The 144,179-nt window shown below is 37.8% G+C and overlaps 2 protein-coding genes and 3 pseudogenes across 6 annotated transcripts; 3 read left to right on the forward strand and 2 right to left on the reverse strand.

Annotated features, from left to right (window-relative positions):
* The first annotated feature begins 14,890 nt into the window (after positions 1-14,890).
* On the forward strand, positions 14,891-71,296 carry SNX6 (sorting nexin 6). Its single transcript, XM_079120251.1, is given in 14 exon segments — positions 14,891-14,943; positions 14,945-15,020; positions 27,838-27,942; positions 30,027-30,137; positions 31,556-31,677; positions 33,641-33,764; positions 39,289-39,384; positions 41,141-41,246; positions 47,870-47,945; positions 50,432-50,471; positions 55,804-55,890; positions 62,423-62,582; positions 62,820-62,905; positions 69,552-71,296. Coding segments are annotated over 14 exon segments (1,281 nt in total). The 5' UTR covers positions 14,891-14,905; the 3' UTR covers positions 69,606-71,296.
* Positions 71,297-77,486: 6,190 nt separating this feature from the next.
* On the reverse strand, positions 77,487-78,271 carry LOC306653635 (large ribosomal subunit protein uL11-like; annotated as a pseudogene). The gene is made up of 2 exons: positions 78,239-78,271; positions 77,487-78,020 (listed from the first exon to the last, which is right to left on the reverse strand). The product of its transcript is annotated as a large ribosomal subunit protein uL11-like (transcript).
* Positions 78,272-85,713: 7,442 nt separating this feature from the next.
* Positions 85,714-91,864, forward strand: LOC306653636 (torsin-1A-like; annotated as a pseudogene). Its single transcript has 3 exons — positions 85,714-85,767; positions 87,997-88,628; positions 91,491-91,864. The product of its transcript is annotated as a torsin-1A-like (transcript).
* Positions 91,865-93,720: 1,856 nt separating this feature from the next.
* On the forward strand, positions 93,721-113,053 carry EAPP (E2F associated phosphoprotein). 2 transcript variants are annotated; one of them, XM_079120435.1, is made up of 7 exons: positions 93,767-93,877; positions 96,799-96,837; positions 99,700-99,881; positions 100,902-100,997; positions 102,724-102,841; positions 105,930-106,040; positions 112,487-113,053. In XM_079120435.1, exons 2-7 carry the CDS (start codon positions 96,812-96,814, stop codon positions 112,761-112,763), a joined length of 810 nt encoding a protein of 269 aa, XP_078976561.1. In that variant the 5' UTR covers positions 93,767-93,877; positions 96,799-96,811; the 3' UTR covers positions 112,764-113,053. The 2 variants fall into 2 exon arrangements, with proteins under 2 accessions (XP_078976560.1, XP_078976561.1); XM_079120434.1 differs by lacking the exon at positions 96,799-96,837 and having other exon boundaries at positions 93,721-93,877.
* Positions 108,153-108,786, reverse strand: LOC306649520 (non-histone chromosomal protein HMG-14-like; annotated as a pseudogene). Its single transcript has one exon. The product of its transcript is annotated as a non-histone chromosomal protein HMG-14-like (transcript).
* Positions 113,054-144,179: the final 31,126 nt, after the last annotated feature.

Genomic DNA, 144,179 nt, shown 5'->3' on the forward strand with positions numbered 1-144,179 from the left:
GCTATTCGTATTCCCCCACCCATAGCCTTACAATCACTATGGACTTTAATGGGTGGTGATGTGGGGGAGGTAATTTCAATTTATTTCCTGATCTTTCTCTTTAAAAAACACATCAATTAATATCTGGCAGAGCGCTTTGTAACATATGCTTTAGAAAGCATGTTAATAGAAACATGTTATAGTTTCACAGAACTTTGTGGTTTGAAAACAGCCTCACTCAGCATTGCCACATGAGAGTGCTTAATTCATCTATGAAACTAAAATTTCACCCAGAGCTCATCTGGTATTAAAAATCATATGAGCTGTGTTTTTTCAAGCATAGTAAATGTAACTGCTACTGTTAAAGTCGATTGTCTGTTAGTTGACCAAAAGAGTATAAAAAAAAAAAAAAAGCTCTAAAAGTTAATGTGATATGAGCAAGAGAAAACAAAGCATTTTCAATTTCTGAATCCACTCTTTAAAAGATTGAAAAAATAAAATATTGATGACAGTACACTGTGAGTAGAGGAATAGCCAAAAATGCTTTGAAGTTGCTAAATTTTTTGGTGTTTGGATTAATCACTTTGGGCACATGTTGAGTCATCAACATTGTTTACAGAGTCTTAAAAAATACGATTCTGAGATACAGAAAAAGTCTAAGTCTTTCTTTTCTCTCCCCTCTCATGGAAAAGGGAGAAGAAACTACTCTAGAGAAGTAGAAGAATGTCTTTACTAAGGGAAATGTATTTTTTATTTTTGAAGAGAACCAGTAGGATACTTGCCGCATAAAGTCCAATAATTTTATAAACTCTTTTTTTTTTTTTTTTTTCAGTATTGGAGATTAAACCTAGGGTTGCCTAACACTAAACTACATCCTGGACCTTTTTTTTTTTTTTTAATTTGAGATAGGGTCTCACTAAATTGCTGAGGCTGGCCTCAAACTTGCAGTCCTCTGCCTCAGCCATCTGAGTCACTGGGCTTTTTTTTTTTGTAAGCACTCTACCATGGAGCTACCCCTCCTTGTAGTAAGCCTCTTTAAAAAAAAAAAAATGTTTAGTTGTTGATGGACCTTTATTTTTATTCATTTTATTTCTATGTGGTGCTGAGAATTGAATCCAGTGCCTCACACATGCTAGGCAAATGCTTTCTACCACTGAGTCACAACCCAGCACCATACAGTAAAAGTCTTTTAAAATCCCCTTTTTCTATCACTAAGGAACACAGGCCAAGTCTTACATTGCATGATAGGTGTATTCTTGAAAATCTGAGTAATGATGGAATTTTTGGAAATTAAATATTTTATTTTTTTAAATTTATTTTATTGTAACAAATGGGAAACATGCTGTTTCTGTTTGTACATGGAGTGACAGCATACCATTTGCGTAATCATACATTTACATAGGGTAATGATGTTTGATTCATTCTGTTATTTTTTCCTTTCCCCCCACCCCTCCCACCCCTCTTTTCCCTCTATACAGTCCCTCCTTCCTCCATTCTTGCCCCCCTCCCATCCCCTATTATGTCATCATCCGCTTATCAGCGAGATCATTTGTCCTTTGGTTTTTTGAGACTGGCTTATCTCACTTAGCATGATATTCTCCAATTTCATCCATTTGCCTGCAAATGCCATATAATTGTATTATTCTTTATAGCTGAGTAATATTCCAATGTGTATATATATATATATATATATATATATATATACACCAGAGTTTCTTTATCCATTCATCAACCGAAGGACATCTAGGTCGGTTCCACAATCTGGCTATTGTGAATTGAGCAGCTATGAACATTGATGTGGCTTTGTATCTCTGTAGTATGCTGATTTTAGTCCTTTGGGTATAGGCCAAGGAGTGGGATAGCTGGGCAAATGGTGGGTCCTTTCCAAATTTTTCTTTTTTTTTCTTTTTTTTTTTTATCGAATATCTGGGAGATATTTTTATTAGTTCTTTCATTTAGTTTCTGAATTCTGAAATGAGTTAATCTGCCTATTGCCAAAATTATACTACAGTCTCTATTTTGTAAATAACAAAATAAATTAAACATACAGTTTATATAAATTTCATTTGTAAGCTGCTGTGGGCTTTTGATTCTCAGCTAAGCACCTTTTTACATTTCTGAATTTTACATTTCTGATAAATTTCAAGCATCATACACATGTGAACTCAGGTAATTTCTAACACCATCAGGGATTTCCTTCGTCTGGACCTGAGATGCAGGGTTTTTTTTTTAAAAAAAGATTAACAAACGAGCTTTTATAAAATATTGCAGTTGATAGGTTCTATGTCATCAGACTTATAATAAATCATGTTACTACACTAATAACTTAGAATTTAAAAGTAAAGATTATTGGGGCTGGGGATATAGCTTAGTGGTAGAGTGCCTTACCTATCCAAGCACAAGGCCCTGGGTTCAATCGCCAGCACAGCCAAAAAAAAAAAGTAAAAATTATCATACTGAAGCACATTTAAAGAACATTATCAGGTCATTTGATTTTACAACGTGATGCTGAACATAGTCATTAATTAGGAAAATTTACCTAGAAAAGCCCCTGTAATTGATTTCTGTTGTATCCAAACTCTAGCTCCTGGGTAACATTTCACTCATAGGACTCCTGAATGAGGCAGAGTGTGAACACAGTTAATCAGTCACTGGTTATAACTGGAATAGCTATACTGGAGAAGCTGCTGGCATTCAGAAAAGATTTTCCTCTTTGCTCTTGTCTTGTTACTGTAATGGCTGAGGGGTGCTTAAATGCAGGTGACGACAGTGACCAGGAATAGGCCCAGGTAAATTCACTAATAGGGATTCATCAAGGACTCAATGTACAGTCCTTAATTTAGCCCTCAAAGATATAAGTGGCCTTTAGATGGGATGCCCTGAGATCAGAGAAAATGTGACGAAAACTTGCCACCATACAGGGCAACTTTTGAACCATTTTAGGCTCACATAGAATGATTATATGCGTTAACACTAGGCCATAAGGAAAACTTCAATTTTAAATAATAGCATCGCTTCTCGGCCTTTTGGGCTAAGGTCAAGTGCTAAAATAATAGCATAGTCTATGTTCTATAAATATGCTGCAATTAAGTTAGAATTTTTGAAAGCAGGAAAATAAGGAAAGAAAGTAATACCTAAGTAGAAAATTAAATCAAAAGATAATTATAAAATATGCATAACTATCAATGAAAATGCCCAGTTTAAAGCAGAACCTAGCAGGAATTATAGATTTCAAAGAAACTAATCAAGATAGAAGAAATGTTGAAACTATCCTAAGCATAAATCCCATCTAAACAGCAAAAGAGCATACCCAAAATATATCTTTTGAAATTATATTCTATTCAGACATATTATTTTTTCCCAGATTTGAAGGACATAAAAATCATACCCATGCAGTTAGAGTACCTGTGCAATCCGATGTAACATGATGATATATCAGTGTGTTCCATTCCTTTCCCTTAGCCCCTCTCAGACTGTTAAATAGGAAAAAACGGAAGTCAGTAGAAAACAGATTTGGTCAACAGTATCTCACCTTTATGTATAAGAGAAAGTCTGTCTAGATTCATTAGTAGTTTCTGTCTAAGTGAAGGATTCTCTCATTAACTTCGGTTTGATGAAATCAATGTTTTAAAAAAAAAAATACCTGCACCCACCTAGAGCTGCCAGTTTAACACATCTTGTGCATATTTTGTTTTCAGCTAGGACGAACCCTGAGGAGCCCATTCATGAAGTTTGTAGCCCATGCCCAGTTTCTTTTACAATCTTCTTGGGACTGTTAGTGGTAAATGCATCCGACGATTTGAAGGTGTTAAAACCCTGCCCAATGAAACCTTCACAGACTACTCAAAACAGATCTTCATAGTGAAAACTACATAGTTCTCCTGGACAGAAATGCTCATCATGAAGTGGGTCTTAGGTAAGCAAGTTGTTCTTCTCTTTTGTTCTCTCCACCTCTCATTATAATAGGCCATTATTAAACTCTGATTTCTGAACTCAATCTCCCCTCGCAAGTAGATGACCAATAAGAAAGTCAAAGTCAACTTTTATATGAGATTGTGTTGAAATGCACAGGCTTGTGTAATATAACTCCAATTTTTTTTTTTTTTACAGACTGCATTTTGATTCATTGTACACAATGAATGTACATCTTTTCATTTCTATGGTTGTGCACGATGTAGAGTCAGACCATTCATGTAAACATACATGTACATAGGGTAATGATGTCTCTTATTCCACCATTTTTATACCCCCCCTCCCTCTCATTTCCCTCTACGTAATCTAAAGTTCCTCCATTCGTCATTCTTCTCTCACCTCACCATCCCCATTATATACCACCATCCATTTCTACCATCCACATTCTGCCTTTGGTTTTGGGGGCTTGGCTTATTTCACTAGCATGATATTCTCCAATTCCATTCCTTTATCTGCAAATGCCGTAATATTCTTCTTCTTATTGGCTGAATAATATTCCATTGTATATATATACCACAGTTTCTTTATCTATTCATCTGTTGAAGGGCATCTAAGTTGGTCCCAAATCTAGCTATTGTGAATTGAGCTGCTATAAATGTTGATGTGGCTGCATTACTATAGTATGCTAATTTAAGTCCTTTGGGTATAAACCGCAGGAGTGTGATAACTGGGTCAAAGGTGGGTCCATTTCAGGTTTTCTGAGGATCCTCCACACTGCTTCCAGAGTGGCTGCACTAATTTGCAGCCCCACCCGCAATGTATGAGTGTACCTTTTTCTCCACATCCTCTCCAACACTTATTGTTGCTTGTATTCTTGATAATCGCCATTCTAATTGGGGTGAGATGGAATCTTAGGGTAGTTTTGATTTGCATTTCTCTTATTACAAAGATGGTGAACATTTTTTCATATGTTTGTTGATTGCTTGTAGATCTTCTTCTGTGAAGTGTCTGTTCTGTCCTTAGCCCATTTGTTGATTGGGTTATTTGTATTCTTGGTGTAGAGTTTTTGAGTTCTTTATATATTCTGGAAATTAGTGCTCTATCTGAAGTATGAGTGGCAAAGATTTTCTCCCACTCTGTAGGCTCTCTTTGCATTACTGATAGTTTCCTTTGCTGAGAGAAAGCTATTTAGTTTGAATCTGTCCCAGTTATGATTCTTGTTTTATTTCTTGTGCTATGGGAGTCCTGTTAAGGAAGTCTGATCCTAAGCCAACAAGTTGAAGATTTGAACCTACTTTTTCTTCTATAAGATGCAGGGTCTCTGGTCTGATTTCAATGGTCCTTGATCCATTGTGAGTTGATTTTTGTGCAGGTGAGAGATAGGGGTTTAGTTTCATTCTGTTGCCTATGGACTTCCAGTTTCTCAGCACCCTTTCTTGAAGAGGCTATCTTTTCTCCATTACATATTTTTGCACCTTTGTCCAGTATTAGAAAATTGTATTTATTTGGGTTTGTGTCCATGTCCTCTATTCTGTACCATTGATCTACCTGTCTATTTGGTGCCAATACCCATGCCGTTTTGTTACTATTGCTTCGTAGTATAGTTGAAGTTCGGGTATTGCGATACCACCTGTGTCATTCTTCCTGCTAAGGATTGCTTTAGCTATTCTGGGTTTCCTATTCTTCCGATGAAATTTCATGATTGTTTGCTCTATTTCTGTAAGGTACATCATTGGGATTTTAAATGGAATTGCATTGAATCTGTATAGCACTTTTGGTAGTATGGCCATTTTGACAATATTAATTCTGCCTATCCAAGAACATGGGAGATCTTTCCATCTTCTAAGGTCTTCCTCAATTTCTTTCTTCAATGTTTTGTAGTTTTCATTGTAGAGATCGTTTTACCTCTTTGGTTAGATTGATTCCCAAGTATTTTATTTTCTTTTGGCTATTGCAAATGGAGTTGTTTTCCTCATTTCCCTTTCAGATGTTTCATCACTTGCGTATAAAAATGCTTTAGATTTATGCGTGTTGATTTTATAGCCTGCTATTTTGCTGAATTCATTGATGAGGTCTAGAAGTTTTCTGGAGGAGTTTTTTGGATCCTCTAAATATAGAATCATGTCATCAACAAATAGTGACAGCTTAAGTTCCTCTTTCCTATTTGTATCCCTTTAAGAAAATTAAATATTTTAGATACTTGAAAGTTTTGACTTAGAGTTAGTTCGGTAGAATTCTCTCTCTTTTCCCTCTCTTTTCTTTCTTTCTTTTTCTTCCTTCTTTCTTTCTTTCTTTCTTTCTTTCTTTCTTTCTTTCTTTCTTTCTTTCTTTCTTCTTTTCTTTCTTTCTTTCTTCTTTCTTTCTTTTCTTTCTTTTTCTTTTTTTTTTTTGGTGGCACCAGTGATTGAAACAATCCCCACAAGGGTATCTACACTGAGCTGTATTTCCAGTCCCTTTATTTGAGACAGGCTCTTCGTAAATTGCCCCAGGCTGGCTTTCAAACTTTTGATCCTCTTGCCTCAGCCTCCCCAGTTGTTGTTCTGCTTTGTCGAATTATTGACAATTAATAGATGGTAGTGTTTCTATTTTTTCTTTCTTTCATTTTTTTTTTTAGTACTAGGAATTGAACCCTTGAACCCAGAGGTGCCGGCTCCTATATTTTTAAATTTTGAGACAGTGTCTTATGAAATTGCCCAGGTTGGCCTCAAACTTGATCTTTCTGCCTCAGTCTCCCTAGTCTCTGGGATTATAGGTGATGATGAAAGTGTTCTTAGCCTGCTCCAACTGTACCTAGAACACAAGAAAAGTTGTTATACCAGATATTTTATTTCAAAAATTGTTCTAAAGACTTGAACTCTTGTTATTGCTTTTTCTGTAGGCCTGTATCCTCAAGTGAAATAATGGAATATGATAAAAGATGAGAGAAAATATGTCTAAATAGAGGTGGGTTTCTCTTCTCCTAAAGCATTTCCCATCTGGGGTTAGAGGGTTGGGAAATCCTAAATATAAGCCTTTACATTAAATTTGCTGTTCATTTATGAGTGTCATGTCTAAGTACTTTCTTTTCCATATTTTCTTCACTTATATTGTGTGCCTCCACTGTAGCTGTGTGAAGGAAAAATGAGATTACCAAATCATCAATATTGAAATGTAACTTAGATATAATTTAATACAGGAGCTGAGACTATAGCCCAGTGGCAGAGTGCTTGCCTCGCATTCACAAGACCCTTGGTTCAATATCCTGTATGTACACATGCACACGCACACACACAAAGTTAGGAAAGAAATAATTAATAAAACAATAGGTACAGTGGCAACTCAGGAGGTTGAAGCAGGAGGATTGCAAGCTTGAAGCCAGGCTTGGCAACTTAGTGAGACCCTGTCTCAAAATAACAAATAAAAAAGAGCTGGAGATGTGTCACAGTGGTTAAAGCCCCCCTGGTTTAATCCCAAATACAGAAAAAAAAGTTACCTCGCTGTACTCACTTAGTTTACACTTAAGGAAACTCTAAAATGTAAGAGCTCTAAAACTGTTACCTCCTTCTAGATATTGCAGCAATTTTTCTTAAATGATTTTGATATAGCAGTTGTTTAATCAGTATTTAAATAGGTTAAAAAAACACTGCCACTGTTTTAAGCATGAAGCAAAATTAAACTGCCACTCTGTCTCTCGAAACATGTTAAAAACAGGTAGAAGAAAATGCATTAGACTTCAGTTCAATAATCTCTGACTTCGAAATAGAATGCTTCTAAATGCAGATAGGGATACTGACATTAATCAATAAGTCTGGCCCCAGGTTCAATCCCCAGCACCACCAAATAAATAAATAAATAAATAAATAAATAAATTGTGTGCCCTGGGATCTGGTTTCTGTAGAGATTATGTAGAGATTATGTCACTTCTCTTAATTTTAGGCACGACAATCAAGATCAGCTAGTTCACCCTTGGTGCTAATTCCCAGGTCTGAATGCCAGGAAAGCTGGAGTTGATTATTTCCCTAGGAGTAATGCAATTCAGCCTTTCCACCCTGTTCTGTGGAGGTATGACTTTTATTATTATCTTTTTGACCTTCCAGATATGGTGCCTGCAGTGTTTGCTTGCTTATTGATTTATTTAATAAAGTGTGGTTTGCTTTTTATTTTTTAATACCTAAGATTTGGGATAAAAATCAAGAAATAATAACGCTGACACATTTTTTTTTCACATGAGTAGGTCCATTAACTGAGTCAATAACTCCAATCCAAAAAGTTACTAGAAAAAATATTGGTGGTTGTTTATGTAAACTTGGCATAGATAGGGTCTTCCTTGGCATTATCATCAAAATAAGAAGACTAAAAGGAGATCAATGGATCTAGCTAAATTAATTTTTAAAACTTGCATGTCAAAAACAACCTAAAATTAAAAGGTAAAGCTAATTTAAAACTGTATCTTCATCATAACTTTTAAAGGAATTATTCAATGAATATTTTCATGTCTGTTCTGTGTGCACTAGGTATAAAATAACTTTGTAGGAAAATGTATGAGAAAAGTGAACACTTTATGCAATGTTCAGGGGAATAAAAATAAGAAAATGGAATAAATGGAATTTTTTTTGTAATTTTCTAGAGAGTAGTTTGAGAACATGTATTTAGGGTTAGGAATGTAGCTCAGTGGTAGTGTGCTTACCTAGCATGTGTGAGGTTCTGGGTTCAATTTCTAGTACTTTTTTTAAAAATATTTTTTTAGTCGTTAATGGACCTTTGTTTTATTTAATTATATGCAGTGTTGAGAATCAAACCCAGTGCCTCACACGTGCTAGGCAAGTGCTCTACCACTGAGCCACACTCCCAGGTCCCAAATATGGTTATTTTAAAATAATGAGGACTGGTTAAATATATTTATACATCTAGCTTATAGATTATTATACAGTTATTCAAACTCATGCTGAAGAATATAAATATATTCAGTAATATGACAATGTTATAAAATATTATCTTGATTATATCAGAAAAATACTACATGAGACAGACATGGGAAACATTTATTTTTAATTTTTTTAGCTGTTGACGGATCTTTATTTTATTCATTTATTTATATGTGGTATTGAGAATTGAACCCAGTGCCTCACATGTGCTAGGCAAATGCTCTACTACTGAGACACACCCCCAGCCTGAATGGAAAACATTTAAAACAATATTTTTGGCATGGTGGCTCATTCCTGTAATCCCAACAACTCAAGAGACTGAGATGGGAGGATCAAAAGTTCAAGGCCAGCCTCAGCAAATTAGCAAGACCCTGTATCAAAATAAAATATGAAAAAAAAAAAGGATTGTGTATGTAACTCAGTGGTAAAGCATCTCTGGGTTCAAGCCCCAATACAAAATACACACACACACACACACACACACACACACACACACACACACGAGAGGATATCTGCCAAAATATGAAAAGTGATTATCTTCAAATAGTGGATTACAGTGGATTATGAACAATCATCACATCCAAAAGATATGAACAGTGTCAGCATATCTTTGTTGGTTACTATTATCCCATGACCTCTGTTAGCCTTGGAGGTATTTCTTTGGTTTTTATAGGAGACACTATGGCTTTCCACTTCACATCCATTTCCCCTCCTCTTCTTCACAACTCCAACTTTACTCACACATTTAAAATTTTTTGGGGAGGTGGGTACCGGGGATTGAACACCAGGGGCACTCAACCATTGAGCCAAATCCCCAGCCCTATTTTGTATTTTTATTTTGAGACAGGGTCTCACTGAGTTGCTTAGTGCTTCACTTTTGTTTTGAACTTGTGATCCTCTTGCTTCAGTGTCCTGAGCCACTCGAATTACAGGTGTGCACCACTGCACAGGGTCACATTTTAAATTTTTATTTATAATTTTTTTTTGGATGTTGGGGATTAAATCCAGGGGCTTTTAACCACTGAGCTACATCCCAAGTCCTTATTTTTTATTTTGAGGCAGGGTCTTGCTACATTGTCCAGTGTAGACTTGAACTTGTGATCCTCCTGCCTTAACCTCCCAAGTATCTGGGTTAACCTCCCAAGTATCTGGGTTTACAAGTATGTACTGCTGCTCCCACTCAGTTTCTCACATTCTTTTTTTTCTTTTTTTAAATATCTTCAGTTGTAGATGGACACAATATCTGCATTTATTTTTTTATGTGGTGCTGAGAATCAAACACAGTGTTTCATCCCTGCTGGGCAAGTGTAGCTCTACCACTGAGCCCCAGCCCCAGCTCCATCTCTCACATTTTTTAAAAGATGCATTTTGGTTTAGGCTATGAATTCCAGTTACAGCCCCAGGGGTAAATTTTGTCTGGGCTAAGACTTAAACTCTAAGTCAATAATAGTTACACTAGCCCCCTTGTCAGGGGTTATTTAGGGGAAGGCAAGTAACCCAGTTCTAGTCCATGAGATATGAGAGGTATATGGGATTGAGGGGGGGGGTGCTTCTGGGAGTGTTTGTTGTTATGTCATAATGTGAAACCTAGAACTGATGAAGTCATTTTGGACCATGAGGAGAACCAGCTTTATAATGTTTTCACTGGAGGTGGTAGAATAGAGTTGGGATGAATCTAGGTCCTTGATGACACTATTAAACCACTGATTGTACTATACTCAGAGATGCCTTACTTCTTGTTTGTTGTTGATGCAAGAGAATAAATTTCCTCACTACTCAAGTTTAGTAAAATTTATGTTATATTGCTTGCAGCAAAGGCATTGTGATTGATATAGTTCACTCTGGAAAAAATGGGAGTCCAATATCTTCATGTAGAGAATCGTGTTGTAGGGTAACTCTTAGGGAGGGAAGGGGAAATAATTAGGAAATCTCCTAGAATTTGAGAAATGAGAAATTAATAAAACATCTATCAGTGAGATTGATAGGGGTAAGGTAGACATGAACAATGGAACATGGAAAAGGAGTGGTTTATTCTACAGACTGAGCCTAAGTACTAATTCTCAACATGTTTTTAAAGAAACAATTTGCACAAAATCATCCTGGCCTTGCTCTGACTTAAGATAATAGCCTCAGTCACAGGGCTGAAGAGCCTTTGTCCAAGACTCCTGCTTTGATAAGAGAAAGACATATTGCCTCAATTGGAGACTAGAAAGCTCAATGGCCTCAAATTCTGGGAAATCAAGTTCCAGATAAAAACAGTAGGCAGTAAAGAAGATGACTAAAGTTGCCTTTAGGTGTTTGACCTGTTATTTAATCTTACTGTAACTATAAATTTTCATCCTGTGGGTTTCAGACACTCATGAGTAAAATATACACAATAGATTTAGAAATTCAATATAATCCAACTGTTGATCAAGAACTGGGAGTTAGTGCTCAGGTAGGACTCTGTAGAAATTTTCCCTCCTATCCCAGTAAAATGGAGCTCTCAAAGATGTGAGTTTTCTTCTTCCTCTCTGAGAAGACCCATTTTTTCTCTCTATTTTGGTACTGGGGATTGGTTGAACCCTGGGGTTTTTTACCACCTAGCTACATTCCCAGCTCTTCTTTATTTTTTTACTTTGAGACAGGGTCTTACTAAGTTACTTTAGGGCTTTGCTAAATTGCTGGAGCTGTCCTTGAACTTGTGATCCCCCTGCCCCAGCCACCTGAGTTGCTGGGGTTACAGGCAAGTGCCATTGTGCCTGGCTAACTTTGCTATACTTTTACTACACTTTGAATCTTTTTTTTTTTTTTTTTTAAGATTTTCATATTGCTTTTATTGAAGTATCACCATGATAATTACGGTAAAATATTTTTACATTGAAGTCTACTATTTTAGGAAAAAAAAAACTAAACAATTCCAATTTATATAAATATTTTAACACAACTTGAATCTTGCATGAAGTCTTCTTTCATGAAGACATAGGAGTTGAGAACACAATGCATTTGCTGCTAACAAAATCTTTGATTATTAGAACACAATAAAGGAAATTAACTTGTTTTTCAGTACTTGAGATTGAATTCAGGGGTGTTCTACCTCTGATCCACTTCTGAATCCACTTTTAATTTTTTTCTTTTGAGACAGAGTCTCCCTAAATTTCCCAGGTTGACCTCAAACTTAAGATCTTCCTATCTCAGCCTCCAGAGTCACTGGGATAACAAGTGTGCATCACTACACTCAGTGTCACAGTGCCCAGTATGGTTCGGCTTTAATATCTTCTGGATTTGTTTTGTAAAGAGTAGAAAAAGCAGTCATGTGAGTTTACCTTCATTTCCTTTCTTTTGAAATTCCTTAGCTTTATAACTTTTTTTTTTTGATAGTTGTTACTATCAGTTACAAAATATAACGAGAACTTTGTTCTGAAAGAAAAGCTCAGGTAATAGTTAACAACTTTATTATTTCAATATTGGGTTCTCATGTGAGTTTTCTGCTATAGATTACAGTTGCAGCGATTACATCTTTATTCATAATTTTAGTTGTGCTTTCTTGTATTTTGAATCCTGACCTTTATTATTTTTCCATAATTAGTAATTTTAAAATTTTTGCATTAATGTTACTGGATTTTGTTTTAATGTTGACATTTAAAACCCTTGGATAGGGCTGGGGATATAGCTCAGTTGGTAGAGTGCTTGCTTTGCAAGCACAAGGCCCTGGGTTTAATCCCTAGCACCAAAAACAAAACAAAACAAAAAACCCTTGGATAATGTTATAGGCTTTTGAGGTGGTTTATATGGCACTTCTTGACCTTTGTCCAGAAGGACAAACTTGACCCTCCTATCAGTTGTACACAAATCCTGCTCCTTTATTGCAGTTCCAATCCTCTTCTCAATCTAAGAAGAGTTTTACAGGTGTTACCTTCAATCCAGAAACAATTCATTAGGAAATATTGGCACTTTTTATTTTGTTGTAGTACTGGGATGGAACCCAGGGGTACTCTACCACTGAGTTACATCCCCAGCCCTTTTTATTTTTTATTTTGAGACAGAGTCTTGAGAAATTACTGAGGGTAGCCTTGAACTTCTGATCCTCCTGCCTCTCAACCTCCTGAGTAGTTGGGACTATTAGTACTTTTTATCAGTAAGCATTTGTTAAAGCAATCCTTCTAACACTTCGATGACATTGCACAATGCCTCATGAATCCCAGTGAAGAGGATCACTTTAGTAGTCATTAAAATGCATTGGGAAACAAGAAACAAAAGATTAAAAATGAGGTTTTCCTCCCCACCATATTGGAGAGTAACCTTTGTTGTTTACTCTCTGCCTCAGTTCTTCTTATGTACAAAATGAAAGCTACAAGAAATTATCATTCTTACTATTATTGGTAAGAATTATCATTCTTACTATTATAAGCTTACTATTATTGGTTTTTTTTTTGGGGGGGGGGTACTGGGAATTGAACTCAGGGGCACTTGACCACTGAGCCACATCCCCAGCCTTATTTTGTATTTTATTTAGAGACAGGGTCTCATTGAGTTGCTTAGTGCCTCCCCTGTTGCTGAGGCTGGCTTTGAACTCCTGCCTCAGATTCTAGAGCTGCTGGAATTACAGGCCACCACGCCAACGCTATTATTGATTTGAGAATTTCAATCCTATAAGATAGGATGGAGGAAGCTAGGCATGGTGATACACATCTGTAATCCCAGTGACTCAGGAGGTTAAGGCAGGAGGATCGCAAATTCCAGGCCAGCCTCAGCAAATTAGTGAGACTCTAAGCAACTTAGTGAGACCCCATTTTCAAATAAAAAGTAAAAAGGAAGGGAATGTGGCTCAGTGGTTAAGCACCTTTCCGTTCAATCCTTAATACCCCCCACCCCCCCAAAAAAGATAGGATGAATGGAGGGCTTTGGCAAACACAAAGGAATTCAAATATGGAGGACCTGGAATGTAGGCTAAGGAGTTACTATGTAATGGAGGCTTATAAAGATTATTGAACAGGGTAGTAGTAGTATTACCACCAATATCTGAGTCTTGGGAGGAAAACTGGCAGTAATGTGTAGAATAAAGGAGATGTAGTAAAAAAGAATAGTTAGGTATTATTAAAAGTCTAGATAAGGGATGCTGACGAAGTGGGGGAAATGGGACCAATTCAAGAAATTTGAAGAGAATCAATTGTAGAAGCAATAGTATTTCTCTGGATGTGAGAACGGAGAGGAAGAATTTGAACATTACCGAGGTGTCTGACCTTAATATTGGGAATATTGGAAGATGCTGATACCATTAACTGAATGGAGGCACAGGGATTGCGCGCGCGCGCGCGCGCGCGTGTGTGTTTACTCGCGCGCCTTTATATGCAAGAGATGGGGCTTAGCAGGGGTTAGGAATGATCTTGAAGCGTCTGTTCATATCGTGTAGTGCTATCCGGCTGGACAACTGGAGTAGGTCTGGGGAATCTTCTTCCTATAAAGGAAAGGAATACTCTTGTAACGAGAACAGCTCATTTTTATAGTGCTCAGTCATTAGCGCCCCAAACCTTGAGGTAGTTATTACTTCGCCAGTAGTAAAAACTTGATTATAGCCCCTGCTTACTGTATGAAGGCCCTTGGCTCCCACAACTTCCATAGGCAATATGATATTAATTGTGATTAATTATCGTGTGGCTCAATACAAAGACTAGATGATTTACTGTGGCTTCCCAAGGGTGCCTGAAAGGTTTTTCGCTGGAGCCCTCAGGGCAAGGGAACTGGACTGCACACTGGGTGGCCTTCGGCCCTTCTCAGATCAGAGCTGACTAGCCGCTCACTGTCACCAGCTACGTGGGTCCGGGCCTTGGGACTTCGGTGCTTTCAAATGTGCCAACGGTACCGGCGTCCTTCTTCCTCCCTCGCGTGCTCCTGCCCCTCGCAGCGGAATGGAGCAAGGCCGCTCCTCCGGCCCCGCCCCTCAGGCCCTACCCCACTCCGCCCCGCCCCCTGCCTCCGGCTCCCTTGGGCTGGCGATGCGTGCGCGCCTGCGCTGGTCCTCGTCTCTGAGCAGCCATGATGGTGGGTGTTCTCCGCGGCGCCGAGCCCCGGGCGCGCGGTGGGGGTGTCGGGCGTGGGGCGGGCGCGGGGACCGCGCCGGCCTGGCACTAATGTCTCCTTTTGTGTCTTCCCCACCTCATCTTCTTCCTCGGCGCGCTCGGCCCGCCGACCCAGCAGGAAGGCCTGGACGACGGCCCCGACTTCCTCTCGGAGGAAGACCGCGGAGTAAGTTGTCTTCTCCTCTTGCGGAACCCTCCCTACCCTGCCTCGGCCCCCGGGTGTTTAGTGAGTAGGGGTCTCCACCCGCGCTGCCCCTTCTCGATCGTCCTCTGGATTTACTCCCCGCATCGCGCCCCGCCCTCCAGCAGCCCTTCCTCCCTGGGGGCCGCTCTGTTCCTGATTTCCAGCGGACCCGGGGCGGCTTTCTTTTCTCCAGTCCCAGATCCTACCCTCCAGTGAACCTCCTCCCCCTTTCGGGGCAGGGTGCAGGTGGGGAAGTGGAGGTGGAGGCCCGAGGCCGAGCTGCAACGCTTCTAGTCTCACCACTTTAGCCAAGAAAACCCATTCTCAGACCTTCCTTGGTGGCACCCCTAAATTTCCTCCCGTTGTGGACTTCTCAAACCCGCTTCTCCCAACCCTTCTTTCTCAAGCAGATAGAGCACGGGTTTATTCTAAATTACCTTTTTGCAAGGATTTTCACAGTCACCAAATCTCAACTGTTTTTCAGAGTCCTACCAGATTTTTACAAAGTGCTGGTAGCCCGCGGTATCTTTACTTTTTCTTTGTTTTTTTACATCAAAAACAAACAAACAAAGCCTCATCTTTTGCAGGGTTCCCTTGGTGTCTCCCCCAGCTTTACTGAGGTATGACTGACAAATAATGATTGTGTATATTTAAGATGTACAACGTGATATTTTGACATGCATTGTGAAATTATTACCCTGTCAAGTTAATTAACTTATACTTCTCCTCACGAAATTACCAGTTTATTTTTTTGATGAGAACACTTGAGATATACTCAGTAAATTTCAAGTATTCATTACTATAGTCACCACGCTGAAAATTAGAACTCCAGAATTTATTCATATTTTAGAAAGTTTGTACCCTTTGACCAATCTCTTCCCTTCTTCCCTTTCCTCCAACCCTGCCCCCCACCTCCGCCCCTAGTAACTACCATTCTACCCTTGGTGTTATAGGCCTTCTAGATTCCAATTTCTCCCAACCCCCCCTTCGATTTCCTTGAGCAAAGAATGGTAAATGTTTATGGTGCCTTGTACAAATGAACACTTGAAAAATATTGATCCATGATAATTGCTGCTCAGCAGTGTCCCTCGTTCCTTCATATTATTCATCTTAGATAATGTGAGATAAATCTTTTAGTGGGTTTTTGGTAGGTGATAAAATTTTGTTAGATGTTTTTGCTGTTTAATAAGAGATGAGGTGGTAAGTATTAACTGATTACTTTTATCATGCTTTCAAATAGTAAGATGCCAAGGATGCTGTGAACTTTTATGAACGATAAATTAATAATTTTCTCATTTTACACAAAATAATAATTTAGAATTTCTGGTTAGCGCAAAAGTATATAGAATTTCTAGTTTCTAAAATTTCTTTCCAGTGAATTATAAAATGAAATGTGTGTGTAAATGTGTCTTCTGGGATAAGACAGAATTAGGTGAATTTAAAATAGGGGAAACCAATAGAGCTACTTATTGAAATTATATGAATTGATTATTTAGTGCAACTAAATTATTTTTTTTCTAAAAACATATGATTTCATTATTTAGATAACAACTTTGTCTTATGTGATCTACAGGAAAAAACTAAAAGAATTTTTTAAAAATTAAGATCTGATAATTTTTGGAGTATTTACACTGATGATGTGAAAAGTGGAATATTTTCTGGTAAATATTTGTGTTAATGACTTTATGCCTTTGTAAGATTTGCTTATGGGACTGGAAATACATAAGTAATGTGTCTGCTTTTCATTTATTACAAAATTAAAGGGAGAGAATACAGAGCGTGCCTGACCAGGAGGTTCCTGTAGAATCTTAGAGATGAAAACTTTAATTAGAAATGGAAAAAACTGGGTGAAGGATGTAGCTCAGTGGTAGAGTGCTTGTCTAGCATGCACTGGATTTGATCTTTAGTAATGCAAAAAAAGAAGGAAAAAAACTATTTTAATGAGTTAGAAAGCTTTTAGAATGTCGTGGTGAATATGTACTTGTCCAGTTTTTCCTTATTTTTATCTTATGGAACTGGATGAATTGAATCATAGTAATAATTATAGCTGAGTGCAGTTGCAGTGTTAAGCAATGTTTAGGCATTATTTCATTAATCTCATAATCTGAACTGTGCCCTTTTTATATAAATCCAAACCTCCCAGAAACTAGGAAAGTAGTCTAAGGTCACACAGCAGTGAATGGGAGCTGAATTTTAAACCTTGTTTCTGACATTGGGGCAAGTACATGTGTTTCTCAGAATGGCCTTGAAATGTTTCCATCAGAATCACCTGGGGTGCTTGAAAAGCAAAACAAAAATTTATAGATCCCATGCCCTTATCAAATCCTAATCTCTTGGGTAGGAAGACAAATCAAATATATATTAGTACTGGAGTGTTAACCCAGGGTTGCTTAGCCACTAAGCCACATTTCCTTTTTATGTTTTTAAAATTGTCTTGGTAAGTTGCTGAGAACTTGCAATTCTCCTGCCTCAGCTTTCTGAGCTGTTGGGAGTACAGTTGTGTGCAACCAAGCGGCTCAAATAACTGCTTTTAAAATTACCATCCAAGAAATTTCTGTTGTACACTGAAGTTTGATCACTATTGCACACTTACTCTGCTGTTTCTTCATTTCAGGAGCAGAAGTATCTGCCCTGTTTAAGTTTCCTTATATTGTGTTTGCCCTCATAGAAATAGACTGCTGTGATTAGAACTTTGAAGCCTTGCAGTTTTAGTTTAGATCATCTTGTTAGTCTTGAGGAAAGGGAGTCTTTTGTTTTCTTTTAGGTACTGATGATTAAACCCAGGAGTGCGTAGCCCTTTTTTATATTTGATTTAGATACAGGGTCTCCTTAGTTGCTAAGTTTCTGAGGCTGGCTTTGAACTCATGATCCTTCTGCCTGAGCTTCCTGGGCCATAGGTATTACAAGCATTTGCCACTATGCCTGGCAGGAAAGGGAGTCTTGATAGAGAAAAGCATGAAGTGAGTATTTGATATGAGTTGCAGAGGAGATATCCCAGATTCAAAAATAAAAAGCGTACAAAGCAAGTAGGTTTTAATTGGATCAGAACAGAATCTTACAGCATCATTAAAGTATTGTTTTGTGAGAAACAAATCAGTTTATAAGAACACACAGTGTTGAAAATTATTGGCCACATTTTGATCTCTTCAGCCCCACCTCAGCATAATAGGTTTTTTCCCCCAAATGAAGGACCATAACATATTATGTAGTAAACAAATGAGCCCTTTGAATTGGACAGTTTGCTGTGATGTGTTTGTTTAGTAAGTGTAGTGTGTGCCAGAGTGATGGCATAATTTTCAGCATTTGATTCTGATTCTAAATAATGTTTATTGTTTTAAAAAATTACTTTAGGTGGAGTAACTATATCTTATCCTTGCTCCTCCCTCTGTATTCCTTATCTTCATTTATGGCCTCATTTTACAGTTGTGCAATAAACCTCTGAATCTTACATATCCTTCATTTTCATGTCAGGATAGTCACTGAGGTTAGTTAATTTCACCTTAGAAATGTGTATCCTGTCTTCCTTTTCTATGGCTCCAGTTAATCTTTGCTACTTCTTGCCTGGATTATAGAAGTAATGATCATTTATATGCCTGTCAGTCTTTTCTGCTGTACAATCCAGCCTTCACATTACATATAGTTACATAACAATGATTTAAGTCATTTCATGAGTAAGAAATACTTACTTGAACCCCATTCTTTTTGAAGTAAAGTCCAAATTCCTTAGGCTAGCATTTATAACCATTTCTGGCTGGCTTTAATTTGCTGCCCCCACCCTGCACATACCTTAGTCTGTTTGTCATTGCCCAGTTGCACCTCTGTACTTTAATATCTGCTTTATGCAAGCATTTCAGTGTTGTGGAGCCACCCCATTACCTTTTCTTTCACTTGAAATTTCAACACTTTGAACAGCTATTTGCATTTTATTTTGTACATGCACAGCATTTAGCTTAAACACGTTCCACATTTATTAATAATTATTTCCAATAAAAATGTGGCATCCACCCAAGCATTGTGGCCCAAACATGAGGCAGGAGGACTACTCAAATTCAAGGCCAGCCTGGGCAATTTAGTGAGACCCTGGCTCAAAAATAAAAAGGACTAGGGATGTAGCTCAGTGGCAGAGTGAGTGCCTAATACGTTCAAGACCCTGAGTTGAATCCCCAGTACTTCCAGGAAAATAAAGAAGTGACATGGTATTGGCTGAGGCTAAAAAGATGAATAGGACAAAGTTCCTTCCCTGAGATCATAACAGTGTAGTGATGGAGATAGTTATAGTCCCTGTGGTAAAGTGCTATGAGCACAAAAAAGAGAATGTTTAACTTTGGGGACAGGGATAGTAAAAGATAAAAGTTACAGGCTTGTGTAGTATTTACTTGTGCCAGGGACTTTGTGTGTATTGACTTGGTTCTCAAATTTGTATGAAGTAACTGGTGCTGTTCCTACTTTGGATGGGAACACAGGTTTAAAAAGCTCAGTTGGTAGCGTGCTTGCCTTGTAAGCACAAGGCCCTGGGTTCAATCCCCAGTACCACCAAAAAAAAAAAAAAAAAAACAGATTAAATAACTTGCTCAAGGTCATATAGCCAGTAGGAGCTACAGACTCGTAGTTTAGCTCTAGGGTCTGGTTTCTTTTCTTTTTTTGTACCAGAAATTGAACCCAATGGTGCATAACCACTGAGTCACATCCTCACTCCCTTTTATTTTTTATTTTGAGACAGGGTCTTGCTGAGTTGCTTAAGTTCTCATTAAACTGCCTCAAACTTGTGATCCTCCTGCCTCAGCCTCCAGAGGTGATGGGATTACAGCCATGTGCTACCATGCTGGGCTGGGTTGGGTTCTTAACCTCTGTGTTATCACCAAAATGGACTGTGCTTACCTTTAATTTTGTTGTTGTTACTGTTTATACTGGGGACTTAACCCAGGTGTACTCTACCACTGAGCTACACTCCCATCCCTTTTTTATTTTTGTTTTGTGAAAGGGTCTCTAAATTGATGAGACTGACCTCAAACTTGTCCTCTTGTCTGAGCCTCCTGAGTTACTGGAATGCATTACGGGCATGAGCCACCATGCCTGACTTGTCACTTAAATGCTGATTGATCAGGATTTTGTAGACTCTCAGGGAAGGTGAAAGGAGGACGTACCAACAAAAAGAATAACATATAGGTACTTTGGAAATTGAACCCAGGGGCTTTCATATATTAGGCAAGCATTGGATCACTGAGCTACACACCTAGCCCTTGAGACAAGTCTCGCTATATTGTCTAGGCTGGCCTTCACCTGTGATCCTCTGGTTTCAACGTCCTGAGAATCTAGAGTTACAAGTGTGCACAATCACATCTCATTTGTGATTGTTCTGTAGCCATGTTCAGCAACTCAAATGTAAAAGCAAAGAAAGCTGATGATTAAATTGATCCTGAGTATAGGAATTTGTAAGCTAAGCATGGTAAAAGAACAGTGGTGTTAAAGGCACCAGCAAGAAAGGCATTGGTGGATCACAGAGTAGATTGGAAAAGAAGTAAAACAGAAGGTGCTGACAGACTGGAAATATGGAAAGGCCACAGAAAGGGATGTGTCAGTAATGCACAATTATATGTATACTAAAAGTGGTAGGGAGAAAACAGGAAGTTATTTCATTTTTGTGTTAAAGTTGTCTTCCTTGCTTTAAACAAATTCATGACCATGGGTCTTTTTGTTCACTTTAAGTCCTCCACAATACTTCAGATAGTTCTTCGAATATACATACTGAAAAAAGTTTTTAAAATAAATGCATATTGCTGTATTGCCTAGAATCAAGTGTCTACATTTGTTCTACCAATAATGTTAACTTTTAACTTACAGGAAATGCATAGGTAGACACTATTACTACCACCCTACTAGTGTTTTGTGTCTAGTATGGCATGTGAGAGGAAATCTGGTTTAAATGCCACTTTCCAGAATATGTGTAATCAACCATTGACTGCTGGCTGTATAGGGCATACATTAGTAATGCAAATATTATAGAAATTTTCTGTAAGAATCATAACTAGGCTAGTAGTTAAATAGTGTGAATTTGGCCTGAATTAATGAGCTTATTGGAATTTACTTCTGTCTCCTGGGGTTTTTTCATTGATTATACTGTAATTAACTGATTTTTTTTTTTTTTTAAGTAGGGGTCTAACCTAGGGGTGCTTTACCACTGAGTTACTCCCCAGCCCTTTTGTTTTTTATTTTGAGACATGGTCTAAGTTGCTTGAGGCTGGCTCAAACTTGTAGTCCTCCTGTCTCAGCCTCTTGAGTAACTGGGATTAGAGGCATGCACCACCACACCTGACTCTGATAACAGTTTTGTGGCCTAGTTATGATTAGGACCCATCTTTTACTTCACTCCTTTTCATTCAACAGTTATTTGTTGAGGACCATCATTTGGCAATCCAGCAGCAAACCACAGACAAAAACTTACGTTGTTATAGAGCTGAATTCTAGTTGGGGAGGGGCATTAAAGTAATTACGATATATTTGATGGTGAATAAGTGCTATGAAAAAAATGAAGGCAGAATAGGGATTGTTGTGTGGTATGGGGACAGTGGTTTGAGCTTTAGTTTTAGATGGGATGGCAGGAAAAGGTCTTTTGGGGAACGACTTAAAGACTTAAAGAAATGAACGATACAGATTCCTGGGGGCAGGATGTTCTAGCAGAGGAAATAGTAATTGCACAGATTCCTTAGGTGGCAGTATGCTTGTGTGTTTAAGGAACAAGGAGACCATATGGCAGGACTGCAGTGAGCCAGATGTATAGTAGATTGGTCAGAGGTGATGTCAGATGGAGATTTTATAGTGCCTGGTGGGCTACTCTAAGGACCTTGGCTTTTCTCTAAGTAGGAACCCCTTATATAATAAACTATAATATACTGCTATATTATGTAATTTACCACTAGTACGTAATAGTGAATGTCTTCTTTACTAGGTAAATATAAATACCAGCAATAGGGCAGGATCTTTAAAATAGTTTTTAGTGATACTGTAATTTTATTGCTTAATCCACATTCTGTCCTGGTCTTGACCAGGGACACAAATAATTCAGTTGTTCTCTGACAGTTTATTAGCCTAAAGATTAAACCACTGAATGTAGTCTCATTAGAAATTTACTCAGATAAATTCAACCCACTAATTGCAGAAAGTTAATTAAATGTTGTTGAGTCACAGTTGTGTGCATTGAATCTTTCCCTTAATAAAACCCTCTGTGATGCCAGTGGTGGCACATGTGTGTAATTTCAGAGTCTCAGGCTACTGAAGCAGGAGGATCACAAGTTCAAAACCACTGTTAGCAACTTACTAAGACTCTAAGCAACTTGGTGAGACCCTGTATCAAAATAAATAAATAAAAGAGCTGGAGATGTGCCTCAGTTGTTGGACACCTTTGGGTTCAGTCCCTGATACAAAAAAAAACAAAAAAAGAAAACAAAAAAATCCTCCTATGACAAATGCCTACAATCAGTTCTAGCAGGTTTGAGACAAGCATCAGCAATTTAGTGACACCCTGTCTCAAAATAAAAAATAAAACGAGCTGGAGATATAACTCAGTGGTGAAGTTATATCTGAGTTATATAACTCAGTCCCCATACAAATAAAATACAACCCTCTAAAATTATTGAGTTTTCTTTAAACAGGGAAGAATATCTGCCTGGAAAATCTGTACATTTCATGTAATTAACATTAAATATATAATATGCTTATCAAATTTAAGGTACAATTGATTGAAAGATCTATTTTTTTCCATGCCCCACAAAGAAAAAAATTACTAGTTAAATTGTAATTGTCATTAAATGAAAGATTCCTATTTCAGATGTTAAAATACAAGAAGATATCTATAATTGATGAAATATAGCACATTGACTTTCATTGAAATTTTGTTCTGATATGGGGGTCATTTCATTTTAGAGATGTTTTTCCATTATAAATATTGGTAATTAGAAATGGGTATTTAAAAAACTTGATGAATACAAAGCAAATCTTACTGTCAAACAAAATAATCCTTTATGTCTACTTTTCTGTATGCTCAAGAAGTGGGAAATAATTATTTGAGAGTCCAAAGAATAAGTAGGAACTGACTATAAGAAGGTGCAATATCAGAGTGTACACGTTAGCTGGTGTTTTGAATTTGTTATGAAATGTAAATGAAAGACATCAGAATCTCCCCATCACTATTTAGCATCATGCAAAATTGTGCAAAAATATCAGCATTTGTAGTGCATGTATACTTTCTTGAGATCAGTTCTAGAATTAAGTTGTAAAAGAATGAAAAGGACAAATGATAGATTAAATATTAAAGCATTATACAAATAGCATGCATAATAAGGCATACAAGAGAAAAAACAAGGTAAACGAGAAGAGTTAAGAGTAAAGAAATAGAAGCATAAACGTTAAACTGTTAAAGGGAGCATAAGAGAACTTTCTGGGAGTGATGTTTCAATTGTGGTATGTAACCTATGTATTTATTAAAACTTCAAATTTATATGATTAAAATCTGCATTTTATTGCATTAAAGTTATACCTAAAAAATAGAATCTGGGACCATTGTGTTAAGTGGGTAACATAGGAATATTTTATATAGATAAAAGTTACAATAAAAAAGATATCAAAAAGAAAGGGAACGGTATTTGGTTTGGAAGAGAAAAATAACTTGGAGTAATCTCAAATTGGAAAAATAACTGGCAGCCATTCAAATGTAAAAATCTGAGAAGGGTGTGTTTCCGTCTGATAGAACAGTAGTAAAAAGCCAAACAAAAATCTGAAAATTGTACCTATAACATGAAATCTAGCAAAACTATTTTATATAATCATTAAAAAAAATTAGCAGTTTTGACGCACTGCAAAGGCAAGGAAAATGCTGAAGATCTCTGCCATTGTTTCCAATTACAGATTTTTAAGGCCCTTTGCCTACAGGTTTTGTATTGAAAAAAAATTTTTTTTAGTTGTTGATGATCCTTTATTTTATTTATTTATATGCAGTGCTGAGAATCGAACCTGTGCCTCATACATGCTAGACAAGTGCTCTACTATTGAGCCACAACCCCCAGCCCGGGTTTTGTATTTTTAATAAGCAGCCAGGTTAAGTTGTGTTTGGGAAATGCTAGACTAGGTAATTAAAACGTAAAGAAATGCCAACATTATTGTTATTCCAAAAACTGTATGATAAAGGCATTAGTGACCTGTAGCTATTTTAACAAATTACCACAAACTTGGTGACTTAAAACACCAAACTCACAATTCTGGAGACCAGAAGTAAGAAATTAGTCACTGAGCTGAAATCAAGGTGTCGCTTACTCCAGAAGCTGTAGGGAAGAATTTCTTGGTTCTTTGAGCTTCTAGTGATTGCCAGAAATCTGGTTTGTGGCTACATTACTTTTTTTTAGGGGTGGGGGGTTTACCAGGGATTGAACTCAGGGGCACTCAATCCCTGAGCCACATTCCCAGCCCTATTTTGCATTTTATTTAGAGACAGGGTCTCACTGAGTTGCTTAGTGCCTTGCTTTTGCTGAAGCTGGCTTTGGTGATCCTCCAGCCTCAGCCTCCCAAGGTGCTGGGATTATAGGTGTGTGCCACCATGCCCAACATGCATTACTTTAATCTGTCTCTGGTTAATTATTCAAGTCATTGTCTGTGACATCTCTCTTTGCCTCCCTTTTATAAAGGAATATATGATTGCCTTTAAGGTCCTGCTCTATAAACCAGAATACTCTCCTCATGTCAAAAACCTTAATTTAATCACATCTGCACAGCCCTTTTTTTGCCATACAAGGTCGAATTACTCAGCCTACTACACTACCTAAAAAGTGGCCTAGATGTGATTAAAAAAAAAAAAAAAAAGAAACATTTCTTAAAACTAGAACTAAGAGAAAGGGTTGAGGAAGAGGTTGGAAAGGACAATATGAAGACTTGATAAGAAAAAAATAGGAAAAAATAAAGAATAAATCACTCTCCAGTGTTTCTAATATTGAGGGAGTAGTAGGATAGTTGGAAAGTGAAAAGGAAAACTTTAAAATTCCAGGCATTTAATTTCATTTTTTTATCAGATAATGGGCTCCTTTAGCATTGAGAACAATAACGATTTTTTAGAACATGTTTTTATGTATAAGTTTGCAGTATCATTTGTGATTTTTGTGTGTGTGTGTGTGTAGTGTGTTGGGGATTGAACCCAAGATCTTGTGCATGCTGGGCAAACACTCTACCAACTGAGCTATATCCTTAGCCCTACTGTGTAGACTTATTAAAGTTATCAATGAAATTTTGTTCAAGGCCATCATATATAGTATCACAGCAACTTAGAATGATTAATTTCGTCTGTGAATTTTAACTTGTATTTTATGTAATAGCTTTTTATTTTTATTTATTTATTTTTTGGTGTTACTGGGAATTAAAGCCAGTGGTGCTCTGCCACTGAGCTAGATTCCCAGCCCCTTTTTTATTTTTTATTTTAAGACAGGGTCTTGCTACATTGCTGAGGTTGGGTTGGCCTCAAACTTGCCATCCTTCTGCCTCAGCCTTCTGAGTTGCTGGGATTGTTACTTATTTTTAAAAAGCATGTCACACAAAAACCAATTGTGCAAAATTAAATGAGGACAAGTTACTTTTAAAGTCACTAATAGCCTGCTTAAATAAGGAATTTTATAAAATTAATATATATATTTTTTGAGATGGAGTTGCTCCTTGTTATCCAGACTGGGTTCAAACTTGTAATCTCCAGCTTCAGCCTCCTGAGTAGCTAAAATTACAGATTTTGTGCCACTATGCCCAGCTCAAATTAATTGTTTTAGATTTCTGTTAAAAAGACTTTTTTTTTCTATTTATAACAGGAATACATGCAATATTGTGGAAAATTGGGAGAATAGAGGAATATATAGAGAAAATCTGCTTTTTCACAATTTTGGTGTATTTCCTATAAGTCTTTTTGAGACAGTGGTTGACTGATCTTGAACTCCTAGGCTCAGATGATCCTCTTGCTTCAGCTTCCCAACTGCTGGGACTACAGGCATGTACCACCTTGCCCAACTATTGTGTGCATTTTTAAAAAATAAATAATTGAGATCATTGTGTATTAACAGTTTTTCTTCTAGCATTTTTTTTCACTTAAATTGTAATTAAAATTTGAAAAGCTAATAACTAGATGAGATTACCAAGTCCTGGGTTTTACATCTAGAATATTTGAAACAAGCTAGTTAAACTTCATATATTTCATATCTTGCAGCTGGTTAAGATTTTGTTTGTCTTTTTGATTTATTTGACTCATGTAAGTTTCTACCCAAACATTACAATGTTTATTAAAGAATAAACATGAATAAAATTTAAGAATTATAAGTAGAATTATAAGAATTATAGGGACTGGGGATATAGCTCAGTGGTATAACACTTGCCTAGCATGCATAATGCTCTGAGATCAATCCCCAGTACCCCAAAAAAGAAAACAGTTAAGTGGAAAAGGTATCTTAGGCAAATGAAAACTCTAAATAGGGAACTTACCCAGTTCTTTAAATGCACAGTAGCTTATAGTTTTATTTATTGAATATTTACTATATGTTAATATTTTTCATAGTACTTTACATACATTATGTATAATATGTTTTAGTAGTTTTGTATATTTCTGACTTAAATGAAGCAGTAGAGTTAAAATTGTTCAACATTCTTTTTCTTTTATTACATTCCTTAAGTTTAGAACACTTGAAATTTAATGGACTATCTTCTAGAAAATAATTTTATTAATTAATTTATTTTTTAATTTTTTTTTTTAGTTCTACATGACAGAATCCATTCTGACATAATTATAAAAGATGGAATATATCTAATTTAGTAATATATCTAATACTCCAGTATTTCGCCTTCCTTTTCCCTCTCCCTACCCCTGTTCCTTTCCCTTTATTGATTCTTTTGTCATTTACCCATAGTTATTATTTTTTTAAATTCCTTGTGGGTGCACCTGATATAGTGAGACTCACTGTGGTGTATTTATATGTGTACATAGGAAAGTTATGTCTAATTTATTCCACCCTCTTTCCTTTTCTCATCCTCTCTCCCTTGCCTTTATTCCGAACTTCTATCCCCTGATCCCTTATTGATGATTAGTTTCCACATATCAGAGAACACATGTGACCTTTGGTTTCTTGGGATTGACTTATTTCACTTAGCATGATAGTCTCCAGATCCATCCATTTACCAGCAAATATCATAAAGTCATTCTTTATGGCTGAGTAATAATCCATTGTGTATATATACCACATTTTCTTTTTCCAGTCATCTGTTGACACCTAGATTGACTCCATCACTTAGCTGTTGTGAATTGTGCCACTATAAACATTGATGTGGCTGCATCACTGTAGTATGCTGATTTTAAATAACCTTTGGATATCTACAGAGGAGTGGAATAACTGGGTCAGATTGGTTCCATTCCTAGTTTTTTGAGGAATCCCTATCCCTACACTGCTTTCCAGAGTGGTTGCACAAATTTGCAATCCCACCAACGATGTATGAGTGTATTCTTTGGAAAATAGTTTTCTTTTTGGATGAAATCATGATGGATCATGGTTAGCTTAGTGACTCATGCAGTGCAGAGTTTAGTTGAATGTTGTAGAATGAAAATTGTTTAAAATATACCATTACCCAAAGCACTTGCCCTAACTTTGTATATATAGATTAAATGAGCTTGAGTACTTTTTTGTATTTGCAATTCTTTTGTTTTTGCATTGTCCTGTTGTCTGGGAGAAGAATGAAATTACATGAAAGTACACAGAATTTCATTAAGATATTACTTATTGTCTTTTTCTAGCTTAAAGCAATAAATGTAGATCTTCAAAGTGATGCTGCTCTGCAGGTGGACATTTCTGATGCTCTTAGTGAGAGGGATAAAGTAAAATTCACCGTTCACACAAAAGTAGGTGGGATTTTATATTTTGTCTTTTGTATTTTGTTGTGTTAATGTTATATGTATAAGGGGGAGGACAAAGACCAGGGGGTGGGAATCATGAACTAAAATTGAAATTCCATGAATGTATGTGTTGGGATGAATCCAACTACTATGTATAACTATAAAAGCTCTTTAAAAAAAAAAAAGGAAAAATGAAAAAGTATAATAACATGCTGACTGGAACTAGGGTTTTGAACATACTTGAAAGGGACATAGTTTATAATTTCTGCTATTTTAACAAAAAATGTTTTATGAAAATTACTTTTTGGGGAGTGGGTACTAGGAATTGAATTCAGTATTTTACACGTGCTAGGCAAGTGCTTCACCCTTGTTATATTCCAACCCTTTTAAAATTTTTGAGTTGGGGTCTTACTGAATTCCCCAGGGCCAGCCTAGAACTTGAGATCCTTCTGCCTCAGCCTCCCTAGTAGTTAGGACTACAGGTGTGTGCCACCACTTCTGGCAGGAAGTATACTTTTTTTTTTTTTTGGTTCTGGGGTCTTAACCCAGGAACACTGTACCACTGAGCTATATCTGCAGCCTTTTTTGAGCCCTTTCTGGTTTTTATTTTGAGACAGGGTCTTACTGAATTGCTAAGGCTGACCTTGAACTTGTGATCCTCCTGTCTCAGCCTCTAGAGTTGCTGGGATTATTGGTGAGCACCTCAGCACTTGGCAAAATGTCCTTTTGAAAAATTTTTTTTTTAGTTATAAATGGACACAATACCTTTATTTTATTTATTTATCTTTTTATGTGGTGCTGCGGATAGAATCCAGTGCCTCACATGTGCTAGGCAAATGCTCTACCACTGAGCTATAGCCCCAGGCTGAAATGTACTTTTTAAAGGTGAACATTTTAAGAAATAATCATAAAGCCTACATATTATACAAATTTAATTTTGTCAAAGTTTTTATCTATTTTTCAGTATAATTTTATTTTCAGTTTTGTTGTTCTTTTATTCTTTTTGTCTTTCTTCTCAGGTAGGAGGGGTTAAATCCAGGGTGCTCTACCACTGAGCCACATCCTCAATCCTTTTTATTTTTTATTTTGAGACAGGTCTCTCTATTTTTTAAAAAATAAATAAAAGTGTCTTGCTAATTTGTTCAGGCTGGTCTTGAACTTGTGATCCTGCTACCTTATCCTCCCAAGTAGCTGGAATTACATGTTTGTATCACAGCACCTGGCTCGAATTATTATTCTTATCAGATTGTAGATCTATTTTTCTTTGTTTGAATAGTTGAATTTTATAAATATCAGTAGGGTAATTTTTATTTTTCATTTCCTTGTATCTTCCCTTTCCTTCTCTTCCTTTTCCCCCCTTCTGCTTGTTTTACCTCAGTAGGATAATTCTTTTTATTTTATTTATTTATTTTTGGGGGTGGGGGAGGGTAGGAATTGAACTCAGGGGCACTCAATCACTGAGCCATATCCCAGCCCTGTTTTATATTTTATTTAGAGACAGGATCTCACTTAGTTGCTTAGTGCCTTGCCTGTTGCTGTGGCTGGCTTTGAACCCTTGATCCTCCTGCCTTAGCCTCCTGAGCCGCTGGGATTATAGGCATGTGCCACCATGTTCGGCAGGATAATTCTTAATTAATGATAGCAGTATAAGATAATAAAAGCCTGTCAACTTCTTTTCCCAAAGATCTGAGGATAAGTTTGACTAAGTCTCTTGGAGTTTTCATACTAGAGTTTAATGTCATGGGGTAGTCTTCCACATAAGACTAGTTTTTATTTTTATTTATTTATTTTTGGTACTGGAATTGAACCCAGGGGTGCTTAATCACTGAGCAACATTCCCAGCCTTTTATTTTATTTTATTTATTTATTTTTTTGAGAACAGAGTCTCACTAAGTTACTTAGGGCCTCACCAAGTTTCTGTGACTCTTTGAACTTGTGATCCTATTGGCTCAGCATTCCCAAATTGCTGGGATTATAGGTGTGCTCTACTCTGCCCAGTTAAGACTAGTTTTTAGAGAACTGAGATGTATTATTTATCAAAAGTTGTTGGTATAATTTTGACTTTTATTCAAAAGAATTTGTCTTTGCAGAGTTCATTGCCAAATTTTAAACAGAATGAGTTTTCTGTTGTTCGACAACATGAGGAATTTATCTGGCTTCATGATTCCTTCGTTGAAAATGAAGACTATGCAGGATATATTGTAAGTATTGAGGTTTTATTTTAATCTCATTTTCTAGAGCATTTTGGATACTCTTCTCTTGCAGTCTTCTTTAGCATTAATTTATATCTTTTTACTTTTTTCTTTTTTGTTATTTTTAGTTTGTTACCTTTTTAAAAAAACTTTCTGCTTCAGGTACATTCCTGTAATCCAAGACCCTTTTAAACATCCCTTGCTGGATAATGTTTTTAGTATTTGTTAATTTAGAAAACCAAAAAACCAAAGACCAAATGTTTTCTCTCTTAAGTAGATGATATGTAATGGAGGTCGGGGGGAGGAGGAGTAAGAGAAGAATGGAGGAACTTTGGATTGTGTAGAGGAAAATGAGAAGGGGGGAGGAGGGGTAGGGAAGATAGTGGAATGAGACAGACATCATTACCCTATGTACATGTATGATTACATATGGTATGAATCTACATTGTGTACAACCATAGACACAAAAAGTTACCCCCTTTGTGTACAATGAATCAAAATGCAGTCTGTTAAAAAAAATTACTACTATGAATTCATTAATTTAAAAATATAATTGAAGTTCTAGGGATTGATATTGGCCAAATTGTTATATTGTATATTGTGTGCATGTATGAATATGTAACAACAAATCCCATCAGTAAATATAATTATAATGGACCAACTAAAAAACATGGGGGAAGAAACCAACAAAAAATAAAAACTGTATTTAATAATGCCCTTTACAAAAATGACATGTATATTTTCTATTCACATTCATTCAGTCTGTAGTCAGAACTTAGAGCATATAAGAATTTGAGAATTCTCGGGATAGGGATACAGCTCAGTTGGTAGAGTGCTTGCCTCACATGCACAAGGCCCTGGGTTCAATCTCCAGTACACCACACACACACACAAAAAAAAACAACCTAATAAGAATTCGAGGATTCTGGGTTACTGTAGGAGTCTGCAGATTGAATTTTGAGAACAATTGTAAAACCAGAAAGTAGTGTTATCCTTTATTTCTTTTGTGGTGAAATTAAGACCTCAAGGATCTTAATTTCTAAAATTAGTGAAGCTCTGGAAGCCCAGCATGGTGGCACATACTTGTAATCCTAGCTATTTGGGAGCTAAGGCAGGAAGATTACAAATTAGAGGCCAACCTAGGCAATTTAGCAACAACCTGTCTCTGAATAAAAACAAGAAAGACTGGGGATGTAGCTTAGTTCCTGCCTAGCATGTGCAAGATCCTGGGTTCAATTCCAGTACTGCAAAAACAAAAAGAAAAAAATCCCTGAAAACTAATAAAATTCTCCAATCTGAATGTAATTGTTTACAGTTAGTTCATTTAGGATGCCTTTAGGTTTCTCAGACAGTCTTATGGTAGCAGTGGTACAGTGTGGAAACAAATGAAATAGTCCCTTAAAATAAGTGGTTCACTTTTATTACAGATTCCACCAGCACCACCAAGACCTGATTTTGATGCTTCAAGGGAAAAACTACAAAAGCTTGGAGAAGGAGAAGGATCAATGACAAAGGAAGAATTCACAAAAATGAAACAGGAACTGGAAGCGTATGTGATGTTTTCTGTTGTTGCTTTTGTTAATTATTAATGCCTTTTTTTTTGTGCTGATATTCCACTCTTTTAATCATTTCACCATTGTGATTCTGAAAGATGCAAGTTTAAGTCACACAACTAGAGTTAATGATCATGATCAGAGCCTACAGGAAAATTACAGAATTATTGTCTCCATTGTAAAATTACTGAATATTTTAAATAGACTGGAAATTATGAACAGAGGATCCAGACACTTGTAAAAAATAGTAGAAAGGGAACATGATGTTTTAAAGCAGAATGTATATCTTTTTTTCACGAGGCCATAGTCATTTCCATTCTGGTTCTCTTTTTTCAACTTGTGCATAGTACTAAAACTTCTGTTTCTCATAGAAGGTGTTGAGCAACTCTGTGCTTGTTTTCTTAAAAAAAAAAAGAAAAGAAAAGAAAGTATATAATTTTCTTCTCCTTTTCTCTGCCCTTGGCTTCTGACCAAAATGAAAAGAATAGGAGCAAAGGAACAAGAGAATAATTAAGAATTGGTTATCATTAACCATTAGTTCTATATATATTATAATTGAATTAAGTTCTTAGAAAATTGTGATAATTTAAATTTCATTTTTAGCTTATTTGCTGAAAATCCAGTTTCTTCCCTTTTATTAAACATTTACAGGGGCTGGGGAGATAGCTCAGTCGGTAGAGTGCCTGCCTTGCAAGCGCAAGGCCCTGGGTTTGAGCCCCAGCACCGCAAGAAAAACAAAACAAAACAAAAAAAATTTACCTTTTGAATTTTCTGAATTATTTCTATCTTGAGAGATGTATAAGGAAATACTTGTCCTTGCTTTATTGTCACTTCCATATCTTTTTTTTCTGGTCATTTCTCCCCTTTTTGTATTTCCTTTTCTTCTCATTCACTAAGTTTCAGTTTTCAAGCACATATTTATAGAGCTACTAAATTCCTCTTTAGAATAGCTGAATAAACTCTTTTTGAAAAGAAAAATTAGCAAAGTTGGTCTTTTTTGTCAAAGTATAAAGTGACAGATATTTTAAGAATTCTGTCATTTTGGTGCAGGCAGTAGTCTGATAGCAGATAGATGTATACTTAAAGTTTATAAGACTGAAAACTGGAAATTAGCAGAGCTCAATAATATTGGAGAATCTGTGATTTTCTAGTGGCCCTGATCATGATTCTTTTGTGGTCTGGTTAGGGGTTGGATAACAGAACCTTGGGTTTATTCTACTGCTACCTCCATCCTCTGCATCCTTCTTTTTTGTCTTCACTGAATGACTACCCTCACAGAGATCAAACTTCTCCCAACATTGATCCTGCTGGTTTGCTGGTATGTAAAACTTATCCTTCTTGCACGTAGTTGAAGCAAGAATATTGGGCCTTTTCTTTTGAGTGTTTTTTGCCCTCAGACTGACTAGTATTACTGTATGTTCACTAGAAGTCATTGGTGTTATTAAAATATCTTAAACACATTTCTTCAGTGTAATGGCAAAAACCATTTCTTGTGTGTTTGGGTCATTAGATGAAAATAATGATTAACATTGAAAATATGCTTATCGAGGGTTGGATTTTGGTTTTTTTGTACTAAGGTGTTTAAAAGCAGTAGTTATATAAAAATTGAATCATTAAGGTTATATCAGGTAATTTCTCTGGAGGTAAAAAAAAAAAAAAAGAAAAAAAAACTATAGTGACCTTTAAACATCAGCTTGCATAGTAAGAAAAGTTTGTAAAACTTAAACATATTAACATTTAGATATAATAAACACTATTAACTAGCATGAAGTCTTTTTCAGGGCTGGGTTTTATGTATTTAATTAACAATTCAACTAAAACCTTTGTTTACATGAATTGTATTTTGTATTCCTGATTTTGCATTTAGAATAATCTAAAGAGTATTTCCCGAAAAAATCTGTTGCAGATGACTTTCTAGTTGATACAGTTTTTTGCCTTTAATTTTGTGTGTTGTTCTAGTGAATATTTGGCAATATTCAAGAAGACAGTTGCAATGCATGAAGTGTTCCTATGTCGTGTGGCAGCACATCCTATTTTGAGAAAAGATCTAAATTTCCATGTCTTCTTGGAATATAATCAAGATGTGAGTATCAAATTGATGAATACAGTAATTCAGGGTTTTTTTTTTTAAGAATCATTTGAAAAGGTGGGCAGTAGTTAGAAAAGCATAAGACCTGTTTGAGAATGTTTTTATTTTTCAAGGCAGTTTAAAGTGGTACATTTTCAGTAATAACTCATTATTTCAGTAGAACTTGAGTGGATTAATTAAAGGAATGGTGGTAAATCATGTTACATCTTGAGCACCTATAATCTAAAAATCTGAAATCCAAAACTTTCTGAGAACCAACTTGATGCTCAGTTTTGAGCATTTCTAATTTCTGGCTTAGGGGTATTCAATTGGTAAAGTCTATGCAAATATTCCCAGATCTAAAAAATTCCAAAATCTGAAACTCTGTGTTTCCAAGCATTTTGATAAAGGTCACCCTTTACCTTTATCCAATTGATACTGCTATTTCATCCTGAATAGTGAACTTAAGAAATAAAGTGGGCCAGAGATGTAGCTCAGTGTTAGAGCACTTGCCTAACATGCCAGAGGCCCTGAGTTTAATCCCCAGTACCATACACACATACACACATGTGCACCTACACGTATACATATAACAAAGAAATAGGGTTATCAAATTGATTAATGTTTTTTAAGTTTGAATTTCAGCCATCTGAAGCTTTGTGAATTCTAGGAAGGTACTTGAGCTAAAGAATTCTAGATTATGGTTGGACATGGTAAAGCATACCTGTAATTACAGTGACTTGAGAGGGTGAGGCAGGAGGATTACATGTTTGAGACCAGCCTCAGCAACTTGAGACCTTAAACAATTTAGCAAAACCCTGTCTCAAAATAAAAAATACAAAAGGACTGGGTATGTAACTTAGCAATAAAGCACCCCTGGGTTCAATCCCCAGTACTAAAAAAAAAAAAAAAAAAAAAAAAAAGAATTCTAGATTGCTTTGGGTAAATCACTGACTCTTGATCTGTTTAACTGACCTTCTTTAGCGTTGATGGCTTCTAATGTTCCTTACTTCCTTCTTGCTTCCCTGCCTAAAAATTGCTGATGACAAAAAGAAAATGAGATGATTGGGCTTTAAATGTTTCTCTCTCTCTCTCTCTCTCTCTCTCTCTCTCTCTCTCTCTCTCTCTCTCTCTCTCTCTGTCTCTCTGTCTCTCTCTGTCTCTCTCTGTCTCCCCTTCCTCCCTCCCTTTTTCTTTCTGTAAGAGGAGGAAAGATTTATTTTGGCTCATGGTTTCAGCCTGTGGTTGGTTGGTGCTATTGCTTTGGTACTGAATGGAAGCACAACATCATTGTGGAATGGCATAGCGAGGGAAAGTTACTTCATGGAGCTGGGAAGCAGAGAGCAAGCTAAAGATTTCTTTATTCATAGTGCTGGCAAAATTTTTTAGTGGCTAGGTGATACATGTCATAGAACCTGTGTTTATTAGATGACAAGACTAATTCATAGTTTTTGTTGAAAACGTGGGGTAGTGCTTAATTTGCTTACAGATTACATCAGGATCAAAGAATTTTGCAGATATAAGCTTACTTTTCTGGTTTTGTTTTAGTAAATATGAATCGTATGGAATAACTCAAGATCACAGAAATACTAAGCATTGGTACATTCATTATGTGAATGTGGTATGTGGTACTGGACTGTGGTAGTTTACAAGTAGGAACTGTAAAGAATACTGCCTGTATTGTAAATTGTAAGAAGCTGAAAAATAATTTGTAACAGGGTTGCTAAGAAATACATGTAAATGATCTGGGATTGTGACTCAGTAGTGGTACAAAGCTTGCCTATACATTTGAGGCACTGGGTTCCATCCTCAGCCCCACATAAAAAAAACTAAATATAATAAAGTTATTATTTCCCTCTACAAATTAAAAAAAAAAAAAGGAGAATACGTGTACATGGTAATGCTGTCATCACTTTTTTATCTTTATAGGTTTTATTTTTGGTTGGACCTTATTGTTGAATCAATAAGTGAAAGATTATTAAATATTTAGATCACCATGATAAAATAGCTTTCAGTGCTGGACACAGTGACATGTGTCTGTAGTAATCTCATTGATGCAGGAGGCTTGCAAGTTCAAGGCCAGGCTCTGCAATTTAGTGAGAACCCTGTCTCAAAAAAAAAAAAGGAAAAAGGAAAAAAAAAAAGACTGGGGATGTAGCTTGATGATGAAGCATCTCTGAGTGCTTTTAGAAAACTGAGGGGTTCATAATTTTCTCCCATCAAACCAAATTTATTTATTATTTTTTTTCCTCACAAACATGCACTTAATAAAGCCAGGCTTGGTGGTACATACCAGTAATCCCAACTACCCAAGAGGCTGAGGCTGAGGCTGAAGAATTTTGAGTTTAAGGTCAGCTTGGCAACTTAGTGAGACCCTGCCTAAAAAATGTATTTGTATGTATGTGTGTGTGTTTGTGTGTGCATGCACATGCATTTGTGCATGTATATACATACATATGTATACATGTGTGTACATACACGTTCCCATATACACACACATATATACATATATGTGTGTGTGCATACATATGCACATACATGCTTAACAGAGATAAAGAGGATGATGTATTAAAATAACCCTTTTAATATCAGCAAGTTGTGTTTTAGAGAATGCATAAGATGATGGACGGGAGCCCAGTGTGGTGACTCATTCCTTTAATCCCAGGCACTCTGGAGGCTGAGACAGGAGGATTGCAAGTTTGAGGCCAGCCTCAGCAATTTAGTGAGGCTCTAAGAAACTTAGCAAGACCCTGTCTCAAAATAAAAAATAAAAAGGGCTAGGAATGTAGCTTAGCAGTGAAGTGCCTGCAGGTTCAGTTCCACTCCCACCCCCCAAAAAAAGGACTGGAAAGTATTTTGAAAGTATTCTTTAATTAATACAAAGTATGTTAAGAGGTTATAAAGATGATAGGCTCAAATTAAAATTTTTTCCAGGTTTTTTTCTAGTGCTCCCATGCAGAAAAAAAATCTGCATGTGATATTCTATTATTTTTAGAATCTTGTTGGACAGATGAGCTGTTGAAGTATCAAAGGGCCACAGGACTTAGGAGAGACCTAGAAAGGCTTGTTCTTGTATTTAATTGAGAAAGGGCCACTGCTATAAGAAATAAGAGCCTTTAATTTGCTTTATTTTTCTGGCTTGTATCTTCTCTATTTCCAGTGGGGTATAGTCTGAATCTGTTTAACAACAGATGATGATGATGATGATGATTTTTGAACCAGGGATTGAACCCAGGGGCACTTAACTACTGTGCAACACCCCATTCCTTTTTTTTTTTTTTTTTTTTTTTTTTTGAGACAGTGTCTTCCTAAGTTGCTTAGGGCCTAGCTATATTGTTGAGACTGGATTTGAATTTGTGATCCTGCCTCAGCCTCTTAAGCCATTAGGTTACAGGCATGGACCACCAAGCTGGGCTGGATATTTATTTATTTATTTATTTTTGGTGCTGGGAATTTGAACCTAGGACTATGCATGCTAGGCAAGCGCTCTATCACTAAGCTAAGTTACCAACCAATAGAGCAGAATTTTTTTTTTTTTTTTTTTTTTTTTTTTCGGTACTGGGGATCGAATTCAGGGCCTTGTGCTTGTGAGGCAAGCACTCTACCAGCTGAGCTATCTCCCCAGCCCTAAGAAAATATTTAATCCCCTAACTTCCATTAAATAAACTACCTCAATCAGAAGGCACCCATAGGATCTTATGCCCTACTATTGTAGACTTTGAACAGCCTTTTGTTCTCACAGTTCTCTTCTTCCTATTTCCATTATATCTCTTCTTTACTCATTGATCTATGACCATTGACTGCATTTTGACTTGTTAGCAGACTCTTGTTTACCTTTCTCATCTAGAGTACCTTCCCTATCATTTATAACAAACTTATGTCTTTAGACAGCCTTCTTGTATTTTCTGTGATAGCAAATCAAAGCAGTTTTTCTTGATCAGCTGATGATCTTGTTTTCAGGAAAGTGAAAACCAATCAGAAATCAAGTTCCTAAACTTCCTGTGTTCCCCAAAACAATCAGCCACCATGGCAGCTGTACTTACTTGTTAACTTTTGTATTTTTATTTTTGCTTCTTCCTTTCTGGTGATGTCTTTTATTTCTTTTTCCTGCCTAACTTGCCTGGCTAGAATTTCTAGTAGTGTTAAATGAAGTGGCAAAAGCAGACATCCTTGCCTTTTCTCTGATGATAGGGGGAAAGCATTCAGTATTTCACCCTTAAAGATGATGTTAGTTGTAGACTTTTTATAGATGTTTTTTGTCAGGTTGAAGAACAGTCCAGTCTTAATGTGTGAGAACTGGCCTCAGTGTGTCATGGGAAAAAGAGACAAATCTAGGATTTCCGAGCGCAGTTTAGGAGGTCTTGCTAGAGGAAGTGTGGTTCTAGGTAGCAACATGACCAGTTGAATCACCACAATTTGGGTCAGAAGGATGTGTATTTATATGTTAGGACAAAAGGGAGTTCATCTTAGCTGGAATATACCTCATTTATGTTAAGCTGATATTAAAGAATCAGGCACATCCTTAGAGCCAGAGTTTAGATGTAAAGTTCCATGTAGCACTCAACAGTTTTTGTTTATTTATAGTTTGCTGAGAAACTATGTGGGAAAAACCAACCAGAGTCATTCCGGGTCAGTTATGGGAGTTACTACTCAAGATGTCTATAGTCTTGTGGGCATTAAAGTCATGGCAATATATAAGGAAATTAGATAGAATGTTGCTTTATGGGGCACCCTGATGCAGCAAGCACTAGGAGTCAAAAGAGGTAACTGCTTCTCACTTTTACCCTTGGATGAGTGTTCGTCATTTAGCGTCATCTTTGGTGTTCCTTGTACTATGAGTTGCTGACCCCCAACACAGGACAAGGATTGATATTTGGATGAGTTCACAGTGAGAAATTTGCAGAATATATTTTCAGAGATATTGCAGAATCATATCATATGATGCGATGTTTTACCTCAGTGAATTTCACGTTTAAAGGGACTCCTTAGTTATTTTGGTTGTTATTGTATTATATATAGTAGTGCTTGACAAAGTAAGGTGAAAGGGCTACTTATAACAAAATTGTCATATATACTTGAATAATTTGACTTATCTAGACCTTATGGTAGATCAGCTGAATCTTTGAGAGTAAGGCCTGAGTTATTACCAGTCCTTTTTTTGTTTTTTTGGTAGTTCTGGGGATTGAACTCAGGGACACTCTAACATTGAGTATATCTCAGCCTTTTAAATTTTTTATTTTGAGACAGGATCTTGCTCAGTTGCTAAGACTGGCCTTGAGCTTCCAATCTTCCCAACTCACTCCCCAAAGTATTAACAGGCACAACAGGAGCCTATAGGGATTATAGGCACCATTATGCCCAGTTTAAACTCCTCTTTTCATGTCCTAAAGTTTGAAAACTGTTGACACACATGATGAAATTTCCACTTTAGCTTTAAAAACTGGGATTCTGTAGAGATTATAAGTTAAATGTCTAAGATAAAAGACACTACTTTGCATTTGTAACCTTAAAAATGCTAACTGTAATTACCTTTGTTCAGTTGAGTGTGCGAGGAAAAAATAAAAAAGAGAAACTTGAAGATTTCTTTAAAAACATGGTTAAATCAGCAGATGGAGTAATTGTTTCAGGAGTAAAGGTAAGATTTTAATTTGATTAACAGTATTATTGGTTGAGAATGTACTTCTTTTAAAAGGGAAATAGATTGAGATTTCACATGTTCAGAATTAGAGTAAAAAAGTTTGGACAGTGGAATCCTAAGGCTTGGGAAATTGTGCCCCTCCCCTGTATCTATCTCTTTAGTGAGTTTTTTCCTCCAAGAAGTGAGAAGTCTGCAGTCCAGGGAATTTACCCACCTGGAGTCTCTTCTTTCCAAAAAGGCCACGTTACAGATATCTAGACCCCCATGTTTCCTTACCCAGATCCAAAACCACCTTCCATGTTCTGTGTTAGGTGTCTTCTCCCCAGCTGTGCTACTGCTGTGCATTTCATGGATGGTGAAGGGGTGATTGTGGGGCAGCTAACTAAAGGGAAGGGACGGGAAGAGATAAGTGTAGAGGTTGGAATGTCCACCCATATAAATACAAGGTCTTTCTAGGTGTAGGATAGACAGAGCTGTGGGGTAGAACAAGAAGAGAGCTGCATCTGTTTTTATACTTGCCCTTAGCTTAGCCTTGCAAATGTTAGCAGACAAACCTAGATTCAGATTTGGACTTAGAAGATCTCATTTGAAGTTTTGGTATTGCCTCCTGCTGCTTTATGATCTTGGGAGAAGTCTTTCTCTGAATCTGTTTTTCCATTTCCAAAATGGGGTTAATAATGTCCTTGCTCACAGAATTATTGACAAAAATGAATGAGATAATATGTGTAATAATACTTAGAAAGTTAATTATTTAATTATTTACTTAAAGTTTTAAGAAGTCCTGATATAAAACAGTGGTTCTCAAAACCTAGATCTCAAGGCCCTTTTAAAGCAAGTCTGCAAGGTCAAGGACATTTTCATAAAATCATTATGATACTTTTTGCCTTTTTTACCATGTCGACACTTAAAATGAGCTTATACAAATTAAAGATTTTAAACATCATTTTTGTCAATACCAAGTCTTGCTGCTTGTGTTCTATTGATATGTCTCAGATTATATCACATTAATTGATACTTCTCCAATGAAATATTGCTAGTTTAGAAGGTGTAAAAGTACTGTTAATATATGATTTTTATTTCTCAGGTATATATGGCTTTATTTTTTAAAGAGATTGACTACATGGCTAATCATTGCTCCCAGATAGCTAATTTGGCCAGGTTCGCCAGAGCAGACAGAACCCTAACAACTAAGGTCTGGAAGCCACAGAATGGCCCATAGGTTGCCTGTTAGATCAAGAAAAATCAATTTTTACTTATAGTGGCAGAATTTTTCTTGTTCTCAAAAACAGTTGATCACTCCCACTGCCAATAAGATGTCTGTTGAAGCAGAGCACAAGTAGGAACATGTTTCAGAGTATAACATAGGAACACAAACCATATGAGGATCTCTCAGCCTTCAGCTATAAAACCATAGATTTCATATTTGATATAAATGCGTGTTTAAGCCAGGCGTGGTGGCATATGCTAATAACCCCAGCTACTTGGGAGGCCAAAACAGGAGAATCACGAATTTGAGGCTATTCTGGACAACGGAGCAAACCGCCCTCCCCAAAAAAAAAAACAAAAAAGAAATGCATGTCTATTAAAGTCTTAACATGTTCATAAAATCGACTTAACAATCTGATTTTTAGAAGATTTAACTGTGCTGTTTTCCTGATAATCATTTTATAGTTATAATTTTGACAAAGTTATTTATACATTGTACTAAAGCAAATAAGTGAAAAAAAGCTCATATTTTCTTTTGATCCTATAGGACGTAGATGATTTCTTTGAGCATGAACGAACATTCCTTTTAGAATATCATAACCGAGTTAAGGATGCATCTGCTAAGTCTGATAGGATGACAAGATCCCACAAAAGTAAGATTTTTTTCTGTGACTAAAGCTTGAATTATTTAATGGAATAATAATAAGGTTGACTTATTACTTAGTTTGTAAAAGTCTTGATATGGAACAGTGGTTCTTAGGCTATGGTCTATTGAAGCCTAGACCCCAAGTGAGTCTGCAAAGTCAAAACTATTTTCATAAAAATACTGTGATACTTTTTTGGATTTTTCACACCATGCTGACATTTACATTGATGATGCAAAGGAAAGGGTAGGTTAAACTGTGCCTTAGTACATACAAATCAAGGCAGTGGCACCAAACTGTACCAGTAGTCACTGTAGTTTTTCCTGCCATGACTTGAAATTTTTAAAAATTTAACTTTGATAAAGCAGCAAAAATTAATTGTAACAAATCTCTACCTCTGAGTTCACATTTTTAAAATATTGAGTGATGAAATAGGAAATATCTATAAAGCACTTTGCATACTGAAATATTATGGTTCTCTCTGAAAAAATATTTTAAATGTGGTTGAGTTGTGACTAAGTGCTTTTTCCATGGATTACCATATTTACTTGTAAGAACAAACAACAGACTTCCTAAGTGATTAAGTGACCAGTGCATTATACCATAAATTGTGTATGTAAAAGATCCAGAGTACAAGCTAGATCAATAAAGTTTATGAACAGCTTGAGTATGATTAGTATTTTTTATAATTATATTTATAAGATGCATTATTAAAGTGTACAATTTGACATGTATAAAATCATCCCCATAATAAAGATAATGAACATGTGAACTTGTTCCATAACCCCTGAACGTTTCCTTGTGGCCTTTGGTAATTCTTCTACCCCTCTCTTCAGATAACATGATTTGCTTTTAGTCATTATAGAATAGTTTATGTTTTTTGGAATTTTATACAAATAGAGTATGTACTTTTTATTGTTGAGTTTTGAAACTCAAAATGATTTTGAAATTCATCCAAGTTGTGTGTGTCAGTAGTTCATGCTTTTTTTTCTTTTTGCTGAGTATTATTTTATTGTATGGATATACCAACAATTATTTGTCTATTTGCCTATTGGTGGACTCTTGAGTCATTTCTAACTTGTGTCTGTTACAAATAGAGCTGACATTATCCACAGCATATCTCATGGACATGAATTTAACTTTTTAGGAAACGGACACTTTTTTCATAACGATTACACCATTTTATGTTTCCAGGGGCAGTGCCATGAGTGTTCAGTTGCTCCACATCCTTGTCAGTCTTTTTTTATTATTATTTTTAATTCATACATAAAAACATAAAAATTTTGTGTATTAATACAGTATTTTGATATTTAATACATATGTACATTGTATAATTTTTTAATATTTATTTATTTTTAGTTGTAGATGGACACACAATACCTTTTATTTAATTTATTTTTTGTGGTGCTGAGGATCAAACCCAGTGCCTCACATATGCTTGGCAAGTGCTCCACCACTGAGCCACAACCCCGCCCATATTGTATGATATTTAAATCAGGTTAAATATTGTTTTCTGAACATTTATCATCTTTATAGTGAACACTTCAAATTTTTTCTTTAGTTTTTTGAAATGTATAGTACCTTATTCTTAACTCTAGCCACCCTACCATGTAATAGCACACCAGAACTTCTTTGTCGTAATAAAAAATACAGGAAGAAAAAAAGACCGTCTTGTTCCTAACTGCAACTTAATACCCATTGATCAACCTTCCATCATCATTCTCCCCCCTTACTTTCCTCAGCCTCTTGTAACCACTGTTCTACTCTCAACTTTTATGAGATCAACTTTTTTAGTGTCTGCATATGAGTGAAATCGTGTACTTGTCTTTCTGTGCCTGACTTAGTTTATATAATGATCTCCAGTTCCATCCACATTGTTGGAGATGTATTTTATTTCTGAACAGTATTTCATTTTTATATGTACCACATTTTCTTTATTCATTCACCAGTTGATTAATGCTTAGGTTGTTTACAGTTTGGGGCTATTGTGAATAGTGCTGGAATGAATATGGAAGTACAGATGTCTTTTCAAAATCCTGATTTTACTTCCTTTGGATTTATCCCCAGTAATAGGATTGCTGGATCATATGGTAGTTCTATTACAATTTTTGAGGATTCTTTATAATGTTTTCCGTAATGACTATTATTAACTTATAATCCCACCAACAGTGTGCTTTTCTCCATAAGTTGCCAGCTTTCACATTTTCCTGGTGATTAGTTATGTTGAAAAAAAAATTTTTTTTTTTCATGCAGTACTGGGGTTGAGTCCAGATTCTCAGGCATGCTAGGCAAGTGTTCTACCACTGAGCCACATCTCCAGCCCCAGTCCTTTTTAATTTTGAGACAAAGTCTTGCTAAGTTATCCAGGCTGGTCTTGTACTTAATAAAAATCCTCCTGCTTCAGCCTCCCAAGTAACTGGGATTACAGATGTGTACCATCATGCTTGGCAATGTTGAACAGTTTTTCAGTATACCTCTTGGCCATTTATATGTCATCTTTTAAGAAATGTCTAGGTTTATTGCACATTTTAAAATCATGTAAAAGGTTATTTCTTTTTTTACTATTGAATTTTTGGAGTTCTATATATATTCTAGATATCAATATCAAATATATGTATTATAAATATTGTCTCTCATTCTTCAGGTTGTCTTTTTTTTTTTTTTTTTTTTTTTTTTTGCGGTGCTGGGGATGGAACCCAGGGCCTTGTGCCAGGTTGTCTTTTTATTGTTTCCTTTACTGTATAGTTTTTGTGCAATATAGTCCCACGTTTGTTTTTCCTTTTATTTCCTGTGCTTTGGGGGTTTTTCTCCAAAAAAATCTTTGCTTATTATTATTTTTATTTTTTGGTACCAGGGTTTGCACCCAGGGGCACTCAAGTACTGAGCCACATCCCCAGCCCTTTTTATTTTTTATTTTGAAACAGAATCTCACTAAGTTGCTTAGGGCCTCTCTATGTTGCTTGCGGCTGGCCTTGAACTTGTGATCCTCCTGCCTCAGCCTTCCAAACTGTTGGGATTACAGGAATGCACCATTGCACCTCGCTAAATCTTTGCCTAGTCTTATGTTTTGAAGCAGTTCCCTTGTATTTCTTTTAGTGGTTTCATAGTTTCAGGTTTATATAAGTCTTTAAACCATTTTGGATTGATTTTTGTGACAGGCGAGAGAGAGGGGTCTAGTTTTATCCTACTGGATATAAATATCCAATTTTTCTAGCACCATTTGTTGAAAAGATGACTCTTTCTCCAATGTGTATTCTTAGCACCTCTGTCAAAAGTCAGAGGACTGTAAATCCATCTCTATTCTCTTGCATTGGTCTGTGTGTCTATGTTTATGCTAATACGATCATTTGATTACTAAGCTTTGTACTCTATTTTGAAGTCAGCATATTGCCTCCTGCTTTGTTCTTCTTCTTTTTTTAAAAAATATTTTTAGTTGTAGATGTACCCAATACCTTTATTTTTATTTATTTTTATGTGGTGCTGAGGACGAACCCAGTACCTCATGTGCACAAGGCAAGTGCTCTACCACTGAACCCTAGCCCCAGCCCCCTGCTTTGTTCTTTTTGCTCAGAATAACTTTGGCTTTGTGTCTTTTTGTTTTGTTGTTCTAGTGTGTGTGTCTGTGTGTGTGTGTGTGTGTGTGTGGGGGGGTGTTCAGTATGAATTTTAGGGCTCTTTTTTGTAGTTCTGTGAAGATTTCCATAGGTATTTTGATTGAGATTGCATCGAATCTGTTGATTGCAACTTACTGAGTTACACACGTTTTAATTTATTAAAAGTATAAAAAGTTTATTGTTCATGGTGGCACATATGTATAATCTCAGCTACTTAGGAGACTGAGGCAGGAGGATCACAAATTCAAGTCTAGCCTCATCAACGTAGAGACCCTGCCTCAAAATAAAAAAAAAATAAAGGAGCTGGGGTAGCTCACTGGTAAAGTGCCCCTGATTTCAATTCCTGGTACTGCAAAAAAACTCAACAAAATTTCATTGATAACAATGTTATAGTCCACATTACAAGTAATTGTTGAGTTTGGTGTAATATCAAAGAAGAACATCCACAATTATTTGAAAAGATTAGTAGAATACTACTTCCTTTTCTATTTATGTATCTGTTTAAGGCTGGATTTTTTTCTCCACATACTTAAACAAAAGCAATATTATCAGAGTAGATTGAATGAAAGTGGATAATGAGAATCTATTTTCTATTAAACTAGACACAACAGAGATTTGTAAAAATGTAACATGTCACCATGTTCCCTAATTTTAAAAAATAGCTCTTTTTCAGTTGAAATTTTACTTATGTAAATATGGGTTTAAACAGGCTGAGTTTAAATATAGCTCAGTGGTATGTTAATTTTATTCTTTCTTTTTATTTAATTATTTTTTTATGGTGCTTGGAATTGAATTCAGTGCCTTACATATGCTAAGCAAGCACTCTACCACTGAGCCACATCAGCCCTAATACTATTAATTTTAAATAAATTACTAAATATTTGAAATTTTTTTACATTAAAAAAATATAGTGTATCTTGATAGATAACAACCCATGTAAACAAAAGCTCTTCAGTTTCCTCAGTAATTTTTAAGAATGTAAAATGATCCTAAGATCAAAAAGTTTATAACCTCTGAAGTAAAGTCAATTGACTAAATACCTGAGTATTTAGAATTATTATCTTCCATTTTATAGTAACAAGAAAAAATAAGTCTTTGGCTTGGCTTCTTCTTCTATTCTTGTGTTATTGTTTTGTGAGGGTTACCATTACCAGAAACCAAGTCAGGAAACCTGCCCACATCCCAGCTAGCTGAATTCAACTGGTTTTCTTTTTTTTTTAAATATGTATGTATGTATGTGTGTGTGTGTGTGTGTGTGTGTGTGTGTGTGTATATATATATATATATATATATACATACACATATATATATAATTTTTTTTAAGATGTTGATAGACTTTATTTTTACTCATTTATTTATATGTGGTGCTGAGACTCAAACCCAGTGCCTCACACATGCTAGGCAAGCACTCTACCACTGAGTCACAACCCTAGCCCTGTCAACTGCTGTTTTAGTTAATTTTTTATCTCTGTGACCAAAAGACCTGACAGGAACAATTTAGAGGGGAAAAGTTCAATTTCAGAGGTTTGATCCATGGTCAGCCAACCCCATAGCTTTGGGTCCCAGGTGAGGCAGAACAAAATGGTGGAAAAGCATGGCAGAGGGAGGCAGCTCAGGACATGACAGCGAGGAAGCAGAGAGAGAGAGAGAGAGAGAGAGAGAGAGAGAGAGAGAGAGAGAGTGTTCTGCTCACCAAGGACAAAATATAAATTCCAAAGGCATACCCCCATTGACCTACTTCCTGCAGCCTCACCCTAAAGTTTCCACCCAGTTAATCCATACCAGTGCATTAATCCACTAAATAGGTTATACCTGGCATAATCTAATCACTTCTTAACATATGAGCTTCAGGAAGACTCTCATATCTAAACCATAATAGCCACCCAGGTTTCCAGCAGGTTGTCTTGGCTGCTGGTAACATTATAATTTTATTTTTTTGTATTTTCTTATACCTTTGTATTATCAACTCATTTAATTCTCCATATAATTATATGAGTTGGGTATAATTATCCCCTTTCCAGATCAGGGAACTGAAACACAGACATATTAAGTGATATTCTAAGTTTCCTAGCTTGATTAAGTTGGAAGGTTGGGCTTGAACCCTGGGTAGTATATTCAAGTCCATTCTCTTTGACCATGTATAGTACACTTCATTTTCTGAAACCAGAGAAGCATTCATTATACTCTTTTCTCAACAAGTATGTTGCTCTACGAGATGAATCCTAAGAACAGCGCTGTGTTGACATTGAGTGCTTTGCTTCCTAGTACTCAAGTATAATGGTGCCACCATTCATATAGTTTCCCATAATTTCCTTTCCTACGTTTCTAATTCCTACCTTTTAAACTTCCTAAATATCTTTCAGCCATATTGGCTTCCTTTGTTCCCATTGTCTAAATCCTTACCCTCAGTACCTGTTACCAGGTTTTTGGAACAGTTTGGTGATTGGTCACCCTGCTTCCCCCCCCCCCCTTTCTTTCTCCACAGAATTTTCTAAAATCTAAAATCTCTCAGGTTGATTTTACCACTACTATGACAAAAATATTCAATAACATTCATTGCCACAAAGTCAAATCTAAACTCTGATCATGGCTTAACGACCTTTTATTCCAGGATGCTTTCATCTTTTTTAGTTTCATGTCATCCATTCCCCTATGCATCCTGCAATACCATTCCCACCCCACAAGGCTCTCTGAATATAGTATTCTGCTTTTTCTTTATTCTTGTTCCCTTTATTCAAAATACTCTCCTTTTGCTTGGTAAAGAGTTGCTCATTTTGCATACTGCAGCTCATTTTGTAGTTCTGTAAATCCTTCCTTGACTCATTGAGGTAGGAATCATCTGTTTCCGCTGATGTTAAAGTAATTTTCTCATATACCCAATATAGTATCCATTGTATTGTTATGGTTCTTTGCGTTATTTCCTTTAATAGATTTGGTGTATGTCATATGTTGCAGATAGCTGCTCAGTAAGTATTATTAAATCAATGACCAAATATATTCTTAAAACTTTTTCCATAGGTGCTGCAGATGATTACAATAGGATTGGTTCTTCATTATACACTTTAGGAACTCAGGATTCTACAGATATATGCAAGTAAGTATTCTAATTAAAACATTATTAAATATAAGCAAAACAAATTTGTTGGCATTACAAGTAGACAGGCATTTTGGAACATTTTTATGAAAATATTGATAATAAGGAATGTTTTTATAAACTTGGGTTGATTCATTTTTTTCTCTTTCTAATATTTTTTAAATTAAAAAAATAGGCTTTAATATATAGTTTTAATAATTACAATATTTGATGAAAGGATGACTTGTATATGAGAATAGAATTTTTGTGTTTATCATAAATAATAAATGTTATTTTGAAATTATATATATGTGTATGTATAGAGAGAGAGCACATGCGAGCACATGTGCATGTATATTTAATTGGAGCTTGGACTCCCCCCACTCCCCATACTGGGGGTTGAACCCAGGGATGCTTAACTGAGCTACATCCGCAGCCCTTTTCGTTTTTTAAATTTTGAGACAGGGTCTTGCTATTTTCCTTAGGGCCTTGCTAAGTTGCTGAGCCTGGCCTCAAACTTTGGATTATTTATTTGCTCTACCTGCCCTTTATTTACTTCATACTAGTTTGTGGTTTTTTTTTTTTTAACTTTAACTATAATTAATTTTAGTTGTTCCTGTGATATTACTTGTTTATTGAAAAATAATTCAAATATGTATTTGTTTATCTATTTATTTATGATATTGAGAATTGAACCCAGTGACTTGTACATGCTTGGTAAGGATTTTACCACTGAGCTACATCCCCAACTGTTTTTTATTTCTTCTATTTTGAGATAGAATCTTGCTTAGTTGCTGAGGCTGACCTCAAACATGTGATTCTCCTGCTTCAGCCTCTGGAATAGCCAGAATTATAGGCATGTACCACCACACTCAGGTCAAATGTATTTTTAAACAGTTTCTAAGTGGAAAAGCTATTTTCATAATTCATTTCTTTTTCCAAGACATATCTTTGAACATTCCTCTACTATATCTTGTTTAGTACATTTAAGGGCCAAGCTTTTGAATAAAGCAAGAGATCATAGCTTATAATAATGAAGATGCTACCTCCCCAAAGAGTTAAATTCTTTCTTTTGTGGTGTTGGGGTTTGAACCCAGAGGCATTCTGTCACCGAGCTACATCCCCAGCCCTTATTATTTTTTTTAAATTTTGAGACAGGGTTTCACTAAGTTGCTGAGGCTGGCTTCAAACTTGTGATTCTCCTGCCTTAACCTCCCAAATTGCTGGAATTACAAGAGTATGAAGTGTTAAGTCTTTGATAAGAAGAAAAAAAATAAACTTTGCCATGCTATCAAACATAAATCTATTAAGGCAAGTTTTGTTCAGTAAAACAAAGTTCATTAAATTGTGGTTTTGCTTTCTATGGTTTGCCCTAATCCAATAATTATGCCATCTATAATTATGTATTTTACAGAATGCTTTTTAATAGTTTGGTGTTGGGCTTTTTTTTTTTTTTTTTTTTTTGGTGGTGCTAGGCCTTGAATATGTTAAACATGCAGTTTACCATTGAGATATAAACCCAGTCCCTATGGTATTGGAATAGTTTTTTTTGGTACCAGGGATTGAACCCAAGGCACTTAACCACTGAGCCACATCCCCAGCCCTTTTTAATGTTCTGTTAGAGACAGGATCTTGCTGAATTGCTCAGGGTCTTGCTAAGTTGCTGAGGCTAGTTTGAACTCACCATCCTCCTGCCTCAGCCTCCCAAGTTGCTGGGATTACAGGCATGCATCTCTGCTCCCGGGGATAGTTAATTGATATCCGGATTTGACAGACTATTTAGTTAAGGGAAGTGAATTCTGAGGTAAGAATTGGTTGTTCATTTTCGTCATTTTTCAAAACAAAGCAACTATATTTGAAAATGTTTAAAATGAAACTGTCATTGAGCACAGTGACATCTGCCTGTAATCCCAGAAACTCAGGAGGCTGAAGCAGGAGAATCCCAAATTTTAGGCCAACCTCAGCATCTTAGTGAGAGCCTGTTGCAAAATAAAAAGGACTGGGGAGATGATAGCTCAGTGGTAAAGTACCACTGGGTTCAATCTGCAGTATCAAAAAAATAAGGTAAAGCATAACTCTCAGATAACTTTAAGAAGTATTTCAGCTTCAGTACTGTCCTGTAGATCAATCAACCTTTTGTCTCTTTTCAGTGTAACTGCTCTGTTTCTATAATAATTTTGAAGGTATAGGCTCTATTTAGTATTATGTGATACATTACTGGAGGAATATCAAGATAAATTTTAAATTTGATATATGACTTAGATTATCTTGAAATGAAATGGGGAGATTGCCTGTAACAGATTTCAAATAATGTTACAGAATATAAGTATGGGAGATTTTTACTGAAGTAAGTGAAGTCTTCATTTAATTAGACAATTTAATGAATGTTTTATGTGAGGAAACAAGAATGCTCATTAATGAGATGGTTTGGGAAGATATTCTGTAAACATCTGAAGTAGAAAATTATTTCAAATGTAGTTTCTGATGAAAATATTTTTCCCTTCCAGATTTTTCCTCAAAGTTTCAGAACTGTTTGATAAAACAAGAGTAAGTACTAAATTCTGGAAAGCTACTACACAGTGTTATATCTATACTATAGTTAATAATATTGTATTGTACACTTAAAAATCTGCTAAAAGGGCACATCTCATGGCAAGTATGCTTACCATAATTTTTTTTTTTTTTTTTTCAAAAAAGTATTTAAACCTTTAGGGATCTAAATCTCTGCATACAGTAGTGTTTGACTTGTTATGATTATGGTTAATTTATTGAGGAAGATGAGTATACTTCAGGAAGATGACAGATTTTAATTCCATTGACAGTTTTTCAGAAAATTCAGTTTTTGTTAAAGACTTCTGGTATTTGCGTAAAAGAAAACATTCTTGCCAGGCAAGGTGGCTCTGGAGGCTGAGGCAGGAGGATCATGTTCAAAGCCAGCCTCAGCAACAGGCAGGGCGTTAAACAACTCAGTAAGACCCTGTCTCTAAATAAACTACAAAAAGGGCTGGGGATGTGGCTCAGTGGTTGAGAGCCCCTGAGTCCAATCCCTGGCATCCCAAAACAAACAAACAAACAAACAAAAACATTCGTTAAAATGACTTAGTTTATTTTTTATGAAGAACAATCCTTTTCTGGGGCTTTGTAAACTCAGAGGAAGTCATAGATTCATTTTAACTTTATCAAGACTACATTGCTCTTGATCTTCATGACATGCTGGTTTAAAAATTAATAGTATCATCCCAGTAGTATAGAAAATTAAAAATAAATAATAAAAACAAATTGTGTCAGGTTTGCCAGTGTAGTTCAGTGATGGAGTGTGTTGCATGCCTAGGAGTTATGAAGTTGCAAGCTTGATAGCTAGTCCCCACAAAAGTGAATATTATCACCAGGCAAGGGGGTGCATGCCTATAAGCCCAGCAATTTGGGATGCTGAGGCAGTAGGATTACAAGTTCAAAGCCAGCCTCCGCAATTTAGCAAGACCCTAGCAACTTAGTAAGACCGTATCTCAAAATAAAAATTAAAAATGCACTGGGGATGTGGTTCAGTGGTTAAGCACACCTGGTGATGTTCAAGCCCTGGTACCAAAAAAAAAAAAAAAAGTAACATCAATACAAGGCAAGTGTACAACTGTGGAAAAGTTGCATTCACTAGTAATATTTAATATTTGACAGAGTCTAGATTTGGGGGGATAATCCTAGGTACAATAATATTTAACATTTTTATCAATTGATAAAACATGGAAATATTTACTAACTGTTTAATGATACTTAGCTGAGAATTAGAGTTGCTAGTCCAGTGTAGAAATTGATTTATGTATAGTGGAGATAAGAAAAAGAAATATTCTCATAAAGAATAAATGTGTAGGTGTTGATATCCTGGTATCCACAAAGCCCATTCTTTTTTTTTTTAAATTTTTTTAGTTGTAAATGAACATAATATCTTTTTATGTATTTATTTTTATGTGGTGCTGAGGATCATACCCAGTGTCTCACATGTGTGAGGCAAGTGGTTTATCACTGAGCTGCAGTCCCAACCCCCAGTGCCCATTCTTATCCCTTTCATATTTGTATCACTGAGCATTTTCCAGGAATATATGGTTTCATGTGCATTTACATTATAAAGCATAGAGGCCTATCCCAAAATAGAATTGTGTCAAATCCTCTGAGAAAGACTTCAGGATAGGATTAGATGTACAAGATATTGTGAAGAATAGAAAGAAAGGAGCACAGTAGGTAGAAAGAACCTTCAGACTACAGGTAGCGGTCTGATACCTGTAAAGGAAAGCGTGTAGGAAGGAAGAATGGAAATGAAGAGACCCAGACTATAGTTTAGTTCTAAGAATGTTTCAGGTAGGTTGAAGATGAGTCCCTAAGCTAGAGTTGCCCATTAGAGTAGTTCCACATTACGTAGGAATGGGCTGTCATTTCTATCCCTGTGTTCTGTCAGTAGCTGGGTGTACACAGGGTGAGGGAAGGTTGGAGCTGAGCCTTGATATGAACATGGCACTGGGTCCAGAGGGATTGCTGTTGGGGCTATGAGTCAGTTATGCTCCTTGCAGAAAGTTATTTCTCTTGAATGAGATCTGGATAGCCTATTTCCATGGCTACCATTGTTCTTATTTTCTTTAATGTTTGTATGTTGTTGTTACTGTTGTGTAACGATCCATTCTAAAATCAGTAGCATAAAATAATTGTTATATTATGCTAACAAATTCTTTGGGTCAGGAATTCAGAAAGGACAGAGATGGCTGGCCTCTGTTCCATCATATGTGGGGCCTTAGCTGGGAAGATATGAAGGCTGGGGCTGTGACAGGAATCATCAGAGGCCCTTTTACTTATCTCTCTGAGGGTTCATACTGGACTTCTGTTAGGGCTGTTGGCTGGAACATATACATGTGACCTTCACCACAAATTGCTTCTGTTTAGGCTTCTTTACAACATTGTGTTTAGTTTCTAGAAGTGAGCCATCTCAAATAACAGGAACTGAAAGGTACGGGTTTCTTAAGACCAAGGCCTGGAAATTGGCACAGTGCTTGCCACTGGTCAAACAGTCTGAGATTGATTTAAGGGGAGGAGGCATGCAGCTTACTTTTCAGTGGTAGGAAGGGAGTCATATTTTAAAACACCCACACTATCTACTATTATCAATCTAAATAAATTTTCAACATATTTGGTGTTCTTATCTCTCAGATGAAGAAATTCCTGGACTGGGTGTGCAACTCAGTGGTAGAGCCCTTGCCTTGCATAAACAGGGCTCTGGGTTTAATCCCCAGCACTGCAGAAGAAAAAAAATTCCATAAGTTTCTTTCTCCACAGAGTAGTAATTTTGAGAAGTTTCAAGTTTTTTCTGTTTATTGCAGTATATTAAACAAGTAGTAAAGCGTACATGAGAAGTGTGTGTGTGTGTGTGAATATATATTTTTTTCAGTGTAATACTCATGTAGTATGTTTTTGAAATATATTTTTTAGTTGTTGATGGACCTTTATTTATTTATTTATTTATTTATTTATTTATTTATATGCAGTGCTGAGAATCGAACCCAGTGCCTCACACATGCTAGGCAAGCGCTCTACCACTGAGCCACAACCCCAGCCCAGTATGTGTTCTTTATGTCTAGTTTTATTTATTCAACATTGATCCCCATGTTGTTGCATATAGGTGTAGTTCCTTCATTCTTATAGCTGTATAGTATTCCATTAATTTGTTCATCTGTTTTACTTTTAGTTGATAGTCATTTGTATAGTTTGTGATTTGGGTTGTGTGTGGTGGTGGTGGTGGTGGTGTTTGTAGTACTGGGCTTGAATCCAGTGGTTCTCTACCACTGAGCTACATTCCCAACCCTGTTTATTTTGAGACAGGGTCTAAGTTGCTGAGACTGGCCTTGAGCTTTTGATCTTCCTGTTAGCCTCCAGAGTCCCTGGGATTACAGGTGTGCACCAGTGTGCCCAAATGGGTTCTTTTTTTGTATATTGGAAATGGAAGCCAGGGACACTTCATCACTGAGCTGCATCCCTATTTTTTATTTATTTATTTTTTATTTTGCAATAGTATCTCATGAAATTGCCGAAGCTGGCCTTGAATATACAGTCCTCCTGCCTCAGCCTCCAATATAGCTGGGATTATAAGCTTGCACCACTGTCCCCAGCTGATCTGGGATTCTTTACAGATAATACTGCTAAGACAGTTGTATAGGCTAGGGTTATAGCTCAGTGGTGGAATGCTTCCCTAGGCACTGAATTTGATCCTCAGTCTCACATAAAAATAAAAGTATTGTGTCTGTCTATGACCAAAAATATTTTTTTAAAATTTTATACAATTGTATATCCTTGGCAGAACCCAAGTATGCATTTCTGTTCGTACATATAACTAGGAAGTGAATTGGTGGATCATAGGGTATTCATGTGAAAAGCTTCAGTAGATAACTGCCATCTGTTTCCCAAAGTGATTGTACCATTTTATGCTTCCGCCAGAATGAATGAGAACATTCAGGTTGCTCCACAAGCTTGCTAACATTTGGTTTTTTATCTTGCTACTCTGGTGTGTATGTAGGGTTTTTGGTTTGTTTTTAATGTTTGGTGATAATTTCATACTTATAGTAAAATTTAAAAAATGTTACAAAGTATTCCTGTGCATTTGTCACCAAGATTCCCAGAAAATTATCATGTTCTATATTGCTTACAGTTCTTTTATCGTAAAAAGTTCATATTCATTCTGTTTTGGGCCCTTTTGTGTATGTCTCTCCTTTTATACAGATAAGAATTATTAGATTTAATATGGCCCATACTGTTATCTGTGATTCCTCTTAATGTCACCAAATGTCCAATATACAGATTTTTCCCTGTTATCTCATAAGTGGATTTTTTCAGTGTAGTTTGAGTCAGGATCCAAATGAAACCCCATATTGCATTTGGTTGACATGATACATTTCTCTTATCCTCTGTCTCTCCAGACTCAAGAGTTCTCATCTTTTTAAGTCTGGCATGGCTACTTCCCATTCCATCCCAGCTCACATTTGCTACATGTTGATGTTTCTTTGGTGTCCTCAAGTACTTTATATTAATGCTTTGACTAGATTTTCTACTTAAGAAGGGTTGGTTTGAGTTATCTCATCTGCCATTGCCAGCCTTTATTACTTCAAAATATGTGTACATATCACTTACCATTGAAATAAATAGATAAGTGAAGCTGAAAGATAGATATTGAAGCCTATTTTGGCCAAGAACTAGAATCAGATATAAAATCTTTCCATAAATTCACTGTCATTTGATCTGATTTTTCCTTTCATATTTTGTCAGAGTTGCAAAGAAAAGTAATAGACTAATAGGAAGGAAAAGGGAAGGAAAGCTAGGTTAAACAAACAGATGCTGTAGTTATTTATAACTTCAATTTTTTTTCTATGTAAATTTATGATTTTTAATAAAAACAATAAATAAATGAAAGAAAACACAAAATGTCTACACATTAATATGGTACCATACAATGTTTCAATACAAATAAACATTACATACTGTTTATATCTAGGTAAACATATCTTAGCATCTCAAACATCTGTCATTTTTTTTTTTTTTCCAGTATTGGGAATGAATCCAGAGTCACTCTATTCCCAGTCTTTATTTTTTATTTTGAGATAGGGCCTCACTAAGTTGCTGAGGCTGGCCTCAAACTTGGAATCCTCCTGTCTCATAAAAATATGGAACGCTTCACGAATTTGCGTGTCATCCTTGCGCAGGGGCCATGCTAATCTTCTCTGTATCGTTCCAATTTTAGTATATGTGCTGCCGAAGCGAGCACATAACTTCAATTTTTTAATAATTATTAAGGAAAATGCTAAGTGAAGAATTGTTGATTTCATACTCAGTTTCCCCCTTTTTATTTCAGAAAATAGAAGCAAGAGTGTCTGCTGATGAGGACCTCAAACTTTCTGACCTTTTGAAATATTACTTAAGAGAATCTCAAGCAGCTAAGGTAACTTTATTGTTCATTTCTTTACAGGTGTTGGACTTAAGCTGGTTAAAGGATGACTTATTTTTGGATATTATATTTTCAAAGGTGAATTTTTTTCTCGTCTTAGAATTGTAGATCAGGGAATCCCACAGCATGGGATTCAGTGTGATCTAGAACTTAAAAAAGAAAAATTTGGTATATTTCCTTATGTGAATTCCTGCAAAAACAAAAGTAAAGTGCCCAAATAACAGTTGTGTAGCTAATGGATCTCTAAATTGGTTTGTATGAGTCCCCCATTGAGGATGAAAGCACCATAAAACAAAAATGTGCTTTATTTTAAGGCAATTCACATTTCTTATTGGAAGACTGTATTAAAAAAAAAAAAAAAAAAAAAAAACCCTCTTAGTAAAGTAATCAAAAACATTTTTTAACATAGATGTCTGCAAAGCACTGAAAACTTAGTGGCTCAGATACTCCAAATTTAGTGCTAATTGTAAATTAAGATATTCTGTAGGGGGCTGGGGATGTAGCTCAGTTGGTAGAATGCATGCACAAGGCCATGGGTTCAAACCCCAGCATCACAAAACAAACAAACTAACAACAACAACAACAAACGGTATTCTACAGAAAATTCCTATCTGATCAGAGGTATTTAATTTTTTTTTATTTTTTATTTTTTTGGTACCAGGAATTGAACCCAGGGGCACTTAGTCACTGAGCCACATCCCCAGTCCGATTTTTTTTAAAACATATTTTATTTAGAGACAGTGTCTCACTATGTTGCTGGGGCTGGCTTTAAACTCGCAATCTTCCTGCATCAGCTTCCTAAGCCACTGGGATTATAGATGTGTGACACCGTGCCTGGCTGATAATTTTTATCAAATAATCAATAACCTTTTAATTTTCAGTATTTAGATACTTGTAAGTATATTGTTCATAGCTGGGTGCTGTGGCACATGCCTGTAGTTCTAGCAACTCGGGAGCCTGAGGGAAGAGGCTCACAAATTTAAGACTAGCCTTAGCAATTTAGTGAGACCCTAAGCAACTTAGTGAGACCCTGTCTTAAAATAAAAAAAAAAAGGACTGAGAATTGGTGATTGGTCAGTGGTAAAGTGCCTCTAGATTTAATCCCCAGTACAAAAATAGATAAATGAATACACACACACACATATATACATATTCATATACATATATAGTGTACATAAAATTATTTTACAAAGCAACAAATATCAAATATGTACTTATTTAATATACATTGTAAGCACTCAACCAGAGAATTAAAAAAAAAAATAGCAAGTCATTTCACTTCTGGGTGTTTATCCACAAGAAATTAAATAATATTTCTACACATATCTTCACATTCACTTTATCTATAATAGTTGAAAACTGGTAACAACCCAATGTCTACCAATAGGTGAACGGATAAACAGATACAATGGAATACCACTCAACAATAAAAAGGAGGGGCTGGGGAGATAGCTCAGTTGGTAGAGTGCTTGCCTCGCAAGCACAAGGCCCTGGGTTCAATCCCCAGCACTGAAAAAAAAAAAAAAAAAAAAAAAAAAACAACAATAAAAAGGAATGAGCTACAGATAACATGAAAAAACATGATGAATTTAAAGTAATTTGGGGGTAGGGGTGTAGCTCAGTGGTAGAACAGTTGCCTAGCATGCATGAGCTCAATGGTAGCATGCATGAGGCCCAACATATGGGCCCAGTGAATAAATGACCCTACTTTATTTTTATTTGCTTTATTTATGGAATGAAAGACACCAAGCAACATGGTCCATAGTTTATAATAGGGCACACTCTTGATTTTGTGTGTTCTCTGGTTTTGGAAAAGGTATGTACCCATCATTACAGTATCATAGGATGGTTTCAGTGACCTAAAATCTGCTGTGTTCTGTCTGTTCATCTTTCCTACCCCCACTGGCAAGGTCTGAATTATTTTTATTATTACTAAGTACTTTTTGAGACAGGGTCTGTGTTGCCCAAGCTGGTCTTGAACCCTGGGCTCAAGTGATCTTGCTGCCTTAGCCTTCTGAATAATTGGGACCATAATCATGTGCCACCATACGTGGCTAACCCCCGATCTTTTACTATCTCCATAGTTTTGCTTTTCCTGAATGTCATATAATTGGGATCATACAGCATGTGGCCTTTTCAGATTGACTTCTTTCACTTAATAATATGCATTTAAGTGTCCTTTGTTGTTTTTTCATGGCTTGATAACTTATTTTTTTTTTTTTTGTGGTGCTGGGGATTGAACCCAGGGCCTTCTGCTTACAAGGCAAGCACTCTACCAACTGAGCTATCTCCCCAGCCCCTAATTTCTTTTAATGGTGTGTAACATTCCCTTATTAGGATATGCCATAGCTTCTCTGTTCACCTACTAAAGACCATGTATGTTGCTTTTAAATTTTAACAGTTATAAAACTGCTATAAATACCTGTGTGCAGACTTTTGTCAAGACATTCATTTGTGTAAATACCAAGTAGAGTGCAGTTGCTTTGTCTTAGAATAAGACTGTGTTTAGTTTTATGAGAAACACCAAACTGTCTTTCAAACTTGGTGTACCATTTTGCATTCCTATCAGCAATGAATTAGAGTTCTTGTCTGGTCCATATCCTTATGCGCATTGGCAGTATATGTTAGTGTTCTGAATGTTGGACATTCTAATACATATGTAGTGGTATCTCATTGTCTCCCTCCCTCCTCCTTTTCATTCCTTCTCTCTTTTTCATTGAGCATTGAACCCAGGAACACTTTGCCACAGAGCTACATTCCCAGTCCTTTTTATTTTTTATTTTGAGGCAAGGTCTCCTTAAGTTGCTGGGCTGCTCTGGAATTTGCAAACCTTCTTTGGCCAGTCCAGTCACTGGGATTATAGGCATGCACCACCATGCTGGCTCTCCCTGTGTATTAATTCATTTTCCTGAAGTGATGTGGAACATGTTTTCATATGCTGATCTGTCTTGTGTTTTTTGTTTTGTTTTTGGTAAGGTGTCTCTCAATGTCTTTTGCCCATTTTAAGTTGGATTGTTTATATTTTTCCCCAGTCTGTGACTTGTCTTCTCATTTTCTAAGTGTTTTTTGCAGAGAAATTTTCATTTAGCAAAAAAATTTCTTTTGGTGCTGGGAATCAAACTCTGGAACTCATTAGTGCTAGGAAAGTACTCTACCACTGAGCCATACCCCTCAGCTCTTCTAGGAGTTTTATAGTCTTGCCTGTTATATATAGGTTTATGATTCATTTTAGTTGACTTTTGTGAAGGATGTAGTCTATGTATAGATTTAAACTTTTTTATTGCATGTGGATTTTCATTTGTTTCAGAAACTCTTATTACCAGGAATGGTGGCATACACCTGTATTCCTTGAAATTTGGAGGCTGAGGCAGAGAAGCACAAGTTTAAGGCCAACCTCAGCAATCTAGTGAAACTCTCTCACCCCTCAAAAAAACAGGGGTGGACTGGGAATGTAGCTTAGTGGTAGAGTACCCCTAAACTCAATCTCTGGTATCTCAACAAAACAAAGCCAGATGCTGTGGCATACATCTCTAATCCCAGTGACTCAAGAGGTTAAGGCAGAAAGATCTCAAGTTCTGAGGCCAACCTCAGCTAATTAGCCACTGCCCTAAGCAACTTCGTGAGATCTTGTCTCAAAACAAAACATTATAAAAGGGTTGGGGATGTAGCTCAATGGTAAAGTGTCCTTGGGTTCAATCACCAGTACCCAAAAGACAAATCAGAACCTCTTTGAAAAATCTGTCTTTGTTCATTGTCTTATCTTTCCTCTGTGAAAAGATCAGTTGACTGTATTTGTGTGGTTCTATTTCTGGGCTGTTTTTGACCATGTTGCTAAGACAATGTTCTATTGATCAATTTGTCTGTTCTTTCATCATACAAAACTGGAGTATAGTGAGTCTTGAAGTTGGGTAATGTTAGTTTTCCAACTTTGTTCTCCTTCCATATTGTGTTGGCTATTATATTAGGTTCTTTGCCTCTCTGTTTAAACTTTAATATGAGTTTGTTGATATTTACAAAATAACTTGCTGTATTTTTGATGAAATTTCATTGAATTTGCAAATCAAGTTTGGAAGAATTGGTATCTTGAAAATACTGAGTCTTCCTGTCCATGAATTTGGAATATCTATTTAGCTCTTTGATTTCTTTCATCAGAGTTTCATAGTTTTCTTCATGCGGATGTGGTATATCTTTGTTAGATTAATGCCTAAGTATTTCATTTTGTTTCATTTTGGGGAGTGTTAATGTAATTTATTTTTTACAAATTCTGCTTGTTCATTCAAATTTTCCGCACAGTCAGGTCTGTGAGCAAAGACAATGTTATTTCTTCTTCCTGATCTGTATGCCTTTTATTTCCCTTTCTTCTCTTATTGCATTAACTAGAATTTCTACAGTGTTGAAAAGGAGTGATGAGAAGACATCCTCCTTCTTTTGTTTCTGATCTTAGCAGAATACTTTGTTTCTCCCATTGAGTATGATGTTTAGTATGACTTTTTTGGAGTTTTTTTTTTTTTTTAATTAAATCAAGTTGAGGATAATTCTAGTTTGGGTTTACTGAGTCAGTAATTGATTTTTGACAATATTGCTAAGACAATTCAGTAGGGACAAGAGTGATTTCAACAATTGGTACTGGACAATTGAATAGCCACATTCGAAAGAATGAAATTTGACCCCTTCCTAACAGAAGCATATAAAATAGCTAAAACTAAACTTTTAGAATACTTCACAGACAAATCTTCTTGACCTTGGATTAGGTAAGTAATGGTTTAAGTGTATCCACCAGTGAGAAAAATAAACCAAACTTCATTCAAATTAAACATTTTGTCACTGGGTACTGTGGCACATGCCTGTAAATCCAACAACTTGGGAGTCTGAACAGTAGGGTCATGAGTTTGAGGTTGGGCTGTGTGACTTAGTGAAACCCTGTCTCAAATTAAAAAGGGTTGGAGGTTTGGCTCAAATCCCTGAATTCAGTCCTAGTACCAGAAAAATAAATACATTGATTAATTAAACATCGTGCATATCAGGGGACAGTATAAAGGAAGCTGGGCCTGGTTGTGCACGTCTGTAATCCCAACAACTTGGGAGGCTGAGGCAGGAGGATTGCAAGTTTGAGGCCTGCCTTGGCAACTTAGCAAGACCCTCTCTCAATTTTAAAAATAAAAATAAAAACAATTGGGGATGCATTTCAGTGGTAGAGTACCGTGGGTTCAGTCCCCACTACCCAAATTAATTAGATACAACAGAGAGAGGGTAATGGGGGGGCAGAAAGAAGGATGGAAGGAAGGAAAGAAAAGAGCGAGCAAAAATACTTGCAAATCATAAATGCGATAAGGTGTTGATGATATCCAGACTATATGAAGGACTCTTAACAACTCAAGAGAAATAACCCAGTTAAAAAATGGTCAGAGGATTTAAATGTTTCTCCAAAGAAGACATTCCAAATGTCCAAGAAACACATGAAGATTCTTTGTATCATTAGCATCAGGCAAATGCAAATTAAAAGTTATAAGATACCATTTCACCAGCCCTTAGGAGATTTTACTCAGAAAGACAACCAATTGTTGGTAAGAATATGGAAAAATTGGAACTCTTATAAATCGTTAGTGGAAATGGAAAATATGTAACCTCTGTGGAACACACTGGTAGTTTTCAAAAGGTCTGACATATATGGTTGACCATATGACCTAGCAATTCCCACTAGGTAGTGAGAAATGAACACGTCTGCACAAACATTGGTATGCAGCTATTCATAGCAGCATTGTTCCAAATGCCTATCAACTTACAAATGAATAAACCAATACGATATTATCTGTATAATGAAATACTATTCCACAATAGAAAGGAATGAAGTAACTAATTCATGTTACAGGTATGGATGAACTTGAAACATTATGCTAAATGATAGAAGCCACACACACAAAAGATGCGTATTATATGATTTGTTTTTTTATGAAATGTTCAGAATAGGCAAATCTGTACCAGATTAATGGCCAGATGTTTGTTGTGTTGCCTGCCTGTACTCAGAAGGTTGAGGCAGGAGGATTGCAAGTTTGAGTCCAGCCTGGGCAACTTATTGAGACCCTGTTCCCCCCAAACAAACAAACCCAGTGATGGGACAGAGTATGTAGTTCAGTGGTAGAGTACTTGCTAGCATATGCTAGGCTCCAGGGTGCTGAATGAAGAGAGGGAGGGAAGGAAAGGAGGGAGGGAGGGAGGGAAAAAGCAGAGTAATGGTTGCCTAGGGCAGGGTGGGGGAGGAGTGGGCATGTGGAGAAATGGAGAGTGGTAAGTGAATTATGTCTCAATAAAGTTATTATTTTAAAAAGATATTTAGGATCTGCAGGTGTAGCTCCGTCAGTGGTAGAGTGCATGTGCAAGGTCCTGGGTCAGAACAAAATAAACAGAAGGGTAACTGTCTGTATTATTCACTGTATAACTTTTATCTCTGGGGTGGATGTGGTGATGGTGGTGGTATATAACTACTAGAAACATAACATCATGTATTATGAAGCATTCTGTTTTATAGGATCTCCTTTACCGAAGATCTCGATCACTAGTGGATTATGAAAATGCTAACAAAGCACTGGATAAGGCAAGAGCAAAAAATAAAGATGTTCTACAGGCTGAAACGTCCCAACAATTATGTTGTCAGAAGTTTGAAAAAATATCTGAATCTGCAAAACAAGGTACTGTTACATTATCTTTTTTTTTTTTTTTTTTTTTTTAATTTTTTAGTTGTGGGTGGACAAAATACCTTTATTTTTTTATGTGGTGCTGAGGATCGAACCCAGTGCTTCACACATGCTAGGGAAGTGCTCTACCACTGAGCCACAACCCCAGCTCCTGTTACATTAACTTTTAATCACAAGATATGCTTTATGATTATTATGTGAATTAATTCTGAGTTTTTTTGTTGTTCACAGAACTTATAGATTTTAAGACAAGAAGAGTTGCTGCATTCAGAAAAAATTTAGTGGAACTTGCAGAATTAGAACTGAAGCATGCAAAGGTAGTATTGTGTTAAAGATTTAGTAAATTTAAGTGACATGACATTTAAAATTGAGTCAGTAATAAAATTGATAATCCTTTAATGACAGTTACCTTCTATAGGGACATCCTAAGAACTGTTCTTGAATGAGAATTATGTTTTCCAAGATGATTTCATTGCTTCAGAATAGTTGGTTTAACTTTTCTGGTACTGGGGACTGAACTCATGTGCTTTACCACTGAGCTACATCTCCAGTTCTTTATTTTTTGAGATAGAATCTTGCTAAATTGCTCTGAGTCACAGAGGTTATAGGCATACACCACCCTGTAAAATATATGGTTTTAGTAAATAAATGGCTTCCTTCTGGTCTGTATAGTATTTGTTTACTTTGAAGTAAACCCTCTTTTTAAAAAAATATTTTTCAGTTTTCGATGAACAAAATAACTTTATTTATTTATATTTTTATTTGACGCTGAGGGGGATTGAACCCAGTGCCTCACATGTGCCCACTGCCACAACCCAAGCTCATAAACCCCTTCTTGCATTTAATATAAAGGTAAAACTTGGCTCAAACTTTATAATTTTTAAAATAGAGACTCTCAGTTGAGAAAGATTTTAAAGATTATTTAATTCAAGCAAGAATAATTGCTCTGAAAGAATTTAGGACCTAACAGGAAAACAAATATTTTTTAACTAGTTGTTTTATCAAAAGTCTTATTTAGTTTAAAAAAAAAAAATTTAAATTGTTGATAGTGAACGCATGGTTTTTGGAACTTTTTTTTTTTTTTTTCTCCTTTTTGTGGTTCTGGGGTTTGAATGCACAGCCTCATGAATGCCAGGTAAGCACTTTACCACTAAGCTACATCCCCAGCACCATAAATTTTTTATATTAAAGAATTTTTAAAAAGAACAAACCAAAAATATTTATTTATTTAACATTTGTTATCTTTAGAGAGACTACAAATACAGTGTATTTGGTTTTTTTGTTTTTGTTTACCATGGATTAAACTTGGGGGCACTAGACCACTGAGCTACATCCCTAGCCCTGTTTTGTATTTTATTTAGAAAGTTTGATGTCTGAGTTGCTTAGTGCCTTGCTGTTGCTGAGGCTGACTTTGAGCTCTTGATTCTTCTACCTCAGTAGCCCCCACCACCAGTGGGATTACAGGCATGTGCCAGCATGCCCTGCACAAAATGTATTTGTTTCCCCAAGAAATTAAAATGAACTTTTAAATGGGTTCTCTTTTTGGGGGGGAGTGGGTGCTAGGAATTGACCCTAAGGGCACTTCCTCACTGAGCTATATATCCCAGCCTTTTTTATTTTTTATTTTGAGGCAGTGTCTCTCTAAATTGCTGAGTCCTTCCTCCAGCTTGCTGTCCTCCTGTCTCAGCCTCCTGAATTAGTAGGATTATAGACATGCACACCACACCCAGTTTAAGTGTAATTTTTTTGATAGATTATAGCATTTATTAATTAGTAAAGCTAAAAAGTGGGCTGGGGTTGTGGCTCAGTGGTAGATTGTTTGCCTAGCATGTGCGAGACTCTGGGTTCGATCCTCAGCACCACCTAAAAATAAATAAAGGTATTTTGTTCATCTGCAACTTAAAAAAATTTACAAAAATAAAGCTAGAAACTGCACTAAGATATTTGGAACACCCTATAATGAGTACAGATCTTCATCAACTAATGAATGGGTCTAAAATAATGAAGATAAATTTAATTCCCTTTTTCCAGTTTAGTCCTTACATATTTGTATAAGATAACTTTTGTGTCTGTGTCTATTTGTGTGTTGACAGGTATTAAACCCAAGGCCTTGAGAAAGCCAAGCATGTGTTCTACCAATGAACTACATCTGAGCCAAGATAGCTTTTTAAACTGCTATATTGCACTGACTTGATTTGGCTTATAATACTTTATTTCTCTTAGTTCTTTGCTGGGTGTGGTGGTATTTGTCTGTAATCCTAGTTATTTGGGAGGCCGAGGCAGGGAATTCCAAGTTCCAGGCTAGCCTTAGCAATTTGGCGAGGTCCTAAGCAATTTAGCGAGACCCTGTCTCAAAATAAAAAATAAAAAGGATTGGGGATATGGCTCAGTGGTTAAGCACCCCTAGGTTCAATCCCCACTACCGAAAAAAAAAAAGAAGAAGAAGAAAAAAAGAAAATGTTTTGATAAGGTTGGCATGATTTAATCTTACTGAACCTGTGTTGGTTTCTAATGTCCACTGTTTTGTTCTTTTTAAAAAGGTATGAACTAGCAAGAATTTTGCTGTAAGGGCTGGGGATGTAGCTCAGTGGTACAGTACTTGCCTAGCACAGGCAAGGCTGCGGTTCAATCCCCAACACCACCACCACCACCACAAAAATAATTTTGCGAGGGCTGGGGAGATAGCTCAGTCGGTAGAGTGCTTGCACAAGGCCCTGGGTTCAATCCCCAGCACCACAAAAAATAAATAAATAAACAAAAAATAAATAAATAAAAATTTTTGCTGGCGATTGGAGGCTGGCAAATGAATCTGTTTTTGTACAGCCTATGAGCCAAGAATGGTGTACATTTTTAAATGGTTGTTTAAAAACAAATGAAGAATAGTGATAATTACATGAAATTCAAATTTAAGTATCTATAAATAAGATTTTCTTGGAACGAAGCCATTCGTTTGTCTATGGAGGCTTGTGCCAAGTGGAATAGTTGAAACAGAGACCAAGTGTCTCTCAAATCCTAAAATATTTACTGTTTAGTCTGTTTGCTGGCTTCTGCCTCTGGTTTCCAGACTCTACTTTTTCAGAACTTTTTGAAATGAGTTTTCTGTATTCAGATTTCTTTTTTTTCCCTCTGTATTTTTTACAAATAAACAAAAAACAAATAAACAAAAGTTTATTCTTAAATTTACAACAGACTTCAAGGTTTTTTAGCTATAGGTGGCAAAAAATATAGTAGGGAATGCAGTGTTAATTTCCCCTGTGGGCCAGGGCTCTTTACCCCAAGGCCTTCACATTTAGCTTCTCTCGTTTCTTCTCTTTTTGTTTCTGCTTATCTTCCTCATCCATTTCTTGAGCTGTGTCAGGAGCTTCTTGCCACCTTTGTAGCTGGACATGGTGACTGCCTCCTGTTTCCTAGACCCTGCTCTTCGTTTTCAGATTTTCTTAATGATTTTGAAAATCTGAATAATCCCATTTTTTAAATTGAGATATAAGATTTGTACATCTTTATGGAGTACATCTATGGTAATTCTGTACATGTATACAATGTATAATAATGAAATCAGTAATAAACATTTCCACTTATTCAACATTAATCATTTTTATATATTGGGAATTTTCATAGTCTTCTAGTCATTTTGAAATATAGATTTATTTTGTGGTTCAGGGAATTGAGCCTGGGGATGCTTACCGTTGAGGTATATTCCCACCCCCCCCCCCCCTTTTTTTTTTAATTTTGAGACAAGGTCTAATTGCCTAATATGGCCTCACATTTATGATCATCCTGCATCAGCCTCCTGGGCAGCTGGGATTATAGGCATGGGCCACCTCACCTTGCTAAATAATAGTTACTCTACTGTATTAAAGAGAAACCAGAAGTAAGTCTTCCACTCAGTGTTTTGATTCCCTTTATTGAACTTCTTTCTCTCCCCATTTTATCTCTGCCTTTCCCAGTTGGACAGTCCTGTTTTGTCCATAGAATCCACATAAATTGTTTTGAAAAGATTAGATATTAGTAAAATGTATAGTAAGGTAATTTGAAACAGCTGGGTGCGTTGGCATATACCTGTTATCCCAGCGGTTCAGGAGGCAGAGGCAGGAGGATAGAGTTCGAAGCCAGCCTCAGCAAATGCGAAGTGCTAAGCAACTCAGTGAGACCCTGTTTCTAAATAAAATACAAAATAGGACTAGGGATGCGGTTCAGTGGTTGAGTGAGTGCCCAGAGTTCAATCCCTGGCACCCCCTACCCCCCAAAAAGTATTTTGAAACTACTGTGGATTTCATTTATTGTGCTTTGCCATATCATTGAAATCTGGTTGTTACAGCAAACTAGGTTAGATCACTTGTATCCTTGAACATAGTCTCATTGTTCCCCACCTCCATGCTGGAGCTCTAACCCAGGCTAAGCACATGCTCCCCTGCTGAACTACATCCCAATCTACCACCGACATTTTTGAAGAGCACAGAACTATTTATAGACTGTCCTGTTTAAGATAGCTTTTTCATTGCTGTGACCAAAAGACCTGATAAGAACAATTTTAGAGGAGGAAAACTTTATTTAGGGCTCCCAGTTTCAGAGGTCTCAGTTCAGACAGAGTTGGCTAGCTCCATTCCTTGGGGCATGAAGTGAGGCAGAACATCATGGCAGAGGAAAGAAGTGAAGGACATGGCACCAAGAAGCAGAGCGAGAGACTGGCTCACCGTGGACAAACTATGAACCCCAAGGGCACGCCCCCAGTTACCCACCTCTTCTGGCCACACCCAGTCTGCCAACAGCTAGCACCCAATTAATCCCTGTCAGTCATTAATATACTGATGTTAAAGCTCTCATAGTATAATCATTTCCCTTCTAACTTTTTAAAAAATATTTTATACCAGGGATTGAACCAGGGGTGCTTAATCACATCACCAGTACCAACTCCCCCATCCCACAAAAAAGACTACTTTACACTTTGCAGTTGGTATTCTTTGGAGAGAAATACTTTGGGACTATATAAATGTCCCATAACCAGTACTTTACAGTAGAACTTTATACTACAATAGCAGTGTTCTAGAATCAGCACTGTCCATTATGATGACCACTGATAACTTTTAGTTGTCAAACACTTGAGACGTGGGTAGTCCTGCTGGGAAACTGAGTTTTTAATTTTTTTTTTTTTTTAATTTTCACTTTATTTATTTTTTTGCGGTGCTGGGGATTGAACCCAGGGCCTTGTGCTTGCAAGGCAAGCACTCTACCAACTGAGCTATGTCCCCAGCCCCTCATTTAATTTTTAATTGATGAAAAGTAGCTAAACATGGTTAATAACTGTAGTATTGACAGTGCATCTCCACATTGCTTTTAGGATCCATTGATGAAAGTTAGGCACTGTGATGTATGTTGTAATCCCAGCAACTCAGGAGACTGATGCAGGATTGCAGGTTTAAGGCCAGTCTGGGCAACTTAGTGAGACCTTATCTCAAAAAATAAGAAGGCCGATTCCCAGCACCGCAAAAAAAAAAAAAAAAGAAGGGCTGGGATGTAGCTCAGTGATAGAGTATCCCGAGTTCAATCCCCAGTACTGCCCCTCACCCCCTGAAAAAAAAAGATGATTCTTGACTGAATCACTTTATCATTATGATGGTTGCCAAATGTTGATTTCCTTCCTTCTTGCCTCCTTCCTCCTCCTCCTCTTTTTGGGTACTAAGAATTGAACCTAGAAGCACTTTACCACTGAGCTATATCCCTTGCTCTTTTTTAAAATTTTGAGATAGGGTTTCATTAAGTTGCCAAGATAGGCCTTGAATTTATGATCCTCATGCCTCAGCCAACATGCCCGACTTTATTTTTTTAGTACTGGGGAATGAACTCAGGGGTGTTCTACCACTTAGATACATCCCCAGCCCTTTTAGTTTTATATATTTATATATATATATATATATATATATATATATATATATATATATATTTTTTTTTTTTTTTTTTTTTTTTTTTTTTTGTGGTGCTGGAGATCGAACCCAGGGCCTTGTGCTTGCAAGGCAAGCACTCTACCGATTGAGATATCTCCCCAGCCCTAGTTTTATATTTTGAGAAAGGGTCTCTTTAAGTTCCTGAGAGTCTCCACTAAGTTGCTGAGTCTGGCCTTGAATCTGGGATCCTCTTACCTCATCCTCCTGGAATTACAGTTGTTGTGCCACTGTGTCCAGCACCCCCCCACCCCGTGTGTGCCGTGTGTGTGTCTCTGTCTCTCTCTCTGTCTCTCTGTCTCTCTCTGCTTCCCCCTCTCTCCCTTCCCTTTCTTTTCTTTCTTTTTTTTTTTTTTTGTGGACCTGAGGAGCAAATCCAGGGCCTCACACATACTAAGCAAATGCAAGTACACCCTATCCTTGAGTTCAAACCCCAACCCCAAATGTTGATTTTTTTTTTAATTCTATCATGTCTTTATCCATTATAATTGACTTTCTACTGTGAGGAAGAGCTTTCCCTTCACCCCCATTTGCATATTAATGTAACTTAAATATATTTGTCTTTAAATATGTTTCTAAATTTGGATGCAAGTTCATTTGTTCTATCAGGGATATGTAGGTACAAGGGGTAATTTTATAGAATACTTTTATAAGTGCTCTAATTATACCAAAAACTACTGTATATTTATGTTCATGTATTTTGTAATAGCTAAAGGAAGGAATAAAGCCTGCCATACAATTAGGAATCAAGTTCAGTAACTAAAATTAGACACAGACAGCATATTTTATCCTTATTGGAACATGTCAGATAATTCCAAACCATTAATATTGGTCTAGATAGAAATTTACTGAAGTATCTGGTATTTTATGTCTTTAAACCTTTATTTGACTATAATGAATGTCTGTTTGCAAAATTTTGATCTCTTAAAGTAGTTTAGTTTCTAATACTGTATATTTTCAGTGAGTTAATTTCAAACTATTTTGAATTAAAGACATTCATAACTTACTTTTTCTTCCTTTTTAGGGTAACCTCCAGTTACTGCAGAACTGCCTGGCAGTGTTAAATGGAGACACATAAGCCACATTCTTCTTCCTGTTAAAAAGGGCTGCCTTCCTTTAAATCTTATTTTTGTTTTCTTAATGATGTTAAAGCATTTATGCTCACTGGAAACAAAACAACTGACAAAGTGCATCTACTCCTCTTTTTCTGGGAAACAGTGGAGCAGCGCCGTGCACGGGCAGTGCCAACCGCGTGTGACTCTGTGGCCTGCTCCTCTAGACTGCTCTGTCATCGTGCACTCGTCCCACTCAGAAGCCCAAAGTTCAGTCTTTTTTTTTTTTTTTTTAACTAGCCTCTTATAACTGTGTTTATTTTATAAATAGTATTCTTTATGGCTGCCAATCTTACCTTTAAATAATTTCTGAAGTTTAACCTTTTTAAAATACACTGTCAAGAAAGATAAAGATTGCCTTTCTGAATTTTTTTTATTTCATTTTTAAAAAGCATTGTAAACTTTATTTCAGTCATTCTTGTAAAGCATCTTAATCAAACTTACTTTTAATTAATCAACATAGAAGGTTTGGGCCAGACTTTATGTAATCTTTTAGAAGTATGATTTCTGAAGAAAAGCAAATGCATTCGTATGTTTGCCTTAAACTTGTAGACTAAACCAATTATTATAAAATAACCAGCGATAACAGTGATAGTTTTTAACTTTATCGTCATGATCTCACTCTAAAATTTGGAGTAGCTCTAATAAATCTACTCCAATATTATGCTTTACAGTGCAGGTCTTGATTTCTCTTTTTTCTTTATTTCTTTTAAAATGGCACAGTGAACCAGGATCACTAATCCCTTTAGAAAAGAATGAACTGCTCATCCATGTGCACTTCACAGATGGTGGAATTGGGCAAAGGCAGGTGACAGTTATTTCTGAAATACAGGAGCAGCATACAGTCTGTTAGAGTTTTATATTTTTCTGGATTCCGTCCCTTACTCAGCCAGTTAACCATGAGATATATGCCATTGAGCCACTTGGTAGTTATGCCAGTGTATAGATTGGTGTGTAGAAGGGGAAAAGTCTGTTATAAGGAACAGTTCTTGTGTGTGAGGAAAGGGACTATTTGGGATGAAAGTTGGTGTGCATATAGGATACTAAATGCAAGTAATTATATTACAAATATTATTGGCCTTTCTAATGTGAATGAGCATTATTGTCATTTCTCCTTTAAAGTTGGATTGAGTGGTTGGGCTTTCCCACTGTCATTTTCTAACTCATTTTTGGAAACTGCAGGCATTCGGGCTGGTTACCCCTTGAATGGGTTCTTAATTTGTTTACATTTTCCCAAGTGGTTTTGAAGATTGCCTGGTCCCCTGGTCTACGTCTTATTGCCAGTCATGATTCCAGCCTATCTCAGCAGCATGTTCTCTTGCCTCACTCATGTACTGGTTAATGTTTCGTCTTTTTAATTGACATGTTCCCCAATGCCATTTGAACTGTTGGTTTTTCTGTTGCTGGCTGAGAGATCTATGTTATTTTGTCCTTCATGTAACCTTCATTGGTAAGAGTACGCCCATGTGATGTCTACCAGTGGTAGACCTAGCTTCTGGATTCAGGTCTAGTCCTTCCCCAGAAGCCCTTGTGGTCTCAAGCAAGTTTGAGCAGGTTTGGTAGATGTCTGCCTCTGTTCTCTACTATAAAGGACATATTGACCTACCTCACAGGGGTGTTGTGAGGATTAATAAACGTTGGTACCTTACTTTGGCAATGTGAAGATGCTGTATTAAATGCTAAGAAATAGCAAGTACAGGGCCAAAAACCATAGTGTTTTACTTACCCATTGGCTATTATTTCTTTGGGGATGATGTAAAAGGGAGTACATCCCTTGGCCCCTGATCTTTTTTTATTGTTGTTATAGTATAGTGATTGAGCCTAGGACCTGGAGCATGCTAGGCAAGCATTCTACCACTGAACTACATCCTTGCTGCCCCCCCTTTAAATTTTGAGATAGGGTCTTGGTAAGCCCAGGCTGGCCATAAATTTGTTATCCTCCAACTTTAACCTCCTGAGTAGCTAGGATCAGAGAGAGGTGTGTACCACAACACCAAGCAAATGAATTACCTTGTGTGTTTCCCTGCAGCTCCCAGGTGGCAATGGGACTGAACCCAAAGCCTCTGTATGCTAGTCAAGTGCTTTACCACTTTACCACACCCCTCCTGGTTTACATTTTTAGAGTGCTTGTAGGGATGGAGGTAAATGGGTAACAGTACATATTAGAATGTGTGCTGGAAGAAGGGAGAGTGCTTTATACATACTGAGTTAACTGTTGTGCTACTCAAGGCCTCACAAAACCTTCATGTAAGATACTGGATATAACTCCATCATGGATATACTAAGGGTTTTTTTGTGCCCTCAGAACGATTTTTTCAAAGCTCAGCTCCCTGATAAAAATAGCCAATCCTGGATTCACTTGTTGAGTTGAAGCATTCATTTAATATTTGGTGACCATCATGTACCTAGGAGATACAGAGATGAAATGGGAAGACAACAGTAGAGAGGAGGTTCTGCATGGACATTTACTGTATGCAATTACTATTCCAAGATGGCTCCTTGGGAGCCAAGAAGCAGAGTTCACCGTGTGGAGTTATAGGGCATCTCAGGTGATGACTGTGTTCTTCAGGAGGAAGAGAAGTCCAAGCAGCGGAAGAAGCTTGAGTCAACTATGGGGTGGAACCTGGGAATTTAGGAAGAGAAGTTTATGCAGTGCAGGTGAAGAGGCCAGAACTGAAATTGCAGAAGATAGTGGATTGATTCAGTGACGGCAAAAGGCTGGGTGAGATGTCGAGTTAGCTGAGAGAATTTTGTACAATATTCTTAATGTCTTACAGTAAAACTGTATACGTTGAGGTCAAACTGGTCTTTCTGAACTGTGGAATGAATTAGAATTAGCAGTTGATTTAAAAAGAAAAACTGGACACACTTGTAATCTCAGCTGCTTAGGAGGCTAAGGAGGAGCATAAGTTTGAGGCGTCTAGGAAGCTAAGGAGGAGTATAAGTTTTATACTCCTCAGCAATTTAGGGAAAATCTCAAAAGGTTGGGGATGTAGCTCAATCAGCACCACAAAACAACAAAATGACTTAAGGGAACAGGGAAGGATTTGGAATATAAAACGAGGGTGTGAAATCCTACTTGAATGTTTCTGAATAGACAGAAATGAGAACCTGTCTACCCCCACCCCCCCCCCCCCCCCCCACCCCCCCCCAATCCACACCCATTCACACCCATCCTTTCCCCCTTGAAATGATCTTCAGTGTAAAAACGGGGGCTGAGATGATATCTGTTACGTATGATATAACCTTGACTACAGGTAATTAAAACAATATAGGCAGCTTAGGCAGAATTCTCACAAAGTCAAGGGTCGCAGTTTCGGACTGGTGCAGCTGTTCGGAACAGGTTATTCTCAGCGAGGCTTCTCTACCATGGCTAACTTGAGCCAAGTACACATGTAAGCTTCACTGACTTGCAAGTAAAAAAATCTGGGGAAGAAAAGACTTTATAGGCAAAAAAGATTGGTATTTTTAATTCCCTGCAGATGCCACACGGTGGCACATGGTTGTAATCCAGAGACTCCAAAGGGTGGAAGAGAGAGGAGGAAAGAAAAAGGGGAAGTCAGCGGATTCTCTGGAGAAACTGCAAGATGTATCAGGATCGCAGTCTAAAATCAACTCACGTTCCCACTTCCGCGACAAGTGTCTCCAGCTGGTTTCTGCTTCTCTTAGTCTATGCTGGCTCAAATGTCTCCCAAAACTCCAAGCACTGCGCTGTCTTGGTGTCTACAAACCAGACAAGCACGTAAACCCAAAAGACCACCGCAAGGCGCGAAAAGTGAGTCACTCTATTTTTAGAAACCAAGCATAATCAGGGGAGAGCGCGAACGCAGTCCCCCACTACCACAAATTATGCAGTCGAGTTTCCCACATTTGGGGAAATCGCAGGGGTCAGCACATCCGGAGTGCAATGGATAAGCCTCGCCCTGGGAAAACCACCTTCGTGATCATGGTATCTCCCCTGCCAGGTAAGTATGAGTTGCTTACCAACCCTCGATCCACACCCTGGCGCCCGCTCTACTCTACACTCACGGTCATCTCTCTCACTTAGCCTCTCCACCTTCCCCCCACATCAGATGCCCCTCTCTCTGCTTTTGCAGCTCAGAAACAAATCACCAAGCACAATTCGGATAATGCCCACGCAGAACGTGGGGGCCCGGATTGAGCCCGACCAGCAGCCTCAGCGTGCGTGCTCATTTACATGCGCCACGCCCTTATGCTGACGACCTCGGAACGCAGGTCTAAGCGGCTCCGAAGTCCCGCCTACCTAAGGCGTAAAGAAAAGAGCGCTCTGGGTGTGGTGTGTGGAGCTGAGATGTGTGCGGTGCGGACTTACTTTTTGTCTCTTTTCCATACAGGAATTTTTTTGGCATTCTTTAACGTTCACTTATTTCTAGAACAGTTTCTTCTGTGGCGGGCAGTCTCAGACACCGCCCCGCCCCACGCTAGTCGCGCCTCCTCCCAGATGTGAACAAAATCAGTAATGTGACCCTGTAGCCGGTTGGTGCTGTGAAACAAAACAGAGCAGAAGAGAAATCTAGAGATTGGGTGGCCTGAAAGAGTAATCTACTCCCCTACTACGATAGTGTGGCGTTTCTAGTCCCTTGGTTTGCAAGATACCCTTCGACACTTCGCCCATTGTGCACAGGAATCTCAGTGGTCGCCGGGTGGGGCGGAGCAGGCGAGGGTGGGTGCAGACGGTCTAAGACCTAGAAGACAGGATCTCGTGGCCTGCTGCCCACCCCTTGAGATGCCTACCGTGGCTGTGGTACACAGACCAATTCAGTCTCTCAGGAAAAATGAGAGGCAAGGGTCAAAGGTTAAATACTAATATTAGAGTTTTTCACCAATTTAACATGAAACTTTCAATCCCCATTAATTTTTCCTTTGGGACTATATAGTTGCCTGAACTCAGCAGTGAAAGAAAATTTGAATAACATAGCAAGGAAAGCGTCCACTCACTGGACAAGTGTGTCCGTTCTTCTTTCCATCCCACTGAGATCCTTTCTCAAAATAAAAATGAGGGGGTGGGGCAAGGAAAGACAGAATGAGACAGAAAAGTGCCCAGAAAAACACTCTGGACGCAAGAATTCATGCAAGAGATTTTATTAGGCAGATGAACAGTGAGAGAAGAGAGAGGTAGGGGTGGGGGGGGAGAGGGGGGAGGGAGAGAGGGAGGGAGGGAGGGAGGGAGAGAGAGAGAGAGAGAGAGAGAGAGAGAGAGAAAATATGAATGAGAATGAGAATGGCGGTGTAGCTATTCTCAAGTAGTTGAATTTTGCGGGCTAATAACATTGGACCAATGACTGCAGAGAATGTTTGCAGGCTGACCATCGGACCAATGGCTGGCTAGGATGTTCACAGACTGATGTCTGGTTTGTAAAATGGCGTGTGTGGGAGGGGCAGAATACGGGTGGCTGCTAATGCCAGTAGTACCCCATTTGTATACAATGAATCAAAATGCAGCCTGTAAAAATAAAAATTTTAATAAAAAAAATTAAAACAAGGGATTCAGTGGCAGGGCACCTCCCTAGCAAATGTGAGGCACTGGGCTTGAAAGAATGAACTTTTTAAAAACTGTTTTAAAGAATGAACATTTTTTTAAGCTGCTTTATCTCAACTCCCTAAGGTCTCCCTCCCATTGTCTTAACTCCCTAAGGTCACCCTCCCAGTAATGGGAAAAAAGCCCCTAAAGCTGTTCCAAGAAATAGCCCCAAACAGAGAGTAAAAGAGTAAATTGAGCCAGATAACTAGATAGTGCTCAAACAGTAGGATTACCAGAAACTATTGACCAGAATCTACGCCCTGTTGTTGAACATTGTAAAACATGTTGCATGTTATCAGACAACTCAGACCCCCTTTAGAATTTCCTGGCAGCTTTGTTCCCCCATTTTTTCCCCTTTTTCTCCCTTTCATGTGCAACCCCTCCCGATGTGTGGTTTTCTGCCTTTATAAACTTGTAAGATTTTCTGCTAGGGACTCGACCCTTGGACTCCTGCGTGAGTCACCAGTCGGTCCCAGCGCGCTGGAATAAACACCGTTTACGGTTTGCATCAAGTGACGCCTCCTGTGGTTGATTGGGGTTGCCTTGGATCCAAGGGATAGAGTTAGAGGTCTCCTTTTTGGAGGTTCTTCAGGCTCTATCCTTAGCACCTCATAAACATAAAAAAGGCATGCTACCCATCTACAACTACAAATTTTTTTTTTTTTTTTTTTTGCGGTGCTGGGGATGGAACCCAGGGCCTTGTGCTTACGTGGCAAGCACGCTACCAACTGAGCTACATTTTGGGGGCTGGGGAGCCCACAAAAATTTTTTATTAAAAATCATAAATTTACATAGGGCAATGTTGCTTGATTCATTGTTATTTTTTTCCTTCCCTCCACCCCCACAAAATTTTTTTAATAAATAAAAATCAAAATAAAGTAAAACAAAATAAAGGACCGAGAATATGGCTCGGCGACAAAGAGCCCCTCGGTTAAATCCACAGTGCCACAAAAAAAAAAAAAAAAAAAAAAAAAAAATTCCTGTATGGAAAAGAGACAAAAAGTAAGTCCGCACCGCACACATCTCGATTCCACACACCCTACACAGAGCGCTCTTCTCTTTACGCCTTAGGTAGGCGGGACTTCGGAGCCGCTTAGACCTGCGTTCCGAGGTCGTCAGCATAAGGGCGTGGCGCATGTAAATGAGCACGCACGCTGAGGCTGCTGGTCGGGCTCAATCCGGGCCCCCACGTTCTGCGTGGGCATTATCCGAATTGTGCTTGGTGATTTGTTTCTGAGCTGCAAAAGCAGAGAGAGGGGCATCTGATGTGGGGGGAAGGTGGAGAGGCTAAGTGAGAGAGATGACCGTGAGTGTAGAGTAGAGCGGGCGCCAGGGTGTGGATCGAGGGTTGGTAAGCAACTCATACTTACCTGGCAGGGGAGATACCATGATCACGAAGGTGGTTTTCCCAGGGCGAGGCTTATCCATTGCACTCCGGATGTGCTGACCCCTGCGATTTCCCCAAATGTGGGAAACTCGACTGCATAATTTGTGGTAGTGGGGGACTGCGTTCGCGCTCTCCCCTGATTATGCTTGGTTTCTAAAAATAGAGTGACTTACTTTTCGCGCCCTGCGGTGTTCTTTTTGGCTTATTCGTCTCTCTGATTTGTAGGCGCTAAGGTAGTGCAGCCCTGCTGCGTACAAAGAAGGTTTATGAGCGAATAGGAAGTATCTGGGAGTTTAGGCTCAGAGCCGCAGAGTTCTCACCAGCTAGACACTTTTCACTAAAACTGGAAGGAAACACTATTTCTGTTTCTGATCATGTCCCCAGACAAAAATCAGAGACTTGTATGCAAGCAACATCCCATCAACTCTTAAGAAAAACTTTTTCGCTTTTTTGGGAGAAGTGTGATGTATAAGAGGTGGTCTAGAAGTCAAACCTGAGAAAAAAACCTAGGCTAAACTGCTTTGCTTATCCAGAAATATTCTACACCAAATTTGTAATCAGCTTTCAAGGAATTTAGAAGAAATTGTTTCGAACATGACATTGGGAATCTGACGGTGAAGCCGTTAAATTTGATAATTGTTTTTATTATATCAGTCTCTGGGACCTTACCTACACGTGCCCTGGCTCTGCTACTGATTTACTTCCCCTGTCCCAATAATTTAGTTTTTTTTTTTTTTTCCATTTGCAACTAATATTATTATTATTTTTTGGCTAAGAATGTTCAAGCATACATAAAAACCAGCTTTCCACTTGTCTTCTGAGCTTATGCTATACATGGCAGAATGCATTACCAGAGTACTTCACAGGTTCTGCCACTGTGGCCCACACTGATCACCCAAGAAACAAGGAGCCAGCTCATTCAAGGATATAACCCACTGGTCATCAGATGATCCTTTATTAAATATTAAAATATTTTCTCATGTATTTCTTAACTCGCTGGGCACTCCACTGCACCACTATTGATATCGTCTATGATGTCATGAGGGTGGCGGCCATCAACGTTACAGCCCACAGACTGGGCAGTCCCCAGAATCTCCTTAATGGTTCCAGAAAGTTCTCTAGCTAAGGATCTATGACGCATCTGTCGGGCAATGTTGACAATTTCATCAAAAGTGATGTTTCCACTGTGTTTAATGTTTTTCTGTTTCTTTCTGTCTCTTGGTGGCTCCTTGAGGGCTTTTTTATGATCAGGGCAGAGGCAGAAGGTACCACCTCAATCTGGGCTTGTCTGTTCTGAATGGTCAGTTTCACTGTAATCCTCAGACCCTTCCAATCTCCAGTTGCTTTGGCAATGTCATCGCCAACCTTTTTTGGAGACAGACCCAGGGGGCCGATCTTGGGGGCCAGGGCAGACGTGGCGCCCACCTCGCCTCCGGTGCACCTCAGGTACACCTAAGGCACGCGGGCTGCAAGGCCGCCAAAGGTCGTACGATCCTCCCTCCCCATCTACAAGAGGGGAAGCTGAGGCCCAGAAAGGACGAGACACACGTCAGGGCCTCACGGCGCGGTAAGGGCCCAGAGCCCGGCGCGGGAAAGGCACGCGGCGCGCAGGGCCAGGGGAGGAGAGAGCCTCCATCGCACCCCAGGCCGCGGCTAGGGCACGCACCAACTTTGATCTCATTGGGGCCGAACTTGGGCGGCATGGCGGAGGAGGCTGGTGTCGGATGAACCCGGATTCGGGACGACCGAAGAGAGTTGCACCTTGACCTCCTCCGAGTCAAAAGCCCAATAATTTAGTTTTAAATCTGGAGTGTTAAATTTTTTAACAGCTAAATAAGGGTTGGGCATGGGTGTACTAAGGCCTGGGTTCCATACTGAGTGCGCGAGGGTGTGCACACACACCACCACCACCAATAGCAACAAACAAAACGAAATGAAACAAAACAGCTAAATAAGCTTCTTGCCAGTTTTACAACCTTGGGACTTTTCTTGAGGGCATTAAAAGCTCTGCCTTTTGCAGTGGTGCCCACCTATAATCCCAGCAACTCAGGAGGCTGAAGCAGGAGGATGGAAAGTTCTAGGTCAACCTCAGCAACTTAATGGGACTGTGTCTAAAAAAAAAAAAAAAAAAAAAAAAAAAGGGTGGGAGATATAAGTTAGTGGTAGAGCGCCCGTGAGTTCAACCCTCAATACCAAACATACATACATGTATACATAAATAAAACCTCCCTCTTTGAGATGTAAATGTCAAGAAAGGCAGCATTGTCCTATATCCCTGGGAGTTAAACTAAGCTGGCAGGCTCTCAGTTGCAACGACTTGCTGTCATGGAGATGAGTTTCAAAATTTTTCTTTTTGGGTAAAGACATTTTCCCCCCCTTTTGAACAGGGTCTTACTATATTGTTGCTCGGGTTGGCCTTGAATTCCTGGGTTCAAATGATCCTCCTGTGTTAGCCTCTAGAGTAGCTGGGACTATAGGCCCACACCACTGCACCTGGGTTCTGACTGGTGTGTCTATCAGAAAAGAGGCAACGGTGGTGGCACACACTCATGGTTGGAGCTACTTGGGGAGGCTGGGGCAGAATTGAGAGTTCAAGGGCAGAGTACACAATCAACAAGATTCTGCCTCCAAAAAAGAAAAAGAAAAGGAGGGGAGGGAGAGAGGGAGGAAGGAAGAAAGTTCAGACACCAGGGATGTTGTGATCACATGGAAGAAAGACTTTTTGAGGACATGAAAGAAAGTGTCCATCTGCAAACCAAGAAGAGAGGCACCAGAAAAAATCAAACCTATCACACCTTCATCTTGGATTTCCAGTTTCCAGAACTGGGAGAAAATTGTTTCATTGTTTACGCCTCCAAATCTGTTATGGCAGCCATAGTTTGCCTGTGATACCCATCACAGTTTAGGTTTAGTGCTTTTTAAGTGCATAGGAAATTTTATTTCCCCCAATGTTCTGGTGACCAGAATGGGATGGTTCTGGCAGTTCCTGATTTGAGTGGGTCAACTAATAATCTTGTGGGCATAAAACAGTCAAGTAAGAGATCCCGAGGAGTTGAAAAGTAGCATCTATTGTTCTCTCATTTGGAATACTAGTCAGAGAAACCACTTTCTCCAAAATTGAGATGTTATTGAGTAAGCACAACTAATATATGCTCTAAAATCCTCATCAGGATCACTATCAGCTTGAAAGAAGAAAAATATAGGAGGCTAGAAATGTTTTTGGAAAGTCTCTCTCTTAAATGGGTAATATATCTCATGTTTGGGCATACATATGAGAATCCAGTCCTACAGTGGCCTGAGTTCCTTTGATCTGGATAAATTAATGTATTTGTAGGGATTCTTAGATGGGCTGAGCACATGGATTCCTGATATAGGATGAGTATCACTCTTAAGAGGGAAGTTAAAAATGATCTGGGATAAACAGGAACAATTGAGAAAAGTTTAAGAGGTGACGTGAGAACTACAATTTCTCTTTCTCAGGATCCCTTTTTTATTATTTTTTATTTTTACAGACTGAATTTTGATTCATTGTACACAAATGAGGTATAAATTTTTGTTTCTATGGTTGTGCATGATGTAGATTCATACCATTCCTGTAATCATACATGTACATAGGGTAACGATGTCTGTCTCATTCCACTGTCTTTCATATCCCCACCCTCTCTTCCCTCCCTATCATTTCCCTCTACACAATCCATCCTTCATTCTTCCCTTACCCCCACCCCCACTGTGTATCATCATCCACTTATCAGAGAAAACATTCAGGTTTTGTTTTTTGGGGATTGGCTTATTTCACTTAGCATGATATTCTCCAATTCCATCCATTTATTTGCAAATGCCATATTCTTCTTCTTTATGGCTGAATAATGTTCCATTGTGTATATATACCACAGTTTCTTTATCCATTCATCTGTCGAAGGGCATCTAGGTTGGTTCCACAATCTAGCTATTGTGAATTGAGCTGCTATAAACATTGATGTGGCTGTGTTACTGTAGTATGCTAATTTTAAGTCCTTTGGGTATAAGCCGAGGAGTGGGATAACTGGGTCAAAAGGTGGTTCCATTCCAAGTTTTCTAAGGAATCTCCACACTGCTTTCCAGAGTGGCTGCACCAATTTGCAACTCCACCAGCAATGTAAAAGTGTGCCTTTTCCCCCACATCCACGCCAATATCTATTATTGTTTGTGTTCTTGATAATAGCCATTCTAATTAGAGGATGATGAAATCTTAGAGTTGTTTTAATTTGCATTTCTCTAATTACTAGAAGTGTTGAACACTTTTTCATATATTTATTAATCACCTGTATGTCTTCTGTAAAGTGTCTGTCCAGTTACTTGGCCCATTTATTGACTGGGTTCTTTGTATTTTTGGTGTAAAGTTTTGTAAGTTCTTTATAAATTTTGGTGATTAGAGCTCTATCTGAAGTGCTTGTTGAAAAGATTTTCTCCCACTCTGTGGGCTCCCTTTTCACATTCTTGATTGTATCCTTTGCTGAGAAAAAGCTTTTCAGTTTGAATCCATCCCATTTATTAATTCTTGCTTTGATTTCTTGTGCTTTGGGAGTCTTGTTAAGGAAGTCTGATCGCAGGATCCCTTTCCTCTTTTCTCCTGTCCCTGATCCCTCTGATATTCTAGTATCTCTTTATCTCTCTACCTCAAACCAGCTCCTGGGAAGAGGATGAGGGACAGTTTCTTTAGCAAATAACACTACCTGCACTGTTTGGGGATACACGTTTTTGTGCCTCCTAGAGAGAGAGGTACCCACCTGGTAACTTGATGCTTTCTGAAAGAAAAAAGGCACATAGTGTTGGACTTTAGAGAATAAATAACACTATTTCGAGAAATACAATCTATAAGTTACCAAAAGAACCAGCCATAGTCAGGTGTAAAACTCTAATCCTTTGTTGAAAATTCAATCTGAAAGAATAAAACAAATTATAAAATATTTAGAAAAATGAGAGATAATTTTAAAAGGGCACTGTTAATCATCCTTTCACCACTGTGACTGAATACCTAGGGGAAACAACTTAGAGGAAGACAGGCTTATTTTGGTTCAATCTCAGAGGTCTGTGGTTGGCTAGCTCCATTGCTCTGGGCTTAGGTGAGCCAATATCATGGTGGAAGTTCATGGTGGAGGAAAGCTGCTGAAGTCCTAACAACTAAGAAGGAAGAAAGGAGTGGGGCAAAGGGAGAAAAAGAGCAAAAGAAAAACCAGGGAAATGAGGGACAAGCTACAGTCTATCGTGACCAGTGTGACCAAACTCTTGGGTCTGGTGAGGGGCGAAGGGGGATTGGAAAATAAACATTCACAGACACAGATTTTGAAGATTAAGCTGGAATCAGATGCAGCTCTGCTCTCTGATGGAGATGCAGATCTAAGGAGTTTCACCAGCAATCTTTATTTGTTATATATGTCTCATTATCAGGTTAAAAACTATGCAACCATTATTCTTTGTATTCAGGAAAGCTTACAGAAACTAGGACATCTATGTTGCTTTTCCGCAGTAGCAATCCATGGTTGCAAAGTGCAATATTAGAAGCTTTGTGTAGCTCTCAAGAAAGTCCATTGTTTAAAGTTACTGTAAGGCGGGCAGGAACTGTAGAAGCCGAGCAGATGAAACATTGCGGTTGTCTTGCCTAAGAATTCCTTCCTTCCCGGTGTAAGGCCCCCAAAAAGGAAACCCCAACTCTGTCCCATGGATCCACAGCAACCCCAATCAACCTCAGGAGGCGTCACTTGATGCAAACCGCAAGAGGTGTTTATTCCAGTGTGCTGGGACCCGACTCGAGGAGTCGAATCCCTAGCAGAAAATCTTGTAGGTTTATAAAGGCAGAAACCACACATCGGGAGGGGTCGCACATGAAAGGGGGAAAAGGAGGAAAAAAAAAAAGAAAAATGGGGAACAAAGCTGCCGGGAAATTTCAAAGGGGGTCTGGGTTTGCTGATAACATACAACATATTTCACAATGTTTTACAACAGGGTGTAGATTCTGGTCAATAGTTTCTGGTAATCCTACTGTTTGAGCACTATCTTGCTATCAGGCTCAATTTACTCTTTTACTATCTGTTTGGGGCTGTTTCCTGGAACAGCTTTATAAAAGGGCTTTGTTCCCGTTACTGGGAGGGAGACCTTAGGGAGTTGAGATAAAACAGACAGCTTAAAAAAATGTCCATTCTTTCACCGGGAGCTGTGTGCCTGAGATCAAGGTCAGACCTGATAGGGCTCTTGCACAGAACCTCCTCATGCAGGGCATTGCCACAGCAGCTAAGCATCCTGTGCCCTTGTGATATCGCCGTTTACCGGTGACGAGTTCTGCTCCTTCTAATGTTGAAGATTGAACACTAGAGAAGCACGCCGAGGCAAGCATATTAAGCAGGTTTTATTTAAAGCTAATAATACAGACTTCTCCCAGCAGGAAGAAGGGGGCCATGGCTGATGTTCCCAAGAAGTGAGCGCACCCTACATCTTTTATAGGTTGAATTCTCTTTTGTTCTCCAGTTCTCTCCCCCCTTATCTCTCCTTCCTGCCTAAGTGACTAGGCCTGGTTTTGCATTAAGTGAGAAGCCATGGGCAGGGGGAGGGCCAAGGTGATTCAGGCAGACAAGGGCCCAGGGGGCATTAATTAACAGCTCCTTGCTTGCAGTCCTTGATAATGGCAGGTAAATTTGGTAATCAGTGGGCTCTGGAGATCCTTGACATTCCATTCTTCCAGGGGCAGTCTCCAACTTCCAGAGGCAGATGGCTTCATGGCTTCATTTCCCCGAATTGACCTGATTCCCTATTTCTACACTAACTACCTGTCCTTAATTCTGGCTTCACTTGCACAGAAACATTCCCAGGCTCCAGGCATGCCACAGTCATGAGGGCATCAGAGACCCCCCATCTCAGTCACTGCTCTCCCATCCTCTGTCACGGCTCTCCACAATTGTCCTCAAGGGCATGCCACCAAGGACCCACTCCTTCAACTAGGCCTAACTCCTATAGTTTCCATCACTTTCCAATATTGCCATTGAATTATTTAATCCACTGATGAGGTCAGCATCTGTATGATACAATTACTTCCCAAAAGTCTTACCTCTGAGCACTGTTGCTGCATTGGTGACCAAACCTTCACATATGAGTCTTGGGGGGGGACATTCCAGATCTGAATTATAACAGGTGCTTAACCTGTAAAGAAGCAAAGCTGATTGTTGACCACTACATCACTGTATTGATTTACATAGGATATTAGAGAAGTAAATATGTTGTTAAACTACTGTAGATCCTAAGACAAATTATTCTGAACTATGGATTTAATCGTTTGCAAAATTTTTGTCTATAGTAGATCTGTCTTGTTTTTCTTTCTCTTTAGTGGATGAATCTAAATTCTTGTTTACTTTTACTTAAGGCAAAATTCTGCCATAAGTAAAATAATAATGGTATTTACCATAAGTAAAATACTTATGGTATTTATGGCAAAAGATTTCAGGACTCTTACTTTCCCCTGTTACTTATAGGAATACAAATTTGTCCCATCAGAGGGATACATATTCAATGTATAAATATGAGTTTGTGGTCTGAGAGCACCATAAATCTTACACTTTGGCTTTTTCACAATTTCTTGTTTGTAGGCAAATATATCTTTCTAGACGTTGCAGTATTACCAATTTGAAGTAAAATGTTTAGAGGATGTGTTGTCAACTCAAAACCACAAAATGTTAAATCTAATTTTTCAAACTGACTACTATAAAACTAACAGGCTAGGGATTTAGCTCAGTGGTGAACCTCATGCTTAATTCCCCTCCAACACCCTCCTGGGAATGGGGGCAGGAACAGAAATCAATGTAGACAATAGTAAGGTATTATAGATAGTGGGTCCTGGTTTTTGCAGAGGAGGAAAAAACTGACGAGATTTTAACATAATTTCCAGATCCTCAGGTATGGATCCTAGAATCTGAGAAAGTTTTGAAGTTAAAATCAACTGTAGGCACTTTCTCAATTTTGCTGATTCCAAATTTTGAAAAACCTATTTCTTTTGTCATAGTAACAAAACATGCTGCTCATGGAACTGGGATTAGGGGTGAGTGGATAGCTCACTGGCAGAGATGTGTGTGAGATTCTGGGTTTGAGTTCTAGCACCACAAATAAAAATGTAAAAATCTGGGATTAGACTATAGATCAATGGCATTATTTCTCAGTTCTGGATGTCGTGGTACTGGGAGAACCTAAATATCTCTAAACTGCTGTACCAGCATTAAAAAGACTCAATCTCTTATTTGAGATCATTATTAGCTATCAAAGTGAAAACAACAGTTGGATATATGCTTTTCATTTCAAGACAGCAGGTCAGAAAAAAATTAAAATAATTGTTTTGACAACGAATTCACTACGCCACGCACATAGAGGTTCGTAGCTGCATATTCTAAGTGGTTTTTCCTTTTGTAGCATTAACACATTTCCAACTTTCTTTGCTCTACCAGTAATATTTAGACACGTTCCAAGATTTGTCAAATCAGCTACATAAAAACGTTAGCCTCACTTTCGGTTAAAAAAAAGTTACCTAACGCCCAAACCCCTAGATTCGTGCCAGAGTCTTTTTCTTTCCCAGTATTCTTCGCTTGTGCAAATAATAGATACTATCTTTTTGAGGAATACCAGCGTCTCTCGCCGTGTTGGCTACTCACATAAATCCTACTCTCACACATACAAAGGTGACCTGTTTCTTAGCTTTCTACGATTTGCTAAAGCGCAAAATTAAAAGCTGCTGCGCAAGCACAACAAAAAAACAACTTAACAACCAAAACTCCATAACCTCACAAAAGCAAATCTGCTATTAAACATAAGTATCAGGGGAGAGCGCGAACGCAGTCCCCCACTACCACAAATTATGCAGTCGAGTTTCCCGCATTTGGGGAAATCGCAGGGGTCAGCACATCCGGAGTGCAATGGATAAGCCTCGCCCTGGGAAAACCACCTTCGTGATCATGGTATCTCCCCTGCCAGGTAAGTATGAGTTGCTTGTGTCGCCTCGAACTACACCCTTGCATCCGCCTCACTCTAAAGTCACGGTCAACTCTTCCTTGAGGTCTCCGCACCATTATACCCTTAGCACTCTTTTCACTATACTTGATTCTCGGGAAACTACCCCAACATCATTCAGATGATGCCCCCTCAGAACGTGGAGTCCCTGGATGAGCGGGACCGGCAGCCTCTGCGAGTATGTCATCTACATATACCCCGCCTTTGTGGTGACGTGTTCGGGACTCTTCCCCTTCCCGACACCCCGCCTACTAAGGCACAGAACCGGTAGAGCAGCGTCTACCAGCGGCAGTTAGACTGGACCTTGCTGTCTGCTGTCCAGTCCTGGAAGGACCCACTGCGGTGGCGGGTACTTGCTCGGGTTATGTCTCACCTTCCTTTCAGCAAAAAGGAAATTCAGCCCATTCAGTTTTCGCCTGCCGGACAGCGCTTATCCACATAACACATGATACTATAAGAGATTCCCCTCTTGCTCTCAGTTAAACATTGAGTACTAAGATTTCCCCAACTAATTTGACAACAAGTTTTCCGTGGCATCTTTCTGAATAGGCCTGTCATTAATAACTTGAACAGACATAGCAACCAAACCCAGTAAAACCTAAAAGAAAAATATAAAACCAAGATTTTAAACTTGAAGAAATAAACCAAAGTACAAACTTCTTTCACTATGCAAGTAGCTGAATACATAATACTAAACAGCGTTATAACACATTTGAGAAGCCCAGCGCAGTAGCACATGTCTGTAATCCCAAACACTCAGAAGGCTGACTTATAGCAAGGTCAGAAGTATAGCAAGGCCAAGGCCAGCCTCAACGATTTAGTGAGACCTTGTCCCAAAATAAAAAAATTAAAAGGACTGGGGATATAGTTCAGTGGTAGAGCACCCTCTGTTTCAATTCCCAGGACCAAAATATGAATAAAATTAATAGCAAAACCACTTGAGGACAGAGGATGTAGCTCAGTGGTAGACTACTTTCCTAGCATATGCAAGGTTCCGGGTTCAACCCCCAGCCCCACACACACACAAAACACAAACAACAGAAAAACACTCTTGAAAAATTCTAAAATGTATTGTTATGTCTTATAGTCAATCCAGGCTACCTGAAAATTTGTTTTTTAATGTGTTCAATTTTCATTTTGTATTTAGATGGTGAGTCATCCACAATGTCTTTAGATAGTAAACAGTAAATTTTTATATCTTTACTCTTCCTCCCATTGAGAGGTGTAGTCTAATTCACCCCTTCTTGAATCTGGGTTGGCCTTAGTGACTACCTTGACCAACAGAATGTGACAGAAGTGATGCCCAGGAATTTCTTAGGCTAGGTCAGAGGAAGCCAACAGCTTCCATCTGGATCTCTGAGAACCATCTTTCAGGCTTGAACTGCCAAGTAAGAAGGCTGACTTCTCTGAGGCTGCCGTGTTGTAAGAAAGTCCTAAGCTTTGTGAAGAAAATGCAGGTCAAGAGTTTCAGTCCTCAGCTGACATTCTGTACATCAGGGAGCAGAATAATCTCTGCCCAAACTGCATATTTGTTATAATCATTAATTATTTGTCTCAAAACCTTCATATTTTGAATGTGGTTTTGGTGTAGCAATAAAGAAATGGAACAGAGACAAAAGTAAGCAAGCAAACAAACAATATGAAATAGAAGTGGGGGGAAACAGACTAAGGGATAGAAAAGATGAGTTAGAAAAGATTGCACTTAACTGTTTAAATTGTTAAATTGTTTTATTTATGTATATATTTATTTATTGTTTTGCAGTGCTGGGGGTTGAATCCAAGGCTTTGTGCTTGACAGGCAAGCACTATACAAACAGAGCTATATCCCCAGTCCCTTATGTATTTATTTAGTGGTACAGGGATTGAAACCAGGGTGCTTTTCACCACTGAGCTATATCCCCAGCCCTTTTACTTATTTATTTTATTTTATTTTACATTTTATTATTTTATTTTATATTTCATTATTATATTTTATTTTTGGTATTGAATTTAACCCAGAGGCCCTCTACCACTGAGCAATGCCTCAGGCCCACCTAATTTTGAGACAGAGTCTTGCTACGTTGCCCAGGCTGGCTGACTTGGAACTTGTGTTCATCCTGCCTCAGCCTCCTGAATTGTTAGAAGTACTGAGCTGTGCCACCACACTCAGCATGAGGGCTTAAAATTTTAGACAAGAGGGCTGGGGAGATAACTCAGTTGGTAGAGTGCTTGCTTCCTAAGCACAAGGCCCTGGGTTCAATCCCCAGCACCGCAAAAGAAAAAAAAAATTTATACAAGAGGGTGAGGAAGTCTCATTGTTTTGCTACAGGGTGGAGGGTCACAGGAGGTCCTCATCAACTCAGGCTGTGATTTTCCTTGACATTGGCACAAAAAGGAATTGAAGCCTGGGTCAAAATGAGGCACAAAGCTAGTGCAGGGTGACACAGGTCTGGACTTGGAGCTAGGCTGGGCCATGCTGACCCTGCTGCTGCTGGTCCCGAGAGTGGCAAGGGTGCTGGAGCCCATCAGCCTGGGGCCGGCCCTGGCTGGCCTGCTCACCAGCTACATCTCCTACCTATGCCTCTACCGCCCCTTCGCTGATTGCTGTGGCCAGAAGTGGAGCCTCAGCCCCAAGGTGCTGCAGAAGGATCTGGATAACAAGTTTTTTGGACAGCATCTAGCACAGAAAAGCATCTTTAAGGCTACATCTGGTTTCCTAGGCAACCCAAGACCCAAGAAACCTCTCATGTTCTCCCTGCACAAGTTGATGGGCACAGGCAAAAATTCTGTCAACAGATCATTGTGGAGAATATTCACAATTTCAGTCTGAACAGTGACTATGTCCACCTGTTTGTGGCCACACTGCACTTCCCCCACACCCTGTATAAGGATCAGTTACAGTTGTGGATTTGAGGCAACGTGAGTGCCTGTGCGAGGTCCATCTTCATCTTTCATGAGATAGACAAGATGCACATTGGCCTCATAGACACCATCAAACCTTTCCTGAACTATTACCATGTGGTGAATGAGTTCTCCTACCAGAAAGTCATCTTCTTTTTTTTTTTTATTACTTTTTAAAAAAATTTATTTTTATTGTAAACAAATGGGATACATGTTGTTTCTGTTTGTACATGGAGTAACAGCATACCATTTGCATATTCATAAATTTACATAATGATGCTTGATTCATTCCATTATTTTTTTCTTCCCCCCCACCTCTCCCACCTCTCTTTTCCCTCTATACAGTCCCTCCTTCCTCCATTCTTGTCCCACTCCCACCCCCCATTAAGTGTCATCATTCGCTTATCAGTGAGATCATTCCTCTTTCGGATTTTTGAGATTGGCTTATCTCACTTAACATGATATTCTCCAATTTCATCCATTTGCCTGCAAATGCCATAATTTTATTATTCTTTATAGCTGAGTAATATTCCATTGTATACATATACCACAGTTTCCTTATCCATTCATCAATTGAAGGGCATCTAGGTTGGTTCCATAGTCTGGCTATTGTGAATTGAGCCGCTATGAACATTGATGTGCCTGTATCTCTGTAGTATGCTGATTTTAAGTCCTTTGGGTATAGGCCAAGGAGTAGGATAGCTGGGTCAAAAGGTAGGTCCATTCCAAGTTTTCTAAGGAATCTCCACACTGCTTTCCAGAGTGGCTGCACTAATTTGCAGCCCAACCAGCAATGTATGAGTGTACCTTTTTCCCCACATCCTCACCAACACCTATTGTTGCTTGTGTTCTTGATAATCGGCATTCTAATTGGGGTGAGATGGAATCTTAGGGTAGTTTTGATTTGCATTTCTCTTATTACTAAAGATGTTGAACATTTTTTCATATATCTGTTGATTGCTTATACATCTTCTTCTGTGAAGTGTCTGTTCATTTCCTTAGCCCATTTGTTGATTGGGTTATTTGTATTCTTGGTGTAGAGTTTTTTGAGTTCTTTATATATTCTGGAAATTAGTGCTCTATCTGAAGTATGAGTGGCAAAGATATTCTCCCACTCTGTAGGCTCTCTCTTCACATTGCTGATAGTTTCCTTTGCTGAGAGAAAGCTTTTTAGTTTGAATCTATCCCAGTTATTGATTCTTGCTTTTATTTCTTGTGCTATGGGAGTCCTGTTAAGGAAGTCTGATCCTAAGCCAACAAGTTGAAGATTTGGACCTACTTTTTCTTCTATAAGATGCAGGGTCTCTGGTCTGATTTCAAGGTCCTTGATCCATTGTGATTTGAGTTTTGTGCAGGGTGAGAGATAGGGGTTTAGTTTCATTCTGTTGCCTATGGATTTCCAATTTTCCCAGCACCATTTGTTGAAGAGGCTATCTTTTCTCCATTGCATATTTTTGGCACCTTTGTCTAGTATTAGAAAATTGTATTTATTTGGGTTTGTGTCCATGTCCTCTATTCTGTACCATTGATCTACTTTTCTATTTTGGTGCCAATACCATGCCGTTTTTGTTACTATTGCTTTGTAGTATAGTGGAAGTTCTGGTATTGCGATACCCCCTGTTTCATTCTTCCTGCTAAGGATTGCTTTAGCTATTCTGGGTTTCTTATTCTTCCAGATGAATTTCATGATTGCTTGCTCTATTTCTGTGAGGTACGTCATTGGGATTTTAATTGGAATTGCATTGAATCTGTGTAGCACTTTTGGTAGTATGGCCTTTTGACAATATTAATTCTGCCTATCCAAGAACATGGGAGATCTTTCCATCTTCTAAGGTCTTCCTTAATTTCTTTCTTCAGTGTTTTGTAGTTTTCATTGTAGAGATCTTTTACCTCTTTGGTTAGATTGATTCCCAAGTATTTTATTTTTTTTGAGGCTATTGCAAATGGAGTTGTTTTCCGCATTTCCCTTTTAGCTGTTTCATCGCTTGCATATAAAAATGCTGTAGATTTATGCGTGTTGATTTTATAGCCTGCTATTTTGCTGAATTCATTGATGAGGTCTAGAAGTTTTCTGGAGGAGGTTTTTGGATCCTCTAAATATAGAATCATGTCATCCGCAAATAGTGACAGCTTAAGTTCCTCTTTTCCTATTCGTATCCCTTTAATTTCTTTAGTCTGCCTAATTGCTCTGGCTAGAGTTTCGAGGACAATGTTGAATAGAAGTGGTGAAAGAAGACATCCCTGTCTTGTTCCTGTTTTTAAAGGGAATGGTTTCAATTTTTCTCCATTAAGAATGATGTTGGCCATGGGCTTAGCATAAATAGCCTTTACAATGTTCAGCTATGTTCCTACTATCCCTATTTTTTCTAGTGTTTTCAGCATGAAGGGGTGTTGTATATTGTCAAATGCTTTTTCTGCGTCAATTAAAATAACCAAATGATTCTTATCCTTAAGTCTATTGACATGATGGATTACGTTGCTTGATTTACGGATGTTAAACCATCCTTGCATTCCAGGAATGAACCCCACTTGATCGTGGGGCGCAATTTTCTTAATATGTTTTTGGATACGGTTTGCCAATATTTTGTTAAGGATCTTAGCATCTATATTCATCAAGGATATTGGTCTAAAATTTTCTTTCCTTGATGTGTCTTTTCCTGGTTTGGGTATGAGGGTGATATTAGCTTCATAGAATGAGTTCGGTAGGGTACCCTCCTTTTCTATTTCCTGGAATAGTTTGAGAAGTATTGGAATGAGTTCTTCTTTGAAGGTCTTGTAGAACTCGGCTGAGAATCCGTCTGGTCCTGGGCTTTTCTTGGATGGTAGATTTTTAATGGCTTCTTCTATTTCATTGCTTGATATTGATCTGTTTAAATCGTGTATGTCCTCCTGGTTCAGTTTGGGAGGAGCATATGTCTCTAGAAATTTGTCAATGTCTTCGGTAGTTTCTATTTTGTTGGAATACAGATTTTCAAAGTAGCTTCTCATTATGCTCTGTGAAAGTCATCTTCTTATTCTCAGGTTAGCAATGCTGAAGCAGAGAGGATCACAGATGTGGCTTTGGATTTCTGGAGAAGAGGGAAGAAATCAAGCTCAAGCACATGGAGCATGCCTTGTCCATGTAAGTCTTCAGTAATAGGAATAGTGGCTTCTGGTACAGCAGTCTAATATACCAAAACCTCATTGATTATTTTGTCCCCTTCCTCCCCCTGGGATACAAACATTTGAAAATGTGCATCAGCGTTGAGATGCAGACTCAGGGCTATGAGATTGATGAGGACATTATAAGCAGAGTGGCTGAAGAGATGACATTTTTCCCCAAGGAGGAGAGAGTTTTTTCTGACAAGGGCTGCAAGACAATGTTCACCAAGTTGAATTATTACCTTGATGACTGACAGCCCAAGTCATTGCTTTGAGAAAAACTCAGTGCTCAGTCTGCCCTAGGTTCTTTCCTGGGAAGTTAAATGGATGTTTCCCATTGGATGCAGCAGGAATTCTCCTGGGTCTTGTTCCCAACCCTGGGAGGCCACAGTGCAACACCTTCCATATATGTAAAATCTACAGTAGAAACATAAGAGAGAATTTTTAGTCCTCCTCTGCTCTGTGTTGGTAACTGAACATATTAACTGTTACCTACTGAGGCAGGAAAGGAACTGGGACAGGCAAATAGGAAGTGTGGGCCCCTTCAAAGTCAGGTTTTTCTGTGTAACAGGGCTGAGAGACTATAGACACAAGCCAGGCCTCATCAAGTTCAGGCCAATTCCCGAATAAGCAGAAAAACTGATAGCTAGTGAGATGTATGTTGCCAGTGCCTATACTCCCTTTAAAAAAAAAAAAAAAGCACAGTAACCTGATTGGACCAAAGGGTGTGTCAAGAGTTGTGGACAATGAATGAGTGCCTTATTCAGGATTGGATTAGGGGCTAACTTCCTTAACCCTGTAGATTCATATAAACCACTAGACAACAAATTCCTTCCCTTGCAGGAGTTCTGCTTTCTTTCTTTCTATTCCTCTAATAAATCCTGTTACTTTCTCTCATCCTGGTGTCTGTGGATTTCATTCTTCAAATTTGATAGACAAAGAATCCACCCACTCCCAGACTCCATGCTACAGTACTAGGGATCATTTTCTTCCTTGTTCTTGGAAAAAAATCCCTAATAATTTCCCCACTAGGGGATTTATAGTTCTGTTTTGTTAGCAGTACTACAGTGATGTAGTGTTGGGGGTTTGATCTGGACTATGATCTACATAATCAGATCTTAAATTGAGCAAAGGCATTCTCTGATCTGTTTTTATTTTAGGTCCAGGTCAGGAAAGAAGTTATTTATGGACCTGCAGATAAAATCTAATAATCGATTTAATAGTGCCTTTTGTAATCAAGTATGTGAAAGTGACCTTCAAATCTCCACTTTAATCCATGTGAGTGTAGAATTTTTGATCTGGACTTTAAATCATGGCCACTTTTGTTTTGTCCCACATACCTCCTTTCTATCTATCCTTATAGCTTCTGTTTCTCTTCTCTAAATGTTAGTGTCTCTTTGCTTGCCCATCAACAAACACACAGAACCTCAAATAGCCAGCCCCAAAAGGCAGTCTCCTTTCAGAGTGTACAGGTTCTAGGACCAATGCCAACTCCTTAGAATCTCTTAGTTACAAATTTGTGAGAATATCAAAGTAATTGGCCCAACTTTTATGGAGCATAATGAAAATGCACATAAGAGTATATCCCCAAGGAGGGTTACGATTCCAAGAAAAGGAAAAAAACAAAAACAAAAATAACAACAAAAACCGGTTCCCCCACAGATCTCTCCTTCATACCAGTGTGACTCACTGGAAAGTACTGTAGCGGCGGGAAAGGGGCTGATCCAATAGTGCAGAGAGGCAGAAAGTCAGGCGGTGAAAAGAAGACAAAAGGGCTCGAGGCGAGCAGGTGGGAAGGACTCGGGTGTTCCAGCCTGGGGACGTATAGGATTTAGACTACCGGACCCTTAGCGTCCAGATTTCTGCTTCGTAGGTCAAGTAAGATGCTGTCTGTAGAGAATTCATCTCTTATGAAGATGAATGCCACTTATGAAGGTACTATTTATTATTTTAGTTTACAAGATATTTTTCACCTGAGAAGGAGCAGCAAAGGGTAATAGCGGGTCTGAGGTCCCCGCACCGCAACTCCCAGGCCACCCCACCCAACACCCCGCTGGGACGGACTGCGCAGGCGCGCAGGGAGAACCCGGAAATGCGGGCGGAAGTGGAGTCGGGGACACTTTAAGGAAGGGACCTGCGGAGTAAACAGAGACGCTGCTGACAAGCAGTGGACGGTGTAGGCTCTTGGCCGCCATGAACCGGCTGCAGGATGACTACGACCCCTATGCGGTTGAAGAGCCTAGCGACGAGGAGCCAGCTTTGAGCAGGTGGGCCCCTGCCCCATCCTAGTCCCCTAAGGTTTCCGTCTGAGGCTCAGCCTTTGAGCGCCTCCATTTGCTGCGCCTGCCGTGCCTGTGCCTACTGTCGGCCCCGCGGCTCCGGGTCTCTAGCGCCCCACTGACGGTTAGGGGAAGCCCACCGGGGCTCCTGGTGGGGTCGTGCAGCCCTTGGGGAGGTGGGGCAGACATCAGCTCCTGGAAGACCGGAATCACTGGGGGCCAGGCGTAAATCTACAAAGACCGTGAGATTGAATCCTGCCTCTACATCTTGCTAGCAGTGTGACCCAAGGCAAGTCACTTATCCTCGGTTTCGCATCTATAAAAAAGGAAATATAATAAGTAGGGAGATATATCATAATTGTATTGTGATGGTCACAGGACTTAATGTGAAGTGCCTTTTTTAAAAATCACCCAGAGCCGCGATCACACATGCCTGGTTAAGCCCTCTACCACTGAGCGACACCCCCAATTTCTGAAGTGTCTATCTTGAAGACTAAATTGTCAAACCAAAACAAGGGATTATTGAACAGGCAATTTTACTGCTGCATGTTTGCCGTGGGCTACAGAGGTAAATCATAAGAGCCTTGGTTTTCACAGGCTTACACTGGAATAGGATTAGTAAATAAAGTGTATTTTGGAAGAACATTTTAGAAAATGATGGTTTGATAATAGACACAGATGAAGTTCCGTCGGAATTTCCAGAAGAGAGGATTTATCCTACATGAGGGAAACTTGCAGTCATATTGTCAAGAGATTTCCAGGCAAATTTAGCTATTTTTTTAGCTGTCAGTGGGTCGTATTCATAAACTTAAAAAGTAAATTCTGTCTGATGAAGCTTTCTGTGAAGTTGTACTTTATTCGTTCACAGTGGTTCCTCATTGTTCTGGGGAAGGTTTGTAGGCATGGAAGATCAGACTGCTGTGAAGATTTCTGTAGTGAAGAGTGAGGATGGATTACCAGGATTCCCTGTGAAAAAGAGTTTGAGTTAATAGGTACTGTGAAAGGCAGTACATGCAGGCTCACTTAGTAATTCAGTTTGATTTGAATATAGCAGTGTTTCCTGGACTTGAGTTATTCTGTTATCTCCATGTAAACCTGTGTTGTTATTGATTTAATATTTTTTCTTAAGGTCATTTTACATTTTTGTAGTTAAATCTCTTTGTGTCCTCCTCACCTCCACCTGTTGGGGATTAAACCTAGGGGTTTTATACCACTGAGCTACACACTCCCAGTCCTTTTTGAGTTTTATTTTTAGACAGGGTCTCACTAAATTGCTGAGGTTGACCTGGGACTTTCAATCCTCCTGCCTTAGTCTCCCAAGCAGTTGGGATTACAGGTGTGTACCACTGTGTCCAGATGAAGTTAAATTTCTTTATAGAAGCTTTATAATCTTAAGCTACTCATAGGGTAATTTTATAAAAATACTGTGAAAAGTATGTTATTAGGTGGCATTGCCTGCTGAAGGCCCTGATCTCAATGTTATTTTAAAAAGAAGAGAGATTTGTGTTGGACATGGTGCCACACTCTTGTAATCCCAGCTGCTTTGGAGGCTGAGGCAGGAGGATTGAAAGTTGAAAGCCATACTCAGCAATTTAGTGAGATCCTGTCTCAAAATAAAAAGGGATGGGGATGTAAAGGGATGGGGATGTAGCTCAGTGGTAGAATACCCCTGGATTTAATCCCCAATACCACCATCAAAAAAAAAAGAGGGGGGAAGAAATTGGGAGATAGATGTTAGAGAGGTGTTTGAGAAACAGTGTCTGTTAGGATTTGATTTTATACTAATTAAACTGATACATTAGGGCCTGTTACTGTTTGATGGAAGCTGGCAGAAGATATGAGACTTCTGGGTCAGAGAAAAGACTACACATAGCACAGGAAGCATCATGTCATGTTGGTTGCTCTTACTTCTCCACCCTACAGGGGTTATAGTAAGCGATAGTGCTAGGTGAATCTGTACATTTGGTGGGTTTGCATGGTGGTTAAAGAATACTTAGAGAATTCACCTCATTCTTTTTTTTTTTCTTTTTTTTTTTGTACCAGGGATTGAACTCGGGGGCACTCGACCCCTGAGCCACATCCCCAGCCCTATTTTGTATTTTATTTAGATAAATACACTGAATTGCTTAGCACCTTACTATTGCTGAGGCTGGCTTTGAACTTGTGATCCTCCTGCCTCAGCCTCTGGAGCCACTGGGTTTACAGGCAGGAGCCACTGTGCCCAGCAGAATACACCTTTTTCAAAGCTGACAATAAATAAGCTTACTCTCTGTGTTGGAAGGAAACATCTAATTCCTAAGGGTTGCTTGCTGCAAACACAATGCTGAGAAAGGCCTGAGTGAAGAGTGGGCAGAATCTTGCGTTCTTGGCAAACCCTACAGGAATGTGCAGGGCTTGTTTCTACTCTTCTAGCAGTGCTAAAGACTGAGACTTGTCTTGAAATAACCATAAGGGCTGAGAAAATTTGCAGTAAGAGGAATGCTCTTGCTTTGTGATTGAATTTTTTTTAAATGTTATTAGACCTATATTTTATTAATTTATTTATATGTGGTGCTGAGAATCGAACCCAGTGCCTCACACATGCTAGGCAAGCTCTCTACCAGTGAACCACAACCCCAGCCTTCAATTTTTAAAAACCTTTTTATTTTGAAGTTATTATAGATTCACAGGCAGTTGTAAGAAATACTACAGAGAGATCTTCTATACATTTCAGTTTTCTCCAGTGTTAAAGTATTAGAAAACTGTAGTGCTAGGATGTGGACAGTAATAGTCAAAATACAGAACATTTCATCACCACAAGGATCCCTCATGCTGCTCTTTAACAGTTCACTTTCTTCTCACCTCCATGCCCTACCTAATTCCTGGCAACCACTAATCTGTTCTCCATTTGTATAATCTTGTCATTTTAGGAATGCTGTATGAATGGAACCATACACAGATTCATCCAGGTTGTTGCATATATCACTTGTTCATTCCTTTTTTTTTTTTGACTGCTTAGTAGTATTAATGAGTAGTTTACTCGCTGAATGACATTTGAGTTGTTTCCAGTTTTGGCTGTTGAGAATAAAGCTGCTGAAATATTCATGTATAGGTTTTTGGGTGAACTTACGTTTTCATTTTTTGGGGATAAATGCCTAGGAGTACAGTTGCCGGGTTACGTAACAGTTGTATGTTTCATTTTATATGAAACTGCCAAGCCGTACTATTTCACATTACCACTAACAGTGGATTCAGTGTTAACTTATTGGGCTAATTATCCTGCAACTACTTAAAATAATTGACATACCACACTTTAGAAACACTGGATTTTAGGATCAGAGTTTCTCAAACTTGACAGCACTGGATGGGATATTGGGTCAGATAATTCTTTTTGTTTGGGGGGATATCTCGTGCATTGCAGGATGTTTAACAGCATCCCTGGCCTGTACCCACTTATATGTCAGTAGCCCCCCACCTGCCCCTGTACCCAGTGGTGACAATCAAAAATTTCTCTACTCATGTTAAATATGCCCTGGGAGGCAAAATTGCCCCCAGTTAGGACCAGGGTAGCTAGATAGAGGATAATAGTGGGAGGTAAAGTTGATAAGATTAGTTTGGAGCCAGGTTTTGAAGTGTATTTTTAATGGAATGCTCAGAGGATTGACCATTTAAGGCTCCTGAGTTGAATAGTAATGAGATGAGAGTTCTCTAGGAATAACATTCTGGCAGTAGGATTAAGGGTGGAATGAAAAAGATGTGTTTGAAGGCCTGGAGATCCTTACCGTATACTAGAACAAGAAAGGCTAAGAGAACCTGAATGAAAATAGTGGTAATGAATTTAGGGAACATGCCAGTTAGAATGATAATTTACCTGTCAAATGGGGCTTTTTTTTTTTTTTTTCAGTGCTAGGGATTGAAACTAGGGCCTTGTGCTTGGAAGGCAAGCACTCTGCCAACTGAGCTATATCCCCAGCCTTCAAATGGGGCATTTTTTTGGGAGTAGATTCTGGCTAAACCCTCGATCATTATTTAAATTGGTGTGAATTGCATTATTCTGATTTATTTATTTATTTATTTATTTTTTATTGAAAACAAATGGGATACATGTTGTTTCTGTTTGTACATGGAATAAAGGCATACCATTTGTGTAATCATACATTTACATAGGGTAATGATGTTTGATTCATTCTGTTATTTTTTCCTTCCCCCAACTCCTCCCACCCCTCTTTTCCCTCTATACAGTCCCTCCTTCCTCCATTCTTGCCCCCCTCCCACCCCCCATTATGTGTCATCATCTGAGCTGTAATGTTAGATCATTTAGTTGTTGACTTTTCATTCTTTTCTGGAATGCGCTCCATGCAATGAATTTTCCTCTTAGTACTGCTTTCATAGTGTCCCAGAGATTTTGATATGTTGTATCGTCATTCTCATTGACCTCTACTGATTTATTTTTGACTGGAGCCTCAAACTTTTTTTTTTTTTTTTTTTTTGTTCCAGTACTGGGGATTGAATCCAGGGTTGCTCTACCACTGAGTTACACCCTGAATCCTTTTTATTTTGAATCAGAATCTCACAAATTGCTGATGTTGGCTTTGAACTTTCTCTATCCTCCTGCCTCAGCCTCATGAGGAGCTGGCTTATAGGTGTGTGCCACCATGCCTGGCAAAAGCAATATTGTATAACAGAAAACAAAGAAGTAAAATCATGAATGTTCTCTATCTGTTCACTAGTCTAAATAATTGAATATTATTTGTGTACTACTTATTACATTGAAAATTTCACAGACGTTTAATTCACTTTAACATTTTTTTTAAAAAAATTTTTAGTTATAGATGGACACAATACTTTTACTTTATTTATTTATTTATTTTTATGTGGTGCTGAGGATTGAACCCAGTGCCTCTCACACATGCTAGCCACTGAGCTACAACCACAGCCCCTAACATTTCATATCTCTTAATGTCTGGTTTAATTCTGTCATAATCCTTTTGATGGGGAAACCATCAAAAGCAAAGTAAATTGGTAGAAATTGCTTAGAAGAATTTGGAATACAATTTGTCTCTCTCTCTTTTTTTTGTGCAGTGCTGGGGATTGAACCTAGGGCCTCCAGCGTACTAGGTTTTCACTCTGCCCCTGAGCTATACCCTAGACTTTAGTTTTCTTTTTTTGGAGTTCTCTATACTTCTGTACCTTTTAATTTGTTATATTTAATTACTATCTTAACAGATGTTTTGTGTGGATATATTAGTTATATATTCATTATGTATATGTCTTATTTAAGTATTCACAAATTAAAAAGCTGCCAGTTCTGTGAAGTAAACTTTTTATTTCTGATGGAATTATGAATCGGTGCAATGATTTTTAAAAGTAATGTGATAATACAAGAAGTCAGAATGATGTTTTTATCTAATTCTAGACATTTATCCTAAGGAAGTTACTTATACAGAAATGTTCATTGTAACGTTTAAGAACAAAGAGTTTAGAAATGAATGTATGGCATCTATAAGAGGAAGTACTTTAAAAATTGTATTTGGAGTTGGGCAGCTTGTTGGCACACACCTGTAGTCCTAGCTACTTGAGAGGCTGAGGCAGAAGGATCACTTGAGCCCATAAGTTTGAGGTCATCCTGGGAAATATAGACTCCATCTATAAATAAATAAATAAATAAATGGAAATAAGCAAAACTGAAGATTTATCAAAGGAGAATTGCTTTTTATAATATCAAGTGCAACCTTGTAAAGTTAAAATTGTTTAACAGTGAGATGATGAAAATTTTGAGTGATTTTAACTTTTTTAATATTTGTATTCCTTCTGATTTATATGTATATTAGCTCTGAAGATGAAGTGGATGTGCTTTTACATGGAACTCCTGACCAAAAACGAAAACTCATCAGAGAATGTCTTACTGGAGAAAGCGAGTCATCTAGTGAAGATGAATTTGAAAAAGAAATGGAAGCTGAATTGAATTCCACCATAAAAACAATGGAGGACAAATTATCTTCTTTAGGAACAGGTACACTTTTGATTCAGTTTTCATGCATATTTTTCATAAGCTGTATAATGACAGGAAACTTACTCAGGCTCTTTTGTGCCTCCAGCACTTTCTGCCGGTGCACAATAAATACTTATTGGATGAAGGAATTATATTTGGTAACTGAGCCAGAGTTTTCTTCAGTGACTATGGGGAAATGTCATATGTTGTTGAAAGGACACTATTTAGCAATATTTATTTATATAATTTTCTTTTGTAGATAAAAGGATAAAAAAAGACACATGAGCTTTTATAGGTATTTTGAAGGTTAGATGGCACTGATGGCATATTTAATAATGTGTCATCATAAATTCTTACTTTAGTAAGTAATGAAACATTTTATTTTGAAACTTGGTCTTTTTATAAAATGTGTCTGACTCCAAATCTAATTTGTGAAAGAGAGTAGGACTCTTCAGCACTGGTTTTCATATTGATATATTATGTTTTAACTGTTAAGAACTGAAGCATATAATAATAATAATAACAACAACAGCAACAACAGCTAAAGTAAATGTGAGAGGAAGAATGAGGGAAACAGGCATGTGCTGACCTAAGTAAAGATAATGATGTGGCACTGAGTACCATTGGAGAGAGGAAGAGTGTGTCTTCCTCTTTCCCTTTGTCTTGCTTTAGAGCTTTTCTTTCCACTAAGGTCCCTTAAAACAAGATTTTCATTCCCTGTTCTCCATAGTGTACAGCCTGGCTGAAAGATAGAGGTATGTATGCTGGCAACCTGAAAATGTGGCTTTTTAAAAATTTAATTGGATTTTTGGGAAGGAAAAAAGATATAGAACAGTAAATTAAGGAGGAGTAGTTCTATGTAATTGCACAGGGCATAGAATAGAGTATGTCCCTATGTGAAAATATTTAACCATCCAAATGAGATTGTGAATAAGTTGATATTACTTTGTGGTAATAGAAGAAGATATGGAGTTTTTTTTTTTTTTTTCCTTAAGAGTTATGTATGATTTAGTCTATAAACTTCACTTCTGGTTTTAATAGGGTCTTCTTCAAGAAATGATAAAGTTGGAATAGCTCCAGCAAAGTATTACGATGATATATATTTTGATTCAGATTCTGAGGATGAAGACAAAGCAGGTAAATAACATATCTATCTGACTTAGTAGTACTATTTTATGAAAAAGGTTTACCTAATAGTTGATATTAGGATTTTTCTTATTTTTTAAGAAATTTCAGGCAGTTGATTGAAAATAAAAACAGGATCGATTAGTAAGAAAAGCTGGGAACAAAGACTTATAGTACATGGCATTACCAGCAGCACTTCATGGGTGTGCTGGGGAGAAGGAGAGTGTGTCCTGACTCAGTACCTTCCCTGCTTAGGGATCTTGCTCCAGACTGCTTTTGGGTTCCTCAGAGCAGCAACATTTGTTTTCTTTTATTCCTTTTTTTTGGTACCGGGGATTGAACCCAGGGGCCCTTAGCCACTGAGCCACATCCCAGTCCTTTTTTGTATTTTATTTAGAGACAGGGTCTCACTGAGTTGCTTAGGGCCTTACTAAGTTGCTGGGGCTGGCTTTGAACTTGCAATCCCTCCTGCCTTGGCCTCCCGAGCCACTGGGATTATAGGTGTGCACCACTGCGCTCGGCTCAACATTTGTTTTCACACCTGCATTTTTACATTCTATAAAAAGAGTTTCTGTATTTTTACATTCCTGAGGAATTTTTTTCTAACTTTTTGGAAAAGAGTGATCTAATTACATGAGGAATTACACTGGAATACACAAAATAACAAATTTATATGTAAAAGGATGTTTTATACTTTTATATTATTACTTAAATATTGGTGTGCTAGAGTAAATTTAAAAAGTCTAATGTGTGTGCTAGGTGTGGTATCACATGCCTATAATTTCAGCCACTTGGGAGACTGAGGCAGAAGGATCACAAGGTCCAATCTAGCCTGGGCAACTTAGTGAGAACCCGCTCAAAATAAAATAAATTAGAAAAGGGTTGGGAGTGTAGCTTAGTTTTAGAGCACCTCTAGGTTCATTCCCCAATACTGCATAACAAAACCAAACAAACAAAAGTCTAATATATGTGGATAACCGTGGGGTTTTTTTTTTTGGTTGGGTTTTTTTTTTTTTTCCTTTTTTAAAGTTTCTTGCAGTTCTGGGGATTGAACCCAGGACTGCTTTACCACTGAACCACATTCCAGCCCTTTCTATTTTTTAATCTGAGACAGGTCTCACTTAAGTTTCCCAGACTGGCCTTGAATATGTGATTCTCCTGCTTCAACTCCAGTCCAGCTGGGATTATAGGCATATGCTACCATGCCTGGCTGGCTGGCTCTCTTGCTCACTCCCTTCCCTTCCCTTCCCTTCCCTTCCCTTCCCTCCCCTCCCCTCCCCTCCCCTCCCCTCCCTTCCTGCACTCTACTATTGAACTACCCCTGCTCTTCAAGCCTATATTCCAGTTATTTTTTTTTCCTGGTATTAGGGATTGAATATAGGCTGCTCTACTACTACACTATAGCCCTAGGCCTTTTTCTTTTTATTTTGAGATAAAGTCTATAAACTTTAGACTCCCCTTGTCAGGCAAGTTGTCAGGCTTTCCTTGACACCTTGGTGAGGTCCAACAACAATAACAACAAAGAACCAAAAAGGGCTGGGTATGTAGCTCAGTGGTAGGGCCCAATCTCCAGTCCCCCACCTCCCCCACAAAAAAGAAAAAAAATTTGTTTTCTTTTTAAGGATAATATAGTTTGAATAAATATATAGCTTGGTAAACAGGAGATTCTTCATTTTATGTTAAAGAAATGTGAACTTTACCAATGCTACTTAGGTATATCCTTAACTATTTAAAACAGCACATGTGACCAAGAAGAAAAAGAAGAAGCGACACAGGATTCCAACAAATGATGAATTACTATATGATCCTGAAAAAGATAACAGAGACCAGGCCTGGGTTGATGCACAGAGAAGGGGGTAAGAATTTAAATTTAATATTTAGACTCTTTAGGAAAAAGTGGTTGAAAAATGATTTTTACTACATTCATATTTCATATTAGTCTATGTTTTTATACACAAACCTCAACAAAGGTTTGAGGGAAAAAAAACCCTATTTATTTTGAAAATATCCAACAAATTATATCAAACAATTGATTTTTAAAAACCACTATTGAGTTCAAACTGCTGTAATTTGTCTCTCCCTTTAAGAAACAAAACTAACTTTTCTCATACCAAATTTAAAATTACATTGAGATTGAGTTTATGTGGATGAAGAGAAGATGTTATTTAGTGCCTAATCTGCTCCGTTCACAAATTAGATTTTTAAAAATTGAGGTGAAATTCACATAACTTGAAAAATTGACCATTTTGTTTTTTTATATATTTATTTTTATTGGTACATTATAAGTATATATAATAGTTGAATTCCTTAATGCCATATTTATATATGTATTAACATAATTTGATCAATCTCATTCCCTAGTACCTTCCCTTTCCCTCTTCACTTTCCTGCCTGTGATTTGCTTGCCCTACTCTACTGATCTCCCTTCTATGATTACTATTATTATTATTATTATTTTTGGAGAGTCATCTGATCATTTTATTACCAACTCCACTATTTCAAAATCCAACTCCCACAGATTTTCCACAGTTTTTATTCCAAGTTCACTGTGATCATAAGAAACTGATTTAACATGACTACATTTACCTTTGAATTACAAAGTCAGCCCAAATTTTAGAGGAAAAAAAAAATGGCTTGCAGTTAAATCATACTACAGATAAAATGGACATAACAAGTATCTATAAGATATTTTAGTAACAATAGCTGACCACACTGTTTTCACCTGTTCATGGAACTCTTTTCAAACTAGATCATATTTATGGCCACAAATAAAGTCCTAACAAATAGAAAAATGTGGAACCAATGCCTTGTATCTTATCAAGTTATTATAGCATGAAATCAGTAGCAAGAAAAATTAAAGATACTACACAACATGATTACTATAATTATTTTAATTATTTCATTATCATCATATTTGGGATTCATTGTGGTATATTCATACATGGATATAGCTTTTTTTTTTTTTTTTTTTCATTATTTGTGACTTAACTTGGGAATGCTCTACTGTTGAGCTACATGTCCAGACTTTTCCTTCCTTCCTTCCTATCTACCTATCTATCTAGTTATATATCTATTTATATTTCTTCCTGGGGATTGAACCCAGGTGTGCTTTACTACTGAGTTATATCCCCAGCCCTTTTTTATTTTTTCAGATAGGGTCTCATAAGTTGCTTAGGCTAACCTCAAACTTGAAAGCCTCCTGCCTCAGCCACCCAATTAGTAGGGATTACAGGCATGCACCACCATACATGGCAAAGTGGCCATTTTAAAGTGAACAATCCAGTGGCATGTAGTACATACACAGTGATGTATAGCCACTAACTGTCTAGTTTCAAACCACTTTTATCCTCTCCAAAGGAAAATCCTGTATCATTAAGTTTTCCTCTCTTTTCCCATATCCCCTGGCAATCATGGATCTGTGTTCTATCTCTGTGAATTTACCTATTTTTGATTCTTCATATAATGGGATATTCTATAATATGTGACTTTTTAAATCTGGTTTCTTCCACTGAGCATAATGTATTTGAGGTTCATCTAATTTGTAGCTTATATCACTACTTCTTTCCTTTTTATGACTGAATAATATTTCCTGGTATGTATGTACATGAGTTTGTTCATTCATTCATTGAGGGACATTTGTGTTGTTTAAACCTTTTGACTATTGGAAATAGTGTTGCTATGTATATTGGTGTACAAGTATCTATTTGAGTCTGTACTTTCATTTCTTTTGCTTACATACACACCCAGGAATGGAACTATTGCATCATATGGTAATTCTGTATTTAACTTTTGTGTGGTACTAGGGATCAAACCCAAGACCTCACATGTGCTCCGCAAGTACTCTACCAGTGAGCTACACCCCAAGCCCTGTATTTAACTATTTGAGGAACCACCAGTCTTTTCTACAATGACTGAAGTGTTTTGCATTTCCATTAGCAGTATACAGTGGTTTTCAAATTTGATTTTGATGTAAAGTCTGATTTGTCATAAAACTAAAAGCTAGGCAACTTACCACCATTATCCAGTGCTTCCTCAACCTGGCTGTGTTTCAGAATCAAGGGGAGACTGAAATACAGACCTTTGAGTCTTATTTGAGGTGGTGTTTTTATGTAGTGCTAGGGCCTCTCAAATGTGCTCTAACCCCAAGCTACATCATTAACACCTAGGAGGATTTGTTTCAGCTCTGGGAGGGTCCACATATCTGTATTTTGCAAGTTGGGAGAGATTGCTATTTGGGGGATCTTTTTGTATATCATCTTTAACTTTTGCCCTCTAGCCTTGTCCAGTTTTCCTCTTCCATTTATACATTTCTTCTTCCTTTGCCCCCTTGTGTTTATTTAATGAATATATTTTGATCACTCATAGCATGCAGTGAACATTTTAAGTGCTGTAAATAATATATATATATTTAATAACTTTTCAAACTTTTTTTGTAGTTGTAGATGGACAGAATGCCTTTATTTTATTTATTTTTATGTGGTGCTGAGGATCAAACCCAGTGCCTCACATATGCTGCGAGGTAAGCGCTCTGTTGCTGAGCTACAGCCCCAGCCCTTCAGTGCTGTAAGTAATATTGAAATGGTCAAGGAACTTACAGTGTAGCTCTTGAGTCTGTTAACAAAATTTTTCAATGACGTAAGATGGAATTTTTTTTTTTTTTTTTTTTTTTTTTTTTTTGGTAGTATAGAGATTGAACCCAGGGGTACTATACCATTGTGCTACATCCCCAGTCCTTTTTAAATTTTATTTTGATGCAGAGTCTCATTAAGTTGCCTAGGCTGGCCTTGAACTTTTCATTCTCTTGCCTCAGCCCCTCCATCAGCTTGTATTATAGGTGTGGGCCACCATACCTGGCTTAATGGTTCCTTTAATTGGGGAGTGGTATTAGAAGCCAAGATTTGACTTTCATGTGTTTTTTCTTCTCTATTTCTTTCTGTGTTCTAGTTATCATGGTTTTGGACTACAGAGGCCACGTCAACAACAGCCTGTTCCAAATAGTGATGCAGTCTTGAATTGCCCAGCTTGCATGACCACACTGTGTCTTGATTGCCAAAGGTAATGGATGAAGGGTTAAACACACGGGGAAAAAAAAATTAGTGATCCTTTGTTCAAATCAGAAATAAGACTATTTTTTTTTTTTGTCCTGGGGATTGAACTCAGGGGCACTCAACCGCTGAGCCACATCCCCAGCCCTGTTTTGTATTTTATTTAGACACAGAATCTCACTGAGTTTTTTAGCGCCTTGCTGTTGTTGAGTCTGACTTTGAACTCTTGATCCTCCTCTTGAGCCTCCCGAGCTGCTGGGATTACAGGTGTGTGCTACCATGCCTAGCTCGGAAATAGACTTTTGAGTTACTCAGGAATTCTATACCCATATCCTTGGTGCTACATTATCTTTACAGATAATTTTTTTTTTTTTTACAGATAATTTTGACTGTGCATGGTTCTGCAAAAAGTAGCTTTTTAAAATTAATTAATTAATTTTTTTATGGCACTGGGAAATAAACCCAGGACTTATGCGTGCTAGGCATGTACTCTACCACTGAGTGACATCCATAGCCCAGAAGTAGCTTTGTAAATAAAGTGCTTCTCAATACTAATAAGGATTCAGTGAAACTACATGTGCGTTATAGAATGGCATAATCTCTTAAAGGAAAAACTATTTCTCTACTCATAGTACTTCTGATGCCAAATATGAGATTTTTTTCCCCTTCATACAAAGCAGTTCTCCAATTTTCTATGCACCGTGTGTCCTACAATTTAATTCTGACACTCACTACCTGCAGTTAGCATTGACCCCACAGGTTAAGTTCAGTTTCACAAGACTGCCTCCCACTTTAGATGCCAGTCACCAAGGAGTAGGTCCCTAGGTTACCTGCATTTCTATTCAAGTTGAATACAAATTAGGGGTTCCTTTTTAAAAAGGATACAAACAAACAGCCAGATGTAGAGGCATATAGAGTGAGGTCCAGAACGGTCTTGACTGCAGGAGCCCTGTGGGGTTTGGGATGTGATTCCTTCCTGGGACATAGATGTTTTCAGCAACCTGGAATATCTTGGAACCCTTTACTTTAGGGTTTTTATGGAGGTTCAGTTGCATAGGTAAGTTCCATTATATAGACACCATTGGTAAAATCATTGGCCATTAGTGATTAATTCAATCTCTAGCTCTTTTCCCTTCCCTGGAGTGAGATTGGGTGGGCATGGAACTAAAACTTCCAACCCTTCTCTAATCATGCTTGATTTTTCTGGTGACCAGTCTCCACATCTCATTAGCATATAAAATATATTGTTATTACTCTGCAGATCCTAAGAATTTTGGAAACTCTTGTGTTAGGGACAGACCCAAGACCAAAAGTTATGGTAATAACAAATAATAAAAGGTGATCTTTTTTTTTTAATATATATATTTTTAGTTGTAGATGGACACATACCTTTATTTTCTTTATTTACTTTTATGTGGTGCTGAGGATCAAACCCAGTGCCTCATACGTGTTAGGCAAGTGCTCTACCACTGAGCCATAACTGCAGCCCCAAAAGGTGCTTATCACTCAGGAAATTGCAAGTGTTTTAAGAGCTCTGTGTTAGGAACAAAAAGCAGAGAATAAATATATGTTTATTATTGTGTCATATCTCTAAAATACACTTTTCTTATTATGGTAAACTATATATAAAATTTACAGTTTTAACTTTTTTTTTCTTTCATATTTGAGATTTTATTGGCTGTATTGAGAATCAGTACACAGACATTTCACTTTGTACACAATTCTTAACACACGTATGGAAAATCTAAAAAGCCTTATACTGTGATTCTTTTTCATTTATTCCAGTGACTTTCCAGCTTTGAATTTGGAGGCAAGTTTTTCTTAATAGAATATCAAGTGCCAGTATCTTTGAATGCTGCTGTTATTTAGGTCCCACTAATTCAAAACTTTGTCACACACACTACATACTCAAACTTTCAATCTTTCACAGCACATTAAAAATATTAGGAAAACTAAGACTTCCACGCCCAAAAATGTTACAGAGTACACAAGATTCTGACAGCAATGATCCAGGAGTGGTCTTCAGGAAACAATTCTACTAAAAAACACAGGAATAGAAGTAATTTAAAACGTTCAAGACATTAAATGCAAGACTGTGACTCCAAACTGCCATTTAATATGCTTTGTATTGTAGGATATAAAACTAACCCCCCACCTATGGAATGTTAAGCTGACACCCAAGGCAGTCCAAGCCTCCCATATTTCAATATCCCACTATTTTCTGGTTGTACCCAAAAATAAACAACCAGTAAATTATTTCGCTTCTAAAAAAAATCATTTACACTTAAAAAATAGGATGAGGTGGGATTCCCTCCTTTTTAAAAATGTTCTTAGAGCTACTAAAAAACTTGCATTTACAAAATAGCTGATAAAAAGATTTCTCTGGATTGTACAAGAAAGGAAACGGGACCACTGATAGGACGTGGTGTGTGATTAATCAGACTTGGCTTCTTTCTCTTCTGCTTCATCAGAGGCGGGACTCTCCTCATTTTTTGTTTCTCCATTTTCGGCAGGTCAATCTTCTTTTGTTTCTTGGTTAGTCACTTCAGCCTGTTTTCCCTTTGCTCCCCTTTTCCCTTTTGTTTGAACTTTTTTGTCAGAAGATTTATCCTTGCCTGCCGCCTTCCTGGGCTTGGCGTCCGCCTTGGCCCGAGCAGGCTTAGCCGACAGGCGCGCGGACCTGCGCTTGGGCTCCTCCCTCGGGCTCCTCCCTCGTCGCACCTTCGGCCGGCCGAGCTGACCTTCCTCTTGGGCATCCTGGCGGGGTGCGTGCAGGCGCTGCGGGCCGCGGCGCTGCTCCCGCCGCCCAGGCTGCTGTGACCCGCCAGTTTTAACTATTTTTAAGAGTACAATTCAGTGGCATTAATGCTATCAAAGTCTGATGCAGCCATCACCACCATTCATTTCTAGAATTTTTTGATCATCTCAAGAACTCTGCACCCATTAAATAATAACTCCCTATTCTCCAGCCCCATCTGTCTCATCCCCTGGCAACCTCTGCTGTGCTTTGTTTTTCAGATAGTTCATTGTTAATGCATAGAAAATTATTTTTATGTGAGATTTTCTGCAGCTTTGCTGAATTTTTATTAGCTCTAACAGGTTGTGTGTGTGTGTGGAGGGGAGGTAAGCTTTTAGGGTTTTCTACATAAAAGTTCATGTTGTCCATGAGCAGAGATAATTGAGATAAAACTCTTCCTCATGAGGCATGATGACTTCTTTTTTCTTTTGTTCTTTTTCTTTTGGTACTAGAGCTTGAACCCAGGGTGCTTTGCTACTGAACTGTATCTCCAGCCCTTTTTATTTTTCATTTTTTTGAGACAGGGTCTTACTAAGTTGCTTAGGGCCCTGCTTAGTTATTGAGGCTGGCCTCAAACTTGGAATCGTCCTGCCTCAGCCTCCGGAGTGACTGGGATTACAGGTGTGCATCATTACAGCCTGCTGGTCTAGTTTATTTTTATTTGCTAGCTTAAGGTTTCTGATTCTCTGAATAGTTAATTTTTGTACTCTACTTACAAACTCAGACATTTTAGCATATAACACCTAGGTTATAAAATGAAGAAAATGCCTTTGTATCTAAACAATTAAGACATAGCAAAGGGTTCCTGTACTTAAAAGAAGTTACTTCATGATCTCATAGTGGAAATTGGTCTTGGTAAAAGTTGTCATTTCATATTAATGCAGGGTTCCAATATAGTGTAGTAGATACAGGAGACTGAGGCAGGATTGCAAGTTTGAATCAAGCCTGGGCAAGTTAGTGAGACCCTGTCTCAAAATAAAATTTAAAAATGCTCAAAATAAAATTAAAAAATGTAGCTAAATGGTAGAGTGCCCCTGGGTTCAATCTCTAGTACCACAAAAACAAAGAAAGCAAAACAAATCTAAAAATCTAAGAGCTTGGCATGGTGGTGCACACCTATAATCCCAGTGACTTATGAGGCTGAGGCAGGAGGATCACAAATTCAAAGCTAGCCTCAGCTAGTGAGACCCTAAGCAATTTAGCAAGACCCTGTCTCAAAATAAAATATAAAAAATAAAGGGTTTGGGATAGGCTCAGTATAAGTGCCCCTGGATTCCATCCCTCGTATCAAAAAACAAAAATCAAAACAAAAGCAACCCCAAAAACCAGTTTAGTGGAATAAAAGGGAATTTTTTTCCCCTAAAAGTGATAAGTGATAGTCTCTCTCTCTCTCTCTCTCTCTCTCTCTCTCTCTCTCTCTCTCTCTCTCTCTCTCTCTCTCCCCCTCTCTCCCCCTCTCTCCCTCTCTCTCCCTCCCCCTCCCTCCCTCCCCCCCCCCCCCCTCTCTCCCTTCCATTGCTAGGGATTGAACCCAGTGCCTAACACATGCTAGGCAAGTTCTCTATTACCAAGCTTTTTTATTGGATGAATACTTCTCAAAGTCCTTAAACTTCAAATAATTTAAAACAAAGGGCTAAGAGTAGTGACCTTGAGCCTGAGTGTGAGGGTGTGTACTATCCAATTTGTAGATTGATCTATAGAGGTAAGAACTTGGTTCACCTAGGTTTGGTAGTTTGTGCCTGTAGTCTCAGTTTATTGTTTGAGTCCATGACTTTAAGGCCAGCTTGGGTAACATAGTGAGATCCTGTTTAAAACAAAACAAACACACACAGCAACAACAACAAAATAAAACGAGAACTCAGTTCAGAAAAATGATTTGTTCTGATATGCAAGAAATCTAGAGAAAGGGAAAAAGACTGTGAACATGCGATATGAAATTGTTATAGATGAGACAAAAGTTATCCAAGTACCTACTCTTATATGCACAATTAACTAGAATTCTTTATGATTGAATGTACTTTTGAAAGATTGAATTATAGTTTTGCCAGGTGTGTTAGTCAGCTTTTGTCATTGTGACCAAAATACTAAATAAGAACAACTTAGAGGAGTAGAAGTTTATTTTGGCTTATGGTGTTAGAGGTTCAGTCCCTGGTATGTCAAGTCCATTGTTCTAAGTGCAGGTAAGACAGAACATCATGGCTGAAGGCATGGCAGAGGGAAGCTGCTCAGGACAGAGCAGCAAGGAAGGGGCCACAGGGAAGATGGACCCTTCCAGAGCACACCCCCAGTGACTCACCTCCTCTAGCCACACCTTACCTGCCTGTAGTTACCACCTAGTTAATCCATTCAAACTAGGATGAACTGATTAGTTATAGCTCTCATAATATAATTTCACCTCTGAGCATTGCTATATTAACACAGGAGCTTTTGGGGAATATCTCATTTCCAAACTATAACACCAGAGAAACACCAATTTGTATATTCTTTTTTTTTTGTACCAAGGATTGAATCCAGGAACACTTGACCACTGAACCACATCCCCAGTCCTTTTTTTGTATTTTATTTAGAGACAGGGTCTCACTGAGTTGCTTAGGGCAACTCACTAAATCACTGAGGCTGGCTTTGAACTTGCCATCCTCATACCTCAGTGTCCTGAGGCATTGAGATTACAGGTGTGCGCATGCCACTGCGCCCCACCAATTTGTATGTTCTTAATTCCTCCTGGTGGTTGTGGTGGTGAAGGTGAAGATTAACATTTAGAATTAATGAGTCCATTGCTTTTAGTCAGATATTTCTGTTGCTTGACATTCAAGGGGAAAAAAGAAGAGCAACTTGAGAAGGAAAATATTGTGAATGAAGATGAAAAGTTTAAAGAGCAAGTAAAAAATTTTTTCTTCTGGAATAGAAGTTACTTTAAAAGTAGTAGAAACTGGGCTTGGTGGTGAATGCCTGTAATCCCAGGGACTTGGGAGCCTGAGGTCAGAGGATGGTGAGTTCAAGGCCACTCTGGGCAACTTGGCAAGTGCCTGTCTCCAAATTAAATACAAAAGGGCTGGGATATAGAGCTTGCCTAGCGTGCATGAGGCCCTGGGTTCAAAATCTAGTACCTACATAAATAAGACAAAGGGTTGAGAGTTTCTAATTTTATCCAAAATGTAGTCACCTTGAATCTGGGTGTGAGGGTATCTAACCAATTTACATTTCAGTTTCTAACACATTTTATTTTTAGGCTTGATCCAATTAAATATTGCAGTATCTATGGAAATTTTAAAGTTTGTGGCAAAGCCCCCCTGGGTTCAATTCCCTGTACCTAAATAAATAAATAAGATACATTTCTTTTTTAAAAAATAGACTTCTAATTGATACAAAGTAATTATATATACTTATGGAGTAAAGGGTATGATATTTCAATATATGTATATAATATGTAATGATCAGATAAGGGTAATTGGCATGTCTATTAGACATATAACATCAGTTTTTATACTATTATTCATTAACAAGTTTCTTCCTATTTTAAAAACATTTAAATTTTCTTAAATTTGCTGTTTTGTTTCCATGTTTATTTCACTTACCTTTTGATTTTCTCAACTTTATCTAAAAGAATAACTATTAATTTAGAAAATAAATCCAAATTCTCCATTTCATTTTCCTCTTAGGCATGAATCCTACAAAACTCAATATAGAGCAATGTTTGTCATGAATTGTTCTGTCAACAAAGAGGAGGTTCTAAGATACAAAAACTCAGAGACCAGGAAGAAAAGGCGGGGCTATAAGAAGATGAGGTCTAACCATGAAGATTCTGCAGAGCAGGCAGAAACAGAAGTGGAAGAAATCTATCACCCAGTCATGTGCACAGAATGTTCCACAGAAGTGGCAGTCTATGACAAGGATGAAGTCTTTCATTTTTTTAATGTTTTAGCAAGCCATTCCTAAACAGTTCAGCTGGCATGCATTACCCAATACTGTATTTTAGGCAAATATGTACAGTTATTTTCCTTCTGTCTATTCATATCATTAATTGATGTTGAGTTATTTGTGAAAACAGTATTTTATCATTTTGAAGAATAGTCATCAAACTTTATCTCCTCTCACCTTTTTCCTTTAGTTTTCTTATGAGTACTAATGGAACTGATTATTCATTCCCATTTTGATGGTCATTTGGAAACTGGGGTTTTTGTTTATTAAGGTTCTTTAGAATTAAAATGTTCTGGAGTTATAAGTAATCTGTTTCTCAGTGTCTTCATCCTTTTTCCCTTTCTATAACAAAATACCTGATGTCAGGTGCTTTATGAACAAAAGAAGTTTTTTAAGCTTAGAATTTTTGAGACTAAAAGCAGATGTCTGTTCCCATCTTTTTGGCCTCTGTGAGGGCCCCCTTTGGCTGGGTCACATCATAGTCAGTGGCAGGATGGTATCATGACCGAATCATATTTGAGAAGGAAAGCTCACATGGTAATACAGGAAACCAGAGAGGGGTTCAGAGGTTAGGTTTGCTCCAAGACTAACTGAGGTCCCTTGAAAACTGTAATTAATCCCTTCCAAGGGCAGGCCCTACGTCTCTCTTTTCTTTTCTTTTTTTTTTTTTTTTTGAATTTAGGTTTATTAATGAGGCATAATCAACATAATGTAGGTGAAGCACTTCACTTAATAAATGTTCCATGTAATAAATGCTCAAGAGAAATCTGGACAAAAAATTGATTCAAATGTTAATTTGAGCATGAATTCCACATGTATTGTACATTTATTCTTTCAATAAGATCACTGTTAGTAGTAGTATGGATACTATTAACATGAAAACTAAAAGAGCTTATTTATGTTAAGTTGTATTTGGGTTCCTCTACCCAATAAGAAAAATGGTTATGTTATTTCATAATTATAAACAACAGTTATCTTCACAGCTCAGACTCATCAGATTTCCACCTTACCCTACAGATAGGCCTGATTAAATTAAATATTCCTTGGCACCACACGACTATTATTATTTTAAATGTTGGAAATAATTTTAATAAAATTTCTCCTACACAAATACAAAAAGGGGTAAACATACCTCCTTTGTGATCTAGCCTTGTTCATGAGGAATAAAGAGACAAGTGACTTTCCAGTTCTTGTATGTGCCATCAGACATGTTAGGAAGGCATCGACCATGTGGAAAATCTTGGAGATCATTACCGGATCATTAATCATTACTTGTTGCAAAGGAAATAAGATCATTTCTGAGGACTCCATGGAAAACAAGGATATAATTTGGTAACCACAAAAACAAAACATTAAAAGTAAATGCAGCTTTACCTTATATTTTATTTTTAACTTAGTCCCAAACATATTGTCTGCCGTAGTGTAAGGCAACTACAGATAATTTCATTGGGGGGCCCTACCTCTTTAAGGTTCTACCCTACCTCACACATTGCCAAACTGAAAACCAAGCCTCCAGTATGCCAATATCTGCAGAACAATCTACATTCAAACTCTTATTTTTATTTTGTACATAACCTTGATATGATTACATTGGAAACGTTTCCCCAGACTCCTGTCTGTATTGTTTTTGCTAAAGAATATGATTATTCCTAAAATTATGGCATTTGCAGGTAAATGAATGGAGTTGGAGAATGTCATGCTAAGTGAGATAAGCCAATCCCCAAAAACCAAAGGCCAAATGTTTTCTCTGACAAGTGGATGATGATACACGACAGGGGTGGGGGTAAGGGAAGAATGGAGGAAGGATGGATTGTGTAGAGGGAAATGAGGGGTGGGGAGAGGGTTGGGAGAAGGAAAGATAATGGAATGAGACAAACATTACCCTATGTACATGTATGATTACACAAATGGTGTGATTCTAGTGTACAACCAGAGAAATGAAAAGTTGTACCCTGTTTGTGTACAATGAATCAAAAAAATAATATCATTATTCCTGCCCTCTCCCTCCCATGGAGTGACAGTATTTAGCAACTGTTAAATTCCATGGAGTTGGTATTGTTCTAAATGTAATGACTGCACTTTTTTTTTAAACCACAAAAACTTTTTTTAAAATTCATTTTTATTGTAAACAAATGGGAACATCTTGTTTCTCAGTACATGAAGTAGAGGCATACCGTTTTTATAATCATACATTTACCTAGGGTAATAGTTTTTGGTTCATTTTGTTATTTTTTCTCCCCCCCACCCCTCTTATCCCTGTATACAGTCCCTCCTTCCTCCATTCTTGCCCCCCTCCTACCCCCCATTATGTGTCATCATCCGCTTATCAGTGAGATAATTTGTCCTTTAGTTTGTTGAGATTGGCTTATCTCACTTAGCATGATATTCTCCAATTTCATCAATTTGCCCGCAAATGCCATAATTTTATTACTTTTTATGGCTGAGTAATATTCCATTGTATATATATACCACAGTTTCTTTATCCATTCATCCATTGAAGGGCATCTAGGTTGGTTCCACAGTCTGGCTATTGTGAATTGAGCATCTATGAACATTGGTGTGGCTGTATCTCTGTAGTATGCTGATTTTAAGTCCTTTGGGTATAGGCCGAGGACTGGGATAACTGGGTCAAATGGTGGTTCCATTCCAAGTTTTCTAAGGAACCTCCACACTGCTTTCCAGAGTGGCTGCACTAATTTGCAGCCCCACCTGCAATGTATGAGTGTACCTTTTCCCCCACATCCTCTCCAACACCTATTATTGCTAGTATTCTTGATAATCACCATTCTAATTGGGGTGAGATGGAATCTTAGGGTATTTCTTTTATTACTAGAGATGTTGAACATTTTTCATATATCTGTTGATTGCTTGTAGATCATCTTCTGTGAAGTGTCTGTTCATTTCCTTAGCCCATTTGTTGATTGGGTTATTTGTATTCTTGGTGTAGAGTTTTTTGAGTTCTTTCTATATTCTGGAAATTAGTGCTCTATCTGAAGTATGAGTGGCAAAGATATTCTCCCACTCTGTAGGCTCTTTCTTCATGTTGCTGATAGTTTCCTTTGCTGAGAGAAAGCTTTTTAGTTTGAATCTATCACAGTTATTGATTCCTGCTTTTATTTCTTGTGCTATGGGAGTCCTGTTAAGGAAGTCTGATCCTAAGCCAACAAGTTGAAGATTTGGACCTACTTTTTCTTCTATAAGATGCAGGGTCTCTAGTCTGATTTCAAGGTCCTTGATCCATTGTGAGTTGATTTTTGTGCAGGTGAGAGATAGGGGTTTAGTTTCATTCTGTTGCCTATGGATTTCCAATTTTCCCAGCACCATTTGTTGAAGAGGCTATCTTTTCTCCATTGCATATTTTTGGCACCTTTGTCTAGTATGAGAAAATTGTATTTATTTGGGTTTGTGTCCGTGTCCTCTATTCTGTACCATTGATTCACCTGTCTATTTTGGTGCCAATACCATGCCATTTTTGTTACTATTTCTTTGTAGTATAGTTGAAGGTCTGGTATTGCGATACCCACTGCTTCACTCTTCCTGCTAAGGATTGCTTTAGCTATTCTGGGTTTCTTATTCTTCCAGATGAATTTCATGATTGCTTGCTCTATTTCTGTAAGGTACATCCTTCCACTGTGTATATTCTACTGTTTATATATACCACAATTTCTTTTTTTTTTAATAAATTTTTTTTGGTTGTAGATGGACACAATAGCTTTATCTTATTTATTTATTTTTGTGTGGTGCTGAGTATAGAACCCAGTGCCTCACATGCGAGGCAAATGCTTTACCACCGAGCCACAACCCCAGCCCCTCACAATTTCTTTATCCACTCATCTATTGAGGGGTATCTAGGTTGGTTCCACAATATAGCTATTGGGAATTGAGCTGCTATGAACATTGATATGGCTGCATCACTGTAGTATGCTGATTTTAAGTTCTTTGGGTATAAACCAAAGAGTGGGATAGCTGGATCAAATGGTGGGTCCATTCCAAGTTTTCTGAGGAATCTCCGTACTGTTTACCATAGTGGCTGCACCAATTTGCAACTCCACCAGCAATGTATGAGTGTGCCTTTCCCCCACATCCTTGCCGACACCTATTGTTACTTGTATTCTTGATAATAGCCATTCTAATTGGAGTGAAATGAAATCTTAGGGTAGTTTTGATTTGCATGTCTCTAATTACTAGAGATCTTGAACATCTTTTCACATATCTGTTGATTGCTTGTAAATCTTCTGTGAAGTGTCTGCTCAGTTCTTTAGCTCATTTATTGATTGGGTTATTTGTACTTTTGGTGTAAAGTTTTTTGAGTTCTTTTTAAATTCTGGAGATTAGTGCTCTATCTGAAGTGCATGTGGTAAAGATTTTCTCCCACTCTGTAGGCTCTCTCTTCACACTGTTGATTGTTTCCTTTGCTGAGAAAAAACTTTTTAGTTTGAATCCATCCCATATATTGATTCTTGCCTTTATTTCTTGCACTTTGCGAGTCTTGTTAAGGAAGTCTGGTTCTAAGCTGACATGATGAGGATTTGGGCCTACTGTTTCTTCTACTAGGTGCAGGGTCTCTGATCTAATTTCTAGGTCCTTGATCCATTTTGAGTTGACTTTTGTGCAGGATGAGAGATAGGGGTTTAATTTCATTTTGCTGCATATGGATTTACAGTTTTCCCAGTACCATTTCTTTTCTCCAATGTACATTTTTGTTACCTTTGTCTAGTATGAGATAACTGTATGTGGGTTTGTCTCTGTGCTTTCTATTCTGTACCATGTCTACCTCACTTTTAATGTATAACTTTGAATATATTTTCTGTCCTTTTGTGTTCTTAGGATGCTATCTACAAACATTTATATCTTATTCAACAACTGTAATGTTTTTCATGATAGCCTTCTCATATTTTTTTCTCTTTGTGTTAACAACAAAGAAAACTGCAAACCTTTGCCTCATCCCCTTTTAAAAATGAAGCATAAATTATGTAATATTTATACGAGATTTAAATAAACACATGAATCTGGAGTTATGGTTCGCTGATTCCACTGAAGCTTTTTTCATGATCAACTTGTCTTGCTGTTTAATTGCATGTGTGTAACAAATGACCACAGACATAGTAGCGTTGAGTAATGCACATTCATTCTCTCATAATCTTTGAGTCAGGAGTCAGGAAACACTTTAGCAGTGTCTTCTACTCAGGGTCTCATGGGCTGTAATCAAGTTGTTACATTCTTATCTGGAAACTTAATTGAGGAAGAGTCTGCTTCCAACATCTTCAAGTTTTTGGTGGAATACACATCCTTATGGTTAGAGGATGGGAGTTGCTGTTTTCTTGTTGGTTGTCACCCAGGAACTGCTCTTAACTCTTAGATGCTACCCACCTTTAACTGTGCAACATGCACAGTTATGGTTTGGATATGAGGTGTCCCCCAAAGCTCCTGTGCTAATTCAGGAATATTCATATGTGAAATGATTAGATTATGAGAACTGTAACTTGATCAATTCATCCTAGTTTGAATGCAATGGGTGGTGCCTGCAGGCAAAGTGGGGTGCAATTGGAGGAGGAAGGGCACTGGGGGTGTGCCCTGGAAGAGTTCATCTTCCTGGTGGCCTCTTTCCCACCCCCTCTGCTTCCTGTTTGTAAAGAGTAGAGCAGCTTTCCTCTATCATACCCTTCTACCATGATGCTGTGCCTCACCCAGGACCCAGAGCAATGTACTAGCACACTATGGACCAAACCTCTGAAATCTTGACCCAAGATGAACTGTTTTCTTCTAAGTTGTTCTTGTCAGGTATTTTGGTTGCAGCAAAGAAAAACTAACAGACATTATTAATGTCACTACTAAATCTGTCACTTAGACTTCGGTAAGTCCAAAATAGATCTATGTTTATATGGTGTATGTAAAACAGAAACTGTATATTCTTCTTTTCTCTGTTCATCGTCCTCTGAACCGTTTGAAACTTTGCCCTCAATACTCTGTGATTCTCCCTTGCTGGAGCCATTTCCCCACTTTCCCTTACTAGAGCCATTTCCCCACACTCTCTCAATCATCCTCAGTGATTTGGAATGGAAGGAGACAGGTAGTTATGGAATGGAAATAGGAAAAGAGAGACCTTACCCTGTGTCATGAAATATTAGAATGTACTGTATAGCTTTCCATCACTGTGACAAAATATCTGAGAAAAACAAAGGAGGAGAGATTTATTTTGGCTCAGTTTCAGTTCATGATCAGTTGACTCCATTGTTTCTGGACCTGTGGTGAGGCAGAGAATCATGATGGAAGGGTGTGACAGAGCAAACCTGCTCACCTCATGGAAACCAGGAAGCAGAGAGGCCAATAGTCCCTGAACATTGCTGCTTTAGGGACTAACCCTCCAACACATGAGCCTTTGGGGAACTTTCTAGACCTAAACTATACACACCCATATCCAATTTGGAATATTGTCAATATTGACATTTGACTATGATTGACTCATTTGTGATTTTTTTATGATTTCTTAGCAATCATGCAGACACTGGAAATTTTGAGAAATGTAAAAAAACTAATTGTTTCCAAATGTAATGAAACTTGTTTATGTTTTAAATTTATATATTAATGAAGTTACCCCATATGTATGCATATGTGTAATATGTAATTTGTGTAAATTAAAATGTTAAAAATTTATGAAGGCTATTGTAAATTTAAATATCTTTTAATTTTATAGTTTTATTTTCTTATTTAGAACCAATACCCCACCCTGCCCAGATCTTAGACATTTTCCTGTACTCTGAAAAAGCTTGGGGGCTCTGGGCACTGTTGTATTCACATTGCATTCATATGTTGGTAACGTAATCCCCCAAGTCACTTTCTGCATAGAAATATGAGTTACAAATAACCTCTCATATTGTGGTTTGTCATTTCACCTTCCTTATGATTTCTTTCAATGAATAGAAGTTCTTTCTGTTGATAGTCAACTTTATCATTTTATATTATGGTTTACACATTTTGTATCTTGTTCACTACTCTTAGATCATAAAGATATTCTATATGTGGAAAGTATAAAAAATTCATATTTGTTTAATTCATCACTGATACATTTTTTTTGTAGGGACTCGTGCTTTATCCTTATTGAAAAGTCCATTTCTTCCCAGGGATCTATGATGCTATCTTTGTCATGAAATTTCCAATATACAGGGTTCTATTTCGGGGCTTTAGGCTCTCTATTCTGTTCCATTAGTTATTTTTTATTTTTATTTTTTATATTTTGGTACTGGGGATTGAATCCAGGGCCTTGTGCACTGAGCTACATGTCCAGTCCTTTTTATTTTTTATTTCGAGACAGGTTCTTTCTAAGTTGCTTAGGGGTTTGCTAAGTTGCTGAGGCTGACTTTGAACTCAGGATTCCCCTGCTTCAGCCTTCTGAGCAGCTGGAATTATAGGCATGCACCACCATGCTGGGTTAGGTTCAAATTTTTCTTGGGTTTCTTATTCTTTGTTTACTATTTTCACTTGGTTAGCAAGGCCTTTTTTTTTTTTTCCCCCATTCAAACATCCCATACCTTTCTACTTTTCCCAGCTAATCACATTGGTGCCAGGTCATTTTTTTTTTTTTTTTTTTACCCATGGACCATTACAACCACCTGACAATGGGTTTTATTGTTCCCAGTCTCCACTTCTCTTGTTGGCTCATCTTGTACACATCATCAAACCCCTTCCATGGGCCAGGTCAATGTCAGGCCATTCTCCCCAAAAGCTAAGATGAATGAAGAAACAGGTAAACCTATAATCACAATATTATGAGGTCATCTGCCACGGATAAGTATAATACCAGGTGCCATCAGAGTTTAGAAGAGGCAGGATTAGGGACAACTCTCAAGGATGGGTAACATGAACTGAGTCTTATAGGATTAGTATGAATTGGCCAGGAATTCAGTCCTGTGAGATTGTAAACTAACTCACTCTCTCTGTCTCTCTCTCTCTGTCTTTCTCTCTCTCTCTTTCTTTTGGTACAGGACAGTGAAGTCAGAGGCACTCAACCACTCACTGAGCCACATCCCCAGCCCTTTTTTGAATTTTATTTAGAGACAGGGTCTCACTGAGTTGCTTAGGGCCTCACTAAGTTGCTGAGCCTGGCTTTGAACTCATGATCTTCCTGCCTCAGCCTCCCAAGCCACTGGGATTATAGGCATGCTCCACCATGCCTGACTATGAACTCTTTGACCACATTCTTCTTTGAGAATTTTTTCTCTGAATACAAACTTTCCACAAATATTACTTTTTAAATATATTTTTGTTTTAAATTGATACATAGCAATTATACATATTTATGATGGTACAGTGTGACATTTCAGTACTGTTAGGTCTTTAGGCCAAAGTAACTCCATTTTGAAAATCAGCACCTGCCCACCCAGACATGACCTTCCCAGTAGGCCCACCCTGAAAGAGTCCCTAACTACTGAAACCACAGCAAAGACGTAGAGTAACAGTCACAGGACCAGACCAGTTATTTTTTAACTACTGCATTGTACATGACTATATAATTTAGAAGTTTTTTCCTGCAGGCTGCTGCTCCTTGCAGAGGGGCAGCCTGGTAGACTCTCTGTCAATAAACCTTTGCTTGAACCCAGAGCTATGTCTCTTGTGGATATTTGCACCAGTTACCCTAACAAGTACATGTATACAATGTGTAATGATTAGATCAGGGTCATTGGCACATCTAACACCTCAGATATTTATTAAATGTCCTAGCCCATCTAGGGACAGACCTGTAATCTGGCAAAGTGAGGTTTGATCAACGCATTGTGGTGAGAATGTACATGTACACCAGAGGACCCAAGGATAGAGTCAATGTAGGATTTGCTGGAAGGATAGAATTGAAATCTAAATGAAGCAGTGTTCTGACAACTTGAAACTGGGCTCTTGTAAAAGGGTCAAGGTCAAGTTTGAATTGCAAAGTGGCCTCAGAATGTTGTTCAGATGTGGAGTCCTATGTCCACAGACCTCTTTCCAAAGCTTTGCACCTGGGTCGTAAATTAAGGCTGCTTCTGAATCAAAGTGACTTGAATTTTTCAGGAAAGAGTGAAATGTTTCAATCTTACGATAAAATTTCAAACAGCAAAGATTCTGATAACCTATGATTTTAGAGAACAAAGATTTTCAGTGAGTACAAAAGCAGTGCTCTAAGGAGGAGGTTGTGTTGCTACTTTACAGCTGTAAGATGTTATTGGGAGAGATACTTTCTTGCTAATTTTGTAGCTACCTTTAGTTGTGTCTGTTTTCCAGGCTTGGACAATGACTGGAGAAGATTTTTAACTTTCTCAGTCCTATTATTTGTTTTTACTTTTTCATTCCATGCCCATATTACCCTAAAGCAGGATCTGTAGACAAAAGGCAGAGCCGTATGATGAAGTTCAGGGCTCCTTAACAAAGCATGAGGACCTCAGAGCACCTTTGCCTCTGCAGTGGTAATGGCATTGTAGGTAGTAATAATGGAAACCACCAGCTTACGTAGCTGGGCTGTGAGCTTTCTGATGACTGGGCCTTTGAAAGACTCCCTTTGTCCTGCCAGTTTCCCGGCACATAGTATTGAGTGAACTCATGGATGAGTCATTGGGGTTACTCACCCGCTGGTTTTTACCAATCTGCAACTTTTTAATAGATCCAAGTTGGGGTCATGGAGCGCCTCCTGTCCTTCTCAAAGCTTGCAGGAGCGCTTTTGACTCCCGTTTGTTGCTGGATCAGGAAGAACGACAGGGGAAGTCATGGACATACGTGTCTACATCCGCCAACCTGAATCTTCACGCAGAGCCTGAGACTTGCTCTGAGCTCACAGAATCTTGGGCCCCGCCTTGAGAAGCAAGGCCTCTCCTTCAGGTGTGGAGGCGGGGCCCCAGCTCTTTGTAGCAGGTGCCGTGGGAAAGTGTGATGTTCTCCTGGGACATCCGTAAATAGAATGCAGAATAGTAAACAGTAGTCATGGATTTCTCAATTTTGGCACTCACAGAGTCTAAAAGAAGTAATCTCATATTTAAATGAATTCTTAGCCGTTTAGATTACCTTCGTTGGTGTGTAATTGGCTGTGTTGATGTTGGAATCGTCAATATGAATCACTTAAAGACTCACTCTCAAGCTGCGAGGTTTTTCCTAAACTTCTCACTTGTTTCTGGGTTTTAAAATTGCTAGAAGGACATTCCTTCCCCAGGATTTCCACACTTGTGCAGAATTGCTGGCTTTTGCTGGGCTTTAGGCTCTAGGGCTAGAGTCTCCTTTCTTTTTTTTACTGTAGTAAGCTGCTTTATAAAGTACCTTTAGCTTTTCAGCATTTAGCTTCTAGTTCATATTTACTTTATCAGATCAAATGTAGTTACTGCTTTGCATCCATAGTGGTTACAATTCCTCTCCTGTACATTTTGTTTTTCCTTGAGTTAAAAATTGCCTTTTTTCTCATTAGCTTGATTTTCTTGAGCATCTGACGATGTCTTCTCACATATATCAGTTGCCTCTCAATGAATATTTCTATCGAACCATGATCCCTTCTGTTTTCCCTCCTAGCAAAGTCCCCATCTGTAATCCTTAATTTAATTCTAGTCTCTAACTCTGCTATATACTTGTCATTTTGGAACTTTCCTTTTAACATCATATCGGGAATTCTCTTGACCTCACTCTTATGTTGAATCTTATGTTCTGAGTTCCTTGTCTATTTTTGGCTTAAGCCTTCTCCTCCTCCTCCTCCTCCTCCTCCTCCTCCTCCTCCTCCTCCTTCTTCTTCTTTTGCTGAAGCATATCCTCTAATATTTTAAATGAAAAACTGACTTTATTCTTTCATCAAATTTAATTCATAGTTTGGCAGTTTAAATTGATGGGTGAGAGCTAATTGTCATTAACTTTAAAATTTTATTATTTTATTTGTATTTTACTTTATTTTATTTTTTGTGATACTGTCATTTGGACCCAGGGGCACTATACCACTGAGCAACAACTCCAGTCCTCTTCATTTATTTATTTTTTTTGAGCCTGGGTCTCACAAAGTTGTCCTGATTGGCCTAGAACTTGTAATCCTCCTGCATCAGCCTCCCAAGTTGCTGGGATTACAGGTATGTGTTACTGCACAAATTTTTAATTGTACCCATATTTATGGGGTGCAATGTGGTAATTCAATACATGCATACAATTATAATGATCAAATTGGCATAATTAGGACTTCCATCTTCTTAAATATTTATCATTGTTTTGAGAATCTTTGAACCTTTGAAGCCCTCTCTTCTAGTTCTTTATAAAGTATACAATAAATTTTTATAAACTGTAGTCACTCTACAGTGCTGTAGAACACGACTTATTTCTCTTGTGTATTTTGGTGACCATTAATGGATCTTTGTCACACCCTCTCCCCTTTCCTAGTGATCACTATTTTGCTTTCTAATTTTTTCCCCCTCATGGTTCTGGGGATCAAACCCAGAGCCTTACACATGCAAGCACTCTGCCATGGAGCTACATCCTCAGACCTTTATATTCTAGTTTTAAATTTTGAGACAGTTTCACTAGGTTGTGTAAACTGGCCTCAAATTTGTGATTATTCTGCCTTAGCCTCCACACTTGAGATTACAGACATGAGGCACATGCTCAGCTTTACTCTCTACTTTTTTGAAATAAAAAAATTTAACTTCCACATATGAGAACATGTGTTGTCTTTTTATTCCTAGCTTGTTTCACTTAATATCCTTCAGTTCCATTCATGTTGCTGCAAATAAAAGTATTTTATTCCTTCTTATGGCTAAATAATATTCTACCATGTATGCATGTGTGTGTGTATGTGTGTGTGTGTGTGTATACCACATTTTCTTTATTCATTTGCTTGTTGATGTTCTTATTGGTTGAATCCATATCTTGGCTTTTGTGAGTAGCACTGAAATAAACCTAGGAGTGCAGATATCTTTTTAATATACTGACTTCATTTCCTTAGGATATATATGCAGAAGTGGTGTACCTGAATAATTCGGTAGCTCTACTTTAGTTTTTTGTGTACCTGAATAATATGGTAGCTCTACTTTAGTTTTTTGAGGCATCTCCATACTGTTTTCTGTAATGACTGTTACAATTTACATCCCCACCAACAGTGTAGGAGTTCCTCTTTCTCCACATCCTTGTCAACATTTATCTTTTGCTTTTGGCTTTTTGATGATAGCTATTCTAACTGGAGTGAGATAATATCTCCATGTGGTTTTGATTTGTATTTCCCTGATAATTAGTGATATTGAGCATTTTTCATATATTTGCTAGATATTTGTATATCTTCTTTTAGGAAACATCTATTCAAATCATTTTCCCATTTTAACTGGATAATGATGGTTTTGCCCTAGAGTTTTTTGAGTTCCTTATATATTTTGGTTATCAATCCCCTTTTGAACAAATAGTTTACACCTATTTCTCTCCCATTCTATTGCTTGTTTCCTTTGCTAGGCAGAAGCTTCTTAGTTTAGCTATTTTTGCTTTTGTTGACCATATCATTATGAATTTTAAAGGCATTATTCCTAGTATTCTACCATCTGGAGTTGCTACCAGAAGTCTGATGCCATTTTGATTCCTTTTCTTTGTATATGATAAAAGTAGAATCCTTAGATCCCTATCTATAGCCTCTTCACAAGATTCATTCCTTATGTCTGACAGATCCTTACTTGAAGTGCCCATAAAGCTCTGTGTAGGCCTTTCTTTAGCCCTAGGAGTCTGATGTGACAGGCAGTTTTGATGCCTTCACAGTAGCCCCCCTAAAACAAGGAAAGGAGTTAGTGGTTAGTCTTCCTTGGGTGGGACAACTCAGGTGTCTTTTCCATTGTCTCTAAAAAGTCCCTCCTGGGACTTAAGCTTAGTTGCCCCCAGCAGCACCCTGTACATTAAAGCTTTTCTTTCCATGTCTTACCATTTTTTAAAAATATTTTTTTAGTTGTCAATGGATCTTTAATTAATTAATTAATCTATTTATTTATTTATATGTGGTGCTGAGAATCGAACCCAGTGCCTCACACATGCTAGGAAGTGCTCTACCACTGAGCCACAACCCCAACTTACTTGCCATTTCTCTATTAATATTTCTTTTGGATCACTTCCCCCAAAAACCACTTGTACTCATATCCTAGACTCAAGGTGTGCTTCTGGGAATACCTAACCTAAGATAGAAACTGCAGTCCACTTTTCTTTTTTCCTTGATATTTGAAATTTCACAATTATGTGTTTTTAGTTTATTTGTTTTATTTATTTATTTATTTATTTATTTATTTATTTACTTATTTATTTTTTGTTCTGGAGATTGAACCCAGGTGCACTTAACCACTGAGTGACATCCCCAGCCCTCTTTAATATTTTATTTAGAGCAGGGTCTTGCTAAGTTACTGAGGCTGGCTTTGAACTTGAAATCATCCTGCCTCAGCATCCCAAGTCCCTGGGATTACAGGTGTGAATCATGGGATTACATCACCACCAACTGTTTTTACATTTTTTGAACTTATAGAATGAGTCATTCAGTTGACCTATTCAATTTGTATCTTCACTTGTAGAAGAGTTTGATTTTCTTATAATTCCCTTCCTGTTAGGCTCTGCTTTCTTTTAGGATATCCTACGTTAGATATAGGATCTTCTATCCTCATTCTCTTATGTTTTCTTAAGAAAATCAAAGGATAATTTGTTTTCATGTTTCAACAAGGATGAGATATTATCTACTTTTTTGTCATTTTGTTTTTTCTGGTAGATTTCCTCAATGTTATCTTCTAGCATATATATTTTTGGCACTGGGGATTGAAACCAGGGGTGCTTTACCACTGAGCTCTTTTTATTTTTTATTTTTAGACAGGGTCTCACTAAGTTGCTCAGGGCCTCGCTAAGTTGCTGAGGGTCTTTCTAAGGTGCTGAGGCTAGCCTCGAACATGTAATCCTCCTGGCCCAGCCTTCAGAATCACTACAATTATAGGTATGCACCACTGCACCTGGCTCTTCTAGCCTGTTTATTTATATTGGCTTTTATTTGGGCTATCTTATTTATTCATTATGTGTTTTTTACTTCTGATTGTTACTTTTTTTATAATATTCTCTTATTTTATGAAACTTATTTTTTCATGACCTGAGATCTATGTTCAAAGTTGACATATGATGACTTTGAGTTTTGCCTTTCATTTGTTGGCTCTGGTGTCTGTCCTTCATACAGGAAGCTTTCCATGTATGTCCAGTGATCCTTGATTGTTCATTCAGACTGAGGGATGAGGCACTAAAGCTGATGGGAAGTTTTGTGTGTCTGTATAGGGTTTATTGGTTGGCCAACTTTATTATGGTGGAGGAGTGTAGGGTCTACTACTTAGGATCAGATATTTTGTTTAATCCATATGTTTCCATCGATATCCTACTTTGTGCTGTGCTTAGTACTCCTAGCCAACAACCTTTCTGGTTCCATATCTCCAGAAATTAAGCTTCCCGTTTCCTGCAGGATTGGGGAAAGGGAAAATCATTCGGCTTTCCCAAGTGGTGGTAGAACTAGTGTCAAAGAGCTCCTTTGACAATTCTCTTCACCTCAGTCTCTCATCTTACTCCCTAACCTATTAGCAGTACAACTATTTCCAGTTCCTGATGTGGCCCCCAAATTCTCAACTTTGGCTTTTCCTATGTATGGATGATAAAAAGAAATGGCTGAATAGAGGAAATTACCATGAGGAAACTTTCCAAGATTTTTAATACCAAATATATATCTGATTGCTATATCTATATAGTTCAGATTTTTATTTATTACCTGAACCTCATTTCACAAATTATGCCCCATTTAACCTTAGTGTCCTGGCCAGTATTAATAGATACTTTACAACAACAGCAGCAATAACAAGGATGCTTTGGTCAAATAAGTGTGGGAAGCATTAGGTCAAACCAAGTTCCAAGAGTAAGTTAATGTGCTAATTTGCATTATAGCACTCCAAGAAGACCACTGGTCCTTTTCTTTTGAGGACTTTCAATGTTCCTTGGAACACATTGGGCACTCCTGAACTGGATCATTTTAGTAACTTCTTAGTGAACTTTTCTCTATCTCCAGTCTCTTTTATCCTAGGTCCATGACTTACATGCTTTTATTTCTATCTCACAAAGTCAATTTTGGTACTTTGAAACTTATAAACTTCCCTATTTTCATGAAAAAATATAGCCCTTACTCAAGACCTGCAAGACCTTCAGTGTTTTGAACCCAACAGACTTTCCTATCTACTCTTCCAACATTTGCTTCATGTGCCTGCATTTTTCAGCCTGTGAGGGGCTGATAGATTTGACTCCATGGAAATGTTATAGGCCAGGCTATATGGGCAATGACTAAATAGACTCCATTTTGCTCTGAGACTCCATGTTACGTAGGAAATGCTTCTCCCCTGAGAACACCCGGCCTCTGTACCTATCAACAGTTGCTTGTCATGACATGTTTGGCAACACAAAATGACAATTCTTTATATAATGTAAAATTGTTCTCTTTTTGATTCTTATTTTTCCTAAACAATGTACCAACCATGTCAACAGTGATTATCTAGATGTTAATAACCATTCTTTAATTTGTACCTAAGTAAGGTCATTTTGACCCTCTTCCGCTTCTGCTTATGATTTTAGATCTCACGATGTTAGTTTGTAATTTTAAATCATAGTAACAGACATTTATGATTTATGTACTGATTTATGGTATAAAAACTCCTGCAACCCTATGGTAGGGGCTGTTCTCCCAATAGCCACTTTTGGGGCATTGTGTGAGACAGTCAGCTGGTCAGCTTAATAAAGACTCTCAAATTTGGACTTCTCATTGGTGACTGGTCTGTTCTTAAGTTGTACTCCACAACAATCCAAATTAATCAAGTCTTATCTAACTCTTCTAGAATAACTGAAAGTTTCTGTTCATGCCTTTTTATCTAGAACACTCTTCCCTTACTTCTGTTCATCCTTCCTGAAACCTTCCCAGATCCACTTCCTTCCCCAGTTGCCACATAAGGTTGGGATCTGAAATGTGCCTTAAAAGTTTGTGTGTTGAAGGCTTGGTCCCCTTATATAGCAGTATTGGGGGGGGGGGGCGCTTTTGGAAAGTGATTGAATCATGAGAGCTCTGATCTCATCAATGGATTAATCCATTGATGGGTTCATAATTGAGGTGGCAGAAAGAAGGAAGGTGGAAGAAACTGTGGGAGATGGGGCCTGGTTGAAGAAAGTAGGTCATTGGGAGCATGCTCTGGAAAGCTTTATTTTGTCCCCAGGCCCTTTCTTTCTCTCTCTCTGCTTCCCAGCTGCCAGGAGGTGAGTAGCTTTGCTCTATCATGTGCTTCTGTCATGATATTCTACCTTACCTCAGGCCAGAGCAATAGAGTCAGCTGATCATGGACTGAAACCTGCGAAACCATGAGCCAAATACATCTTACCTCCTTTAAGTTGATTTTTCTCAGTATTTTGTCATATCGACAAGAAACTGAATGATATATCATACAAGGTGGAGTCGCTCCCTCCCTCCTCTGTGCTTTCACCATTTTGTCTGTGGCTCAGATTTGTTGCATGCAACCTTTTAGTTTGTTGTCTCACTGGTAGAGGCCAAGTCCCCTGAGAGCAAGAGGGTGTCTTCATCTGACATTTCTTGTGTTGACTAAATACTCAATGAAAGTTCATTCTAAAGAATCAAAAATTCAAGTACTCTTTGTGGGTCTCATCTAAACCATAAGAGGTAGCTATTGTTCATATGATGGAGGAAGTGATATGAATTTCTAGGTTATCTGGGCATCTTATTCTTTGTCCACACTCTAGATGGTTTATAGCAGCTTCACCCCTTATGAAACCGGGATGAAAGGAAACAAAGAATGAGATTACTATGAGATTTGTGCTATTTAGTAATTTAAAAAAAATTAAATATTTTTTAATACCCAAAACTTGGGGCTTTAGATTCCATTAATTTTATGCATACTATTCTTACCTCTAACTGGCACAGATAGTCAAGATCAAATTGTATATTGTCAGATGCATCTATTGTTTATTAAGCCACTGAGATATTAATTCCAAACTCTCATTGACACACTGAACTGGTACACTGTGACAGCTTAAAAAGAATCTAAAAGTAGGTAGAATTTAGCTCTTAAAATGAGTCTGATAAATATGAAGGTTACAAATCAAAACAACCACAAAAATCTGATCAATGACTTCAATCAATATGGTTAACTTTGAAGTAGAAAAATTCACCAGGGAGAAAAATTTTATGCTATTTAAAAATGTTAACTAAGGTAGAGTTTAGAACCGTGAGAAAAATTTACCAGTGGGTTCATATGTTATTTTGGGTCTGGACCTTGTTTTTTTTTTTAATTTATTTTTATTGTAAACAAATGGGATACATGTTGTTTCTCTGTTTGTACATGAAGTAACAGCATACCATTTGTGTAATCATACATTTACATAGGGCAATGATGTTTGACTCATTCCATTATTTTTTCATTCTCCCAACCCCTCCCACCTCTCTTTTCCCTCTATACAGTCCCTCCTTCCTCCATTCTTGCACCCCTTCTACCCCCCCATTATGTGTCATCATCCGCTTATCAGTGAGATCATTCGTTTTTTGGATTTTTGAGACTGGCTTATCTCACTTAGCATGATATTCTCCAATTTCATCCATTTGCCTGCAAATGCCATAATTTTATTATTCTTTAAGGCTAAGTAATATTCCATTGTATATATATACCACAGTTTCTTTATCCATTCATCAATTGAAGGACATCTAGGTTGGTTCCACAGTCTGGCTATTGTGAATTGAGCAGCTATGAACATTGATGTGGCTGTATCTCTGTAGTATGCTGATTTTAAGTCCTTTGGGTATAGACCAAGGAGTGGGATAGCTGGGTCAAATGGTGGGTCCATTCCAAGTTTTCTAAGGAATCTCCACACTGCTTTCCAGAGTGGCTGCACTAATTTGCAGCCCCACCTGCAATGTATGAGTGTACCTTTTTCCCCACATCCTCTCCAACACCTATTGTTGCTTGTATTCTTGATAATTGTCATTCTAATTGGGGTGAGATGGAATCTTAGGGTAGTTTTGATTTGCATTTCTCTTATTACTAAAGATGTTGAACATTTTTCCATATGTTTGTTGATTGCTTGTAGAGTTTCTTTTGTGAAGTGTCTGTTCATTTCCTTAGCCCATTTGTTGATTGGGTTATTTGTATTCTTGGTGTAGAGTTTTTTGAGTTCTTTATATATTCTGGAAATTAGTGCTCTATCTGAAGTATGAGTGGCAAACATTTTCTCCCACTCTGTAGGCTCTCTCTTTGCATTGCTGATAGTTTCCTTTGCTGAGAGAAAGCTATTTAGTTTGAATCTATCCCAGTTATTGATTCTTGCTTTTATTTCTTATGCTATGGGAGTCCTGTTAAGGAAGTCTGATCCTAAGCCAACTGTGGAGGGTGAAACCCGGGGCCCAGGGTTACGCCACGTGCATCTAGAGATGGCGACTGGCAGAGAGCAAACGGTGTCCTGATTATGCCTGGAGAGAGGCAGGAAGCGTTTACAATTGGCTGTATGATAATTGGTTCAGCTGCCTAGCCGCGCGTGGACAGATATACTTTACATGTATGCTTGAGCGAGTGATCCCTTGACCTTTAACAGGATTGGATGGACGTATCTGGTTACAATTGTTTATGCATGAGACTGCTTATATATTGAGGGTGTTATTTGAATAAAGGGGAAGCTGCTTCATGAACCTCTGAAGTGTACGTGTCTTTTGTCCTGCTGGTCAGGCCGTAAGAGAAGCGGCTGCGGAGCCCGCTTGAAGCAACCCAGGCTAGAAGTGGCGGTTTTCCATAAGTGGTGGCCCGGACCGCGATCAGATGAGGATCGGACTTGGAATTGGTGAGTGCTCAGGTATATAAAAGACAGTTTCGCTAGCATAATTAAAAAGAAGGTTTCCCTATTTGAGGAAACGGTGACCATAAGGTTTTAACGGAAGGTTCCCCTAGAGAGGGAATATTAATGGAAGATTCTCCTAGAGAGAGAATATATTGAAAGGCTGTCCCAAGAGACAGCAAAGGACGTCCCATAACAAATATGTGTAAGTTATTTGTGTTACCTTTCCTTGTTTGTTTTCTGTTTGTTGTTGTTGTTGCTGTTGTTGTAGCGATGTGTGCATTAGTTTGTTTCTGTCTGACTTCCAAAAAACCAAAATTTCAAAAACAGTTAAGAGAAGGGGAAAAGATATTAGAAATTGTAGAAAAAGAACAATCAAGTCAAGCTTCTGAAAGAGAAAGTAGATGTTCAGATCTTTGTGCCTCCGCCAGAGCAGTATTAACTCCAGAGATGGGAGTACAACTAATGCCAACTTCGGCTGTTGGCCCATTACCTAAATGAACAGTGGGACTAGTTCTGGGGAAGAGTTCTTCTGCTTTAAAAGGATTAAATATTGTCCCTGGAGTTATACACCCTGATTTTACAGGAGAAATAAAAATCCTTGCTTCTTCACCAAGAGGTGTAGCAATAATAGCTCAGGGTGATCGCATAGCACAATTGTTGGTCTTACCCAGTTGCTATGATCAATATCCATCAAAAAATATTATTAGGGGAAATAAAGGGTTAGGTTCTACTGGCCAAAATATGGTCATGTTAACATGGAGTTTAAAAGATAGACCTATGACAAAGTGATAGAAGGCAAAAGTTTTGAGGGCTTATTAGATACTGGGGCTGACAAAAGTATCAAAGTTACAGAATGGCCCAAGGCCTGGCCACTTCAACAGGCAGATCAGACTTTAAGGGGATTGGGTATGGCTTCCAATTCTAACAAAAGCGCAGCCATATTAAAATGGAAGGTGGCTAACCAGGAGTTATGTTCTGATACTGCCCAATGTAATGCAGTTGTGGGCAATCCTCAATGGAATCTAAACATGCTGACAGGCCAAGGACCGTATGAAGGGCAAGGTAATCAGATTAATTTCCACCCTGGTGTGTATCAACAAATTAACCCTCAACTTTTAATCTATCCTTATATGGATGATATTTTGCTAGCTCATAAGGAAAAACCTGTCTTAGAGCAGTGTTATAATTCCTTACTAAAGTCACTTGAAAGATGGGGCTTACATATTGCCATTAATAAAGTACAAATCACAGACACCAAAAACTTCCTGAGATCTATCATAAATCAAACTATGGTTAAACCCGCAAAAATTACCGTTCAGGTGGATTAGCTTAGAACTTTAAATGATTTTCAAAAACTTTTGGGTGATATTAATTGGATTAGACCTTACCTTCATTTACCCACCTCAAGTTTGGGCCCCCTGTTTGATATTCTTAAAGGTGATTCTGACCCTCTTTCTAAGCGAGTGCTTACCCCTAAGGCTCGAACAGTTCTCAAGCTTGTTGAAACAGCTATGGAAAAGGCTCATCTTGATTGTATTGACCTAACTAAGCCTTTATCATTCATTGTCTTGGCCACAAATAAGTTACCCACAGGAGTATTTTGGCAAAAGGGTCCTTTTCTATGGGTTCATGAATTATGCCCCTAACAAGGTCTTAGCCTTGTTTACTGAATCTGTGGCAGAATTAATCCTTAAGGCATTAAAAGTATTCCTTTCCAGCTTTGGATTACATCCCTCAACTATCACTACTCCATATACTACTGATCAGATACAATATCTTATTAATTCAAATTCATGGGCTGTAGTCTTTACTAGTACTTCTGCTGTGTTTGACAATCATTTGGCATCTGATCCTCTTCTCCAATTTTTGGAGTCAACATCCTATAATTTTTCCTAAAGTCACCCGAAAAGAACCTATTACAGGAGCTACCCTTATATTTACTGATAGATCAAAAAATGGTACGGGTGCTATTACTGTAGATAATGTTACAGAAACATTGTTGTTTAATACTCTATCTGCACAACAAATGGAACTATTAGTAGTTATAGACGTATTCAAAACCCACCATGAGCCTTTTAACCTATTCTCTGATAGCAAATATGTTGTTAATGCTGTTCAAAATGTAGAATTAACTGGTATGATTTCCCTCATCTCCACTATTACTAAATATTTGCAAAGTTTACAAAAACTTATTTGGGATAGAAAAAAATCCTTTTTTTATTGGGCATGTTCAGGCTCATACTGGCCTTCCAGGTCCTTTAAGTTTACACAATGATTTAACAGACATGGCCACCAGAGACCCACACATCTTTAATACGCTTGAAAATGCAAAAACTTTTCATTCCAAATTTCACGTAAATGCTTTCACTCTATGCACACGCTATAAAATTACTAAGGCAACAGCTCGGGACATAATCAAGTCTTGTGCTAAATGTGTTAACTTATTCCTAACCCCTCGTTAGGAGTAAGTCCAAAAGGGCTTCAGCCCAATCATATTTGGCAAATGGATGTAACTCATTATTCAGAATTTGGAAAACTACAATTCATTCATGTGTCTATTGATACGTTTTCAGATTTATTATGGCCTCTGCTCTTACTAGAGAAAAAACCAAAGATGTAATAACACACTGTTTACACTCTTTGTCCATCCTAGGAGTTCCCAAACAAATTAAAACAGATAATGGTCCTGAATATACGTCCCAGGCCTTTAAACAATTTTGTTACACCTTTGGTATTCAACATGTCACAGGAATTCCCTATAATCCTACTGGACAAAGCATTGTTGAACGTACCCATTTAACACTTAAAAACATGCTTTATAAACAAAAAGGGGGAATAGGGGCATCATACAGATCCCCAAAAGAAAAATTGTCTGTTGCCTTGTTCATCTTAAATTTTTAAAATCTCGATTCTGAGGGCCAATCGACTGCTGACCGTCATTCAGAGCCTAATAAAAAGCATATACCTCAAGTGCTCTGGAAGGACATTCTATCAGGACAATGGAAAGGCCCGGATCCGGTATTAATCTGGACCCGAGGGTCTGTTTGTGTTTTCCCACAGGACGCACAATCGTCAATTTGGGTGCCGGAGAGATTGGTCAAGGCCTCAACAGAGACCCAAAAACAGGAAGAAGATGAGGAGGCTTCTCCCGCTGATGGTGCTGATGAATTCTCGCCAAATTAATGGAGGAGACTCACGTGAACTATGGGGGATAGTGAAGATGTGGCCCTATCCTGTACCCCTTACCAACTCCTCTATTCTATATCCTCCTATTTTTACAACATTTGGCCACATTTCTGCAGTCCGCTGTTCTATGGGGAAGAGAATGGTTTGGGTTTTTGTCCAGGGGAGATCTCTTGTGTGTTGTATCTGTCCTGTGCATATACAAAATGCATATACATCCGCGCAGAAAAACAGCCATTATTCGCCAAGCTCTCATCGCAATTGATGCTGGCCCATCCTCCCAAGTCTGGTTAAATATGCTGGACCGGTAGCCAATGACAGATAAGATTCATGGGGAGCTCATACCAACCTAAGACAGGAAATGAGGGCTAGAGCCTCATTGTCCTATGACAGGTAAGGATGTTGCTCTGCCGTGGACAACCTAAGACAGGCACGGTCCCTTTTATAAATAGAAAGGGGGAGTTGTGGCGGGCGAAACCCCGGGCCCAGGGTTATGCCACGTGCATCTAAAGATGGCGACTGGCAGAGACAAACAGCGTCCTGATTATGCCTGGAGAGGCAGGAAGTGTTTACAATTGGCTGTATGATAATCAGTTCTGCCGCCTAGTGCATGGACAGATATACTTTACATGTATGCTTGAGCGAGTGACCCCTTGACCTTTAACAGGATTGGATGGACATATCTGGTTACAATTGCTTATGCATGAGACTGCTTATATATTGAGGGTGTTATTTGAATAAAGGGGAAGCTGCTTCATGAACCTCTGAAGTGTATGTGTCTTTTGTCCCACTGGTCAGGCCGTAAGAGAAGCGGCTGCGGAGCCACTTGGAGCAGCTGGGCTAAGAAGCCGCGGTTTTCCATAGCCAACAAGTTGAAGATTTGGACCTACTTTTTCTTCTATAAGATGCAGGGTCTCTGGTCTGATTTCAAGGTCCTTGATCCATTGTGAGTTGATTTTTGTGCAGGGTGAGAGATAGGGGTTTAGTTTCATTCTGTTGCATATGGGTTTCCAGTTTTCCCAGCGCCATTTGTTGAAGAGGCTATCTTTTCTCCATTGCATGTTTTTGGCACCTTTGTCTAGTATGAGAAAATTGTATTTATTTGTGTTTGTGTCTGTGTCCTCTATTCTGTACCATTGATCTACCTTTCTATTTTGGTGCCAATACCATGCTGTTTTTGTTACTATTTCTTTGTAGTATAGTTGAAGTTCTGGTATTGCGATACCCCCTGTTTCATTCTTCCTGCTAAGGATTGCTTTAGCTATTCTGGGTTTCCTATTCTTCCAGATGAATTTCATGATTGCTTGCTCTATTTCTGTAAGGTACATCATTGGGATTTTAATTGGAATTGCATTGAATCTGTATAGCACTTTTGGTAGTATGGCCATTTTGACAATATTAATTCTGCCTATCCAAGAACATGGGAGATCTTTCCATCTTCTAAGGTCTTCCTCAATTTCTTTCTTCAATGTTTTGTAGTTTTCATTGTAGAGATCTTTTACCTCTTTGGTTAGATTGATTCCCAAGTATTTTATTTTTTTTTGAGGCTATTGCAAATGGAGTTGTTTTCCGCATTTCCCTTTCAGCTGTTTTGTTGCTTGTGTATAACAATGCTTTAGATTTATGCATGTTAATTTTATAGCCTGCTAATTTGCTGAATTCATTGATGAGGTTTAGAAGTATTCTGGAGGAGGTTTTTTGATCCTCTAAATATAGAATCATGTCATCTGCAAATAGTGACAGCTTAAGTTCCTCTTTTCCTATTCGTATCCCTTTAATTTCTTTGGTCTGCCTAATTGCTCTGGCTAGAGTTTCAAGGACAATGCTGAATAGAAGTGGTGAAAGAGGACATCCCTGTCTTGTTCCCTTTTTTAAAGGGAATGGTTTCAGTTTTTTCTCCATTAAGAATGATGTTGGCCATGGGCTTAGCATAAATGGCCTTTACAATGTTCAGGTATGTTCCTACTATCCCTATTTTTTCTAGTGTTTTGAGCATGAAGGGGTGTTGTATTTTGTTGAATGCTTTTTTTGTGTCAATTGAAATAACTATATGATTCTTATCCTTAAGTCTACTGACATGATGGATTACATTTATTGATTTATGGATGTTTAACCATCCTTGCATTCCAGGGATGAACCCCACTTGATTGTGATGCGCAATTTTCTTAATGTTTTAGGATACAGTTTGCCAATATTTTGTTAAGGATCTTTGCATCTATATTCATCAAGGATATTGGTCTAAAATTTTCTTTCCTTGATGTGTCTTTTCCTGGTTTGGGTATGAGGGTGATATTAGCTTCATAGAATGAGTTTGGTAGGGTACCCTCCTTTTCTGTTTCCTGGAATAGTTTGAGAAGTATTGGAATGAGTTCTTCTTTGAAGGTCTTGTAGAACTTGGCTGAGACTCTGTCTGGTCCTGGGCTTTTCTTGGATGGTAGATTTTTAATGGCTTCTTCTATTTCATTGCTTGGTATTGATCTGTTTAAATCGTGTATGTCCTCCTGGTTCAGTTTGGGAGGAGCATATGTCTCTAGAAATTTGTCAATGTCTTTGGTAGTTTCTATTTTGTTGGAATACAGATTTTCAAAGTAGCTTCTCATTATGTTCTGTATCTCAGTGGTGTCTGTCATGATATTTCCTTTTTCATCATGAATTTTAGTAATTTGAGTTTTCTCTCTCCTTCTCTTTGTTAGTGTAGCTAGGGGTTTGTCAAAGAACTTTCTCAAAGAACCAACTTTTTGTTTTGTCAATTTTTTGAATTGTTTCTTTTGTTTCAATTTCATTGATTTCAGCTCTGATTTTAATTATTTCCTGTCTTCTACTACTTTTGCTGTTATTCTGTTCTTCTTTTTCTAGGGCTTTGAGCTGTAATGTTAGGTCATTTAGTTGTTGACTTTTCATTCTTTTCTGGAATGCGCTCCATGCAATGAATTTTCCTCTTAGTACTGCTGTCATAGTGTCCCAGAAATTTTGATATGTTGTATTATCATTCTCATTGACCTCTAAGAATTTTTTTTATCTCCTCTCTGATGTTTTTTGTTTTTCATGTTTCATTCAATAGCATATTATTTAGTCTCCAGGTGTTGGAGTAATTTCTGTTTTTTATTTTGTCATTGATTTCTATTCTCAGTCCTTTATGATCTGATAGAACACAAGGCAGTATCTCTTTTTTTTTTTTTTTTTTTTTTTTGCATTTCCTAAGGGCTGCTTTGTGGCATAACATATGGTCTATTTTTGAGAAGGTTCCATGTGCTGCTGAGAAGAAAGTGAATCCACTCGTTGATGGATGGAATATTCTATATATGTCTATTAAGTCTAGGTTATTGATTGTGTCATTGAGTTCTATGGTTTCTTTGGTTGGATTTTGTTTGGAAGATCTATCTAGTAGTGACAGTGGTGCGTTAAAGTCACACAGAATTATTGGGTTGTGGTCTATGTGATATCTGAAATTGAGAAAGATTTGTTTGATGTATAGGGATGCACCATTGTTTGGGGCATACATATTTACTATCATTATGTCTTCCTGATTTATGGTTCCCTTTAGCAGTATGAAATGTCCTTCTTTATCCGTTCTGACTAACTTTGGCTTGAAGTCCACTTTCTCTGATATAAGGATGGAAACCCCGCTTTTTTACTGAGTCCATGTGCGTGGTAGGTTTTTTCCCATCCTTTCATCTTTAGTCTGTGGATGTCTTTTTCTATGAGATGAGTCTCTTGCAGGCAGCATATTGTTCTTTTTAATCCATTCCGTCAGTCTATGTCTTTTTTTTTTTTATTTTTTTTATTTTATTGTAAACAAATGGGATACATGTTGCCTCTCTGTTTGTACATGGCGCAAAGGCATACCATTTGTGTAATCATAAATCCACATACAGTAATGTTGTTTGATTCATTCTGTTATTTTTCCCCTTCCCCCCACTCCTCCCACCCCTCTTTACCCTCTATACAGTACTTTCTTCCTCCATACTTGCCCCCCTCCCTAACCCTATCTCTAACCCTAACACTAACCCTTCCCTCCCCCCCATTATGTGTCATCCTCCACTTATTAGCGATATCATTCGTCCCTTGTCTTTTTGAGATTGGCTTATCTCACTTAGCATGATATTCTCCAATTTCATCCATTTGCCTGCAAATGCCATAATTTGTCATTCTTTATGGCTGAGTAATATTCCATTGAGTCTATGTCTTTTTTTTTTTTTTTCAATTTGCCACTTTTATTTATGTTTTAATTAGTGCATTATAGTTTTACGTAATCGTGGGATTCACTTTGACATATTCATGAATGCATATATCACAATTTGCTCCAATCCCCAGTACTAACCTCTTTACAACTCTTTTGGCAATCTTATTTTAGTAACTTGTTTTATGCCATTGTCGTTTTTCCAACCATTATAATAATTTACATAGAAATATTTTTTTTTTTACTTTTTTTTTATTTTTATTGTAAACAAATGGGATACATGTTGTTTCTCTGTTTGTACATGGAGTAAAGGCATACCATTTGTGTAATCATAAATTTACATAGAGTAATGTTGTTTGATTCATTCTGTTATTTTTTCCCTTCCCCCCACCCCTCCCACCCCTCTTTACCCTCTATACAGTACTTCCTTCCTCCATACTTGTCCCCCTCCCTAACCCTAACTCTAACCCTAACAATAACCCTTCCCTCCCCCCCATTATGTGTCATCCTCCACTTATTAGCGATATCATTCGTCCATTGGCTTTTTGAGATTGGCTTATCTCACTTAGCATGATATTCTCCAATTTCATCCATTTGCCTGTAAATGCCATAATTTTATCATTCTTTATGGCTGAGTAATATTCCATTGTATATATATACCACAGTTTCTTTATCCACTCATCAATTGAAGGGCATCTAGGTTGGTTCCACAGTCTGGCTATTGTGAATTGAGCAGCTATGAACATTGATGTGGCTGTGTCTCTGTAGTATGCTGATTTTAAGTCCTTTGGGTATAGGCCAAGGAGTGGGATAGCTGGGTCAAATGGAGGGTCCATTCCGAGTTTTCTAAGGAATCTCCACACTGCTTTCCAGAGTGGCTGCACTAATTTGCAGCCCCACCAGCAATGTAAGAGTGTACCTTTCTCCCCACATCCTCGCCAACACCTGTTGTTGCTCGTATTCTTGATAATCGCCATTCTAATTGGGGTGAGATGGAATCTTAGGGTGGTTTTGATTTGCATTTCTCTTATTACTAGAGATGTTGAACATTTTTCCATATGTTTGTTGATTGCCTGTAGATCTTCTTCTGTGAAGTGTCTATTCATTTCCTTAGCCCATTTGTTGATTGGGTTATTTGTATTCTTCGTGTAGAGTTTTTTGAGTTCTTTATAGATTCTGGAGATTAGTGCTCTATCTGAAGTATGATTGGCAAAGATATTCTCCCACTCTGTAGGCTCTTTCTTCGCATTGCTGATAGTTTCCTTTGCTGAGAGAAAGCTTTTTAGTTTGAATCTATCCCAGTGGTTGATTCTAGCTTTTATTTCTTGTGCTATGGGAGTCCTGTTAAGGAAGTCTGATCCTAGACCAACAAGGTGAAGGTTTGGACCTACTTTTTCTTCTATAAGATGCAGGGTCTCTGGTCTGATTCCGAGGTCCTTAATCCATTTTGAGTTTAGTTTCGTGCATGGTGAGAGATATGGGTTTAGTTTCATTCTGTTGCATATGGATTTCCAATTCTCCCAGCACCATTTGTTGAAGAGGCTATCTTTTCTCCATTGCATATTTTTGGCACCTTTGTCTAGTATGAGAAAATTGTATTTATTTGGGTTTGTGTCCGTGTCCTCTATTCTGTACCATTGATCTACCTGTCTATTTTGGTACCAATACCATGCCGTTTTTGTTACTATTGCTTTGTAGTAGAGTTGAAGATCTGGTATTGCAATACCCCTTGTTTCACTCTTCCTGCTAAGGATTGCTTTAGCTATTCTGGGTTTCTTATTCTTCCAGATGAATTTCATGATTGCTTGCTCTATTTCTGTAAGGTACGTCATTGGGATTTTAATTGGAATTGCATTGAATTTGTATAGCACTTTAGGTAGTATGGCCATTTTGACAATATTAATTCTTCCTATCCAAGAACATGGAAGATCTTTCCATCTTCTAAGGTGTTCTTTAATTTCTTTCTTTAGTGTTGTATAGTTCTCATTGTAGAGGTCTTTCACCTCTTTTGTGAGATTGATTCCCAAGTATTTTATTTTTTTCGAGGCTATAGTGAATGGGGTAGTTTTCCTAATTTCTCTTTCCGAAGATTCATCACTTATGTATAAAAATGCATTGGATTTATGGGCATTGATCTTGTAACCTGCTACTTTACTGAATTCACTTATGAGTTCTAAGAGTTTTCTGGTGGAATTTCCAGGTTCCTCTAAATATATAATCATGTCATCAGCGAACAGGGATAGTTTGAGTTCTTCTTTTCCAATTCGTATCCCTTTAATTTCTTTGGTTTGTCTAATTGCTCTGGCCAGAGTCTCAAGAACGATGTTGAATAGAAGTGGTGAAAGAGGGCATCCCTGCCTTGTTCCAGTTTTTAGGGGGAATGCTTTCAGTTTTTCACCATTTAGAATGATATTAGCCATGGGCTTAGCATAAATGGCCTTTACAATGTTAAGGAATGTTCCCACTATCCCTATTTTTTCTAGTGTTTTGAGCATGAAGGGGTGCTGTATTTTATCAAATGCTTTTTCTGCATCTATTGAAATAATCATGTGATTCTTGACTTTAAGTCTATTAATATGGTGAATTACGTTTATTGATTTCCTGATGTTGAACCAACCTTGCATACCTGGGATGAAGCCCACTTGATAGAATGAGTTTGGGAGGGTTCCCTCCTCTTCTATTTTATGGAATACTTTGAGAAGTATTGGAATGAGCTCTTCTTTAAAGGTTTTGTAGAACTTGGCTGAGAACCCATCTGGTCCCGTACTTTTCTTTGTTGGAAGGCTTTTGATGACTTCTATTTCAGTACTTGAAATTGGTCTATTTAAATTGTTTATGTCCTCCTCGTTCAGTTTAGGCAATTCATATGTCTCTAGAAACCTGTTGATGTCTTCGAAATTTTCTATTTTGTTGGAGTATAGATTTTCAAAATAGCTTCTAATTATGTTTTGTATTTCAATCCTGTCTGTTGTGATATTTCCTTGTTCATTCCGAATTTTAGTGATTTGGGTTTTCTTTCGTCTTCTCTTTGTTAGTGTGGCTAAAGGTTTATCAATTTTGTTTATTTTTTCGAAGAACCAACTATTTATTTTGTCAATTTTTTGTATTGTTTCTTTTGTTTCAATTTCATTGATTTCAGCTCTGAGTTTAACTATTTCCTTTCTTCTACTACTTTTGGTGTTGGTCTGTTCTTCTTTTTCTAGGGCTTTGAGCTGTAGCGTTAGGTCGTTTATTTGTTGAGTTTTACTTCTTTTATTAAATGCGCTCCATGAAATAAATTTCCCTCTAAGTACTGCTTTCATAGTGTCCCAGAGATTTTGATATGATGTTTCTTTGTTCTCATTTATCTCTAAGAATTTTTTAATTTCCTTCCTAATATCTTCTGTTATCCATTCATCATATAATAGCATATTGTTTAATCTCCAGATGTTGGAATAGTTTCTGTGTTTTACTCTTTCATTTATTTCTAACTTCAATCCATTATGATCTGATAGAATACAAGGTAGTGTCTCTATCTTCTTGTATTTGCTAACATTAGCTTTGTGGCATAATATATGGTCTATTTTAGAGAAGGATCCATGTGCTGCTGAGAAGAAAGTGTATTCGCTCTTGGTTGGATGGTATATTCTATAAATGTCCGTTAAGTCTAAATTATTCATTGTGTTATTGAGATCTATGGTTTCTTTGTTCAATTTTTGTTTGGAAGATCTGTCCAGTAGTGAGAGGGGCGTGTTAAAATCACCTAGTATTATTGTGTTATGGTCTATTTGGTTTCTGAAATTGAGAAGGATTTGTTTGACATACATGGATGAGCCACTGTTTGGGGCATAGATGTTTATGATTGTTATATCTTGCTGATTTATGCTTCCCTTAAGCAGTATGAAATGACCTTCTTTATCCCTTCTGACTAACTTTGGCTTGAAGTCCACACTATCGGAAATGAGGATGGATACTCCAGCTTTTTTGCTGAGTCCATGCGCATGGTATGTTTTTCCCCATCCTTTCACCTTTAGTCTATGGGTATCTTTTTCTATGAGGTGAGTCTGTTGCAGGCAAAATATTGTTGGATCTTTCTTTTTAATCCAATCTGCCAGTCTATGTCTTTTGATTGATGAGTTCAGGCCATTAACATTCAGGGTTATTATAGAGATATGATTTGGTTTCCCGGTCATTTGGTTCATTTTTTAAATTTTATTTATTTATTTCTTTGACACAACTTGTTTCCTCCTTTATTTGACAATTCCTTTAGGATAATTCCTCCCTTTGCTGATTTGCTGCTTTGTTTTTCATCTCTTCCTCATGGAATATTTTGCTGAGAATGTTTTGTAATGCTGGCTTTCTTTTTGTAAATTCTTTTAGCTTTTGTTTATCATGGAAGGATTTTATTTCATCGTCAAATTTGAAGGTAAGTTTTGCTGGGTATAAGATTCTTGGTTGGCATCCATTTTCTTTCAGGGCTTGAAAAATGTTGTTCCAGGCCCTTCTAGCTTTTAGGGTCTGGATTGAAAAGTCTGCTGATATCCGTATTGGTTTCCCCCTGAATGTAATTTGGTTCTTTTCTCTCACAGCTTTTAAAATTCTGTCTTTATTTTGTATGTTAGGTATTTTCATTATAATGTGCCTTGGTGTGGGTCTGTTGTAATTTTGTGTATTTGGAGTCCTATAAGCCTCTTGAACTTGATTTTCCATTTCATTCTTCAGATTTGGGAAATTTTCTGATATTATTTCATTGAATAAATTGTTCATTCCTTTGGCTTGTTTCTCTAGGCCTTCCTCAATCCCAATAATTCTTAAATTTGGCCTTTTCATGATATCCCATAGTTCTTGTAGATTCTGTTCATGATTTCTTACCATCTTCTCTGTTTGTTCAACTTTGTTTTCAAGGTTAAATATTTTATCTTCAATGTCTGAGGTTCTGTCTTCCAGGTGTTCTATCCTATTGGATATGCTTTCTATGGAGTTCTTAATTTGGTTTATTGTTTCTTTCATGTCAAGGATTTCTGTTTGGTTTTTTTTAATATCTCTAACTCTTTATTGAAATGATCTTTTGCTTCCTGTATTTGCTCTTTTAACTGTCGATTGGTGCGATCATTCAATGCTTGCATTTGCTCTTTCATCTCATCGTTTGCTTCTCTGATCATTTTAATTATGTACATTCTGAACTCCTTTTCTGTCATTTCTTCTGCCATGCTGTCATTGGGTTTTATTGATGTAACATCTAGATTTGTTTG

Source organism: Sciurus vulgaris, assembly GCF_902686455.1.
Source record: "Sciurus vulgaris genome assembly, chromosome: 2".
Taxonomy (NCBI): domain Eukaryota; kingdom Metazoa; phylum Chordata; class Mammalia; order Rodentia; family Sciuridae; genus Sciurus; species Sciurus vulgaris.

Excerpts from the sequence above, each read along its gene's own strand:
- EAPP (XM_079120434.1), top strand. The coding sequence starts at position 93,804 with ATGAACCGGCTGCAGGATGACTACGACCCCTATGCGGTTGAAGAGCCT. Across the intron at positions 100,998-102,723 it reads TGAGGATGAAGACAAAGCAG|CACATGTGACCAAGAAGAAA; the intron begins GTAAATAACATA and ends TATTTAAAACAG. Across the intron at positions 102,842-105,929 it reads GTTGATGCACAGAGAAGGGG|TTATCATGGTTTTGGACTAC; the intron begins GTAAGAATTTAA and ends TCTGTGTTCTAG.